The sequence below is a fragment of the Myripristis murdjan genome, chromosome 14, assembly GCF_902150065.1.
Source record: "Myripristis murdjan chromosome 14, fMyrMur1.1, whole genome shotgun sequence".
Taxonomy (NCBI): domain Eukaryota; kingdom Metazoa; phylum Chordata; class Actinopteri; order Holocentriformes; family Holocentridae; genus Myripristis; species Myripristis murdjan.
The window spans coordinates 2,897,154-3,040,814 of NC_043993.1; the positions used below are offsets into that span (position 1 = coordinate 2,897,154).

At 41.5% G+C, this 143,661-nt stretch overlaps 7 protein-coding genes across 10 annotated transcripts; 4 read left to right on the forward strand and 3 right to left on the reverse strand.

Annotated features, from left to right (window-relative positions):
* Positions 1-5,992: 5,992 nt before the first annotated feature.
* On the reverse strand, positions 5,993-12,500 carry LOC115370928 (microfibrillar-associated protein 3-like). 3 transcript variants are annotated; one of them, XM_030068005.1, is made up of 4 exons: positions 12,450-12,500; positions 11,259-11,400; positions 10,223-10,498; positions 5,993-8,419 (listed from the first exon to the last, which is right to left on the reverse strand). In XM_030068005.1, the coding sequence occupies exons 3-4, from the start codon at positions 10,449-10,451 to the stop codon at positions 7,659-7,661; spliced, it is 990 nt and encodes a 329-aa protein (XP_029923865.1). In that variant the 5' UTR covers positions 10,452-10,498; positions 11,259-11,400; positions 12,450-12,500; the 3' UTR covers positions 5,993-7,658. The 3 variants fall into 3 exon arrangements, with proteins under 3 accessions (XP_029923865.1, XP_029923864.1, XP_029923866.1); XM_030068004.1 differs by lacking the exon at positions 12,450-12,500 and having other exon boundaries at positions 11,102-11,272; XM_030068006.1 differs by lacking the exons at positions 11,259-11,400; positions 12,450-12,500 and adding an exon at positions 11,204-11,221.
* Positions 12,030-15,058, forward strand: LOC115371575 (uncharacterized). Its single transcript, XM_030069028.1, has 10 exons — positions 12,030-12,110; positions 12,228-12,331; positions 12,423-12,689; positions 12,826-12,919; positions 13,039-13,106; positions 13,220-13,326; positions 13,574-13,664; positions 13,786-13,920; positions 14,455-14,586; positions 15,050-15,058. Exons 3-10 carry the CDS (start codon positions 12,423-12,425, stop codon positions 15,056-15,058), a joined length of 903 nt encoding a protein of 300 aa, XP_029924888.1. The 5' UTR covers positions 12,030-12,110; positions 12,228-12,331.
* Positions 15,059-15,660: 602 nt separating this feature from the next.
* On the reverse strand, positions 15,661-17,035 carry LOC115371576 (cation channel sperm-associated protein 3-like). The gene is made up of 2 exons (XM_030069029.1): positions 16,040-17,035; positions 15,661-15,822 (listed from the first exon to the last, which is right to left on the reverse strand). Exons 1-2 carry the CDS (start codon positions 17,033-17,035, stop codon positions 15,661-15,663), a joined length of 1,158 nt encoding a protein of 385 aa, XP_029924889.1.
* Positions 17,036-24,216: 7,181 nt separating this feature from the next.
* fam114a2 (family with sequence similarity 114 member A2) lies at positions 24,217-41,355 on the forward strand. The gene is made up of 14 exons (XM_030068216.1): positions 24,217-24,330; positions 25,734-25,993; positions 27,337-27,436; positions 27,927-28,028; positions 29,385-29,488; positions 30,894-31,028; positions 32,216-32,386; positions 34,153-34,276; positions 35,037-35,122; positions 35,396-35,497; positions 36,488-36,612; positions 36,756-36,828; positions 37,095-37,148; positions 38,743-41,355. Exons 2-14 carry the CDS (start codon positions 25,754-25,756, stop codon positions 38,842-38,844), a joined length of 1,518 nt encoding a protein of 505 aa, XP_029924076.1. The 5' UTR covers positions 24,217-24,330; positions 25,734-25,753; the 3' UTR covers positions 38,845-41,355.
* Positions 41,356-42,999: 1,644 nt separating this feature from the next.
* On the forward strand, positions 43,000-51,706 carry cnot8 (CCR4-NOT transcription complex, subunit 8). 2 transcript variants are annotated; one of them, XM_030068217.1, is made up of 7 exons: positions 43,000-43,073; positions 44,034-44,246; positions 45,738-45,931; positions 47,551-47,712; positions 48,479-48,623; positions 49,607-49,717; positions 50,758-51,706. In XM_030068217.1, the coding sequence occupies exons 2-7, from the start codon at positions 44,130-44,132 to the stop codon at positions 50,884-50,886; spliced, it is 858 nt and encodes a 285-aa protein (XP_029924077.1). In that variant the 5' UTR covers positions 43,000-43,073; positions 44,034-44,129; the 3' UTR covers positions 50,887-51,706. The 2 variants fall into 2 exon arrangements, with proteins under 2 accessions (XP_029924077.1, XP_029924078.1); XM_030068218.1 differs by lacking the exon at positions 43,000-43,073 and adding an exon at positions 43,166-43,340.
* Positions 51,707-53,352: 1,646 nt separating this feature from the next.
* On the reverse strand, positions 53,353-84,356 carry gemin5 (gem (nuclear organelle) associated protein 5). Its single transcript, XM_030068215.1, has 28 exons — positions 84,091-84,356; positions 83,065-83,219; positions 82,361-82,542; positions 81,810-81,961; positions 80,276-80,374; positions 78,625-78,757; positions 76,857-77,022; positions 75,955-76,167; positions 74,489-74,574; positions 74,171-74,253; positions 71,810-71,946; positions 69,264-69,337; positions 68,371-68,552; positions 67,767-67,906; positions 66,961-67,132; positions 66,356-66,580; positions 66,084-66,140; positions 65,784-65,915; positions 64,609-64,704; positions 63,295-63,432; positions 62,811-62,958; positions 59,546-59,665; positions 59,196-59,406; positions 57,838-58,104; positions 57,056-57,215; positions 55,087-55,579; positions 54,100-54,187; positions 53,353-53,628 (listed from the first exon to the last, which is right to left on the reverse strand). Exons 1-28 carry the CDS (start codon positions 84,230-84,232, stop codon positions 53,464-53,466), a joined length of 4,416 nt encoding a protein of 1,471 aa, XP_029924075.1. The 5' UTR covers positions 84,233-84,356; the 3' UTR covers positions 53,353-53,463.
* Positions 84,357-84,413: 57 nt separating this feature from the next.
* mrpl22 (mitochondrial ribosomal protein L22) lies at positions 84,414-93,087 on the forward strand. Its single transcript, XM_030068219.1, has 7 exons — positions 84,414-84,648; positions 84,753-84,795; positions 85,503-85,635; positions 87,961-88,026; positions 88,466-88,543; positions 91,286-91,355; positions 92,752-93,087. Exons 1-7 carry the CDS (start codon positions 84,624-84,626, stop codon positions 92,958-92,960), a joined length of 624 nt encoding a protein of 207 aa, XP_029924079.1. The 5' UTR covers positions 84,414-84,623; the 3' UTR covers positions 92,961-93,087.
* Positions 93,088-143,661: the final 50,574 nt, after the last annotated feature.

A 143,661-nucleotide genomic window follows, 5' to 3' on the forward strand; every position in this document is an offset into this window, starting at 1 on the left:
TACGTGTGTGATAACCCAGGACTTATCTCCCACCTCATTCATACTGTATGTCTAATACTTCTGTTAGGCTGCTTTACTCCTCATACATGGCTCATCATCCTGACCCATTTCTGGAAAATCTTCTCACGTGAGGCTCAGATAAAAGCCGACATAGATGTGCCGAGAAAAAAAAAAAAAAGGATAGTGTAATGTGTATTTTATTTTTCAGAACCATGACAGGACTCATTTAACCTTTCCTTCTCCTCATTTCATTCATATCTGCCTTTACATTTCATGCTGTGTGGTATTCATACGTTACACCATCAGGAGAATTGGGTGTAATTTGCAGGCTTTTATTATAATGGTTATTATGTGGAGCCTGACGTTTTTTACAAATGGAATGTAAATGAACTCTGGGTCCCTTCCCCCTGTGTACAATTAATTTAACTTTTCTATTTTGCAGACAGTTAAGGGAAAATGTATGATTCATCCCTGCAGATTTTAGTTTTGCTTGCGGCCAATTAAAGCCGTAGATGTTTGAAGTTGTCTGGTGAGAGATTATACCTTTCAATGTGTAAAGAAGAGATTCAAATGCATGGGTTAGATGATGCTGAACACACACTCTCTCTCTCTAAAGATATTTGTTATGTTGTGTTTCATTTCTAAAATGCACAATAATACAAAGTTATACTCAGAACAAACACTGCTTTAATGAAACTGGACCTGTGCCAGCTCTTTTGATTTCAGTTCACTCACATGCTTGTGTTCTACTCACTGGTGTCCACTGATGTCCAAGTTTAACTTTTTTTTTTTTTTCCAGGTAATCTGACCATGAATATGTTATTTACCGAAGTGTTGAAATTTGGAGGTGAAACAACATGGGATGGTGTAAACATACAGGCTCACAGTAACTAGCTGTGTGCATTTCATTCAGGTTGTCCAAAGATGATTTTCTGTCTGTCTGGAGTTGATTCATCTGGTTTATAGTGTTAGCCAGATTCATCTGATTAATTAATCTGTTTGGAACGGATTTTTGTTGGATCTCTGAACCAGTACAGGTGTGACCCGACAAGCTGTTTGATACTCCAATCACATGACATGATGATTGTTTTCCCATACTGCATCATTCACATGGATACTGTGTTACTTAAAAACATGGCAGATTTTAGTTTTCAACATAAATATTTCAGAGTGACAGGAATGGACAGCTGGATGGCTTTGACCTCTACACTCTCTGCTACACGGCTCTTGTAACGTTTGCTGTCTCGGAGTTTAGTCGTAGATTGAACTAATTCTACAACTGCACACATTCTCCGTGGATAAGGAAAACAAATTAAAGTCTAAAACTGTAAATTGAAACATAACTGCAACTGTGCAGCCTACTATTATCATCAAACCTAGCCATAATCCAATTACGTGTGGAAAAAGCACATTTCTGCAGGCCTAATTAACAAGAAACCCAATGATTATTTTAATTTACATGCATTTTATGAAACAATGAAAGACTACAGACAATTGACCAATTCTGATTGACATTCATAATTTAATTTGTTTCAAGCATAATCATAAGGAAGCTTTGCAGCTGATTTAATCACACTGAGCAGCAGACGCAGCTGTAACAAAATTAAAAAAAAAAAAAAAAAAAAAAAAAAAAAGCCCTGATATACAGCAGTCCACAAACAAACCCCACATACCACATGAACAGAGATGATGTCCAATGGTTTGGGAAATAAAATCCATACAAATACATACTACTAGGCTATATCACATTTAAAAGTCTGGCAATGTCTGTGAAGGTAGTTAGTCTCAAAATACACAGAAACATCAATCTCATTGATATTGTGTTAATATCAGTTTGTTAGCTAACCACATCAGCTGTTGACTATCACTGTCTTGTTAACACATCAGACTTGCACCTGAGCTTCTGTAAACTGTACAAGCTAGCATGCGTGGCTGGTGACACGCCATTGGTCCGATGGCCCCTCAGTTTTTAATGCCGTGCAATTAAAGTCGATGCAAAGACGTGAATAGACTTGAATTTGTGGTGGGCGACGCAGATGACGCAAATTCCTGCATTGCAAATGATGTGAGAATGCAAAAATTGCATCATTCACGTATTTGTGTCAATTGAAATTTTTCAACTTGAGCGAAACAATTGCAGCCTTATTCACGTGAGTCTCCAATGCAAAACACACTTTGCGTTTGATCTGAACATGCCATAATAGTCCAACCAATGTACCACTGGACCTAAAGCCCGTTAATCCCACAGCCTATAAAATAAAATGCCAAGTTTGAATCCCTGCAGAGAACTGCATCCACCCCTGTTTACCCTAACCTTAACCTGAGGAAGCCTCTGCATAAACTTCACCACATTTAGGCTATATTGGTATAGCTGACATTTTTCATATTATTGGGGTTTGCACTAATGGGCTAATATTACATTATATATACACTAATATTTATGAGTAGAATGACTTCTACCTTTAACCTTTTATCTCCACCTGAAGACCCCGGGCCCTGTCATTAAAGAGGGTCTAAGAAAGGGGCAGGATGGTAAGGGGATATTTGCTATCAAATATAACAAAGCAGCTGCAGTGCCAAAAGCATGATTATGTCCATGTTCTGCTTTTATTTTATTTAAAGTGCTTGTGTTTGATAGCGAATAAATTACTTGTTTCGGGTGTTATACAGTTTCCCACATTTCCTATTTCATAAGAATCCTGAAACTTTTTTAAAAATTTTATCTCAAAACCTTTCACCTTGCTGGTGTCAACACGTGGTTTACAATACACAGGTTTTAGATTGTGCTTTTGTCAGAGCAGTGAGACAGCAAAAGAAGCGGAGGGACAAATGAGGCATCAGCACATTGAGGGACACTTATGAAAAAGCAGAAAAAAAACTGTCAACAGGCCCATATTGCTTGATTGTCCTTGAATATACTGCACAATCCAAAGATAATCAAGTTCTGCTAAAAGGACAAAACTTTATTTGAGACTGACATTGAATCAGTAGGAGTGCACACACACACACATTTAATCACACAGACTCACACACATGCACACACACACAAACTGTGAAAAACTGACAGGCGCACACAGCTAGAACAGGAAAACAGAGCTAATCACATCTGCACAGTTTCTCTAATTAAAGGATATGACAAGCGCTTTCATACCATGTTGATTCATCATCTACTGTCCTTGGCTCTTTTTTTTTTTTTTTTTGTCTTGTTACTTGAGTCTGATTGGAAATAAAACGGGGTTAGCAGCAGTTCTGTTGTGACCCCCTTTTATAGGCAATTTAAATTCAAGAGGCCCCAAATTTACTGCACACACCCACATTCATGCAAGTATGCATAATCAAACACACACACACACACACACACACACATGCACACACGCACACACACATGCCAGTTTGTGCAAGTCTCTGTCCTTGAGACTAGTCACGCTACAGTGCACACACAACACACACACACACACACACATACAAGTTGGTATAACTTTGTCCTTTAAGCTAATCAATCTCTCTCCTCTCGCTCTGTCTCCAGCACACACACACACACACACACACACACACACACACACACACACACAGTTTGCGCAACTGTCTGTCCTTTTAGCCCAATCAATCTGTTCAGTTTGCCTTGATGACACCGCGGCCCCGATGTGAATTCCTATCCTTAAAATCTTCCTTCCTCCTCTCCTTAAACGCCCGCGTTGGCTCGCCATGATGAATGACAGCTCTGGCCAATCAATCCTATTTAGATAAGGTTGCCTCCAGAGACGACAGGGAAGGAAAGAGAGATGGATTTTTCAAATTATTCAGCACAGAGGACCAAGGTTATTGTTATTTGGGCTGCTATCCAACCTGATATTTCACAGGTGGGGCAGGCAGTAACACCACAGTGTGCTTTTTTCCCAGCGTATAAACCCTCTGGACAGAAAAGCACTGAGCTGCAGACTAATACTGTTTACACTAAGAGCTGCTGCTGCTGCTGCTGCTGATGAAACCTCTTTATATAGTACATCATTTACTCCCAACACAATGCAGGAGAAAGGTGTTAAAATCCCCTAATGCAGCAAAACATTCCCGCGTTCAAAGTGTTGATTTGTCAGTGACAATTACTGTGACTGGTATTGATTTAAGTGTTGCTTGTCCCCTCAGAGCTGACATCGCTCTGGTAATTTAACTCCCCACTGGGTTAAAGTAACATCGACAGCGTTGCTGTGATGAGGGAAATTTTTTTATTGAGCACCAAAAAAGAACATTACTGTGTACTGGCCACCCTTAACCAAACATAAAGGATAAGCCATGATGAGTAGTTCCTCCATCAGAACATAATGACTGCTGCGGAGGCAAAGAAGCCCCATTATCCTGTGCAATACACAAGACCTACAGTATAGATGTAAACGACAAGGCTTCAAAAGTGCATTCATTTGCAAGGGAATACAGTCCTGTGTTCAGAAATAACCAAACAGGAGACTGTGTGCGCCTTCGCCGACCAATCAGAGTAAAGACATGAACACAGCCATATAATAATGCAAGTTAATGCATCAGTTGGCACTGTACACTGAAAAAAAAAAAAAAAATCATGATTTAACAAGTAGTGTCCAATTCACTGTTCAAATCTTGCTCAGTAGGCTGAAATAACCATGTTTCCAAAGCAGTTTCACTTGTTCCTGGAACTTTTTTTTTTTTTTTTTTTTTTCTGGGAACAAGCATAAATATGTTGAATCGAGGCAGAATAAGGCAGATCAGCCCGCAAGTAACAAGTTGTAACACTAAAGATATGACTAAATGACTTGTTAAGATGAGATTTTTTGCAGTATGTGGGCAACAAATGGCAGACTGGCCGTGTAATAACTGTCACATCACTGATTGCCTTTTTAAAATATTTATTTGAGCTTTATGTAGGTTGGACTAACATAAAGCCACTTGAAGTTAATCTGCAATATAACCAAAAGGAATTAAGAAGTTCAGTGTTATCTAGGGATTCACTCAATGAAGAGTAATTAAAGCCCAAACCCAAATCTCTGTGAAGCCTGACCTCTGTTGGTGAAAAGTAGGGTGATGTCACCACCCATAGAGCACGACAGGAGGTGACATCACAGGAAAAAAACACAATAAAAAAATATATAGATACGCTAAATGTGGAGCCAGCAGGTTGACACATCGACTCTGCAGTAAACCTGTGCTGCCGTCTGTGGCAGAGGGTGGGCAAACCGACCCTTCAGAAACACAAGTATAGTCTGTCACGGTGGGCAAAGCAACTGGCTGATGTTTAAACCAACAGCGCCACCCAGTGGAACACTAGCACTGTTACAGTTTCTAATACACAGCTTTTAGTCAGTGTCCATTGAATTTGAATAATATTCATCTGGACTCAAACAAAGCTCTACTTATCGGAAAATGTTTTAATTCCAGTTGAAAAGACTACATAAGAGTGTCACACAGATTTAAATACATACAGAACACACATGTGCCTGCTTGTAGTGCTTATGTTGTGTGTATTGGTATGTGATAGGTGCAGGTCTGTTTGTTTTAATGTTTGTTTTACTGTGTTAATCGTTTTAATGTTTGTTTTACTGTGTTGATCATTGTAATGTTTGTTTTACTGTGTTGATTGTTTTAATGTTATTTGTAAGGACTACAGATGGAAATTAGCTTTCTTGCTAAATCTGGTGCTCTCATCTTTTTATTCCTTTGAATAGCTAATGAACGCGCACACTGTCCTTTATAAATTGAATAAAATAAAATAAATAAATAAATAAAAAATAAAGTAAAAAAATAAATCTGCACAGACTGAGGACTATTAGTTTCAGTGTTAGTTTTAGTCTTTTTTTTTTTTTTTTTTTTTAGTAGTAGTAGTAGTAGTATGGGGTATTTGTTGGGCAAGATCTGTACATCTTTAGGCCAGTCATCTAAAAACAAAAACTCCAGACATATTCTCTGTAATTTTAGCTTATTTTTATTAGTTTCAGATAGTTAGTGATTTTTTGTAGCCTTTTACTTTTGTCAGTTAACGAGAATGTTTGTTATTTTGTTAGTTTTCATGAATGATAATAATGGTGCTCAATCAGTGGACAGATACATTGTTTATTGTCCTTTAACAAGGAAATGTGATTCCACCAATATGCACATCACCTCACATACACACAGGTACATGAATACAAGAAACCCTGCAACATGACTGCATGAAAAATATCCATACAGAGTGCACCCATATGTAAGCACACAAGCCTATATACATTACATAGCACCTGTACACAAAGTAGAGGGCTGTTTGGTGTAATAATGCTGAGTGCTGACTTGCATGTCACCAGCACCCAAATGTTGGCAAATTTTTGGGTCTTTCTGTGAAATTTACGATTGTTTTTGTCTCGAAAAGCTTCCTTTCCCTGAGAATTAGAATTACGGCCCCATCATAGGAGCGCCCAAACAACTTCATTCTAAAATAAGCATAGCAATTCATGTTCAAGTAGCAAGATACAGACGTGTTAGGCTATACCCCGCGGTAACTCAAAGAGATCCAAATCCACACTCAGTTCACAGTTTCAAGCATTTCATTTGCATTATTATGAATCCTTCACTTGACACACATTTCCTTACACATACATACAAAGTTCCTGTGTGCATCATGTTTTATCCAGACGGTATAAAGCATCTGGCTCAGATATCTGTTTGTGAACTTTTGCACAAAACAGCAAATCACTGACTGGCCAAGTGATGCACTATTAATCTTGAGAACATTTTTCATCAGACTAGCGCACCTTTACCAGCTACTTGACACAGTGTAAATCAAACAAGTATTACCATGGATATTTCTGTCAAGTGGTAAAGAAAAATTCCACATAAAGCCCCATATACAATAACAGCAACAATAAAAACACATGATATGAATGCCCATTCACTTCCAGTTATGCACCCAGCAAATAGTCTAGATATTTTTGAGTGTAATTAATGGACACTCAGACACAGGAAACACAATATGATGTAGGTTCCCCTGTCTCCACTGCTTGCAAAAGGCAAAAGTAGCATTGCAACCATTTTTGTTTACAATGGGACAATTGCGAATCTGCTGATTAAATATTGGAGACACTTTACAAGTGACGCATCACTAATTTTTGTCGTTCATGTTTTAGATACAAAAATGATGGTGTCAAAGTCTGAAAACAACTATTGCCCCAGCTAGGAGAGACACTGTAATAAAAAGACATAGATAGTAGAAAAACAGTTAAAGTGGCATGTGAGACCACATGCGTTCTGCGGGACTATTTCCTGGAGGAGACGTCCATTTCTCCCTGTGACTGTCAGCTGATTGACAGGAAACGGAGCAAAATGCGACGCGGCGCTGGGATGAAAAGACTTGTCTCGGAATTTACAATGAAATGAGGAAAAGTCATGCACTTACTGGGAGGAGGTACCCTGTTTTTCACTTTGCAAGCAGCGTCAATCAAACATCCCTGAGTGCCGGGTAAATAAACTAGACTGTGCACTTCATGTCAAAAGAAGAATGGAGAACTTTTTTTTGGCTGTGCTCAGTGCCAGAATGATACAACAAATTACCAGTTTCTTAATTTTTGGGACTGTATCGTCTTCTTGTAGTGGACAGACACTTTGTATAAACGATTCCGAAAATGCATTGTTCTCTTCATGTGATTTTGTGGTCAGGCTGTGGTCTAACGTTCATGCACCTCACTCCCATGTGAGCCTGGCCGAAGCACCTCGGCCCCACCGGCGCCCCTCTCCTCTCGCGTCTCCTTGCTTGCAGATTCAGAAATCAGGTGGACTGACACTTTGATGTCTCGGCCGCCTGCAGCATCAACACCTTGACTTGACAGCAGCGCCTCACATGCCTCATCGCCTGTTTCTGGCTTTTGCTCCGAGCACGGCGGACCTATCGCCTGCCTCTGCCCGGGAGCTTCCACCCTGACCGGATCCACCGGGTCACACCCCGTCTCCACAATCTCCTCCACAAAGGTGCGGCAGTTGAGGATGAGCGGCGGCAGTGGCACGCTCCTCGCCAGCTCCTCCATGTGCCGGGCAAACTCCATGGTCTTAAACTGCGTGACTTTGGCCAGCTCCAGCGTCTTGGCCGAGGTGACGATGGGAATTCGCTTGGCGATCTCGAAGGCCTTCTGCAGCTTCTCGGCACCCTCGGTGCAGAAGAACTCATTGATGGCCTGCTCGGTCTTCTTCAGGTGGCTGCTGACCATGCAGAGGCGAGCCACGTTGAGGATCATGGTGATGGTGAAGGCCACCAGGCAGACGATGACGTAGTACAGGCCCAGGCCGCTGTCGGTGTGGGCCACGCGCAGGTTGACGGTGTAGTTGGCGCTCCCAGCCGTGCCGGAGGCCACGCAGGTGTAGCGGCCGCGGTCTTCGAAGGAGACCACGGTGATGTTCAGGACTCCCTTCTCCTCAATCTTCCACTTCCCACCTGCATTCGAATAACACGAAACAAACAGTGAAGGAGTCTGCTCCGCTCCAGTGTCACAAACATTTGAGACTTTTGGGAAAATCTGGAAACACAACTTTTAAACTTTTAAATGGTGCAAAACTCACCATGTGATACACAATATGGGCTGAAGCTTCCTGTTCTCCCTTCAAACTGGGCAGGATTACTGACTGGGCACATGGGGAACAGGCCTCAGGGCCCCAGACCACCAGAGGCCCCGATTATTGTCTGCTTATTTTGGTTATGTATGAATCTTAAATTCAGAGTCCACTCATTAAACAATATACAGGCCCAGACAAATCTTCTTCATGATGAACTAGTTTCATTGTCTCTTCAATTTCTTTCAAATTTGGGGCTTTTTCTCAGTATGTGGGATATATCTACACTACTCACAAAAAGTTAGGGATATTCGGCTTTCGGGTGAAATTTCAGGATGAACCTAAAATGCATTCTAACCTTTACAGGTGAACTTAATGTGACCTTCTGTAAACTTCTGTAAACAAGGAGTTTAACGGCAAAATTCACATCAGGTGTTTGATGCTCCAGCTCATCGAGGTCGTATCATTAGGGAACGGCTGCTGGAGACTGGGGTACCTCAGATGGAGTGGCCTGCACTTTCTCAGACCTGAATCCCATAGAAAACCTATGGGATCAGCTGAGTCGCCGTGTAGAGGCTCGGAGCTCTGTACCCCAGAACCTCAATGTCCTGAGGGCCGCCCTTCAAGAAGAGTGGGATGCCATGCCTCAGCAGACAATAAGTCGACTTGTGAACAGCATGAGACGTCGTGGTCAAGCTGTAATTGATGCTCAAGGGCACATGACAAGTTATTGACACTGACATTTTTTGTTGTGGTATATCCACCACTGTTGTTGGCTTTTGTTTCAAGAAATTGTTTGAGATGAGGAAATCACCAGTGTATGCTTCTACTTAAATGCCCTACTTTCATGATATAATATCACTGTAGCGTGAACTTTTTACATTTTCCATAAATTTCACCCAAAAGCCAAATATCCCTAACTTTTTGTGAGTAGTGTATGTGTTACTGCTACTATAAAATGAAGAGCTAGACACCAAATAGGATAAATAAAGGCAAATATCAAAGAATTGTTTCATAACAGATGCAGACATCTAAGTTATTCAGATTTAGTTGGACTGTTCTACAACTGTTCTAAACTCTTCTTGTTTCGTCTTGTGTTCAGCACCGAGCAGCGAGCATTATTTTATTTATAATGCAGTGAGAGTACAGTATTTGCATGCATGTGCACAGACAATATAGTGGCCAGTTAGAAATCATTTTAAGATTTTAGCCAAATTAATAAAGGTCTGCTCCGTCATGAAGTTTAATTTTTTTTTTTTTTCCATGCACTGTAGCAAGAGGGGACGCAAATAGAGTCTCCTCATTTTCCAGGCTTTTAGGGAATCAGTTTCAGTTCGTGACAAATATACAGAGCCAGCATGAGCATGCTGGATGGGGGCCCACATGAAGTTTGTGCCCCAGGGCTGCATGGTCCTTTGATCTGCCCCCGCATTCATATTAGAAAATTAATTCTACGCGTCTCTGTGGCTGCTGGTTAGACTGAGGAAGTAATCTGAGGACATCGCTTTGGGATCTGCTAATTTCCCATGACCATTTGTCATTCCTTTAGACACTTAATAGACTAAGTGATTGTTGATTAATCAATTAATCCAGCGATGAAAATAATAATTAGTTGCAGGCCAAGTTCACTGGCACTGCTGTGTTGAAACATGGGTCTGTGAATTCATCACTGCTCATTTCCTCTCACCTGCGTCCTCATCCAGAAGGGCTCCTTTAGAGTTGAACCACTGGATGTCATCACGGGCTCCAGTCACATTGCACTCGAGCAGCGTGCTGGAGCCCTCCTTCACCACCATCTCCCTGACGGTGGGCACCCTGGACACAGCTCCATCTGCTGCAACCTGCTTCCCTGTTTTCCCCGAGAGCAGGAAAACTGCGAGCAGCAGGCCTGTCGGCAGGTTTTTCTCAGGTTGCATGTCAGGAAGAGTTACAGTCTCAGCTCACACATCTAGACCACAAGAACCTGTAGAACAGGAGCAGGACAGGGAGGGGCAAACAGTTACAGGACAGGAAACAAGACAAAAACTTTAGCAAGGGAGAGTGATTATGAACATCACACCCAGGAATTATAGGTAAAAACAGCTGGTTGGTAATCGCTGCCATATTTACAAAAATGTTTAATTGAAAGGCTGAATTTGTATGAAAGCAGAATCAACAACATCACGCAGTCCAGTAATATATTTTACAAGGATACTATACAGTCATCTGAGCAAAATGATGAGTCCCTATGGGTATACTGTGACAGGATAAAAACAACACCATTAAGTACCATAAGGCTATTATAAGCTCAGTATTGAGAACCATGTTGTAGGATAACAAGCCCCTTTAGGAATGTTACAGAGAGTTTTCATTCATATTATCAGTGTAGGTAGACAGTGTAGGTAATTGTTGGCCACAAAAGACATTTCTTTGGACAAGTCTTTGGACATGTAAGATATGGATAATGCCAAAGACCATGCCCAGACAAGAAAAAATAAAGAACAAAAGAAACAGAACCAGCAAAAGTAACAAAATCACCAATACACCGATCAGCTAGTACACTGAGCTAAGACAGACAGTATCCCACCTGTTGTTCCCACTTTGACCACAATAACACAAGTCCCAGAAAAGAGAAAGATTACACACTGTTACCAACTGGTACAGCACACGTTCTCACAGCGGACTTAACTGTATATTATATATTAGGACTTGTAGCGGCATGTAGATAGTGTAGTTTCACTCACAAACACGGGTCGAAGCGAAAGTGGCAGGCCGCTTCCGGGATGGTTTGACGCTACCTGTCAACAAGGAGGCGTTGACGTGCTGTGGGAACGTCAGACAGTTCAGGTGCCCCTCGGGGGTGTTGCATTCTAGTCCTTGCCTACACTGACGGAAATACACAGACAGACAGACAGACAGACAGACAGACAACAACAACAACAACAACAAGAACAACAACAAAAGTAAGAAAGAGGAAACAACGTTTACCGTGTTAAACTATTTTAACGAATTTCATTTAAACAAATGCTGTGATGGTTTGCTTGGCAAAACGTTTCTTTGCGGTTAATTGACACCTCTTTCTATTACTTGAACACCATAACATGGATGCCAGTTTGTGTCCTAACCACGTTGTATAGAGAAAGACCTTTTTTTAAAATTAAAACCTAAAAATTAGCTACAGCTAAGTGGATACAGGATGTTTTGAGTAAAGTTCTGTTCACTTCAATAGGTTTGTTTTTTTAATTAGACAATTAATGTTGTTTAAATCAAACAAAATGTATTATTTAATTTACAGATATTCATCTCCGTTGGCTGTGAGAGATGCTCTTTTTTGGCTGCTTTCAGACACGATCTACCTGTGATCGACCTGCAAGCTACCTGCCTTGAACCTGCTATTTACCTGCACTACAACAAGTTTACACAGATACATTGATTCCATTTAAAACAACACACATAACTAATTGATAATCCACACACATATTTTTAATTCTTTTCCACACAAGCACATACACACACACACACACACACACACACACACACACATAGACGCGGAGGATGGCGCAGCCACCAGCCGCCTGTCCCCGAGTTTGTTGCTCGTAAGTAACGGACAGATTTTTTTATGTTTAATTGACACAGTGTAAATGTAATGTGAAGATGTAAAAAAATGGTGTCATCAGCCTTAATGTTATTTTTTGTTTGTGTGAACCACACAGGGCGCGGTACCGGTTACCGCCATCGCGTACGCAGATGGCAAACTTCCAAGCTGACCCAGCGCAGCTTCAAGTTGGTCACTCCAGCTCAGCAGCCGCACCAGAAGGTATTAGTCTTTCTTTTTCAGAAACACAGTGCTGGGTGTCAGAAGCCACGGTTGGTGTCTGTGTTCTAAAGCCGTGTCTCTGTCGTTGCAGATGGTGTTCGTCGTGGGAGACTCCCACCTGCGTGCCATGGTGGATGGGTTCGTCGCCATGCCAGAGGGACCTCTCTCTTTTTCTTTTCTGTCTGTTCCAGACAGAAGGAAGCTGAGGAAGGAGGTGTCGCATGCTGTTCTCCCGTGGACCCCGGACGTGGTGTGTGTGCTGGCCCCCAGCAACAACCTCACGGCCAGCAGGAACATCGGAGAGGCGGCGCTGGACTTTGGTGCTCTCCTGGAGACAGTCTGCAGCCGCTGGCCCAAGGTGTGTTTAATTTGCAGTTGCTGCAGTCAGTGTTTGTTTTGTGTCGTGCCTTCACAACTAGAGGCTGTGTAAGCGTGTGTTTTCTTGTGTGCATATTTTAGACACATAAATGTGATTCTGTTTTTTGTGTGTGTAGGTGTTTGTGCTGGACTTCCCTCCACGCCTGAACATCGAGTCGGGCTTGCAGGAGCTGTTTGGCCAGGAGTTCCACCGTGTCGCAGCACGCATGGGTGTGTTTTAGTTTTGGTCATCTGCACGACTAAACTGACATCTCGTGAAAGGAACCTCATATGTTTTACATGCGTGTAATTATTACCAAAATGTAGGATGTTTCTCACTTTTGCGGCAGGTCTCCCGTACGTGTCTGTGGCAGAGCACCTCCCTCTGGATTGGTTGGAGCTGTGGAGCCATGATGGTGTAAGTACAGCATACTTTGTTGTTGTGACAAGACACTTGAGGAGTTGAAAGTTGCTATTTTCAATACACAACTTGACTGCATTGTGTTTGATGTGCGTTTGACTGTTTTCCAGGTGCACCTCAGCGACAGCGATGGAACGCCGATCTTGGTCCAGGTCCTGTGGGATGCCGCTGTCCGCCAGCTGGCCCCTCCTCCTCCTCCTCCTCCTCCTCCTCCTTCGCCTACGGCAGGGGTGTCAAACTGGTGCCATGGAGGGCCGAGAGGTTGCAGGTTTTCATTCCAACCGAAAACTCCACCAGGTGATTTCACTGATCACTCCACCTCCAAGCAGAGAGAAGGAACTAATCAGTGAAATCACCTGGTGGAGTTTTCGGTTGGAATGAAAACCTGCAGCCTCTCGGCCCTCCATGGCACCAGTTTGACACCCCTGGCCTACGGTGCCCCCCCGGACATGGCCTCGTGCCAGGGTCTCCCCCGTGCTGGTCGTGACGGGACACAGCCCCGCGCCCCGTCACCGCGACCCACTGGAGTGGACCGCTGTCAGACAGGAGGTCAAGGTAATGTGTTTCTCTGAGTAATTTGCTGGAATTTTGTGTGCATTTTTTTCTGGTTTTATGTATTCATTTTTGTGGTTTTAGAAAAACAGTAACTAAGTTTTTTGTTGTTGTGGTTTTTAAGGCCCGAGGATCTCCGGTGCAAGAGTCTGCCCTCCCGTCCAACCCCGTGTGGTTCATCGGCGACATATTGGATGCCATGGAGAAGGTTTCTCCTTCTTCAGGCTGTGAGGGCACTGCCATTCCACCAGCTGGCCAGGTAAACTGCCTGAGAGTTATAAGTATATGATTGTAAGAAGAAAATTGGAATCCATATTAGAGATGACTTTAAAGTGCATCTGTTAACCTATAAAATCTTACAAGGGGTTGCCCCATCTCTCTAATGTTTCCCCTTCTTCAGTGAGTGTGTGTGAATGGTTGATGTGATGAGTGGGTCATATTGAATTTAAGGCGCCTTTAACAAGGTTTGCTTTCCTTCTTTTAGTCTTCTTGTGTGAGGCGTCCGCCAAAAGGTGTTGCAACAAGGCGCAGAGGAGGAAAGCGACAAGATGTCAAGATGCTGTTCACATGTTGACATCATGAGACCAAGACGACACGTCACTACAGAACTGCCCTCCACTTTGTGAATGGTACAGTGACAAGCTCATGCTACCTGAATAACATCATTAATCCAGTCATTGAACAGAAAAGATCTAGTAGTGCCAATAGAGACAATTTAGCAGACTGACAAGCTCTTCAAACAGTAGTCGCTAAACAGCGCCCCCTATGGTTTCTCCTTTATATACTCACCCAGCACAGTTTCCTGCCCTTTGGCCGCTTCCTGTTTGTGGCGTGCTGCACCGACGTGAGCGGCTCTCCTCTCCGCGGGGAAATCTGGGCCAACATCCGCCTGGAAGGCCTCCTTTCATGCTTATTGCCTGTGTTGGTGGGACTTGATTATTTGGCCTTTGTCAGAGCCCAACTGTTAAGTTGCTGTGTTTAAAACGTGTGTGTTGCTAATTATCACCAATCAGATGGGCTGTTTGTTAGCATTAGGCTGGGCCACTGTGTATTATGTTAGCACTTAGGCTAAGTGGTTGTGAGCTGATGCTAAAGCCATCAGGAGGCAGTGCTGTGTCTTGTTTTTCACTCAAGTGATTTACATTATCGGTGCACATTAGAAGCAACATGTGCTTTATTTTGGGAATGTTTGGTTTCTGTTGTAACTCGTCCTGTGACGAGGCTTCAGCTCAGTGAACAGCAGCACGACCTAATTGCATTGTCAATTCATATTCATTTAATTCATTATTCGGTTCATTTATTATTCGATAAAAAAAGTTGAAATATTTCCAGTTAAAAACACATTGTAACCAACAATTCCATTCTGTGTACGTGTCATTTCATTACAGCTCTACTGAATTAAAAGAAGGAAAGCGAAAACAATTCAGGCCAAAACAAGACTTTGCCTTCAAACTGAGAACACGTCTCCGACTGGTCTGATTTCAAAGCTCACCTTCTGATGTCACACAGCGAGCGCAGAACACACACTGACAGCTACAGACGACCAAAGGAAAACACACATTCTGCATTTCGATCTTTTGAACTGTAGGCCAGGTGGGCTGTAGAAAGTCTGTCCATACACATGGACACACATGTATATACCTTATATTTATTTATGAGTTATTCATTTAATTTTTCTATTATCCACAAAGATCCATTCAATAAGGATGAACTTTTCAGGTTTCTGAACACGCTTCAACCTTTACTCATTTCTTCATTCCTGGATTTTTTCTACAGCTTCAAGTAAAAACAAGCATCATTTCTTTGGGATATCTCTCGTTTCCTCCCCAGAACTTTAGGGAAACACAAACTTTGTTATTTGGGTTTTTTTTTTTAGGACCCTTTTCCCAATGAAAAAGTTGTCTGTCAACAAGGAAATCAAGAATCAGAACATTTTTATTGACAGTGTGTGATTGTGTGTGTGATTCAGTCTCTCTGCAGAATATCCGTGGTGTCGTGCTCACGGCTCGTGCAGCTGCTGGTCCTCCTTCAGCTCGTGCAGCACCTCTGCCATCTCGTCATAACACGTGCTCATCTCCTGCGTTTTGTGGTCCAGGCGTCGCTGGGCGCTGAGGTAGAGCTTGGCAAAGTTGACGCTGGAGCACGGCTCCTCTCTCACCTTCTGTGTGTGTGCAAATGACACACAAGACAAAGAGCAATCTTCTAACAGAAAAGCACAACTTGCTCTACAGCGTGATGTACATGTCTGTGTCAGTGTTGGAATTATTACAAATAATAATAATAATCATAATAATATTTCACTGCTCACATAATTGGGATGGGACAGGGAAAAAAATAATAAAAATAGCAGTTCAGTTTTGATATGAAGATACTCTCACCTTTTTGCTCCGAGGACGGGTTTTAAACTGCTCCTTCAGGCTTTGGAAATCGCCTCTGACCTGACGGATTTCTTCCTCGCCCTCTGGCCTCCTGGCTCGCCTCTTCAGAGCCCGGGCCTCCTCCTCCATCTTCCTCCGAGTCGCCTCTCGCTTTGTCGTGATGTCCGTCATGTACGCGCTCATCTCCGCAATGCAAGAATTGTACAGGATGAAGTAGCCGAGCACGATGCAGAGGACGGTGAAGATGCGGCTCGATTTCAGCCCCGCGTTGTCCAGCACGTCCTGGATGTCGGTCCAGCCGTCCAAGGTCACAAGCACCACGGCGGAGAGGAAAGAGTTGGACTTGTCTTCCCAGTGCAGAGGATCCGGACTGTCTGGGCCGCCGAAAAAGTAAAATCCACAGACGCCAGCGAAGAAGGCGAACAGCAGCAGCAGGAAGAAGGCATAGAGTGATTTCCTCATGACGAGGAACAAACACTCGGCCACGTCCCGGAGCGCCGGGATGAAGGAGATGATCTTGAGGAGGCGCGCGGCTCGCAGCTCCACGGTCAGAGGAAACGCTTCATCTGGTCTGAACGCAGACAGGTAGACGGCACCCAGGACCAGAGCGTCAAACACGCCGGACTTACTCTTCAGATAGCGGAAGCCTTCAGCCCACACTTTGATCAGGAACTCCAAGGTGTAAATCCCGGTGAGCAAGACGCTCTCAAACACGAAGAGCTCGTGCAGATATTCACGCAGAAACTTGTAGGAATGCGTGGCGCGAACCGCAGCGTCGAGGACGATGGCCGCCATGATGAAGATGCGGAACCAGGGGGAGTCGTGGATCCTGACGATCAGACCGCCGGCTCTCCTCCGGTGCTGCTCGCTCTCTGCCGGTCCCCTCCCGGCGTCGCCTCGCTCGCGGTCTGGCTGCTGTGCCGTCCGGCTTCCCTCCTGCTCAGCCACACACGGAGCTTTCCTCTCGTTCCTCACTTCTTCTGTGTTTTGCTCCATTTTTCAGTCCAGGTTTCTGTGTCTTGATCTGGGCAGAGTGTGAGGCCACAGCTGTGTGCTGGACAGGTTGTGTGTGCTTACTTTTGAAAGTTCTGCTCCAAACACGTTTGAAAATAAACGTTTTGGGGTCAAAACCATGGAAATGGAATCTGCTGAACACTTGACATGTTGATGATCACACAAAAGTAATTATCAGTGTTACCATACAAGTGCCTTTGACTGGCATTTTACAAATTTGTGCATAAATGCCCAAATAATAATAATAATAAATAATAATAGTAACAATAACATATTAAATTAAAACAACAGCAGACTGCAGATCTCCTTTTTTAAAACTACAAGCTCCAGTGCATCCAGAAAGTATTCACAGCACTTCACTTTTTCCACATTTTGTTATGTTAAATTCATTTTTTCCTCAAAATTGTACACACAACACCAAATAATGACAACGTGAAAAAAGTTTTTTTTTTTTTTTTTTTGGAGATTTTTGTAAATTTATTAAAAATGAAAAACTAAGAAATCACATGTACATAAATATTCACAGTCTTTGCCATGAAGCTCAAAAATGAGCTCAGGTGCATCCTGTTTTCACTGATCATCCTTGAGATGTTTCTGCAGCTTAATTGGAGTCCACCTGTGGTCAATTCAGTTGATTGGACATGATTTGGAAAGGCACACACCTGTCTATATAAGGTCCCACAGCTGACAGTGCATGTCAGAGCACAAACCAAGCATCAAGTCAAAGGAATTGTCTGTAGACCTCCGAGACGGGATTGTCTCTAGGCACAAATCAGGGCAAAGGTACAGAAAAATGTCTGCTGCTTGGAAGGTCCCAATGAGCACAGTGGCCTCCATCATCCATAAGTGGAAGGAGTTGGGAACCACCAGAACTCTTCCTAGAGCTGACCGGCCATCTAAACCGAGCGATCGGGGGAGAAGGGCCTTGGTCAGGGAGGTGACCAAGACCCTGATGGTCACTCTGTCAGAACTCCAGAGTTCCTCTGTGGAGAGAGGAGAACCTTCCAGAAGGCACAACGCGTGATGTTTGTTTACAGTGGCGCAGGGATATTTTGTGGTGCGGTCTGCCAGTGGGTTACACTGATTTTACAACGGCATGGAACGCGGCTCAGCCAAACACATTTAAGGATGGGAAGCATCCGTTTTATAAACAACGGATGAAACGTACACACAGCATAAAATGGCCCAAGTTACTTTGGTAGCTTATCAGAGCTGCCAACTTTTCAAAAAAAACAAACAAAAAAAACTTGGAGTGAGATTTCATGGAGCACATTGAATTATTTGCCTACACCTCTTACTAACGCTGTATAACTGCTGGGCGTTGCATTAATAGCCTACAACAGAACAGACATAGGATTATTATTAAGAGATAGTTCGTTGCACACGGGTGATACCATTAATATCTTAATGTAGGATAGTTACATAAAACACCCTGATGGATCAGGTTAATTGCATTTCCACAACAGATTCCCCGAGCAATTATATGGACTTGCAAACTTAATCCACATGATAAAAATGAATCCACGGACCACCAAAGTAACGTGTGACTGTTTAATTAAATCAACTTAAAATGACTCTGGCACAGTTGGAGGGGGTGTGCTCCAGTACGGTACGGGCCCTCATGTACGAGCATATGCACGGTCATGCACGCAGCGCGCGAGCGTGGATACGATGTAAAGCATGCCGTCCTCCTGCTTCCGCAAAATAGTTTAATGCACGCAGCGCGATTAGCTGCGAATCGCGGCATTGCACAATCAATAATCAACCGATAATAATAATCCACCAGATCCGGCAGACCTGACCACCCATCAATAGAAGTCAGATTTGGCGTGAAATTTCTCTCTTGAGGATGAGAGAGTGAGATTGAGGCTTAATGCGTGAGTGTCACGGTCAATGCGTGAGAGCTGGCAACCCTGGCTTATTCAGAATAATACATCTATCATAGGCTATTAGGTGCAGCAGAAATGGTCCCAGTTATTTTTGTTACTGTGGCTTGGCTTGCTGACATGACTGTGAGGGGATGGATGGAGGAGGAGGAGTAGCGTTGCTTTGGGAGCGGGGTCGGACGGCTGAGCTCACCGGTAAACAAGCACTTGCACTCGTAACATTTAAATCAAGTGCTGGAATGGCCGCAGGAGTTTCCTCCTGCTCAACACCGTGTGCTATGAAAAAGCCAAGTAAGTTGCTCTATTTCGCCGTAATAAACTCCGTCTCCGTCTCTCTTTTTTTCTCTTTACCTGTACACATTTCTTTCTTCCTGAATGTGGGCGGGACCGTTTGAGCGCAAAGTAACTCATTCATTTCATTGGGTAACATGCTGATGACGCACCCGGCACTCACGTAGCCTATCATGATAGAAGCGGAGCTCCTCAGACACGCCCCCTTAATACTCGCCACGCCTCGAAGCTTGGCTGCCCAGCAGTACCGCCTTACCCTGCGTTCCAAATCGCATACTTATACTTTTTACTTTTAGTATGTACTGCAGCTGCCCTTACAAAGTATGTAGTTTAGTATGAAATATGCATGCTAATTCTTTTTTTCCCCTACTAAATAGTATGGTAGTATGAGTATTGGAACGCAGGGATAGACATCATATACGTAGACGCCTCATGACGTGCTGGAACGCAAGCAGCGTCGCCGCCATATTGGATGGGTCTCTTCACTCTAGGCTAGCACCAGAGTCAACCAGAGTCAATGGAGAGCTAGCAAAAATGCCGATATTTTGTGCAGCTTATGATTGCAATAACCGGCACAGGATTTAAACCAGATCGCGTGGGATTAGCTTTCAGAAGTAAGACTGAACAATAATTTTGGTTATTTTACCATTTATAATATTATATCATCGTTACTTAGGTGTAACGTTATTACAGCAGGAACTGGTACTCTCTCTCTCTCATTGACTCTTGCTGTTTTATTTTTCTTTTTCTTTTTAAAGGTTTTCCAGTGATACAGGCTTGAGGAGGCAGTGGGAAGTTGCTAGAAGACGGGAGGGTTTTGTTGCGACTGAGTCGTCAAAGCTCTGTAGTGAGCAGGACGGGTCAGACTGTCAGGCTTCAGTGATGTCCTCTGTGTGTGTGAGTGAGAGAGAGAGAAAGAGAGAGAAATAAATTCAAATGAACAATCAAACTTGTTTCTTTTTTAAATTATAAAATTAATTCATTTATACATTTATCTATATGCCATACCATATGTTTTTGTTATAATACAAAGTCTTTCAGCATGAAAGTACGTATTTTTAATATGTGACAGCATCCTGTATCATAACTGAAACTCTGCTGTTTGTAACAAACCAAACCGTGGGAAAATCGGGTAAAAATTCGGGGAGTTATGGATTATTAAAGTTGAGGATACACCTTCTGCAGTAGAAATAAATGCAGTGGGAGCGTATTAGGGACCCATCCAAGATGGCAGCCACGCTGCTACGTCAGCTCCAATAGGCAGCGGCAGCCTATGAGGCGTCTACGTATATTATGTCTATGAGGGGTGTATTCAGCGCAGACGTACCGGTATGTAACGTCAAACTAACAGAAACGATAAAGTTCTGAACAACCTGTTGCATTACGCAAGCGTTGCAAGTATGGAAGCCCAGAGGGCCATTCTCCTCGCGATTGTAGCCGAAGAACTGTCTGAGCAGGACATTACTTTACATGGATCATTAACTATAGGGGTACTGCAATACCAATACCAATATTCAATGTCCACTATGAAAAAAAAAAAAAAAAAAAACAGTTAAACATTGTTTCCAAGATTTGTACCATAGGCTTACACAAATGAGTTTTAAGTTTTAAGTTGAATAAAAGTTGCCATATTATTGAGAAAAAACAATACAATGTCTGATTTATCATCATACTTACCACATACATGTGCTTTTACCTCTTCAAATGATGTAACATTTTAAACATAGGCTGCACTAATATAGCGACTTGGAAGCCATGATGGAGCTCTAGCGTTTTAAATCGCGGAGGCGTCAATACAGGCTGATGGTGATTGGATAACACCTGTGACACGCCCACCAAACGGAGGAAAACTACCTGTGAGGCACGTTGCTCTCTGTTACAAAACGTTACAACCAAACACACCATTCAATGAGACAACGTCACACAACGTTACGTATCGTAACGTCGTTGAATACACCCCTGTTTCCCTTTAGACCACTCACAAGCTCTTCGATTGGCTCTGCCGTTTCTTGCTAATGTGTGATTGGCCGTCCCCGCTGTCACTCCATCTGGTTGTAAACAGCGCCTGGACTTCCTCACAGGTGAAAAAAAAGAAAAAGAAAAAAAGCGTCCCTCATCACCAGTGTTTAGCTAGTTGGCCAGGAGTCCGTCTTCATCTGCCACTTTAAGTTGTTACCATGTTGGGCGTTTGTTCTGCCTGGGTCACCTCAGCTAGACGGATTGAGGTTTCATTTACATTAACATTTGAACAGAGGTGGGAAGTAACGAAGTACAAATACTTCGTTACCGTACTTAAGTAGATTTTTCAGGTATCTGTACTTTACTTGAGTATTTAATTTTCTGCCGACTTTTTACTTTTACTCCCTACATTTGAACACAAATATCTGTACTTTTTACTCCTTACATTGTCAAAACAGGCTCGTTACTTCTCTCTCCCTCTCTCTCTCTTTTTGGTGGGGGCGGGCGGGCTCGTTACCACCAAGAAAAACATTACAACACCTGCACCTGCACCGTACGAGTCCAAAAGGCAGAGAAACTTTCCAGGCTACAGCAGCGCACTGACATGGATTGTGTAACAAAGTGAAGAGTCGCCACTCCGAAATATTTTCACTGGCTAACAGCAGCACACTGGCTTAGCTTGTCTATTCAGAGAGGAGGTATCACTTCGGCTTATTTTTCATTCTATGTTATCACATGCATACTACTGCTCATTCACTGGTAGTTGAATTGTTAGGTCTGTTTGATAAGTAATTTACATTTTTAAAACAAATAATAATTTAACATATTGTTAAATTATTGGAGTCAAGCTTACTGGTAAACAACTACTCCTTCAAGATAATTTATTATGTTCTACAACTCATAAACATACACTAACACTACATACTGAGTGTTAGAGCAGCATATCTCCTATGTGCTGCAAAAGATCTGTGGTAAAAATTATTAACATTAACGCTGAAGCCCTCCCCCACAGTTTCCAAAAATCCTGGAGGAAACCCTGCACAGAGAGGGAAAGGGAGAGAGGGCGCGGGGCATGAGAGCAGTTAAGAAAAAGAAAACCATAAAGAGAAATCTGGAGACATGGAGGAAGACAGTGGCCAGGGAAGATAACGTTAGCTGACAAAAAACAGAGTCGGAGAAGCAAGAAAAAATCTCTTAAAAGTCATATATGTTAGGTATAGTGTTGAGAGTACCAAAGCTATTATCAAGGTACTCATTCAAGACCTCTGGGCAGTTCAGTCTTGATTATTGTGTGAAAGTGGGCTTGCAGCAAAACTGTACCAGCACTTTGCAGGTTGTTAATAAAAGAGGAAAAGTTCCTGTTTTGTGTGCCCTGAACTTTTTTCATCAAAAAGTTATCAAAAAGGTATATGTATCATTAATGGTAAAAAAAAAAAATCATTTTACTTTTTACTTTTGTACTTAAGTACATTTCAGAGCCTGTACTTTCTTACTTTTACTTGAGTAAAGAAGTTGAAGTGGTACTTCTACTTTTACCAGAGTCTTTTCTCACACAAGTATCTGTACTTCTACTTAAGTACAGAATGTCAGTACTTTTGCCACCTCTGCATTTGAATGTGTGTCTGTGTGCGTGCGTGTGTATGTGTGTTTGGTAATTAGGTGCAGCCAGGTGGCAGGATGCCAAAAAAAAAAGAAAAAAGAAAGCAAACTGGACAGAAGAGACTTCTTTAGAAGTCAAAGTGTAAGTTACTAAAAGGAACACATTCCACTCCGACCCTCTGGAACTTCTTCTTCTCATCCATCACAAACTCCGACTCACTCACCTCCTTCAAAAACAAACTCAAAACCCACCTTTTCAAACTGGCCTACAACACCTGACCCCCACTCAACTGACATCTCAGACACCTTTCACTTATTAGTCATACTAGTAGTAGTAGTAGTAATAGTATTACTTTTATTTATTTATTTTTTATTATTTTATTATTTAACTTTATGATAAACTTATGTATTGCAATTTATATGTTCATATTATGCAATTGTTTTATTTTTGTAAAGTGTCTTTGAGTTTTATTGAAAGCACTAACAAATAAAATGTGTTATTATTATTATTATTATTATTATTATTATTATAACTGTAGAGCCTCAACAACACGGAAATTGTAGAAAAAAAAGGTTATATTAAAAAAAAAGGTTATTTTTTTGCATACTTGTGTCTGTGAAATTTCTGTATGACAACTTTGTATTTAAACGCCTCTAGGCTGTAGTTGTATACATATTTTGAACTTCATATTGCTTTGAGGTGTAGGGTAGATATCATGGCACTGCAAGCTGAGCGAGTCCAGCTGTGCCCTGCCCTGACGCTGTGAGTTGTTCATTTTGTTGGTTTTATTTGAGGTGACTGTGAATTTCGGCGTAGGTGATCTCAGAATTCACAAAGTCAGAGAAATCAGTCCCGAGCCTCCCATTTATTTACCACCTGAGCGCAGTGCAGACCAGTATTTGTCCTTTTAAAACTCAGGTGGAGGTCCGTTTTCAAGTTGGAAGCTCGTATCTCCCACCGTTTCTGCACAGCATGAATACATCATAATTCATGACAGTGAACGGGGCAAAGTTGATGTACATCATGTGAGTGGGTGGCACTCTGTCTCCACGGCAACGATAGAGAAATAAAAAGGTCCATCGATGCAAAAACAGCACATAGTTAAAGAGCAAGTTTATTTTCAACTAATTATCACGCCGTCCAGAAAGAGTCCTGAAATTTACGTCGTGCTTTGTATTGCCCAATAATCCTAAGAGTTGTGAAAATGAATTATTTTGAAGGTTACCGGAAATGTAGTTAAAGTACAGTTACAGTATAACGAATAAAACAAGCATTTAACGATTACTATCTGAAAATAAAACCACCAAGTAAAAAAAAAAAACAATCAAACAATCAAATCCATTTTAGCTTTACTAGCTTACTAGCTCCTAGCTTTCTAGCTTTTCCCGATAACGGTTTTCTTTCGACACAAACCGGAAGTTCATTTCCTTCCGTCTAGCTTGACACACTGGACAGTCAAAACAAATGTGACGTGGCTAATCCTGCTGGACGAAAAGAGGGACAAAGCTGGAAGAGTACGCTGTTCTCTGGGATGTTAATAGGTTTGTAACGTCGACGGGTTGTTGTGAACACCGACATCAGAGAGCGAAGTCTATGTTTTTATGTATCAGGAGGATTTTAATGAGATAACAAACTGGGGACCTAGTTAGCTGGATGAGATTTAGCGTTGCATGCTAGCAGTAAGACTTTGACAGCTGAGCAGCAGAGCAGCTAATGTTATAACGTTAGCAAAACTGTGAAAGTGGGTGCTGTTTTGTGTTTTGATCGGGGTTTACGACATTATCTTAGATTCCGAAATACTTTCTCGTTAATATGATTTACATTGACTTTAGAGAAATTCAGCCGAAACCTAACCTTTTATTTTGAATGCAACAGCTCAGCCAAAGTGAACACTGCTTGGGTCAAAAGTACAGTGTCTTCAGTATGAATTCCATAAAATATTCCTGTGATCCTAAATTTGGTTGATTCAGAGGCCACATAACGAAAATGAATCTGAAGCACAGGAGAAAAGTGGGAAGGATTTTTATTATCTTCAGCTTGGAGGTGAAGATAATACAATCACAGCGAGTTCAGCACGGAATACCTGAGGTGTGATCAGAGAAAGGGGAACACAAACTGAATTTTATATTTAAATGCATATAGTATCACATCATGTTATTTCTTACATTTTCAATGGAAGAGAGGCAGTGCTGCCCTGGAGTGGGAGGGTTATTCCAGCATTGGGAGGCCAGGAAGGACAGGAGGTGAGGTCGGTGTGATGACCAGGAGAGGGATGACATCATGCAGCAAAATCTCAAGCCATGTTCCTGGACTAATTCCAGTTTATTATGGAAAATCCCACTCATAAACACTCGGACCATTTCTCTAATCCCCTCAAATAACAGGTGTAGTGTAGACCACGAGGCTTAGATGAGGCTAAGACATTTTGAGCATCTGAAGTGGAGTTTGATACCAGTAAATATTTGATTTAGCTAGATTTGTCAACAGTCTAAAAATGCCAGAAGGCAATATTACTCTATTAATAGGGCTGGAACTAACAGTTATTTCCATTGTTGATCAATCATCATATTTTTTCAATCAGGCATTTAATCCCTTCGTCTATCAAGTGTAACGAAGAGTAAATTGTCTTCCCTTTAATACAATATGAAATGGAGGGTATCAGGCAAAGTTTTGCATTTGTGAAGCTCTAACCACTAAATATTTGGTGTTGGTACGTGATAAAAGATTAAAATGACTTGACTAAAATTTTAGTATATTGATTTTCTGTTGATCAACTAGTTGATTAATCAACTGTACATTTTGGCATCAGGTGGTATGTGATGTGTTGGACAGCTGGATAGCGGCATCGGCTACTCAAAGCATAAAAAAAAACAACAACATCCAAATGTGTCAATTTTGAAAATTTACAGTTGCCTTCTTCTTTTGTATTTTGAATACCCTGCAGGCATTTGCTGAGGCGTCAAGATGTCGGACAGTGAAGCCTCCAGTGTCGCCGCCGGGAGTTCAGATGTGGCAGCAGAGGAGCGGGAAGCTTCTCCTGTCCAGGTGCCGGACGACTCCTCACCACCGGCGTCTGGTGCCAACTCCACTGACAACTCAATCGATGTCGCTCCGACGAGGAAAGCCAGGAGGAGACCGGACGCCAAACCACCTGCCGAAATCCAGGAGAGTCAGGAGACTAAAGCAGAGGAGCAGCCAGCAAAGGTGAGAAATCACACTCAAAGATGTTTTGTATTGTTTTATGCAGAAAAAAAGAGGAACTAAACCCAACACCCAAATCTGTGTGAAGCCTGACATGTGATGGTAAAAGCATGCTGCTGAAATTGCCATCTGGTGTTGGCTTATCTTGGGTGACAGATGATGTCAGTATCAGTGACATCACCTGGGCATCTAGCCAATAGCAGACTGGAGCGTGCACTGACACCAAAATTATTATCATTATATGTTGTGTTTTTGATAATCTGTGGGTCTGTAAAGCCTTTTGAGACTGTAACAGGGAGTAATTACAGTTCACATTTGGCAGACGCTTTTATGCAAAATAACGTACATATGAGATTTTCATACCACAACAAGCAAAATCTGCTCAGGAGAGAGCAACGACATCAAGCGCCATGAATCTCTGGTGCAAACGACAGAGGAGCTAAAGACAGTGCCACTGGGCTCCGGATATACTTTATGTTCATCTTGAAACCTAAATATTTCAATCTCTGCTGTTAGTGTTTGTCATAGAACTGACATCTGTGAAAACAGCAAAAAATAAACCACAATCTCACAGCAAGTCTTGACAAAAACTAGAGTCATTTCATGTACTGTTAAATAATTTGTTTAAAAAAAAAAAAAATGCTTTATACATCTTTTTTGTGTAACAGAGCAGTGCACAGCCTGCACAAAACATATAAATAGAAGCCAGACTGTCTTTATGCATGTAGCTCCGGACTCTGTGGAGCATACACATACACAGTGAGCATGAGAGCAGCATGCTCACTGTGGCTGGTTTCACTGGTTAGAATGGAAGCCTTTGGTTAACAGCAGCTGCTCCACTAACAGAACTGATACGTTACATGCTTATAGGCCTATATTTACTAAAACTGTTAGTGGGCAGTAAAATGTTTCTGGTGGTCGAAGTCAGCAGTAAGGCTTGCACATGCTAAAAGTTTTTGTACACATTAAAGACTTAGGTAAATCAGGGCCTTAGTGTAGTTGACAGCGTACACTAAATGTGTGCGTGCTTTGTACAACTGTGGTTGTGTTAACTGAAAATGTTGCATAAGCTGCAGTTTCTGTATGGGTGTTTTGTGGTGAAGGGTGGTGGTAAGTTTGGTTTTGGTTCAATATGATCCTCCACTGACCTTTTTATCAACATGAACTTAGGTTCAAAGGTCATTGATCTGTCTCCTCTCTCTCTTGGTCTCAAATACCCTGCTCTCACCCTTACTCTCTCTCTTTCTCTCTCTCTCTCTCTCTCTCTCTCTCTTACTCTTGGTCTCTCTCTCTCATCTCTGTTTTCTTCTCCCTCATCCCTTCTCTTCCTCTCCTGTCCCTCCCAGGAATCCAGTGAGTCCTCTGTGTCCCAGGGTGGATGGGGATACTGGGGCAGCTGGGGAAAGTCCATCCTGTCCACAGCAACAGCTACAGTGGCCACTGTGGGTGAGTCAGAGCCACAAATCTGTACAGACCAACTCCTCAATAAAATGCTGAAGTCCCTCCACCCCCAGTGTTTCCAAGTTTAACCCTTTATAGGGCACTCATTGAAATACTTTGAAATTAAAAAAAACAAAACAAAAAAAAACAACCCTAGACTGTTATTAGTGAACATGACATGACTTAATTGCTTTTATAAAATTTTTCAAAAAAAATCATTTTCCTATAGAAAATCACAGCCAATGAGATAGGGTCAAATGCCACAATCATGTGACCTGGGATGTAGAGCGATCTTTGCTGATTGACTGGGTGAAGACCAAATGATTATTGAACTAACTGAGACAGGGGATGGGCCTGATATGTAAAATTTTTGAAATTACCAAAAATAGTCACTTGCTTGATAAAGGGTTAAGAAACTGTCTCGCTCTGTCTGTTATTCTGTGTGTGTGTGTGTGTGTGTTTGTGTTTGTGTGTGTGTGTGCTGTGTGTCTCCCAGGTCAGGGGCTCACCCAGGTGATAGAGAAGGCTGAGACGTCGCTGGGAATCCCAAGTCCCACTGAGCTGTCAGCACAGGTGGAGGAGGACCAGCATCAGCAGGGTGAGCCGTTAATCATTTTTGTCATTTGTAAAATGAAAAATGCAAGTAGTAGAAAAACAGAGTCTACACGCCGGATGATATGGTCCAGTCAACAGCTAATCGTGTGCCTCTGTGTGACGTTTAGGGCACAAGCCCTTCTTCAGACCAAATGCAAACACTGTCTGATTGCAGCGTCACTAAGATGACTAAGATGCTAAAATTGTCATCCTCGTTAAAAACTGAATTTTTTTCTTGTTTGTTTGGCTGCTGCTCAGACTGAGGAGGCAATTTGAAGACATCACTTTGGACTCTTGCGATCTTCCCATGAGATTTTGTCATTATTTTTGACAGACAGTGAAAACGCTAATTAGTTGAAGCTGTAATATTTATTTTGAGGAGATTATTTTATTTTATTAGCACTCCTCTCGCAAAATTAAAAAAAAAAGAATAATTTCTTGGAAATCTAGTGGACATGTAGGCTGTGGACCTACTGGAGATCGAGACTTCATCCTAAATCCTAACGGCTGGTTTGTGGGGGAAAGAAAACAGTTGAACTCCCAGTCTTGGTGGGAGAATGATGTCTGTGGATGTGCACGCTGTTTTGAGAAAAGTTTGTCATAGTCATAGTCATATTTATTAACTCTTCACCACAATTGTGGTATGGAGTTCAAACAATACAAAATAAATGATGAACAGTCATAATGAGTCATCACAGGTCGAAGTAAAGAGAAAAAACAAGCCTGCACTCGATCATTTAAAGAGTGGCAAAACCTTATTCAAGAAAGCACCCAGTTTACATATTGTTTGTAAATGATCAGTCTTCAATAAAGCTATACATTTAAACATAGATGGGCGATTTAAAAAATATTTAGGCAAGTACTTATTTCTGGTCTCGGACAAAATAGAATTTTTACATTCAAACAAAACATGATATTCATCTCCCAGGTGGCCGTCATTACACAGGTTACAAAACCTTTCATTCCTTTCCAGACCCTTGCATCTACCTATTATTTTAGGAAGTCTATTATTAGAAGTTCGGAGATTACAGATGGCCTGACTATACTTCTTATTTTCACAGAGTAAATATTTTTCAAACTTAAAAACTTAAAAATATGAGGACATATTCTGTAGTTCATAACGCCATTTCCGCACAAACTGATCCTTTAACCTCTGCTCAACTGCCATCTTCAGCCATTTAATGTTATCACATCTCTGGTCTCTTGTGTCTTTAATCAGAGAACGTTCCAGTGGCATGTGTTGTTAAGTTTGGGGACCTACGTGGGGATCAGACCGCTAAGTCTGCACTGTCATTGCAGCCCAGCCCCAGTCAGTATGGATTTATACAACATGTTTTATCTTTGTTTTCCCTGCTGGCAGGAGAAGGCAGCAGTGAGACTGATGGAGCGGGGGAAGATGGAGCGTCTGCAGTGGGAAGTGCCATAGGGATGCTGTCGTCGCTCACCAGCGTCGTCCAGAACACAGTAAGCAGACATTTAACGGAGAAAATCATTTGTTCCTTTGTTGCTGGGCTCCTTTCAGAACAGGAGAGTGCACTCCTCCTTCTTTAAGTCTCTTGTTTTGCACGACAGCAGACATACAGCAGAGGGTTGTATTGTACTCATATTTCTATTTTTTTTATATTCCTTGTTTATAATGTTTATAGTGTTTATATTGCTTACTGCTATCTATCATCTGTGTATACTGTATATTTCTTCTAAATTTGCACATTGGCCCACATCTATGCACATTTTATACACCTATGCACACGGTTTTTTGCACACTGTTGTACCTAGATCTCTAGTGTGCTGTACTTAGATCTTATTCTTTATTTTTTCTTTATTTAATCTGTAATCTGTGGATACTGCTGAAAAACTGCTAATTTCCTTTGGGATGAATAAAGTATCTATCTATCTATCTATCTATCTATCTATTGCGTGGAGCACAGACACTATGCTTTTTTTTTTCTTTTTTTTTTCCCCGAAACTATTCTCTGTTTTGTAGTGTTTCATAAAATATTTGCTGTCATCATTACATCATATCAATTTTCGTTCACCTTTATGACTTTGTATATACTATAGTTGATTGATACTACATGATACTATAGTTGTATATACTATAGTTGATAGCTGATCAGCATAAGGAGGAGGTGTGAAGCTGTCATTGCTGCAAATGGAAGTTCCACACGCTACTAAAGTCCCGTAGAAAATGAATAAAATAAAATATTGTGCTTCCCACCTGTTTAGCTGTGTTGTTATACCCTATTGTAATGGGGACTGGCATTCCAACAGTATAACTCACAAATCCAATTGGTCTTATCACAGGGGAGAAATGATCAACTGAAAACACATTGAATGGGATTTTCTCCCCTCAAAAAGGGGGGGGGGGGACATGTTTAGCCATGTTGGTCATACCAATCGATTGACAATCCTTACAACTTATTTCTCATTGAAAAGGGGACTAATCAGGCTTCCTAACGGTATAAAAGACAACACCAATCGGTATTGTTAAATGGGAGAAATGATCAGCTGAAAAAATATTGCAGGGGATTTTGTCAAAAAAATTGGTCGCTTCCCACACAATTACCGGTGTCACTCCAGAAATGCAGGATCCTTACAAGTTGTATCTCATTGGAAAGAGGACTGAAAAAGCAGTGCAGAACTTTTTTTGCCTAGTTTAGTTTGGGCACAAAATGGTATCGTGAAGAATGTGCAGTGCAGTAAATAGGAGCATACTGTATGTTATTCTGTCGTTGCCAGCAGAATATATTTGTTATCCATCTCAAAGTCTTGTTCCTATTTATTTACTTCAGTTTATGACAGTATCTGTTTAACGAATTGTCTTAGCTTTAGTGTACCACGATGACCTGACTCAGCCTCTGTCCCTCAGGGCAAGACCGTGATAACAGGAGGCCTGGACGCTCTGGAGTTTATCGGGAAGAAGACGATGGATGTGATAGCAGAGGGTGATCCCGGCTTCAAGAAGACCAAGGGACTGATGAACCGGACCTCCACTCTGTCTCAGGTGGGCAGCGCAGGCAAAAAGACACTTCATTTTTCTTGAGAAAAAAAACAGGGTATCCGCGGGGTCTTGAAAAGTATTAAAAGGTGATAAATCAATTTTGGGAAAATTAAGACCCTTAAAAAGTATTAAAAAGTCTTATCACGACTTTATAAAGTCTTAAATTTTGAAAGTATTCTTTCTGAATTAGCTGTCCAAGAGTTTGAGTCCCAAAAACATCGTAAAAGTGTGTGAATTTATTCATTTTGTATTAAAAAACAAAGATGAACAGGTACATAAAAAACTAGGCTATTGTGGGTGTGTTCGTAAATTGTCTCTGAGAGCGCCAGAGCGAGCGGGCGGGTGGAAATTCAGAAGCACAAAGTACGCTCTGTTGTATCATTATGGTCTATATTCTGTATCACAAACTAAAACTGTTAAGTTAAAAATATCACTGATGTAAATGGTTACAGCTTGAAGTGGCGGTGAGGTATTAAAAAATATTGAGAAGGTCTTGAAAAAGTCTTAAAAAGGTATTAAAATTAACTTGAAGATTCCTGCATATACCCTGAAAAACAATAACAACATTAAAATTAATCTTTCAGTATCTCTAAAACCCACAGCATCAGATTTCCAAGTGTTAATGACAAACTTAAAACTAGTCTTTACTTAAAAAAGTGACTTATTGGGGTGAGAAGAAAATGGTTTATCCTATTACTTCTGCGTCTCAACACCACGTCTCAACACCTCCACCAAAATTAAGACTAAAGCAAGCAACGCTGAGATAAATTAGACTCAGACCAGATCAGAATGGACAGGTTGAGACCATTGTTTTACCTCCTTACTTATGTTAACTCATGTATCACCATGCAGGTGAACTGAAACTGACACAGAGACAAGACTAGATGGGATGAGACTAACCACTGACCACTTTTAATCACCTTACTTTGTTTTATCCTCATGCAGTTCAACTAAAATGTAAGACTGGACCAAGGTTAAATTAGACGAGACTAAACTAAATTAGACGAAATTATACTGTGTTTTGTTTATGTGAGTGAACTTGAAGTCAGACAAAACTAGAATACACTAAACAAAGTTAAACCAGTTAATACGACCAAGCGAGTCTTAGCCTCTGACTTCTGTTTTTGCTGAGGGGAACCTCACTGAATATTCAGGATTTGCTGGAGTTTGGCCTCCTCTTCCCTTTGCAGGTGTTGCGGGAGGCGAAGGAGCGAGAGGAGCTGCAGACGGCTGAGGAGTCGCTGTCCTCGTCCGATCCGGAGAGGAAGGCCGTCGCTCACTACGGGATGCTGTTTGATGAATTTCAGGGCCTGTCCCACCTGGAGGCCCTGGAGATCCTGTCCCGTGAGAGTGAGTCCAAGGTACGATCGAGAGTTATTCCAAGATAAGACGGCCACACGGCGGGCGATTTGTGCAATTGATGACAAAGTTCCTTTCATAGACCAGATCCTCTACATCAGTGGTTGTGAACCGGCAGCCTGTGGGCCACATCCGGCCCGGCAGTGTCCCATCCAGCCCACAGAATATTGATTTAGAAAATTGGAGGAGGAAAAAAATGCATTCCAATATTCAGGATCTATCTAGTATTTTTTCTCTTCCTAGCGAAATCAAATATTTTTGATAACATCAAAAACACTTGAGATGGGAATAATTTTGTCAGGAATGATGTACCGAATCCCCGGTATGCGCGTTCGACCCACAGTTTCAAAGACATTATAGACCCACATGTCAGCTTAGGTGAACTTTAGCAAAATTGACCAGCCAGAAATACCTATAACCAGCCCTAAAACTGCATAATGCATTATTAACATGCATATTTTAGCCAGGATCTTGCATCTTTCAGGCGACACCTCTCACAAGCTGACCTCTGTGACTTTTCTGAGAATGTGTCACCACATCTCTAATAACATGTAACAGCAAAAAAGACATACATGGTGTAGAAGGCACCAATTAGATAGATAGATAGATAGATATACTTTATTGATCCCAACCAGGGAAATTCTGGAAATTAGTAGTAAGCAGCTTTGATTGGATTGGCTGACATCACAGTAGGCACGGCAGACAATGAGGCTCACATTAGTCTCAGCCGGTGCACATAAAAAACACAGCGATGTAAACCTGGCTCTACGCTGTGATGACAAATTATTTACCAGCCGCCTGGTTGGTGACTCCAACTCATTCTTCCACCAAATCCAAAAATGACCCACATTTGGCAGGTAAATGGTGTTAATTTTGGACCCTCTACATGGGGCAATATTCAATAATGTTGGATATTATGATGTTTGTAGCCACATTGTGACGGATTTCTTATTGGAGGAAGATTTTGATAAATAATTTATTTCGGAGTGCCAGTCAGGTAGCAAGCCTGACAATTTGCTTGTGCTATCTTGTTGATTAGTCACAGTCAGAAAATAAAAAGAAACCTTCACTCCAAAAACCCAACACAAAGGATGTTTCAGTATAAAACTCAACAACCCAACGAGGAATACACTGGTAAGAGGGAATCAAGGCAACCAACACATTTTGTTCCAAACAGAGAAATGAATATATTTACAAAATACAACAAAAAATGCAACTCAAGGTGTTTGTTTTTTTTTCCACAAGAAATTATAAGGCTTTTCAGTCCTTTCTTTTTGATTTGAAATTGTTTTTAGTCCTTTTCACACAAAAAAATAAATAATTCAGTCCACAAAAAATTAGATTCAGTCCTTTTTTTCCACAAAATAAACAAAGGTTTTGTCAGTCCACTTTCTGTTCAACCAAGAATTCCTTCAACAAAAATATTTCACCAAAAAAACCACCAAAATAAAAAAAAACCCACAACAAAAAAAACTCTCTTCCTGGAGGTCTACCTGTAACATAAGCGAGAGAAGGGGAAACAAAAAAAATCAGTACTCACTGCTACCATAACCGTCAACGTCTTTGTCAGTGGTAATGTTTTTCCGACCTGTGCCGTTCCAAGCAATCAGTGCGGGAGAAAGCCGCGAGAAACCCTTTGTAGCCGTTAATAACCGCAACGTTTAGAGCACGAGGCTGCTGAATGTTACAACATGCGATGCAGTACTTTCCACACAAAATAGTGAGTATATGTGTGTGTGTGTGTGTGTGTGTGTGTGTGTGTGTGCAGGTGAAGTCGGTGCTGACCACTATGTCGGGAGATGAAGTGGCCCGGCTCAGAGAGGAGCTGGACGCCATCAAGGAGGCATTCTCCCTGGTGGAGTTTGACGACGAGGACGTGGACGAGAAGAAAGGTAGTGTGATGACTGATTTGGTGATTCTTGGCCAGCCCTGCCCAGGTGGTCCTGCAGAAAAAATGCATGGTGATCAGGAAATGTATGTCCGCAACATGCACAGTGGTATCATTCAGAGAAAAATGACGGCACAGATAAAGTCTATCGGCTATGAGAAACAGGACAACACTGCAAAAAGTCCAAATCTTACCAAGATTATTTGTCTTATTTCAAGTCAAAATGTCTTATTTCTAGTCAAAATATCTCATTACACTTAAAATAAGTCATGATCACCTCAGAAATAACTTGTTTTTAGACAATTTTCACTTGTTTCAACTTCAGCAAATTTTTACTTGTTCACTTGTGTCACAAGTAAAAATTTGCTTGTTCCATTGGCAAAATTTGTGTCTTGTTTGAAGCTAATTTTCACTTGTTTCAAGTAGATTTTCACTTGAAACAAGTTGAAACAAGTGAAAATTGTCTAAAGACAAGTCATTTCTGAGCTGATCATGTCTTATTTTAAGTGTAATGAGATATTTTGACTAGAAATAAGACATTTTTACTTGAACAATTAGCTTGAAACAAGAAACAAATTTTGCCAATGGAACAAGCACATTTTTACTTGTTCACTTGTGTCACAAGTAAAAATTTGCTTGTTCCATTGGCAAAATTTGTGTCTTGTTTCTAGTAGATTTTCACTTGAAACAAGTGAAAATTGTCTAAAAACAAGTTACTTCTGAGGTGATCATGTCTTATTTTAAGTGTTCATTTCTGTTTCCAGATGAAGACGGTTCCGAGTTTGAGAGGGAGTTAGCCGAGGCCTTGGACGGGCTCCATGTTTCTGCCACGGCTGACAAACTTGGCAAGGTGCCGAGCACATTTCTGTGTTTGTGACTGGCTTCCAGTCGGTGCAGTCCAGCCCAACTCCATTTGTTTGATTTACACGACATGCTGGCTTGTTTGTACTTCATTACAGTTGTTGTTTATTGCCTCCCCTTGCAGATTGTGGATTTAATTCAGTGGATTGCAAATAGATTAAAAGTAGGGCTGCAACTAATGAGTTTTTCTGTTGTTGGTTAATCTGTTGATTAATGGGTTATTTTTTCCATGAATTGATAATTGAAGTTTTCTCTCAACCAGGCCTGTAGGAGTGCCTGCACCCAGATTGCTGAAATGACCAAACCCTTAAAAGAGGAGGAGGAAGGAGAGGAGGAAGATGTAAAAAACATGCTCCCTGTAGAGGTATGGGATTATTCACATTATCACTCACACACTCACACACTGTATACAGCACATTTTCATTTTCAAACACACGTGGAGATGCTGTTGTTTTTTCATGTTTGAAAGGTTTTGCACTCAAACGCAGGCTGTTGTTTTGTCAATCTTGGCTGGTGTGGGAATGAGAGAAATTACTTTCTCACCTTTTTGTTTGGCTTTTTCAGCTTATCTTAAGAAAACTAACATTTCAGAATTCATCACTGGACCATTTTAGTCAGGGCAGTGTTTCCCCTAGGATTCTGGCTTTGGCAAGGGGCGATGTGCGCACAAAAATTTTGGGGGTACACAAACATTTTGGAGGGTGGGGACAATATTAATAAGTTTCTCAATATTCTTCAGATTTGCACATTGACTCATCTATATTATATTAATCTATATTAATAGAACAGGCTCTGGTCATGAGTAACAGCAGCAGTAGTGCTGACTTGGACCGGGACCGGAGGAGTGCAAATGCACTCATCTTCACCACTGGTGGTCGACTCAGGCTGACGCACCGTGTGTTTAAAAAACGCCAATATTTTCGCCTGTTTTTCAGGCGGCTGGAGCCGATGTGACATGAATTATTTCGCTTACAAGGGTACAAGTGTGATTCTCCTCTGATCTCCTCCTCTTTCTGTCTGCTTGTGGATGGGTGCGGGTATAGAAACGTGACGTAAAATTATTTCTGTTGTGATTTTATTTATTTTTTAATTTGAAAATGAATTCAATTAAATTAATTTAGCGCGACTGTCAGGTGAGGCGGGAGGCTCCGTTGGTGAGGCGCTGCGCCCCGCCAGTAGAACGATAGGGGAAACACTGCAGGGAAAATCATGGGAAAGTGAGGGGATTTTACATTTCAGATAGCGTAAGAACTGCATGTGTGCTGTTCTTAGTTCATTCAGCGTGTGTGTGTGTGTGTGTGTGTGTGTGTGTGTGTGTGTGTGTGTGTGTGTGTGTGTGTGCGTGCTCGTGAAGAACATTCACGCTGCAGCCATCAGGAGCCTGGCACAGCTGACGGCTCGCTCCATCGAACTTTTCCACAAACTGGCTGAGACGATCCTCTCCTCTCACAGCAGCACAGAGGCCAGCCTGCTGTCACAGTAAGACAGCGTGGTGTGTGTGGGTGTGTGTGTGCGTGTGTGGAGGGATGGTGGCAGTTGTATTGTACAAATTATTATTTTATCATTCATATTTGAGCTAAAATCCTTGATATTTCTGTATTTGTCACGCTGTCCTTCCTCAGGCTGACCGTTGTTTTGTGTAAAGAAATCTCTCTGCTGTCCAAGAAGTTCACCTCCTGCTTGACGACGGCAGGGGTAAGACCCAGTCTGCTTACTAAACTGCAAAATCACACTGTATGGGATCATGTAAAGCCTGTTGATGGTTATCACTAAATAAACCCAACAGGGTGATCAGGTCTTGTATCGCCCTGACGAGATTTGCAAATATTTGGCAGCATTGACTGGCTGGCTGTAAATGATTCCACCTATTATTATACCCAGCTTAGCCTAGCAGATGTATTGATGCTTATTGCTGGATACGCTCACTGAATGTAATCCAACTCCACTGTTGTGCTTTACAGTCAAATGAGAAGGGCGACGTCCTCAATCCACTAATAACAGGAGTCTTCCTAGAGGTTTGTATCTCATCATACGCTCACATCATATGTAGAAGATTGAATCAGTCTGTCTGCTAACTGCACACTGTTCATTTATCTGGATCTTGTTTGTTTGTTTTTGTATTCTGCAATGACACAGTTTCCCTTTGAGATGATTACTAATCCATCAAAGATGATTATGTGACATAACTGTTCAATACAGAGACACGGGACAAAGACAAAATACTAGGATCAGCACGGGTGTAATGGTGCATGGAAGTCAGTATTAGGCTGCTATTTCCACTGAGCACGACTACCCATATGACAGTTGGAATACCCGCCCTAGTGTCAGTCGTTCATAACTGCTGAATGTGTTGTGCTCACTTCACTCACCAACAGCTTCTCATCTGCAGTCACAGGAGGACAGAGTTCAGGGAGTGGCAGAAGCTAACATGAGCTGCCATGCAAATGCAAACAAGATAACATTAGCTTAATGGATTAATTAAAAACTTGTGCAAAATTGTTTTACACATTTTTTTTCATTGTTATTCAATACATAGAACAACATCACACATCAACCTTAATGCTCAAACTGAATTAATATTAACGGTGTCATATTTTCATTTTGTTTACATACCGGTATTTAGTTTATTCTCATCATTTTGCCACTTGATGTTGGGTGTCGGAGTTAATTTGGTGCCATGTTGAAACTTTTCAGTGGATGCAGAATAGTGGTTGAACAGGAAAAGTTGAGAAAAAACCTCTGAGCTCCTCGTGTCCCCCCACTGACAGGCCACAGACGTGACTTCCAGTCTGTCATGTCATGTACAGTTAAAAGCCGACTTTAGGTTTAATGTTATAATTAATCAAAAAGCAGCGTTGAAACTTGTGCATTACAAATCAGGTCGCTGTAGAAATGTCATGTGCAAGAGCTAAGATGGAGAAAAAAACACAAATCATGGTTTGTCACACACTTACAGTTCAACTACCTAAGGACTGCAGAATCATGGTTTTCAGTTTTCACCAAATGGCATATGATTAACACACAAATTTGTTAAGTCATTTTGCATGTTATCACCATGCTTTGTGGCTTTCCATATGTCATTGAAGGATGGGTCAACAAAAGACAGGACTTTCTCGAGTGAGACCGGAGTGCAGTTTCCATGTGAAGCATGTGTGCTCATTTCCCAAGTGTCTCAAATCAAAGTGTTTTAACCCAAACCATGACCCTTTCCTAACTTTAACCATGATAACAAAATATTTTACCACAAACCATGACCCTTTCCTAACTTTAACCATGATGACCAAGTATTTTAACCCAAATATGACCTTTTCCTAAACTTAACCAAGTAGTTTTGGCAGCTAAAGCTAACCAAAGTGTGACTGTTGGGAAAAGCATGATCTTAAATGACATGCTATCTCTTCACCATGGAAGTCTGTGGGGACTAAATGGTGTGTAAAAGCAAAAAGTGCGTCGTGATAACATGCGAAATGATCTGAAAAAGTGGTGTGATATTTACACGTCATTCCATGATATTACATTTGTTTACATCCATTCATTTGGAAATTTCAATATGAGACAAAAGGCTGTGCCTCAATGTGACAGAATGTCTCTGATCTCTGAATCCACCAGGCGTCCAACAGTGCGTCTTACATCCAGGATGCTTTCCAGCTGCTCATGCCCATCCTGGAGGTTTCCCACATCCAGAGGAGAGTGGAGTCCACACAGCAGTGACCATCTGACCGTCACCTCTCGTCACCCCTCCCTCCGTGCCAAAACGCAAAAGGACTCTATCCAAGCAGAGCACCGACACATTATTAAAGTTTTAAAAACCGTCTGCCTCAGCTATTCCTCAGTCGTGCTTTTGAGTCAAGACGAATTCAGTTTCACGCTTGGGAGAAAATGCGTGTTATTTTCAAACCATGTTTATTCTATGTGCGACATCACAATGCTGGTTTATTCCTAAAGCACAGCAGATTTAACAGTATTAAGTACTGACAAGATAAATGTCCAGCTAAACAAGTTGTTTAGTCTGATAGCGAATCTTAAAATCTTGTATTTCATTAAACGAGGGAAAATTTCTGACAACTTTCTGAGGCAGTTACATTTGGCTCAAGGACATTTTACTTTTCTTGAACGTGATGATTCTGCTTTGTCTCAAGATACTGACATTTGTTTCTTTGAAGAATTTGTCTCAGTACATCAAGATTAGAAAACAGAGTATGGCTGCTAACTTGTTAGAGGCAGACTGTAGTTTGAAATGGGAGGACACCCACACTAGTTATGATAGACAGATGAAGTCTTTATTGTCCCGCAGGGAATTTATGATGTGCTAAAGAATGATGAATGGCACTCAATTCTCAAAATAATGTAACTTACAAATATGAGGAGTTCAGGACAACTTTATTACCCAATCATAACCCAAAATATAAGAGTATTTCACTTTATCGTTTATGTTGCTACCATCAAAACGTTAGGTTCAATACAGACAGACACGTCTGAGGGGTTTTCTCCTAACATTTCATCCTTAACATCAGTAAGCAAAATGCTGTGCCCTCTCATTTCAAACTGCATAGTGTGCCTTTAAGGTGTGTGTTTTTTTTGCAGTGAGGAAGTTCATTTTTTAATTTTTTTTTTTTTTTTTTTTTTTTTTAAGAATTTTGTGGAATTTCTGTATTTTAGATAGTGATAGAGAGACAACATGACATGCTGCATTAAGGACTAGCCTTGAGCCCCCAAGACGTTACCGTTTGAATAATGATGGCTCCACTCTGATCTAAATGGAGCAAAATCAGATAGCCAAGCAGAGCTTTCATTTGTTTTCAAAATAAAAATCTAGCGTGAAATTTTCTGATACAATGAGTCAGATGTTTTTGTTGTTTATTTTTGGGTTTGACTCATTTGGCAGAAACTTGGATATGCGAAAGTTAGCTTGACCCAAACTCTGATCAGACTCCGCTGAGATTTCCCACAGAGCAACTAGTTTATCTTTTTTAGCATAATCTTTGTCTTCTAATGTGTGTACACGACATATAAAAGTGTCAGTTATTCCTCAGAGACCACTTGGTTTGAAACATCTGTTGAGATGGTAATGTTGATGCTAATTGGTTTAAGGGATCGTGATGAGTGTCTTCTGCAAAGATAAATATTTCAGGATTAATTTCTTTATTGTTTACACATTGCAAGAAAAAAGTTACTCAGAAGTAATTCAGTCTCACTCTTCAGTGTTAAAATGTTTTCTTTCAAAGTTATCATAATCAAGGTTAACATAATAAAAACCCTGCATTGAAAACATGGGATTATCTCATCCCTCAGATTTTATTTTATTTTATTTTACCTTGTTTTAGAAAACAGGAATATTATACTGAAGGTGAGACTCGGTGACTGAAGAGAGTGAGGGAGTTTGTTTCTTTGCACAGGTGAACAGCCTCAGTCCAGCTGGCGGCTCAGTGGAGGGGGGCTCAAACTTTTGCGGCAGACCCCCAAGACGACTCCCATTTGAAATGATTTTATTTCAGGAAAGCTGAAATGAAAAGATATTTTTGTTTGTGTTAAGTATTAAATTTTTTGGCAAGTATATTCAAAGTTGTGATATTAATGCTATTACAATCACTCATATCACTTACATTTTGTAATTTTATTGTAACAAGTTCAAATGATTTTGACTGGAGTGAAGTTGAACTGTTCCTCATTTTGCTGAGGAAGCACCTGAGGGACCCCTGCAGGTCCTCAGACCTCATGTTGACAACCACTTGCTGAATATCATTGCTCAGTGACTTTCTGAAGGGATGTGACACACCGGATATTTCCAGAATTGAACTTGTGACCCTCCAGATACAGAACTGTGTTTTTAACAACCAGACTCCCTGTTGACTGGAAAATCGAAGTGGATCAGGAAATATTTGAGCAATCCTCCTCAGAGGATGAAGTACCTTTAATGCAGTTTTTTCCAAATTGTCAGTCATTTTGAACACAGCTGGCCTATGTCTGCTTTGATTTAGCTGTCTCCTTACTGTCATTATTTAACTGTTTACTCATTAGAGTTCTGATGATTTCATGTTTTTTCCCCCCTGAGTTTTGATGTGCCAGGACAGTTTTGCTTCTCTTCTTGGAGCCAAGCCCTCTGATATGAAATCAGCTTACTGCAGCTTTGATCTGAAGTGATCTGTTATTTTTGGAGCAATATACTCAAACTGCCAGTTATTTTTATTTATGTATTTTTTTTTTTAATAAATATGCTTTCTTAAACAATGAGGATTCAGTTATGAGTGTTTTTTTTTTTTTTTTTTTTTTTTTTTTTAATGTCTCCGTCAGTTGTGATCCTCAAGATTTTGCATTTGCTCTGTCAAAAATCCATCTATCATAAGAAAACAAGAAACTTTAGTTTGTACAGCTGGTCAGCACGGTCTGCAGTCAGTTACATTATCAGGTTAGACTTGATTTGATTTGATTGAGCATGTATTTCGAATAAGAAATATGAAATAACAGAACAGCAAAAGAGTTTAAAATAAACACAAAAAGTGCATATTTCGAAAAGGAGTGAGAAGAAATATAACTGATGTACTCTCACCGCTTTTCCACAATTACTTAGTTAATGCATATCCACAATATATACATAATCCATATCCATGTACATACATATAGCATATATACAGTTTTTTTTTTTTTTTTTTTTTTTTAGGTATGCATCTTTATACAAATAATAATAATGTTTGTTGTTTTAAACTGGTTAGTATTTTTACATTGCTGTAACTCCACACTGAGACTGTTCCATAGCTTCACCCCACAAATTGATATACATGATGATATACTGAATTGCTGGTTTGCAGTATTGGCCAAATATCCAATATCGGCCAGTCAGTGTCTTTCCCAGCAGGTACTGTGCATGTTTTTTTGTTTTTTTTTAGCAGCACGTTTTTATTTATGTTAACGTTGGCTCTGGTGCCTTGATGCCCTGTGAGACAGAACTGTTCCTAACATTTCTGATAGGATCTCAGTAAGCAGATTGGTATTAAATCTGAAAACTGACTGGACATTTCAAAAACAGCAAATTCTGGGCCCATATTTTACAAATATGTAATTTAGAATTCACTTTTTTTGCAGTCCAGGTTCAGACTATTTTTTCTGATTTTAAGTCCAACGCCATCTGTTGGACAAATAATGTTACAACATGAGGTTAGGCCAAACATTTCACTCAGTCCGCCTGCATAGATGTACAACCAGAGAGACATTTTCAAAGAACAGTCAGCAGCTCTCCAAAGGCAGAGTGTTGTTTTGGAATTGTTGTCAAACAGCAGAATCACTGCTCAAACACTGCAGTAGTGATAAATCAGACAAATACATCTAAGAGCTACAGGTTTGATAGTCCATAGACCCGGGGAAGAATGATGAACAGTCATGGACGTTACAGATTATTTTGAGCGTATGGCTAAATGGCTTGCACGTAAACGCTCTCATTCTAGGTGGAAAATACCAATAATTACAAATGCGAATAAATGAATGAAAGATGACCTTGGCTGCCTGTTTTTTTTTTTTTTTTTTTTTTTTTTTTTTTTTTTTGTAATTATAAAAAAATATCAAATGTAAAATTGTATGCTGAACGAGGCTACTCTGCTGTTAACAGTGATGAACAAAGTCTCACTTTGATTTACTGCTAGTAAATATAATGCGTGTTTGTATGGTTTGGACATCATCATCATCATCATCATCATCATCATAATAATAATAATAATAATAATAATAATAATAAACGATCGTCATTATTATTATTATTATTAGTAGTAGTAATAGTAGTAGTAGTAGTAGTAGTAGTAGTAGTAATAGTAGTAGTTGTAATAGTAGTAGTAGTAGTATTTTAAAACTGTTCCGGTTTATTTCCTCTGTCATGATTCTGTCACTTCCGCTTCAGTTGACGCAGGCGCTCTCAGCAGGTAACGTCCAGAAAAAGCGAACCAGCGTCTCAGGTAAGCCACATTTTATATATTTACTCTCTTCACAGAACTATTTCGTGTTCTTTACGAACGGAAGCAGCTTCCGTGACATATCCAGGAGTCTGAGCGATTTGTTTTATCTGTGTTCATGTAGCGTTAGCCTGCTCCATAACGCTGCGTTAGCCACTCTTGCTAAGCTAACGTTGTTGCTATGGCTGTGTACCGCTGACCAGCCTTGTAACCTGACTGAGGAGCTCGGGCAGCCCCGGGGGGAAGCCGTGGGAATTTCACTGTTCACAGGTTGTCCGGCTCGCCTCTCCTCTTAATTTATTAAACCTGGCTTGAAACCGCTAAGCGTCTCTTTTAAATTCTGCTCGGGAGCTAACGTTAGCTGGATTAGCTTACCTAGTGTTCAGGACATCCCCATTTAGTTTGTGCATAAATTAAAAGCGAAGCGGTGTCCAGTATTCTGCACTTGTCCTCCATATGGGATACAGACTAAATACACATTACACAGTGGGCAGCCTCAGTGTGGGCAGTGTGTGTTGGTTGCCATGTCGACTCCTCAGTGGTGAGTCGGTACAAAGCAGTGTTAAACTGGCTTTAGGGAATGAAACCTGCATGCAAGTGGTTGCAGGTTGCAAATAACATTTTTTTCTGTTGCTGTGCCACCACTAAACCCATGTGGGTCGTTGTCAATGGTGGTGCAAACCAAGTCAATTTTTTTCATTGGATGGTTGTCCCCTTGAAATATCACAACACTGTCAAATTTATTTATTTTTAGCACAATATCGCTATTAGGCATCTTGGTTTTTTATAGTTAAATTCAGTGTTTTTAATGTATGTTCTATGTAGAAGTGCAGTATAATAAGTCTGTTGTTAATGGTAGAGATAGCAACAGTGCTGATTCTTCAGCCCTGTTCATACACATTATTCTGATGACAGTGGTGAAGTGAACACTGTATTTGATCTTGTCTTTTTGCCCCCCCCCAGACTTGACTTTCTTCTTCAGACTGCGCCCCCCCCCCCCACCCTCAGGAGTGCTGCAGAATCGCTGGGGTTTTCAGTCGTGTTTTCTGAGCTGCCAAAATGCCAGGCGCACTTGCAGATTCCAGTCAGATAATCTGTGAAGTATGGGCGAGCAACGTAGAGGAGGAAATGAGGAAGATCCGGCAGATTATCCAAAGCTACAATTACATTGCCATGGTAAGAGACAGTCTTTCAGTGAGGAGTCTCATGATTCTGGCAATATAAAAAAGCAATGGCTTTTGCTAGTAAGAGACATAATGGGAAGTGTGCAAAGCAATTTTCTCATCTTATTGCATCATGTTACATTGAGTAGAGCCAAGCCATATAGGAGTGAAAACTTTCACCAAAATCTGATTAGTGTTAGGTCTAGTCTTGGGTATTGTGTGTGTGACTGTTTAGTTTACAGTCAGTTCTTGACCTTCAAAAAATACAGCTAGTAGAAGTGGTACACAAACCAGTTTCTCCACCATAGTAGCAGCAAATAGACCAGAAAATGTTGTCTTGTTGTTACTTTGCTGTCATGATCACTGTTACTGAACTTTGAAGGTCATTTTAGAACATGTAGGAAGTCAGTAATGGAAGTATGGAAGTAGAGCTGCAGCTATTGAATATTTTAGTAATCGAGTATTTGACCAAAAATTTTATCGAGTAATCGAGTAATCGGATAAAATGCGTTTTTGCCAAGATAAAGAGCAATTATGAATACACACACACACACACACACACACACACACACACACACACACACACACACACACACACACAGCACAACATCGCATTGGAAATTAATATAACAGCAGTGGCCGTAATCAGATGTCTGTGGCAATGCGACAAATCTGTCTCCACGTGTTGCATGCCACGTGGTTTTTGGAATGAAATAGTTCGTTTTAATAGTCTAACACATTTCTGTTCGCTTTCTTCCAGTGTTAATTTCGTCGGCTATTTTTCAATTTAGTTTTAGTTTTAGTCTTAGTCTTGTGTCAAATGCCCTTATTAGTTTTAGTCATATTTAGTCAACTTGTATTCTTTTTTGTGTAGTCACATTTTAGTCAACGAACAGTCTTGGCATTTTAGTCTAGTTTTAGTGGACTAAATTACAAAGTATTTTAGTCTAGTTTTAGTCAATAGTCTTTTTTTAGTCTTTGACCTGCATCATGTTGGCTTTTTTTTTTTTAATTTAACAATATGTTAAATCATTATTATTTTAAAAATGTAAATTGCTTATCAAATAGACCTAACAATTCAGCCACCAGTGAATGAGCAGTAGTATGCCTGTGATAACATAGATTGAAAAATAAGCCGAAGTGAAACCTCTTCTCTGAATAGACAAGCTAAGCCAGTGTGCTGCTGTTAGCCAGTGAAAATACACGAAGAGTTGCCACTAAGAGTGGCAACTCCCTTCTGACATCTTGCCGCTACTTCTCAAAATACGCCCGCCTCCTCCTCCTTCCTTTGCGTGCGTGACTTAAGCACGTTGCGCCGGTTGTGCCACATTAAAAATAGTCCGTGCGAAACACCGCAGATTTATACTTTTATTTATTTATTTATTAAACGATTCTTCGAGGCAGAAAAAATTACCCGAGGCAAAAAAAGAATCGAGGTACTCGCTCGAGGTTTCAGCTCTATATGGAAGTAGTAGATTTTTCCTAAACTGATGTTTTTGTCCAGGACACAGAGTTCCCTGGAGTTGTGGTCCGACCTATAGGCGAGTTTCGCAGCACAGTAGACTACCAGTACCAGCTGCTGAGGTGTAACGTGGACCTGCTCAAAATCATCCAGCTGGGTTTGACGTTCATGAATGAGGACGGAGACTATCCGCCCGGCACGACGACGTGGCAGTTCAACTTCAAGTTCAACCTCACGTAAGTGATCCCTTATTCTCCACAGAGCACCGCTGTGCTGTAGAGTACAGTTTTTAGAATAGGACTTTCAAATAATTGTTGGTTACCGAAATTGCTTTAATAGTGGACAGTCTGGGTCAGCCAACATCCATTCCTGCCTGTCCATTTTTTTTTCAGTGTCTAGACAGACATTATACAAAGTTAGATTGTGGGAACTGATTCAGATTCAGATTCAGATTGCTTTATTTATCACCGAAGGGTAATTCAGTTTCTACAGTCCCGACTTTACATAAACAAAACAAGCAAACAACACATTCTCCTACACACAGTAACAGAGGAGGCAATAAATGACCAGCGGGGAGATGAAAATACAAACCTGACTTAAGGAATACAAAGGAACAGCTGTTTAAAGTGCAAAGTGCTTAAGAGAGTTCATAAAAAATACAAGACTGACTAAAAGAAATAGAAACAGCTGTATAAAGTGCTTGAGTATACTGCACAATAATGTTGCTCTGGACAGAGTAAAGTGCCACAGAATATTGCACCCGGAATATAAACTTATACAGAGCCCTAAAGGGTTAGTGCAAAACACTGTGCAAGGGACCAAAAGAACAAAAAGAGATCTACACTGTATTCAGCAACTTAATGGCAGAGGGAATGAACGAACTGGAGTAGCGGTTTGTCTCTCTGGGTCGGGGCAAGTAACACCGCTATGACGTCATAAGTGTAAATTCTTTTGATAGAGCATGCTGGCTGTTGATGATGCTTTTTGCTTTCTGGAGGACCCCACGCTCGCAGAGAGAGTTTAGATCAGTCAGCTGCACTTCAATAATTTTTTAACTTTGACGACACTGGAACTGGCTGGCCATATGGATTTGCTACAAAAGAGCCACGTTGATTGGTAACAAAACATTATTTAAAATGATGCTGTTGGTAAAATAGTGAAAGTGACCATTATAGCAGTGGATGAAGAAGTTTGTTTCCAAGCCGCAACACAGAAACTGGTAATCATTTTTACCTAAAGCCTGTTTATAGTCATATGATGGCTGGAAGCCTGAACACTACCGGGTTACTTTGAAACTGCACATGAAAAGAGAAGCAGGAGAAAAAAACTGAGAAAGTCATGCAGTTGTCAGACTGGTAATTAGCCTTGATTTAAGTTCAATTATACAATTCCAGTAGAAATTGTGCACAGTAAAATATGTCAGTGAAGATCAACTTTGCACCAGCACAGTAATGTCAACGCAGACAGCAGCGCTGTGATTTTGCAATATTGCAAAATCTAGGGTGTTTTATTGGTTGGTTATAGGCTTAATCATTAATCATTATGTGAACTTGTTTAGCATTAGATAGGACATTAAAAAGTCAGACATAAAATGAAATGTGTATTGAAGCATTTTGATGTTTTACACTGAAGTAAAAAATGCATGAGTGGTGTAGTGTTTAATAGCATTGTTTGCCAGCTTGTTGTCAAATTCAAGGTTCCTCTTCCAAATGTTTCCCAGTCCCACCAGCACTTACTGATGTTCACAAGCTCATAATACATAATCACCCTTACTGTCGTATTAATCAGCTGACTGAAAGGCTTTATACTGTCATTAACAGTTTTGAATGTCTCCATGTCTATGTGGTTTCCACAGAGAGGACATGTACTCCCAGGACTCCATAGACCTCCTGCAGAACTCGGGCCTCCAGTTCAAAAAGCATGAAGAAGAGGGGATCGACACGTTGTACTTTGCAGAGCTGCTCATGACCTCCGGCCTGGTGCTTTGTGAAAATGTCAAGTGGCTCTCTTTCCACAGGTTTGTTTGCCTTTGGTCTGTCTGCTCTGATTCAGCGCGGTCATGGTCAATGACAAGCCAGAGGACTCAACTTTATGAATCTTAAAATATCAGAAATGTTGTGTTACAGGTTTCTCTCAGGCAAAAAGGCTCATAAAGCCACATAAAAAGAAAGAATAACAGAAATACATCATTCTTTTATATGGGTGGAACAGTTTATTTGTTACACTGATGAAACAACTATTAAATTCAATTCTGGTGGTTCAACAGCTTTGATCTACTACAAGAAATAAATGAGAACAAATTTCTTGTACTTCAGCCTGAATTTATATGAACTGCAATGGATTAAATCATTTATGATTCTTAAAAAAAACACCTAGCTGAAAAAGAGCAGAGTACTATGAACTGTTGCTGTTTATTTAAATTGCTTATAATAAATTATGTTAAAGTAATTGTGATGTATACATTTTTCATACTTCTAAGCAAACAAAGTAATCTTATTTTGCTGTACGTTTTTATTTAAACAATATTAGTAATGAATAAAAAATGGCAACTCAGATCTTGAATTGAGTTGGCGACTGGTGTATCAAATTGAATCTCTGTTAAGTCAACGATTCACACCCCGACAGTTTGACTTCAAATTCAGAATGGATATCAGTACGAGGATCCCCTGTTGTTTAGAAAGAGTAGTCCCAGCATGTGTCAGTTTGAGCTGGCTGACATTGTGTCAGTGTTGTGCTGTCGCTGCACACTGAGCTGTACTCAGCCTTCTTTCTGTTCTTTGCAGCGGCTACGACTTTGGCTACTTGGTCAAGCTCCTAACAGACGCTCGGCTCCCCGAGGAGGAACATGACTTCTTTCAGATCCTCAACTTGTTCTTCCCTGCAATCTACGATGTCAAGTATTTAATGAAGAGCTGCAAGAACTTGAAGGTAAACAGCAGCATCCACATTTCATTTCAGCCTGTGTCTGACTGCAGCGTGTCTACCTGACACGTGTTTAATGTTGTGACACTACACTGAAAGATATTTGCTTGTAATGTCTTAGTATAGCCCTTAGTATAACTCCAAACCCTTTGCGTGTAATGTCTCAATATTAGGTGCCAATATCTAATCTGACTGCAGTTTGAGGAAATTTTACCATTTGTCTGAATGAGTATGGCCTGAGGGAGTTTATGGGGCCATTTGTTTGATGTTCAGTCGTAGTAGACCTGAGGCTCAAGAAAGTTTCTCCTGAGACCTGAAGCTTTTTGGTCTGAGGAGCGGTGCCTTTTGTCTGATTAGTTCACAAAAGAGAAACATTACCAGCATCTGGAGCAGGTAAAAATCCAGACCCACTTCTGTACCGTAGTTTGAACCCAGTGTCAAAATGAATCAGCGGTACAGGGGGGCGCCGTTGGCCCTGGTGTGCTGTGTCTGTGTATCACAGAGCATAGCATGACCTCAAGCATATTGTTGTGATTAAACCACAAGTTCATTACTAATTCATTATTGAGTTTTTTTATAATTTAGCTGCTGAGAAAATGATTTCCAGTCCTTTTCTAGAGCATCCAGTTCCTTATTGGTGACTTTATTAAACTGCTCATTTAAGCTGCTTTTTTAAGTGGAGGTTAGTCAAATTCATTTTCTTATGCTTTTTTGTTTTCAAATTGACTGTAAAATCATTGTAATTAATTTCTTCTTCTGTCAGTTTGTGGAATGGAAACTGTGTCAGTGGCTATAGTTGAATAGGTAAACACTTTGTATCAGCTCGCTTGCAGGTATGGAAGGTAAACAAGGCCGGGTGAACAGAAATGCAGTGCGAGTGCTGTTACTGGGAGATATTGGCACTCATCAGAATGTCTGTCAGCCAATCAAAATGCAAGACTACAACTGACAGTTTAAGAAGTCTGCCTGTTGTGTGTGTGTGTGTGCAGGGAGGTTTACAGGAAGTGGCGGACCAGCTGGAGCTGAAGAGGATCGGCAGGCAGCATCAGGCTGGATCAGACTCGCTGCTCACTGGCATGGCTTTCTTCAGGATGAAAGAGGTACGTGCATATTGTTCTTGAAGAAAGCCTTCTTTTTTTTCCAGAAGCCTTTCTTTTAAGTTGCAAATCAGGTTCCAAGGGAAGGGTCGGGTTTTTTAGGCATCTCAGAAGCATCTTGCATAACCCTAGCCCCCTAAGTATTTATAATAATGGAAACTCTCCATGGAAAAAAAACTTTAACATTGAATAAAGTAAACCACAGTTACAAAGGCAGCCAGACAGGTGATTCATATAAAGGTGAATACCAGTTATTGGTGTTTTTCTGCTTCTACAAAAGATCTGACAACTAATATTTGACATTTCAAAGCAGCATGAGATGGCAGACAGAATTCAAAGAGGTCACATGGTCAGTACACTTGCAAGTAAGTGCTCATCAGCAGGCATGGATGGAAGCCACAAAATTATAGCCTCAAAAGTCACAACAGAGTTAAATTAACATTTAGGTGACACAACATGAACACAAAACTAAACTGTGTGAGGTTCAGGAAGCTGCTCTTTATGACAGAAACCACTTGTATTCAGGGTAGGGGCACAGAGAGGCAGAACCACATCAGTTCACCTCATTTGTAGGGTAAAAACTACTTAATCAAATAAAAGCTTTACAGTCAGCTCAATCAAACTGAAACTGAGAACTTGATGCAGTTTGTTGAATTTGTTGAGTGAAATAGTGCAGAGTGCAGTCCTGAAAAAGATTTGATAAATGTTACTGTGCTAGTCATTTTAGTGTGGTATATATTATATTTACTTGCATCAGTCTAAGCATTGCATTTCCCTCTTGAACCTTAAGTGTTATTTCATTTTAAGTTAAGTTTTAAGTTTTTTCTTCATAATAATTTGATAATTTGTATTTCTTTATTTATCTTACTTATTTTCAGTTGTACAGTTGCAGAATTTCAAGTGGGATCCCTTTGGCTGTTAATATTAACTTTTCTCAAAATGTTGATTCTGTGCATTCCCAGTCAGGCAGTAAGTTTGTTGACACAGTTTTGGGTTTCAGCAGTCTTAACTGAAATCTCCTTTTTTCCCAATCTCCTCTTTAGCTTTTTTTTGAAGACAACATTGACGACGCAAAGTATTGTGGGCGATTGTACGGCCTGGGCTCGGGCTCCAGCCAGCCGCAGAACGGCATCTCCAGCTCTGCCCAGGAAGAAACCAACAACAAGCACTGACCGACGGCACGGTCCCTCAAGTGCAATACGCACTTGTTTTAACCCAGCCAGCAAACAATTCTCCTTTCCCATAATCCCCCCTGCCCCCTCACCTGACCCCAAAACAAGAGAAAAAAAAAATCAGTTTCTTTACATTTCTCCTCTGATTGACTGCCTGGACTCTTACATCAGGAGCTCCAGTGAATCTCTCACTGGCTTCCTCATTTCATTTTCCTCTTTTACTGAGTATAATGCCATATATTCATAACACTTAAGTCATTTTTTAATTCTTTTTTTTTTTTTTTTTTTTTTTTTACACCATTCTAGTGATACCCCTCTTTTGACAGCATGGGACCAGCTCCTGTATTATACTGTGATTTCAGCTTCATAGCGTTTCTGAGAGCTCCGCTGCACCTGTTTTCAGGAGAACTGGTGTTTCCAGGGCCCATCAGACCCTTCAGTTCACACTGCGTACGGCTGTGTTGTCGCTCTCATCAATGGGACTCGTCGCTCGTTAACAGGGTTTGCATTTTAAGTTATGCTGGAAGAGCATGTAAATTAAAATGTACAATTTTGATGACAAAAAAAATGTTTTAGCTTTTTCCCACTGAAGGCGACTTTTAAAGATGGGTGTCAAGTGTGTGTCTGTCTGTCCATGGTTATGAATGTGTCTCATCAAGCACACTGCTGCTCTTCTGTACATTCGCCCTTCTTCCCAACCCGACCTGACCACCAGAATTGTTTGTCACGTTTACAGATGTGGTTGATATTGTTTTTACATTATGCATTGTTTTAAACACTTGTATATTAAATTGTTTTCTATTTTGAATGTAAAGTTTAAGTATTTCATCTCTCTTCTTTTCCTTAGTGGCCACATTCTAACAGACACAACTATTGAATGTTTATTTTAGTGATTTCAGATTTGAGGCAAGGCCATTTTAATAATAGCACTTCTCATACACAGTGAAAACGTTCAACATAGTATATATGTCCCATGTACATTTATACACACATACAAAGCCATGTATACATTTTAAAGAAAATATAACACATTTATAATATAAAAAATACAATTATAGGGTACAAATTAAAGTGGAGAAAAGCAGAAGCTTAAAAATAAGCATTGACAAATTCATTACCTGCTGTTAGTTCATTTTGATTAACAAAAAAAAAAAAAGGAGGATTCTCATAGACTTCAGCACTTTGTGATCTGAAATTCTCTTCCGATCAGCTTGATGTCCAAAATTAGTAGCAGGATAAGCCCCTGCTCATTTTCAAGGAGGTGCTACAAGGATGTACAGGTTAGAGTCATGAGGAGCATATAGCATGCTGGAAATGAGGGCAATTAATTTTAATATGTAAGAATAACGTGGTTCTGTAATAACCGAATGACATTATGGATTTTAAATGGGAAAAGTAAATTGTCATAATCAGTGTTAACTGAGAAAGCTTTTCTGCCAGCTTCTTTAGAAACAAAAGGAGCACAAAAGAAAAGCTGAGCAAAAAAAAAATAAATAAATAAACTGAGCAGTGTGGTATTTAGAAACTGCTTCAAAAAAAAAAAAATACAAACCAATTCAAGTTTCTCTAAATGCCAATGAATGTTGACATCAAAAGAAAACCAATTAAGTGCCTCAGATATCGTAACGATGGGAAGTACGTCTTACAATAAATCTACAATAAGCTCATGAACATTCACAGATGCAAGATGAGACTTGTTGGTCTTTTAAAAAATAATGAGCACATAATCCAAAGTAGACAGCAACATTTTAATGACTTTATTCTGATATCACAAGAAAAAAAGTATTGATCGTCTTAAATTTACTTTAACAGCAATGTCGGTGAGTACATGAAAGTTCCAGATCAATAAAAACACGGAGATACTTTGTGATGTTTGCTCTAGGTAATAAGAAACCATCGCTGAGTGTGACTGAAGGTCTGTTAGGAGGAGCTGATGATGTGCCTGTGCCATTACAATTAGATCAGGCTGAGAAACTGCCCTTGAATTGATTTGCAAGAGTGACATTGTGCCCGCAAGACCAAATGCCTGAATTTTTCTGGTGTAGCATGGAGATGACTCAAGAATGTTCCTAGGATGATTCAGAGGTTTAAGAACTTCTGTCTGTAGCTCAAGGTTACTCACTCCAAATATTCAAAAGGAGATAAGCCGACCATAACCTGGAATCCAAAAAGCTGCACTTCAGAAGGGACATGTTCAACTGGAGCACATACACTTTCATGGTTCCTGTGTTCTCATAATTAAAGCAACAGTGAGAGGTTTGTTAGTTACAAGGACATTCAGCGTCTGGAGTGCCAGGACACACACACACACAAAAAAATCTGAATTCCAGGAAAAAGACCTATTTTTCCTCCTTAAGGATCAATAGTTCCACCACAAAGTTCAATCATCCAAACATTTCACCTGTCTGAATGAATCACCTGATTATCTTCTGAATGCACAATCTAACAAACTCACTCAGAGGCCACTGTTATCTTTTTGTAACCAAAGACTTTATTCAAATATATAGTTGTACAGTATAAGTGCTTTTTTCAGTTTGGCTTTCTTTCCGTAAGACAAACTCTATCAAAAGGAAAAACTCAGGTGAGGAACTGCCGCGCTGCGTTCTGGATGGAGTAGCTCGCTCCGTATTTGCGGAGCAGATCTCTGGCGTCTTGCTGCTGGGAATCGGAGACGGCGTTTGACCACTTCCCAAGGTACAGGAGCACCAAGCAGCACTCCGTCAGGTCTGGGTGAGGATACATCTGAGAAAAAAACAGACCAAAGACACGAGGTCAGTTTTGGTAACCTGCCAAAGTCAAGACAAGTTTTGATTCCAGTCTCTGTAACTTGTAATACTCAGAAACTGTCCCTTGAACACAGGAACCGTTCTGAGGAACCAGGAACCTTTATCCCTGTTTCCACCAGAGGAACCAGTTACTCTTTTTACCTTTGGGGATGAAAACAGAAATAGTACTCTTCAAGATCTCGGGGACTGTCAAATTGCAGTTTTAGCACTAACATCCCTAATTGGTTAAACGTATGACAGAAGCACTTCCACTTCCTCATTTGTCTCGGGCTTAGAAGACTCGCTTTACATTGGTTCACTTGAAAAAGGACAGAGGCCCAAATCATCAGGTGTCAGGTTACCTATCTATTATACATACACATACCCCACCCCCACCCCTATAGTAACAGCATTATTGGCAGTGAAAAGGTGTGTACAAGGGTTCTACCTTGACGGTATCGGGCAGCTCAGCCAGTTTTTTGTGGTACTCCGACATCTTGGTGGACAAGGACATCAAGGACTCCTGCTCATCAGGTCTGTGGTGGGAGGGAACAGACACATGCTTAAAAAAAAAAAATAGACATCATATTGTTAAAGATTCAGTTAGCACACAAAAGAGCAGACAGATGGCCTGAAACTGAAACTTGGAGGAAACACCATCACAGCATCAAGAAAACATTGAACGTGGAACGGAAAGTGGCAGACTTGTCTCTGCAATATGAAAGTCCTCAGACCCGCTGTTGCTTTCAAAGTCTCTTTGAATGACGCTGTACAACTGTCAACTGCAGTGTTAGGGTTAGTACTATGTAGCACTACTGTATATCATCTGAAGTTGATGAACAAGACACCCACAGTGCAACAGTTTTCCAAACCTTCTCTTAAGAGATTGAATTCTATTAAATCTAAAACCAAGGTATTAAAAAAATTATAATGAGAGCTGGATCTGAAAACCCAGTCCTTTCTTAATTCAATCTTAAATGTTGCTTTTGTATTTATTTTTTTAAAACTCAAGGCAGAAATTCAGATAGGTTTGATGCCAAAAAAATCAGTGTAATCGATCCACTAGAGGGGTGGTTTTGGGGTTGCTGTAGAGAGGTCTTCATTTCCATGGGACTCTGCTGCTGCTCATTGAATAAAAGCAGAATAAAAGCAGTAAGACGTGAAGAGGGAGGATATCGTGCAAACACAAAGTTTAAGCCCCTCTTACCAAACTGTAATCACCCTCTACTGATTCTAAGAGTGAAGTTAGGACCTCTGTTCACAAACAGCTACACTGTGTTGCATGTAGGAAGCTTCCACTTGCACTGTGTGTGCTGAGTGGTTTAATAGTGCTTGGGGTATTTAAACATTATAATCCGAATACAAGAGGCAAAAAGATGAAGGCACATCAGTTGCAAGGGTCTTCACTACAGGCTCCGCCAAGAAGAAATCCTACCGTCTCTCAGCATCGGCCTGCTTCATGTCAGGGTCCAGCTGCTGTCCACTGCTGTGCTGTGCCACCATGGCCGCCAGCCTCTCCTGGATCTCTGCTACCGACCTCCGGATGGCCTGGCAGGCAGCGTGATCCTCAGACAGGAGGACCGAGGCATCAAAGTTGATTTTCTCATTGACGCAGGTCTGGGTCGCGGGACAGACGCCCACCTCTGGCTCTGATGAACCTCCGTTCACCACTTTGTCCTTCACCTCGTCTCCAGGCTGGGTGTCCGCTGCCAAGGTGGCAAGTCCATTGTGGCTTTCCTGAGCCGACTCCTGGTTGCCGGCTGAGTTACTCGGTGCTCCAGCCTTACTTGGTGAACTGAGCTCCCACCATCTTTCATACAGAAGGTAGTAATGAACAAAGGCCTGCAGACTGTTGGCAGCGGCTTTGGCTTGTTCCTCCGTGTGCCGCAGAATTTTTGGATATTTCCGAGAACAGACACTGACATCACCTGAGAGAGACAGTGTTTGTTATGTAAGCAATAATATACTCCTATTACCATAGACATTACTCATTCATCATCAAGAACACTGATTTAAAACAACTACAAGGAGTTTTCCTTGTGTGTTGATTCTGGCAGCCCCTGTAGACAAAAGCAGTAGTGCTTCCCAGAATGAAGATGCATTTCCTATGAGCACCACTGCCTTCACTGCAAAAATTCAAAATCTTACCAAGATTATTTGTCTTATTTCAAGTCAAAAATGTCTTATTTATAGTCAAAATATCTCATTACACTTAAAATAAGACATGATCACCTCAGAAGTAACTTGTTTTTAGACAATTTTCTCTTGTTTCTAGTGAAAATTTGCTTGAAACAAGTGAAAATGTGCTTGTTTCATTGGAAAAATTAGTTTCTTGTTTCTAGCTAATTTTCACTTATTTCAAGTGAATTTTCACTTTTTCCACTGATAAATTTTGCCAATCAAACAAGCAAATTTTCACTTGAAACAAGAGAATTTTCACTTGAAACAAGTGAAAATTGTCTAAAAACAAGTTACCTCTGAGGTGATCATGTCTTATTTTAAGTGTAATGAGATATTTTGACTAGAAATAAGACATTTTTGACTTGAAATAAGAAATAATCTTGGTAAGATTTTGCGTTTTTGCAGTGTTGTGTCACAAAGATCTTGATCTGGCCTTGTTTTCAAAGTGAACAAAAAGGCAAACAGTATGTGAGAAGATACACTTCCATGTATATATCGTGGACCATGGCTGACCACAGCAAATGCTTGAAAGTTTGTATTCGCTTTACTAAAAAAAAGATAAGGACACAGCAAAATGCAACACGTGCAGTAAGGACAGATTTTGTGCAAGGGAGGAAGCAGGAAAAAGTACAGTAACGTTTTTCAGGCTCTCACAAGCTGCGAGGCTTGCATTAGCCAACCAGCTCGCGGGCTGACAGCTGGGTCCAGATGGCAAGCAGAGGGACTAAACATGGCTGAAGGAAGCAACAGTAAGTGTGGGGAGGACAAGACATGGAGCCGGAGGCAGAGCGAAGGTAAATCCAGTGGAGCAGGAGCTGCCAGTTAACACAGGCTGCCAATCTGTACGCCGGAAATCGCTTTGTCTGATTCTGTGGTGACACCAACCACACACATGCATTTAGAATAACTATACAGAAATAGCCAAGCTTCTCACTGATGGTTTTGTTTGCTTATGCAGCCCACAGAGAGGTATCAGTATTTAACTGAGACTGCTTAATAACTAGTTAAAAACTCCCTGTAGTTGCTTTAAAATGATTTTGACATAAGCTTACATAATTGAAAAACTTCTAATGGAGAAGTTCAGCAGGACTATAACCATCAGAACGTAAATTTATTCGGTAAAAATGCCATTCTGCCTCTTGCAAGAAATTAAAATTAAAAAAAAAAAAAAAAAAAAAAAAAATCAGTGGGCACTGCTGATGCTGGTTTTGACAGCGACGTACCGTTAGGGAACAGCAGTCTGCAGAGCTCTGCAGACACCGAGAAGTGACCGTCTCTCAGCCACGCCACAGCCTGCCAAAGCTCCTTTATCAACTCTGCATCATCTTCCACCAACCAGCTCAGCACAGCCTGGGTCAGATGCAAGGACGAATACGCCAAGACCTGTGGGGGCATCCACATGGACCGACGTGGACAAACAAACAAGAAAACAACGTCAGAAAAAAGGAAATGCATAACAGATCAAGACAAAAAAAAAAAAAGCAGAAACAAAGGCTTTCTTGAATTTATTGGAATGTTAGTATCCAGTCCTGTCATGAATTAAACTGCCAAGCTGCTTCAGGTCTTTACTTTCAAAGTTCACAGCAACACTTAATCTCTACTCCAACTCACATGGCAGCGCTTGTAAATAGTGAACTCAGAGCTTTTCCTCAGATGTTGGCCAGTTGGACAACATGCCATACAGTGGTCCCTCGTTAATCGCGGGGGTTACGTTCTAAAAATAACCCGCAATAGGTGAAATCCACTAAGTAGTCAGCTTTATTTTTTACAATTATTCTAGATGTTTTAAGGCTGTAAAACCCCTCACTACACACTTTATAAACTTTTCTCAGACAGGCATTAACATTTTCTCACTTTTCTCTCTTGTTCAAAGTTCAAACCTTCGTAGAAACATAAGTCCAGTAAAAAAAAAAAAAGCATGCAAAATTGCACAAGAAAAAATCCGCGAAACTGCGAGGCCGCGAAAGGTGAACCGCGGTACATCTAAAACATCTAAACGGAGTACCTGTTTGAGTGGTAAGTGAGTGGAGGGCTGCGGACTCTCCACAGCTTTCAGCTCCTGCAGAAGAGCTGGGATGCTGCCCGGTGCTGCTGAGCTTTCTGAGACACCAAACTCCTCCTGCCACACTTCTCGTATTCGGTCCTGGATGCTGCTGTGACGCCCGCCGGGTGACGCCCAGGGGTGACCGGAGACACTGGACCAGTTCACAAGCTTGGCCTCTGCCAGCATCGCAGTGAGGAGCTCGGTGACGCAGACGTGCAGCCTGTGGACCTGAGCAACATCTCAGTCACTCATCACATCAACAATATTCTGATTTAACACCTTATCTGCAGGTTTCACAAAGACAAATTAAAAACTTTTAAAGACCTTTTCTATGCCATCTAGAACTGACTTCAAAAAGCAATTTCTTTATCTTGTTCCTTTATTCTGATTGGACATAGCTAATTAAAGTTCTGAAACTAAACTGGCAGAATAATAAAAAGGACAGCAGGAAATTAATTGTTAAGGGAAAGAGAATCTAACTGTTTCGTTGAGCTGAGATTTTGGGAGGGAAAAAAAACAACAACATGGTTTGCATATTAAAGTGACCACCTGTGCAGAGAGAACACCCAGCACAATGAAATCCATCACAGCTTAACTGTATCCAAGACATTTTAGTGCTGAAATGTAAATAATTTATTTACATTTCAAGATTTCATCATACTTTGACAGCGTCCTATGTGCCAAAATACAACGAACTGACAGAAAATGTATCAATTCTAATTTTGATGACCAGGTGACTCATTTAGTCATTTGTCATGTAAAAAAGGCTTACATTTGCTGATTCATGCACACAGATGCTGGGATGTCTCTGTTCTCGGTTCACATTCTAAAATTAATACTCTATGGTTTAGCTGCTTAAGAAGCAACCTGAAGACATCTCTCTGCAAACTTCCAAAGAGCATTTTTCATTATTTTTGACACTTCATACACTGAATGATTAATCAATTAATAGAAAAGTTAATTGCCAGATTAGTAGATAATAAAAACAATCATAAGTTGCAGCCCTAGTGCCGACTACGTAAGTATGTATGTATGTACCTCAGTTTGTGTAGTTTGTGTAAGTTGCATGGCTCTTTGTGAACGGGATATTGAGAGGATGAACAAAGTCTCAGTGAAAGTGGCTTTGTCAGAGTGTTGTCATTCTGTTAGACCATAAATTGTAGATATATCCACTGCTTCCAAGTCATGACTGGCTCTGTTAATCCCTTTTATGTGTTCCGGTTGATGGAGCCAAGGACAGTGTAATAGACATTATTAGTATCCCATCAGTCTGCTGTGTTTAGCGTACTGCGCTGTATTGATCTTGGCTGTGCACTAACCAGCAGGCTGTCCTGTGAGCCGAGCACTTCCTGGGCTCCCACCCAGTCCTGAGCCACCGCCAGATCTTTAGCACATCTGAGTGAGAGCGACTGAGCCAGGCCGGCTTCCCCGCAGATCCTGGCCAGGCTGGCTGCCGTCCTCAGTGACGAGACGTCGTTCTTCTTGGCGATGACTTTGGCTGCGTCGAAACTGGCACCAGCAGCCAGGTAACTGGTAGGCAAAGACAAAATATTCCTCAAATTTTCCACAAAGGTTTCCCTCAGAAAAGGAGAACTATGAACCAAACCCTCTGTCCATGCTAGTTTTATGAGTCTATCAGCTGGTGCAAGTAAAGACATGACACGCTTACCATTTAGCCGCAGAAGACAGATGTCCATCCTTCTCCAGCACAACAGCCCAGGAGGAGTACAGCTCCTTCAGCACGGGCTCATCTGCTGGCAGCCTGGCCTTCACCAGCGCTATGGCCTCCCTGACACCAACACACCAACACACACATCACCTTGACATATCACTGGGATCACACACACAATGGCTACATTATAAATACTAAGTCTCAACGCACTAGGATGAGCTCTGAACTGGAATAATTAATCTGTACTTCAGACTTTATGGATATGGGTGTAATACCTAGTTATTATTAATTTAAATACTAGCATTCTGAAGAGAATTGGGAAATATTCAGATATCTGCGTGCCTGGAGCCTGTAAAATGGCATTTGGGGCAGTACTAGGCCTAGATATACACTATATTACCAAAAGTATTCGCTCACCTGCCTTTACTCATACTATGAACTGAAGTGCCATCCCATTCCTAACCCATAGAGTTCAATATGATGTCGGTCCACCTTGTGCAGCTATTACAGCTTCAACTCTTCTGGGAAGACTGTCCACAAGGTTGAGGAGAGTGTTTATAGGAATTTTTGACCATTCTTCCAAAAGCGCATTGGTGAGGTCACACACTGATGTTGGTCGAGAAGGCCTGGCTCTCAGTCTCCGCTCTAATTCATCCCAAAGGTGTTCTATCGGGTTCAGGTCAGGACTCTGTGCAGGACAGTCAAGTTCATCCACACCAGACTCTGTCATCCATGTCTTTATGGACCTTGCTTTGTGCACTGGTGCACAGTCATGTTGGAAGAGGAAGGGGCCCGCTCCAAACTGTTCCCACAAGGTTGGGAGCATGGAATTGTCCAAAATGTTTTGGTATCCTGAAGCATTCAAAGTTCCTTTCACTGGAACTAAGGGGCCAAGCCCAGCTCCTGAAAAACAACCCCACACCATAATTCCTCCTCCACCAAATTTCACAGTCGGCACAATGCAGTCTGAAATGTACCGTTCTCCTGGCAACCTCCAAACCCAGACTCGTCCATCAGATTGCCAGATGGAAAAGCGTGATTCATCACTCCAGAGAACGCGTCTCCACTGCTCTAGAGGCCAGTGGCGGCGTGCTTTACACCATTGCATCCGACGCTTTGCATTGCACTTGGTGATGTGTGGCTTGGCTGCAGCTGCTCGGCCATGGAAACCCATTCCATAAAGCTCTCTGCGTACTGTACTTGGGCTAATCTGAAGGTCACATGAAGTTTGTAGCTCTGTAGCAATTGACTGTGCAGAAAGTCGGCGACCTCTTTGCACTATGCGCTTCAGCATCCGCTGACCCCTCTCCGTCACTTTACGTGGCCTACCACTTCGTGGCTGAGTTGCTGTTGTTCCCAAACGCTTCCATTTTGTTATAATAGAGCTGACAGTTGACTGTGGAATATTTAGGAGCGAGGAAATTTCACGACTGGATTTGTTGCACAGGTGGCATCCTATGACAGTTCCACGCTGGAATTCACTGAGCTCCTGAGAGCGGCCCATTCTTTCACAAATGTCTTGTTTCACAGTCTGCATGCCTGAGTGCTTGATTTTATACACCTGTGGCCAGGCCAAGTGATTAGGACACCTGATTCTGATCATTTGAATGGGTGAGCGAATACTTTTGGTAATATAGTGTATACATATCAATCCATCCATTTTCTCTGTTATCTTGTTCATTTTATTTAACCTTTGCCTATACAGGTGATCTTGTTTCGAAATGTTAAGGTCTCATTCTGAAGAGACCTGTCCAGGACAAACACCTCTATGCAACACTGAGTTATAGACAAACACATAATCCCAGCATGCATGGAGTGCCAGGCAGCCAAGCCTGGTCACCAGTCTATCAGACATACAAATAATTTTAGGCATATGCTCTATTTGTAATTCACTGATTCTTGGGAATTTGGATAAATCATGTCCCACTAAGAAAAATGCTACTTCTGTTGGAAATTTAGAACATTTTAATGAATAAAAAGAATCAAGGGCATAATCAGGGGGTCCTTTGCACATTTGTAAGGTTCTTTTATAGGTTTATTTTTAATTTGTATTAATTTAATGATTATATGTTGGCCCATGGCCTACAAAACCAGCTGTCCTCGGATAGGAGATAATCATTTCAACTTAATTAAAACAACAGAAAGTAATAATTTCATTGAATAATATCTTTACCACATGAAAGAGTACATCATTATATGTATTAAAAACTACAAACGATGAGTTTTGAACAATATTTACTATTATTTTGTGGTTGCTCAAAATGTGTCCCAGATATTCGTCACCACCGTCAGATATTTATTTAAAAAATAATAATAAAAAAACTACAAGGTCAATTACATTCCTGAGGATCCCTTTTCAAACCTTCAGCTCTACTGCATGCTTCAAGACCGCTCAGGCTCCTGGAAGTTTGCTATTTTCTCTTAAACCTCTTCATATTTTTGGACACTGCTACTGTAACAACCATAAATTGTCAACACCGTCACTTCTGTATAAAAAATATTAGATGAGATTATGAAATAAATGTATACTTTTTAAGAAGAGGTCTGATGCAGGTAGCAACAGGGCGAAAACAAGCTGGCTAATGTGAACAACTCATGCTCATCATGTGAAAGAGCAGGTTTTTGTCACCACCGTCAGACGTCACCACCGTCAGGTTTTCTGTGTGACGGTGATGACTGAAGTCTGAAAAATGCTTATAACAGAGCTCAGGATTGTTATTTTTTGTACCAAATAGTTCAATAAAGTTGTTAAGCAAGAAGCCATTGACTTGAGTGGTATAAATTTTGGAAATGTATGTTTTAATGAGGCGACTGTCACCACCGTCAGATTAGTGTCACCACCGTCAGAGGCAGTTATATTGGTTTTAAATGAATATGCTTACAATATGTCTCTTTGGTGCTGTTGCGTTATTAAAGTATTAGTCTCTTTTAATACAAAAATATGTTTTTTAAATAAAAAAAAAACAAAGTTGACAAAAACAAAGTAGCCTAATAACTGGAAAAACCTATTTTATGAAAAAAATGCAAAATGAGGAGGTTGCACCGGTACATTGCTGAACAGCCAAGACCTTGGCCTATAATGATATACCTTCAGATTTTGTAATTTAACAAACTTTTTTTCTCAAAATTAAAACCTGTTTTATCCAAATTCCCAAGAATCAGTGAATTATAAGAATGTCTGAACATCATCAAAACGTAAAAAATATCAGTAATAATCTAGTTACAGTACTAAGTAAAACAAAAAAGTTCGAGTCTCACCCACCTGTACATTTTGTGTGAATGCAGCAGTTGGACGGCCTCGTACACCTTGTTGATGGACAGCAGGTGCGATGCTGCCTTCAGGTACTGCTCCTGCAGACACAGCTGCTTGACGTAAGCCTCCACGGTCCTGCACCACACTGCGTACCCAGCTGAGGAGAGCAACCACCACAGGACAAACCTCAAAACCTAGATCCTGATTCTTACACCGCCCACAGTTCAGAATTATCACAATATTTGGAGATGTTGTGATACAATACCATTTACTGTTCAATATCGCAATATTCTGAGACCTCTAAACCTCTAGAAGAAGCATGTAGGAGCAGTTCCACAAGTGGTGTGCACTTGTAAAGCTGTTTGTAAAGAATAGTAACTAAATATAGTATAATAACAGTCATGCAAATCACTAATTACAGAGTATAAGTATCCAAAAATGACATGTGGCAAAACTGACGAACGGAGGTTTCTCAGAGTTCTGTGAACTTTACCCATAGGAGCAATGGACAGGAGGTGATCACTGAGCTCTCCTCTCTCTGTGGCGACCCGCAGCGCCCCCTCCAGGTCTCCACTCCACAGCCTGAGGTACGTCACCGAGTCGTAGTGCCCTGCCTCCACATGGCCCTCCTCTGACGAATAACACGACACGCAGAAATGGGAATAAATATATGTAAGGTGTATGTGCAGGTCTTAGAAAGCCGCTTTAAGACTTGTTAAGATTTTAAGACCAATTTAAAAATCCAAGTAAAGTAATCAAACATCAGACTTATGTGATCAAAATTCAAAAACTGAAGTGGCAGAATAAGAATGAGGAGCAAAGAGGATGATTTGTTGAGGTACCCACCTGAACCCCAAACCCGCCAGCGGGATAGAAAGACATGTATTTTTTAAAAAATCGCCAAAATTCAATCGTTTATCATAGCTGGAAGCTTTAAAAACCTATTTTTTTGTCGGAATTTGAATTTTCCAACATGTCCGACTTCGGTTTAGCAGTAGAAAAAAGGACGAAACTAAGCCTAAAAAAGTGATTTTTCATTCAAATCATTTTATTATACATGCTTCATTCAACAATTTGCCAAAAAATAGTCGTTTACTCAATCCAGATCATTCAAAAAACAGAAAATTCTGTGGTCTTCAGCGGATCTGAGACATCTTGATTGATTCAGGTGAGCCCAACAGTCGTGTGACAAAAATTCACTGAATCTCAGTGTGTAGGCAACAGTAGTAACATGGAAGGGCACAAGGCAGTAAAAACGCCTAAGTTTATACAGGTTGGAAAAATGTTAATATTTCAGGAAATAAATCATGTGAAGCCCTACTTTTTTTTTCTTGGATCAGTGACACTTGTGGGCACCTGAAAAAATGTTCTGTACATTTATTCCAGTGTTTCTCGATTTTTGTAAAATAAATTATCATAAAAAATCAGTTTGCCTTTTTTATTTTTTTCTTATTTATGGCACTATAACTCTTTTATACTGTGTGAAAGACATTTTTGAATGGCTTCAGGTGATAGCCACAGCTGTGCTGTTTCCATAGAGGTGCAGCACTTGTAATTGCAGTGAAAAACAAGCCCACAGTGAGCCAAAATGTGAGGGGAGCAGAAAACACCCAAAAACTGCAGTTCAGAGGGTTAAGACGAATTGCATCTAGTATATAAAATGGACAAAACTCAAATTAAAGTGTTCTATTATAAATTTGAGTAGACATGTAACAAAGAAACATGAAAACAAAAACACAAATTGCAATGTCTAAAGTTACCAATTAACATTTATGACAGAATGTAAAGGCAGAGCAGTTGTTCATACCTTCTGCTTCAAACATGCGGTAGAGAGCCTGTCTGTCAGAGAAGAGGCCCAGATGGATGTGCTCTCCCTGGCCTGGGATACAGCCTGCTGGGGGCGCTGCAGACCAGGCGCGCACACACACACACACACACACACACACACAGAGACACACAGAGACACACATTTTAATGAATAGAATATTCTCAATCACTGGATATGTGATTCAAGAAAACAGCTGAATCTGATTAAGATTGTAACAGGAGTGCAGTCAGTGCATGCCTGTAAACAGCCACTCCACTGTGATGACCCGGTCACAAGTGGACAGCTGTGACACATCACTGATGACAGCTGGTATTATCATGCATCTCAAATGTGTCTCCAGTGACAGCATGTAATTAGACTTTGTGACTACGTACATCACATCTGCTGGACAGTTTACTTTAGCCTTGGCTTCAAACCCTTTCTTTTCTTGCTCTGATTCCCCCGCACCTCACTCCATCTTTCTCCTGTCGCTTCTTCCACCTCATTTTAATATTCCATACTGTCACTATCTTCACAATATTCCCCATTCATCCTATTCTTTATCTCCAGCCCCCTTAATAAAGCAGTTGTGCCCAACAAAGATGTCGGCATTTCATCGCAAAAACAAACTATAGTTAAATTGAAAATTCATGCCAACCGTTCACTCAATCCAACACTCCTGTCTTCCACAAAGAAACTTGGCAGTCTTCCAAACTTGCAGGACGTGTCCCTGGCCACCTCCGGAGGTGGATTGACTGATTGGATCACAGTTTATTATTATATTATTATATTATATTATATATATACTGTTTATATTTATATAGGCTGTTTATATTTATTTATACATACTGTTTATATTCACACATATTGTTTATATTTACATATACTGTTTATACTTATATATCTTATATTTTATATTTACACTTCTTTTTTTTTTTTAACCTTGCTTTATTTATTTATTTAGGTTTATACCGGGACCTGAGTGCTAATTTCGTACCACTAACATGTAAATGTGAGCTGGTATAACAATAAAGTTCCTTGAATCCTTTGTCCCATTCACACCTGGACAGTACAAGCTGTCCAGATCACCTCAGATGGATGTTAAAACCAAGTGTGAACAGGTCTAATGAATTGATAAACTGCAACACACACAGTCACAGGTGACGCACACTCACCCTGGCTGTTGGTCACAGTGGCCAGAGTGATGCAGTCCTGCAGCAGCTCCTCTTTGGACCGATGGTCCATGGATGTGCTAAGAGGCAGCATGGAGCGAGGCTTCCTCTTCTTCATCGACAGCAAATGCAACTCTAAAGACGCACACAAACACGAGCAAGCACACACACAATCGCACATTTAAATTAAAAAAAAGGACAGACGTTGTGGTTCATATAGATTTAAACATTAAATCAGACATATCATTTAATGAAGATTTCCAAATGATATTCTTGTTTGTTTGTTTTTTTAAATGTACATACCTGGTTTGTCTTTGTTCTTTGAGGTGGTTAAGGATTTTTTCCCTGTCTCAGAACTGGCTGAAAATAAATTTTAGAATAAAGTTAACTTGACACAAAAACATCATAGCAACATCTTCCTTTTAAATCTTCAGGTCTTTATATTGGCTACCAAACTAAAATACAGATGCACAACCAACCAAACACAAAATCAAACTAAAACACTTCAACATGCAGTGCCAGTTCTGCTGTTTGTACCAGCACCAGATCACCAGAGCAGAGAAGAGCACATTTACCAGTCAGCAGAACGGTAGATTTGACAGAGCTGCTGGTTGAGCTCCCATCTGCTTCCTCATCTTCAGACAGCTCCTCCCTGGCAGCAGCCGTCTCTCCTCCTCTTCCCCGCTCTCCGTTGACAGAAGGAGTCAAGATCTCTGCCGGGGTCGCTCCTCCTGCCTTCTTATTCTTCTTCTTTTTAGGATTAACCTTCATCTTCTCCACCAGCTCGAGCATCTTTTTTCCTGAGGGTGGAAACATGTATGTCAGCGTTTCTTCCATATTTAGTTTCCCCGTCACAAATGGAGAGATAGCCTGGTAGCCAGCAGGTCACAGAACTTGGGACAGGTAAGTCCAAGGATCTTCATGGATTTCTCTCTACAGGTGAGTGTCCAGTTCACACCTGTACCTGCACTGTGTAAATTGAGTTGGGTCATTTTCCCAGCAGGTAAGTATAAAGGCAGAGAGAGGTTTATAACATCAGACATGTTGTCCCTAATGCAGAAGAACTCAGCCTGATAAAATGTCTATGAAATCAAAACTAATGATTCTCAAGGCTTTTTAAGGATTTGAATACACCCTGAAGGGGTCAGAAGAGGGGGAGATTGTTGTTATAGTTGGTCACCTTTGGGTGGCTTTGTGAATTCCTGCTTGGAGAGTCTCCACTCCTGCACAGTGAAGTCCCTCCCTCCAGTCCAGACCACGTCAGGGTCGACAGGAGACCAGTCCACACACAGCAGAGGGCCGACATGACCCCGGTAGTTACAGACAGCAGCTTCCTGCTGGACGTCCCACACCTGGGGAGGACAAACATTTAGCAAGAAATAAGTAAATTAGAAAGGAGGAGGGGGCAGAGTTTATATACTGCGCTACAAAATGACATTAAAACAAGTAATAATGAACTCAACACAGCAAAAAAGGGGAAATGCCTAAGATTAAAAACTGGGTAAAAATAAAAAAAAAAATATTACTTAAAACTAGGGCTGAGCAATAATTCAATATTATCGTTAATCAATGTTAATCAATATTGCCATCTTCCAGTATAATCATATTATGATGATATGGTGATTTTGGGGTGCAGAATTAGACATGAAACACAGGAATATTATTTTGGAAATTCTACAGTTTTGTTGGCATCAACCCTTACATTAGAATTCAGCTCAATAGGATGAACATTAATTTGAATATTTAACCTGAGACATATCATGACTTATCAATATCAGAAAATGCCTTTATGAATAATGGTGATACTGTTTTCAAACATATTTTGACCAAAGCAAATCCATACATGATTTTAAGAGACACTAAAGTAGCAAGCCTGAAACCTGAAGGCAAAAGTGCATTTAGTTTTAGTGTGAAGCCTTGAATGTTTCCACAAGAATATCATCTTATCGTGGTGTGAAAGTCTTAATGCCTGGTGCCTGTGCTGACCTGGGCTGTGCCGTCATAGCAGACGGTGACCAGCCGGCCGTCGTGGTGTGGACTCCAGGCCATGCCGGTGATTTTAGTGGTGTGACCGCACAGCCTCCGATAAGGCTCTGTCAACACCACAGGACTGTCTGCTGGACTCTCTGCAGAGAAACAAACACCAGTGTTAATACATAGCTAAATAAACAAAGACCCACTTAAAGGAAAAATCCACCCTTACTTTAATTGTTAGATATAATCCATCTGTGATGTTCAGTGCATTGGAGTTGTTTTGAGATTAAGAGTTATCATTTACTTTTGTGCTGAATCCATGTTCCTCTCAGCCTGACCTGTCTATTAAAACGTCTCTTAGTAATTTATTACGTTTCCTAGGATGTCTTCTCATCTCAGAGGAGGGCGTTTTCTGTTTTGCAGGTGGAAAGAGCAATAGTTTTGAAAAATGTTCCACAAACTAACAGACTGCAGCTACAATGAACAATTTAACTGTGAAGAAAAGACAATGTGAAAGACACTCAGTATAAACATGCTAGGCAAAACCCTCTTCGCAACACATTAAGAAATGTTTTTAAAAAAATTAGGAGGAGATTTGATTGACAACTGGTCCCACCTATGATGGAGCGCAGATTGTGGACATAGACTTTGGCATTGCTGGAGCCGGACGCCAGCAGGTAGTGCAGCTCTGGCTGGGAGCTGTGATCATGGTGCCACCGCAGCGTGTTGATGATTTTGTGGTGCTGCTGGATGCTGCACAGCAGCTTCAGACTGGGAGCCTGGTACACGTCAATGGACCTGCAGCAGGCATGTGATCAGGCATGGAACAGGAAGACACAGGGATCTCTGAATAGCAGTAAGTACGGACTGCTAGGAATGGGACAATATACTCAAATTCAGTATATTACAGCTGCACTTTATTCTGCTGTGGTAATCACAAACTAGATAGCTCACCCATCACAGTTTCATAAACTGTGCATCAAAATGACATTTTTTGCACTCTAAAATAAGATCATTTTTAAATTGGTTATATTCCAGAAAGCTGATGCCATTGCTAGAAAGATCTGTTGCCAAGAAACGAACACTGAACTTGTTCATCTTTATTACATATCATGGCTGTATTAAATTGTGAAGCTTACATAATAAATCAAACTAAATGATGAGCTAAGCATAATGTCCAGTCCTTTTGGGTTGCACTTCAATAAAAGCTTTAATGCTCCGAGAGAAAGATACAACTATTAGTGTGCTTATACAGTTTGTATTGCATGAAAAATACATGCAGTAGAATATAATAATAAAAATGATGGTATCTAGAAGATAAATCATTTGATTATCCATCAAAAAGGTAACAGTTTGACACACTGGACCATCCATATATGAAGGTTTTTCAAACTTTCATGTTTTTTCAAAGCATGAAAGCATGAAACCAAGCATGAACCCAAAGCAACCTGATATGATAAAATGGTTCCTCTCAGGGCTTGGAGGGGTCAAGTCAGGTGACTCACTTACCCATCTTCATTGCCAATGGCGACGACTTTCCCATTTGGTTTCCAGCTGAGATCGGTGTGTGGAGACAGTTTGTGCTGTGGGAAGCAGAGCTCACCTTCACAACCAATTCAATTCAACCCAATGTACATTCAGCAGCCCGTTCACCAAAGTGCCATAACCTAATTTAAAAGTGTTAGTCAAGAAACAAAGATTGCATCTGCTTGGTTAGACCTTGTACACAAGTAAAAGCCTGAGATCATGGTCCACCTTCAAGTGCATCTGTCAGGAGTTAGTGAGGTTCACATTTGTTTGAGGTGCAAGCATGGATGATGGAGGAGATGGAGCTAAGGCAAAGATGGGGAGATGGAAGAAGATGTGGAGAGGGAAGTAAGAGGGCAGGGTGGAGGTGAGAGGATAAGAAAGGTAAGATGACAAGGAGACTGGTGGTGAGAGGGATGTTAGAGTAAGAGTAGACACATCAGCAGTGACCATGACGTCCCCCATGAGTGGTGACCCTGGGTGTAACTGAGATTTGTTTTTTTTTTTTGTATGTGTGATGTGAAGTGTCTGATTGCTGCTTGAAGCTTGGGAACTTTTGACCTTTTGATGGCGCCCTGATGGGCCAGTCAGTTTCACTTTGTGGAAACTGGATATCAGTGTAAAAACACATCACTCCTCAGAGGACCCAACAGCGTCCAAGCATGAAGCTTGGGGCCCTGTTGGCCTGTTGGTGCTGTGGTGGAGCAATCAGGGTTGTGTTCAAGATGTTAGACCTCCAGTGTCAAAATCCATCATCCAAAGTTTCATCCAAAACAGGGGGGACCTCAGAAATCACACTGGATGGACATAAGGATGCGAATCCATAGTCCCTTACTCAATCTTTGATTGTGGGGGACAAAAATGGAGCTGAGATGGAAATAAGGACGAGATGGGAGGTAATAAGTTCAGGGAAGAGGTGAAGATTGAAGATGAGGCTGAGGGTGTTTGAGGACAAGATGGAAGCTAGAGTCCATTAACCAACACAGCACAAACAAAACTGAAGGCACTAACTGGAGTTTGGATATTATACCTAAATGTGTACAAGCTTGTCCAAACTTGACCTTTTTTCAAAAAAAAAAAACCATCAAAACAAGGAAACAAACTGATGTAGCTCCTCAATTCAATTTTTGTTTGAATCTACACTCACACCAAGTAGCAAAATCAAAGCTGTGCCTTGGACTCTTTTTCTAACAAGCATTGTGTTGTTGGTGATGGGTGAATATTCAAAATCTTTTCTGACATTCTGTTTTAGCATTGTTGTTTCATGTCTTGTATCTGTTTTTCTGCCATCTCATCTCAAACACCACTGGTCTGGTGCTGTCAAAACGGGAAGCATGATCTCTCTTCCCACTGTGTTTAGGTGTTTTTACACTAAATGTTACACTATTTGACCTAGTGGTGGCGCTACAAATGAAGGTATGAATAGGAGAATAGGCATGCTCAAAAATTCTTATCTTTGCAACAGGTGCTGACCCAAAAAGCAGAAATTTTCTAATTAAGCTGTGAACCCTCGCAAATAAGTATGTAACACTTTGTTAAATTTACACAGCAGCAAAGAAAATATGCATTTCAGTCAAACATCCATTTTCTTTACGGCTGCGTGATTTAAAAATGAGTGTTTCATACTTACTTGTGATTGCTGACAGCTTTATTTGAAAATTTCTGCTCTAACTGAAGGTCCAACTGTCAAACTTTGAAAAACTCTGACTCATACACCAAAGCATGACCTGACCTAACATGAAACCTATGACATAAATCCAGCTATATAATTAGTCCTCCAGCGCACAGGAGGATTAGTTAGACTGACACCTGTATTGATTGGCTACATGATAACATTAAGCCATAAAAACCACGGAGTAAATGACGTGTTTTGCATTTTTCCTTCGTCAGGTTTGCTCTCTCAAACCATCGATTTTAGTAATTCTGCTGGGTGCTGAATCCAAAGGGTAACATTTTCAAACATTAATCCACCTATCCTTACATATGGCATTGACTGGTTTGATGGGGGGCATGATAATTCTAGGAAAAAATTATTAATATAAGGATAATATCTCACACCACTGGAGGGATCTTGATTACACTTGAGGGATGATGCCTTTTGCCTCTATGCTCTGGCATTTACAGAAACCGCATTGACTGGCTTAATGGGAATGCTATTAATTAAAAGTCAAAAAGTTATCAACTGTAAAAAATAAATAAATAATTTTTTTTTTTTTTAAATGGCTGCACCAGTGGTCTGATTGTGATCAAGCCTACATGGAGGATGCATCTAGTTACTGACTGGCCCAAGGTGTGCCTGCATCATTTGTGGGGGATGATCTATTTACTAGCTTTACTTGTTGTAAGACACTCTGGATTAAAGAAATCAAATAAACGGTGCTAGGAGATTCACTGGATAAAACAATCCTGGTATCAGTCCATACAATTGCAAAAGTATTGACCAAATGCCGGGCCGCAAGTTAAAAGACATGTGCTAAAAGTCTAAAATATCACTGTCAAAGCAAGGAAAACATGCGTGTTCTAGCCACCTTGATGCTGTTGGTGTCTCTAATCAGCTTGTCGATGTCGGAGGCCTCCCCGCTCAGCTTACAGGGATCGTGCTGCAGGATTACGCCTTCGCCGGCACAGCTGTACAGGCTGTAGGATGGCTTGCTTTCTACCGCACCTGAGGACCACACACAGACACACACACAGAATTATATTATATATGATTTATTTGTTAGAGGCCATCCACTGACCGAGGCAATCCCCATAATACTCATGTCTCATCACAGTTTCCTTGGGCACTTGACATTACATCCATACTTGCACACTCACGGTAAACCGCTCTGGATAACATTTCGGTTATCCATTCTTTTTTTTTTTCTCTAGTTTGGTTTGTCGGACAAGGTGATAACAATGCTGTTTGAAATCTGGTGGCACCAAATGAACACACATCTGAAAATGTGAGTCTCAGTTCTTTAAGTAAACTGTGGTGTGGGTGGTAAGACTGAGAATCCAAATTTACTTCGAGAGACAGACCTAAACCACAGGGTTATTTGGATATAAGAAGAGAGGTGTTGATCTCTGACCGGACAGCAGTTGCTCATTCTCAGAAAGAAAGTGTAGCAAAATGAAGTTCAGATATTTCTTCATGTGTTCTTGATTGGTTTGGACACCAGACATTGTAAATGACAGGATCTGGACGACAGGATGGCTAACTGTGATAGCACACCAGGAGCAAACTAAACATATTTTGAAATAGTTCATTACTTTTTGGATTTAATGTAATATCTTTGATGTAAACCCCCTCTATCTGATGCCCCGTGTCATGTAGATTATAACAAATGCCGACAATTATTTGCCATTTCAATCAAAAATTGGATGCAGCATGTTTATCCAGGTACCGGGAAACTGGCCTCTTCCTAAATGTACAACACATCCAAATTCAAATTCAGTGTGACCTTGCATAATCACCTCAACAATTCCCCTTAATGACTGCAGCAGATGTAGTACATACTGTAGCCTTCACCTGGATTCATCTGTTCAGTATGTTTCATGGAAAGAGCACAAGGTCAAAATATTGTGTATACTGTGTGCATGCACTAGAGTGTGGATACTTCACTAGGGCCCATCAGGACTTGACGGGTCGGGCCGGGTTCGGAGAAATATTTAGAAATTATGTTCGGGTCAGGTTTGGTCACATTGGCGGTATTTTAGTGAAAAATGATGGAACTACTGTCTGTTCTGGGCAAATTCCTGTATAGTGCTCAAGTTTACATGACAACGCTGAAGGCAACACGTAGGCTATTTCAGCCGATAAATGTAACGTAGCTGAGGAACAACAAGCAAAATCTTGGGTTTGGGTCGGGTCAGACACAAAAAAAAGAATGCCTGTCAGGTTCGGTTAGTATTCTAGGTCTGAAGTGCTTCAGTTTTAGGCAGGCATATGATGGGTTATTAAACTCAATTCTTTGAACTGCACCTTCCGTTTCCTTCAGGTTAGAAAACCATAATAAATAAAAAGACTTTTTCCACAAAACTTTGGACAATTAAGTCCGAGGATTTTCTTGGATTTCTCTCTACAGGTCAGTATAAAGTATGTTGGGTCATTTTCGAGCAAGTAAGTGCAACAGGTCAGGATAAAGGCGGGACTAGCATCAGCAGGCAAACAATTTTGAAGAACTTTACTCATTTTGACAAAAAGAAATGGATGAATAAATAGAACTAGATTAAATGCTGAAATTAAGACCACATAAAATCAAGTTTAAGACTATTTAATGACTTTTAAACGTGTCATTAACAACATTAGGACTTTTTAAAAGTAGCTGAAAACACCCAGTAGATTTCAGCAAACACAGTTAAGAGTGGATTGTGACAGCTGACAGTCTTGATTCGGCCGTGGGCGCAGCAGCTGGTCCTTATTCTGCAATCATTCTGCACTCTCATTGCACATCATCTTGATGATGTCAGCCAATGGGATCGAACACTCCACTCCAGCTCCTCCACAAGAGCAATCGCAGCGAAAAGTGAACTGAACCGGCGCCAATGTGGTGTGTAAACAAATTAGCAGCTCCTTTTGTTAGTTTAGGAGCCACGAGTCATCAGCAGATTGTTCACACCACCAACAATTACGTTTACGGCTTCAAAGCGGAGTGACTGATACGCTAATCAAAATGTCATCTGCCAACAGATGGTAAAATTAACTTTGTACGTCTTGATTTCCCCACGAGCGGCAGAAGGGGAGGGAGGTAAGCGTTTTTCCGAGCTCATTCAATTACCAAGCAGATTACAAAAGGCGTCAAGAGATGCTGGAGCTTTTTCGCTGACTCGCTGGTTTCTGAGTTTTTGCTGGGTCAGAGTGTTGAGAACAAACGACAGCAGTTGCTACGAGTTCATTAGGAACTTACCAAATGACATTGGGGGGACTGGGGGTCCCCAGGCCAGCGTGTACACTGTTTTTCTGTGGTAGGAGCTCGATATCTGAGGAGGCCTGGGAAGAGATGAAGCAAAACAAATGTCAAGTCATGAATGGACGACATCAACTTCTCCCTAAACGTGAATCTGGGGCCACAGGGATTACTGAGAAGGAGCCAGGAATACAAGCAATAGTTTAATTTCATGATAAGTTAGCAAACTTGTACATCTATTTTTTGGTATGACAAAGCGTCGACACCACTGGATTCCCCAACTTAAATACATGTAAACCAAAAAACAATTGTCCTTACTTGTTAGAGAAGACATCATAGATTCCGACTTTACCATCGTCTGTTCCAAAAGACAGAGATCCTTCTTTTTTTGGATGCCAGGCCAGCTGTGATGAATAAAGAAAAAAATAATAATTATGGGTCAGGGCTCGGCTCAGTCACAAGCTTGGCTGATGGTGACACAGTTCCATGACAGCATGCTCCATGGGTAGTCTGTGTTTTTGATCTGAATGCAGAATGTTAGTGAATGTCTGATTCACTGTGCTAATGGAAATAAAGCCAACTGAGCAATCATTTAAGTGGATCTTACTATAATCTTGCAACAGTCAGTGTCCGACCCCTTACTGCATGCACTTATGTTGATTCAAGATGAGTCATGATTTTTGGATATTGGAACAGTCAATTAAAAAAACAACAACAGCAATTGCAATCATTTTCTTCTCTTTTTTTGCCTCATTTAATACACCTCTATATGGGCACCATTAGTTGCATGAAGCACATCAAGACGGTACTCGATTTCTTGCCATGTTGGCTGTAGCAGAGCCTCATCAATGGTGGCAATGGCACCAGTGATCTTTTGCTTCAGGTTGTTGATGTCCAATGTGATTAAAAACTCTGATAACCACTGAGTACATAGAACAAATCTGATTAACATTTTTCATCAATTGCTTTTGTAATAGATTTTTTTTTAATTGTAAAGAGACTTTGTGGACACCCTGTATTTTCCCTCTTATTGTTTTTCCCGATACCTGTTAGTGACATGAGAGCCCGTGTTCTCATGTGATTTGCTCTAATCCTAAAGATCTTTTCCGCAAGCTTCCGTATATCTGTAAGGCCAAACCTTGGCGTGAAACATGACTGGATTTGAGTGGAGACACTCCTGAGCATCCAGAGCCAACTTGTCCATGTAATGCAAGCTACACGCTGATCCATCGCCCTACATTAGGCCTTAAATAAGATCAATCTGCATGCCTATAATAATTTACTTTTCCACATTAGCTACAGTGTCAGCTGTGCGGTAGTATCTTAATATGACTGAAAATGACAAGACACCAATTGGCAATGTGAAATGCTCTGAGAGAAGCAAGCAAGCAAACAAAGCAAAACTTCTTAGTCGACTCTCAGCACGAGCAGTGTTTCAGAAAACCACATCCAAGACAGTCCAAAAAGCAAAACCAATTACTAACAAGCTGATGGACTGATTGCCTTAGATGACCAACCTTTGTTGGTCATTTAAACTGTTGCTTATTTATATAGATGTAACAAACAGTATTTACATTTTACGCAATTTCACAGGGCTACACATTTTTGTTTGTGAATTTAAAAAAAGCCTGTATATCTTGTCAAACAGCAAATAACACCAGGATCTTCCATTAGACAAGGAAAGTAGATTTGGATTTAGAAAGAATAATTTAACAAAAAACAAAAAGCAACAATCTGCCAATGAGAAACAACACAAACAGAAATGACGCTGTGATGAGTCTTACCGCTGTGACCTTGGACTTGATGCCCTGCCAGAAGGAGCGGGTGTCGTACTGGTTCTGAATGCTCAGGGTGTTCCACACCCGAATCATGCTGTCGCCGACGCCCAGCGCCAGGCAGCCAGCACCCACGGGCGAGAAGGTCAGAGCATAGACGAAGCCCCCCAGGGTGGGCAGCGTCCAGCAGCACTCCAGAGACGCCAAGTCCCAGCACTTGACCTGAGAAAACACCAGTCAACCAACACTGCTGGTATAAAGAAGTTCACTTGCTCAGTCTTCTTCCAGATTAACTGAGGTGCGGAGTCAAAACCTAATCTGAACAAACTACAGGAAACGACCCCACAACACAGCAGTAGGAGGATACAGATGTTGACATGTGACACTAAGTAGTTACAGTAACTAGAATGTGGGGCAACAACTATTAATTATTATTATTAATAACTATTAATTATTATATCATTATAAGTATGTCTAAGTTGCTTCCTTAGTCTGACCAGCAGCCAAAAAAACCCAAAGTGTTAATTTTATTATGACATGAATGATGAAAAGTAAGAATGAATTTGGAATCTGCAAGTGTTTGGCATGTTTACTTGATAAAGGACAGTCAATCAATCATCAAAATTAGTTGACTTACTGATTAATTGACCAATAGGTTAAGTATTCTGCGTTTTTATGTGCTCTACAACACTGAAACCTTGGACCTGGCAGGATGACAGCTTACCAAAACCACAAACAAAACGAGCTACTTTTGATACTTCTGTTTATAAGCCTTGACATGCTTGTAATTGTGTGGTGGGATCTGAACAAGCCAAATACAAAAATGACACAAGGTGAACTTCTCCACTTGATCCAGACTAAAGAAAATGAGCTTTAGATGTGATGTAATAACAGTAAAAGACGGGTCCCACCTCTCTGTCCATGGAGGTGCTGATGAGCAGCTCTGAGTCGTCCTGCAGGCAGACTGAGCTCATGTTGAAGACGATCCTGCTGTGGTTCTGACCCTCCGACGACGACCCGAACAGACTCCACTTCTGCTTCCCAGACCTGGTCAAGTCCCACATCACCATTTCACCACTAAACACACACACACACACACACACACACACACACACACACACACACACACAGATAAAAACAAAATGGAGAGAAGCATCAGCACAAGCAAGTTCAATAAGTGAATGAAGTTACATTTATGTGTGTATGTATGTTCAGTTCAGTTCAAAGACCACCCAGAATATGTTCTGATCCGCTACACCGAGGAAAAAAAATACCATTTTAACAAGTCACTTAGTGACATATTTAATATTAAAATCTTTTTGTTTCTGCCAGTGGGATGAGATAATCTCACTGGTTTCTGATACTAATCAACTTGTTTCCGAATTTTCTTGAATTAAGGGTGGGCTGATTTACCTCATTCTGCCTTGTTTCAACATATTTGTACTTAAACATTCAAACTGCATTGGAAACAAGAGTCACTATGTCATCTCGCTGGTAGATATTTTTTTCACCTTGTTTTAAGACAAACAAGATTTAACGACGACTATGAGACTAAGAGGCCACTCACACTGGCAAGTTTGATCCGCGCCCAAGCACGATTGCCCTTAAAATCTGGATTCTTTGACCAGTGTGATCGCTCCGTATCGTGCTTGAATACAGTACACTTCCCCCGCTCTGGCACGGTTGGGGGGGGGTGTGCTTCAGTGCGGTACGGGCGCGTACACGAGCACATGCACGGTCACGCATGCAGTGCGCGGACGTAAATCATGCAACTTTCCTCCTGCCTCTGCAAAATTGTTTAATGTGCGCAGCGCGATTACCGGTGAATGGCCGCGTTGCGCAATCAATAATCAACCATGTTGTCTGTGTCATGTCCGTTGTGCTGTCGGTTTATAATGAAAGTACAGCAGTCTGTGTGCGGAGATCCGGCAGACCTGGTGCTGGCCGGCACCGCGTCGGCACCGGCCAGCACTGGCCGCAGCACCGCGCAGTGTGCGGCCACCCGGTCACCCGGTCTGCCGGATCTGCCAGGTGCCGCTCCGGCTGTCAGCTGGACCTTTCTGAAGAAGGAGGAAGTTACCTCCGAAACTGTCAAGGTAAATAAACATCCCATGTCTGATTAAAAGGACCAAAAACGTTTTTTAATTAAAAGGAAGACATGATGTATTTGAACTACATTGATTTATAATGACGTCGGGCCATGCCTGTTGTCGTATTTCAACGTGATGACGTGCACACCGGGGGCAATCGTGCTTGGGCGCGTTTGGGCTTTAGGTAATGTGAGTGCAGGCCAGCCGGGGACTGGGGAGGGGGAGATTTTGGCTTTAGCACAATACGGGCTCAAACTTGCCAATGTGAGTGGGCCCTAAATGGCTTAAGATGGAGATTTTTGCCTTGCAAGGTTTTCAATAAAAAACCTGCTGTGAGGTAAGCAAGAATCAATTTTAAAACAAACAGGAATAGAATTTAAATTGTATAAATTAATGGGACACTCATGTTACCAACTGTGGGGAAAAATACAGGGAAATGGAGGCACATCACACCATTCGTTTTTTCTTTTTTCCAGGCAGGACTGCATTTGCTCTTCCTACGACACTTGTGCTTGACTGGTTCGTGAACCACCATCCCATTTTAATCACGCTCCATCTGATGTTTTGACTCACAAAGATGTGATCATACCTGAAGCAGCTCGACACAAGCTGTGTCGGCCTTCCTTTGGGCCAGTGCACGCTGAGCCACAGCCTCTCTTTGACCGCCGGGTCGACGCCAGAGCCTCGTCTCTTCAGGTAAGGCAGCTTCAGGGTCATCACGCCTGGCAAGAGAGCAGACGATCCAGCAGAGTGTTTGTGTTTGTATGAAAAGGAGTTGGCCGATCGTGGGCTTTCAGTTTTCATTGGTTACTCAGTGTCATCCATTGCCAGTGTGCATGTGGTTGGCTCAGCTGCATAACGACAGTCGGTAAATCCTGCAATGATTTTCTTTCTTACTTTTCTTTTCATTTAGTTGGCCATTAATGTTTCTTTTTTTGGAAATTAACTCATCACGTACAGAGGTGTGAAGTAGCCAACAACATTTCCTGCAGGTTGTGGCACTGCACTTGACTATTTCCATTTAGTGAGACTCCACTTTCAATGCTCTACATTTTGATTAATGAAATTGAAAATTAAGGAGGGAAATGTGCTTTTTGAGATGGAAATGAGGGCAACATTTCACTCTCACAAAGCCCTTATCGGATTAATTGGATTATTCTGACTCTGCTCTGCTGATTGCCGTGACAGAGGCACTTGTGTAACTGATCTGAAATTTTGATACATTTATCTGCAGAATGTGCAGCTTCAGAGACGTTTTGAATGAAGTTGAAACAGCGAGGGGGTGAAGAGGAAGGCAGAGCTTATTCTCTGGCTGCTACCGACATGTAGAAAGCTCAAACCAGGCGATAACAGCAGGCTGGCTGTAAATTGTATGGTGGAAAGGGAAGCCACGGTGATGACTCTCACATTGCCAGGGATCATTTTACTGCAACAAAATGCATGTAACACTGCTTAATGTAGCTTTAAAACAATTCTTACAGGTTAATGCATACATAACTTTACACTCTGAGAGAGGAATCATTCTTCACCACTACTTTTACTTTTCAGACTGAGCTACATTTTACTGCTGACAGCTCTACACTTTTACTGAAGGAACTTTCTGAATGTGGGACTTTAACTTTTAATTGAGGATTTTTCCCTCATGATATTGCTGCTTTAGGTACAGGATTTGAGACTTTTCTCACCACTGATCATTTAACACTACACTACCCACGACTATGTAATAATAAAATATTTTTTTCAGCCTTCATTAGAAATTGGGAGTGCTGCAGAGACAGTACATCCCTCTTAGGTGAGGCATTTATAGTCACCTCAATTAGCCATATTAAATTTTGGTGTCGGTAGATACATCTTGCCTCACGGGAAAATGACCTTTTTTCATAAAGTTACCTCTCACCGGCAAAATTACACTGTGTAACTTTGAAGGAAATGAAATATCCCAATATTGTTGACCAAATATATCAATATCAATATTGTAGAGTTGACAACTGGTGTTTTCGCAAAACTTACACAATGAGATTTTTCATAAACAGTCATTAGTAGTGTGGATATGATGCAAACCCGGAAAAACACCATCAGTCTGTGTATTAATGAAAATGAAAATTGTAGAGTCACATTGTGATCTAAAAGCAGTTTCAAAGGCTTTTTCACACAAACAGGAACAAAAAAACAGTGAAAATTATCAGCAGTTTCAACCCAAGAAACAACAGAATCAGCCTTTGGTCAGCTCAGTCTCTCACCTTTTCCCTTCGCTGTGCTCCATATTCTCACGGTCTGGTCTTTGCTTCCAGATGCCAGAAAGCAGCCCTTCTCCTCTCGGTCTGTCACTCCATTGGTTGCTGAAGAATGGAAAAAAAATCCCCACATTTTATAAACATCATCAAAACTGACATTTTTCCATCTCTTTGTCCAATGATCACTGAGCCTTCTATCTGGAAATAATAACCTTTCTAAGTAATATTTTGATCAACACCAGACAGTTTAACACTGCATCTAATCAATTTTCTGGACTATGGTTGATACTTGTTGACATGACCATTAGTTCTCAATTTTAAATCTTAACTGCGGTCAAATTTTCTTGATACCAGATTAAATTTTAAGAAAAAAATCCAAGACCCTGTTCAGCATCAGACATCACAATATATCTTCTCCAGCAGCGCTGCCGCTGCACAAACACTCCCCCGATGCCTTTCTCTACTTCCTGCTTTTCTGGGAATATTGAATCTTTAATGAAGATGAAGTGTGAGACATGATGAAATGCTGTGGGCATGAAGGCAATTTTGGTCCAAGTGAAATAAGCCGCTGATTACTTCAGAGAGTTGGATTTCTGCTGCTTTGTGATTTTACGCCAATGCATTAGAATATCGTTTCACGTTAGATAAGAGTGTAATGTACCTGGGCAACGAGCCTGCAATTCACCCACATTGTGAATCTCGCACAGATTTAGTTTTGTTCATGTTGAGTAAAAGCTTTCCACTCTGCTGTGCTCTTGGACAAAAAACGTAATTGCATTCTTGCTTTGTTCAGCCTGTGAGCTCCATTCAAAACAAAAATATCCTTGTCATCCTACTTTGCTACTGCACACTGTAAAAAACTAACAGAAGTGGAAATGTCTAAGCCAACTAAGGCAGAGACAATGAGTTGAAAAAAGGAAATAAGATTCTATCTCAGCCAACTGGGCAAATTTTAGTCTCGACAAACACAGTTCCTATTAAAGCTAAATGTAAGTGCAAAACAATATCGAACAGTGGCAGCAAATCCAAAGGAGAAGGAGAAATTTCTTTCAGCACTTGCAATACAAACAACTTATTGAACATGAACAAAAACAAAAACAGCTGACAATCTTGTAATTCCGTTGAAAAATTGAAAAAAAAAAAAATTATGTGTAAGAATACAATTATTTTTATAGTTAATTTTTTATTTCAATTTTTAGTCTGACGGCATTATTGTTTCACTTGTTGTTAATGATGTAAATATGACAACAATCAGGATACATGTTTGAGGACTGCAAATTTTATGTAAAGAAATGAGAAGAAAAGGCCATTATGCACGTCAACAATTTCATTAGCTACTATTTTTTTTTTCCAATTAATTATTTTAATTATTTATTTATTCATGTATTTTACATCAGCCCAGAAAGATTCAAGATCAAGACTGAAGACTGTTTGTTATTCTTCAATGAGCAGGTATAAGGAAGATTGAAAAGGCACTTGGCAGTTTTTTTTCACTCAGAGACAGAGACGCCTCCAGCAGAACGTGGGGGTTCACTCGTACCTGTGAGCTCCTCAGGTCGCACGTAGAGACTCTCCTCGCTGGCCGTCGGCGCCCAGGCCAGTGAGTGAATCTCGTCATCGTGGCCACGCAGTCGATGCAGCACCTCACCTTTCCTGCTCACGTCGATCAGCACGATCATCCCATCTTTGTACCTGAGACGCAAACGACAGCGGTGTTACACAACCACTGGAGTGTCTGCATTACCTTCACACTGCGGGGGAACACTGAATTTGATATGGTATTTTTTTAATAAACTATCTCATTTCCACGTTATTTTCACAGAATGTGTTCTGAAAGAAGAACATCCTTATGTTTACGGGTTCTGAATATAAGGATTTATAAAAAAAATGGGTGAGGAGGGCTGGGAACATACAGAGCTGCAGTCTGCTTGACAGGTGAAAGCAGCAGTCAGTGCAAAATTCAACCGAGTCATGCATCTGAAAACAGGGCTAAAAATGTCAAAAACCCATCATGGGGATTTTGACTCAGTGCCACAGATCTGAGTCCCAGGTCCAGAGGGTGTCAGAGCCTGTGAGTGTGTGTTTCCTCACCCGACAGCCACGTGGTTCCAGGTGTGTGGGGAGCAGGACAGGCAGAACACCGTCCTGGGCTCGGGGAAGAAGCTGACGCTGTCGCCTGTGTGATACCAGTGACAGACCACCACCCCCTTCTCGTCTGCCGACACCACCAGGTTTCTGTCCACCGGAGACCAGTGAACAGCTGAGACCGGGCTCTGCGTGGAGGAAACAACCAGACACACATCCTCTTCAGATTCGGCTTGACCAAAACATAGCAGCTGAATCTGTTTCTTTTACTTATTTTCAAATGATCACTATCACCTTTAACTTTAATACTAGTTCATTTCATTTGTCTTTGCATTTTATTGACTGGCTGGCTCAGCTGGACAGTATTATGTGAAAGTGAAGCAGAGGCTCTCTGGGGGGAAAAAGGAAAATGGGCCGAGCCAATTTTAATCAAGAAAAAATAAAAAGTTAAAAACAAAAGTGGAAAATACACTTTAACAAGTCAATTAGTCGCATATTCAGTGTTAAAATCTTGTGTTTCTTCAAATAACAAGATGCCAGTGGGATGGGATAATCCCACTTGTCTCCAGTGCAGCTTCACTTGTGTGAAGAGTTTTTTCTGGAAACAAGTATAAATATGTTGGACCAAGGCAGAATAAAGGAGATCAGACCACTAGGATCAAGAAAATGGTCATTTTGGAATGGAGGCGACGGCTTTCTGCCACACTCACCTGATGAGGTGACAGCTCCCTGGTAGAAAGCCGGCTGTCTGAGTCCCAGAAGATGACCGAGCCGTCGCCGGAGCCGCTGACACACATGTGACTCTGTCCCGCATGATGGCAGAAGGAAAAGCCAGACACCGTCTCTTTGTGGCCAACCAGCTCACCTGAGAGGACGAGAGCACACGCAGAAATCTGAGCCCGTGTTTTCACAATCTACCCATGAGAGGGGCGAGTCACGCACATCTCTGCAGAAGACCAACAGGAATAAGGGCACAGGTAACAGGAAAACCAACTCTTCAGTGACATGAAGACTTTTGCTTTCTTGAACTGATGTAGTTCCTGTTGAAACAGGATGACTTGGTGGGACATGGTGCAGGGACGGATCATTCACACGTGCAAACCGACAGGACAGACCAAATCCGAGCTCTACCCCAACAGGATCTCAGTTTGGGAGGGAAACAATTTGATTTGAAGGGACAGGTGGATGAGAGAGGCTGTTTAAGGATTTTTTTTTAAGGTTTTACTGGCTGAAATTTGAATGAACACCCACTAGTGCAGGATGATGTCACCATTTAAAATACTCAGGAAGCAGAAGTCATGTGAGGTCATTTCATGGAGACTTTAAGACGCTGCATGAAGAGATTGTCGGGTGACTCATGACTAAAATGTGAGCAAACCAAAAGGAAATTCTTCTTTTAAATCTGGGGAGGGTCAGCAGCGCTTCCAAATATTGAGGTGTGGCGAATACAAGAGTCTGGAAGGACATGAGTTGATTTTCTTGCTAGCTTTTCATGGCTGCCCTGCTGCAGAACAGGAGACACACAGTAAAACAACACGCGGCAACTAAACTTATGCTCAAAATTACAGCAGTAAAAAATTTTGTTAACCAATAAAAAGTCAATGAAATACAATTAAAATAAACACAAGGATAGAAAATAAACATGAAAACCAATGGTTAAAGTGAAAAGCCCTGGCTGTAACGTTACTCCAGAGTAACAGTGAGATGAAGAGGCCGGGGCTGCGGTCCCCCCTCACCCAGCAGCGTGCAGCCCGAGGCGGACACCTCGGCCAGGTGAATGACGCTCCTGGCTCCGAACGCCAGCACGCCCCTGTCGCTCACGTCGCTGCAGCGCGAGCAGTACCAGTTCGGAGAGGCCGGAAGTGACCGCTCGTGCATGGCGGCTGACGCGGTCAGTGTGTACTAATCGTGGAAAAAAAACAACAGTCTAAAAAGTGGCAAACAGACGCTTTCACATGTCAGCTGCAGCATCCATGCTGCTGTCTCATAGCAAACTCACCGACAGACGTATGTTACACGCAGTGTCGTAACGACTGGCCGCGCCGGCTACGGAAACCAATTTGGGTCAAACCGTGCGGAGATGCTTTCATATTGTTAAGCCTTTCTCATTAAACAGTCTTGTCATTGCGAAATACCTCCATTAAAACTGTTATATTACAGAGGAACTGGCTCTACAAAATGAGTTTAAGAAGGTGACTATATTGTTTGTTCTACGTTTCCTACTTTTGGTACCGTAAAGCACCCTCAGGCTGTCGCAAAACAATGCAACATGGCGGCCGCTATGACAGGACGTGGTAAGGAAACACAAATTATTCTCTAAAATTAGCCATTATAGTCACTTAATTATCTCCATCCTCGCGATTATTAACTAAAGTTAATATGTGTATACTCGCTCCAGGGCTCGCAGTGTTTAGGAATGTGGCGGCGCAGGTCCACTCCAGGTGAGTGCATGTTGTCCGCATCATGTCAGTGTCAGTGAGCCTGCAGAAGGACAAAGCTCACCCTCAGCTCTAACAGCAGAGCCACAGAGCACAGTTACACTGGGTTTCTGACTGGTTGCTAATGTCAGGCTGCAATGCTGCTCAAAAATGCACGTATCGATTAATTATGAGCACGGGATGCTACAGGAAACAACATGAGAAAAATAACCTCTATTCTCAGTGTTATTTTTTTTTCTATGTTTACATCAGGTATTGTGCACTAAAAACAGATTTTTTTAATGTTTGCTTGTTTCTGTGTTTTAATGTATCGACATTAGATGGGTTTTTCAGTCTCAGTCCAGTAACATAGCTAGAAATCATTTGCCCAGAATTCACTCTCTTTTCTTACCCTGCTTACATATTTCATTTATTTTTTTATTTTTTATTTTTTACTGCCTTTGTGAAGCACTTTGTAATGCTGATTTTGAAAAGTTCTCTATAAATTATTGTTGTTGTCCGTAGTAGTTGTAGTAAACAATATAAAGAAAATTAAATGAATGACTACTACTATTAGTGCACTTTTAGTTGTTGTTTTTATTTCACCAAAATTTGGTCAAAGTTAATTCACTCACTAACTCAGTGTATGACAGACACCTGGTTTTATAGTGGCCTTGTGTCTTGGTGTGTTTCCATGACTCGGTCCTCTCCTCTCCTCTGGCTGTGTGCAGGCTGCTGGCTGCTGGCGGCTCTCAGCAGCTTGCAGGTTTCCACAGCAGCTCGTCACTGGAGGCGAGGAACTGGGACAGGAAGAACCTGCAAATGTTCCCGCCTCAGCTGAAGGACGAACCCCGCAGACCAGCAGTGAGTCACACTTAACAACACACAGCAACAGGTTTTCAAGTAGAGTTAAAATCAAGGTTAACTGGACTAGATAGATAACGACCCCACAGAGGATGAATATGTGGGATTCCCTGCCAGTCGGTCAGAACTGAAGACACTTCTTTGAGAAGAAGCAGAACGTATCAAGTCCAGTTGACCTTGATTTTAACTCTACTTGATTACCACAACCTGGATGATTGTGAACCTCCACAGACACAGTGACATGTTGCCTAGGTTTAGATATCACCAGCAGGGAACTGAGCAATGGTGAATTTAAGCTGCTAGCAAGTGATGCTGGTAACTTTCAGGTGTCACACCTGCTTGTTATAGACCCCTGGAACATTTCCTGGTGGCAAATTGTAGCTCTGCTTATTACTGACAATTACACCAAACACCAAATGAGCCCAGGAGGGAATGAATGGAACATGTATTTTTTTCTGTCAAAGTGTTTTTATTTGAGCATGTTGATACACTATATGGACAAAAGTATCAGGCCACACCTCTGAATCACAGAATTCAGGTTTTTCATTAAGTCCCTTTGCCACAGGTGTATAAAATCCAGCAGCTAGCCATGCAGTCTGCCTTTACAAACATTAGTGAAAGAATGGCTCGTTCTAAAGAGCTCACTGAATTCCAGCATGGTGCTGTAATAGTAATGTAATAGGATGCCACCGCTGCAACAAGTCAGCTGGTGAAATTTCTTCCCTCCTAGATATTCCACCATCAACTGGAAGTGGGATTATCAAAAAGTGGAAGCATTTAGGAACCACTGCACTGCAAAAACGCAAAATCTTACCAAGATTATTTGTCTTATTTCAAGTCAAAAATGTCTTATTTCTAGTCAAAATATCTCATTACACTTAAAATAAGACACGATCACCTCAGAGGTAACTTGTTTTTAGACAACTGTCTCTTGTTTCAAGTGAAAATTCACTTGAAACAAGTGAAAATTTGCTTGTTTCATTGGCAAAATTTGCCAGTGGAAAAAGTGAAAATTCACTTGAAATAAGTGAAAATTAGCCAGACACAAGAAACAAATTTTTCCAATGAAACAAGCAAATTTTCACTTGTTTCAACAAATTTTCACTTGAAACAAGAGACAATTGTCTAAAAACAAGTTACTTCTGAGGTGATCATGTCTTATTTTAAGAGTAATGAGATATTTTGACTAGGAATAAGACATTTTTGACTTGAAATAAGCCAAATAATCTTAGTAAGATTTTGAGTTTTTGCAGTGAGCGCCTCAGCCACCAGGGGGCAGCACCATGTAAAGTTACAGAGCGGGGTCACCGAGCTCTGAGGCTCATAGTGCGTAAAAGTTGCCAACGCTCTGCTGACTCAGTAACTGAAGCTCCAGATCTCCTCTGGCATCAACATCAGCACAGAAACTGTGAGCCAGGAGCTTCATGGCCGACCAGCCGCACACAAGCCTCACATCACTGAGCACAATGACAAGCGTCAGATGGAGCGGTGTAAAGCATGTCGCCACTGGACTCTGGAGAGATGGAAATGTGTTCTGTGGAGCGACCAATCACACTTCTCTATCTGGTGGTCTGATGGACGAGTCTGGGTTTGGTGAACGCCAGGAGAACGTTCCCTGCCTGATTGCATTGTGCCGACTGTAAAGTTTGCTGGAGGAGGGATAACGCTATGGGCTTGTTTTTCTGGGCTCGGCCTCAGCCCCTTAGTTCCAGTGAAGGGAAATCTTAATGCTTCAGCTCACCGAGACATTTTGGACAATTCTTTGTGGGACCAGTTTGGGGAAGGCCCTTTTCTGTTCCAGCATGACTGAGCCCCAGTGCACAAAGCAGCTCCATAAAGGCATGGCTGGCTGAGTTTGGTGTGGAAGAACTTGACTGGCCCACACAGAGCCCTGACCTCAACCCCATCCAACACCTTTGGGATCAACTAGAACAGAGACTGGGAGCCAGGCCTTCTCGTCCAACATCAGTGTCTGACCTCACAAATGCTCTTCTGGATGAACGGGCAAAAATTCCCACAGACACTCCAACATCTGGTAGAAAGCCTCCCAGAAGAGTGGAAGCTGTTGTAGCTGCAAAGGGGGACCAACTCCATATTAATGCCTATGGATTTAGAGTGGGAGGTCATTTAAACTCCTGCAGGTATAATGTGGAGGTGGCCCAATACCATTGCCCATATAGTATTGCTCAAATGTTACATAGAAGCATCTTGTGATTGTGATTGTTTGTCAAAAGTTCTGTACTCCTAACCAAACAATAATATGTAAAGAAATAGTTTTCATCTTCTGCACATCTGAACACAATGTTGTTTCTGTTTTGTGCTCAGGAGATCCACCACTGCAGGAGGCAGATCAAGTACAGCAAGGACAAGATGTGGTACCTGGCAAAAATGGTGAGACACACACGTACACACATACACACACACACGCACACACACACACACACACACACACACACATATACAGAACCTGATTCACATTTTCTGTGTATTTTTATTTTATTTTAGTTTGGGTTAAGGTTACTCCACTACCATTTCAGTTTTTTTTCCCCTAAAGTCTAGTTATTATTTTTATTTCAGTTAACTAAAATGTTTCTTCACACCTAGCTATAGTTTTTAGTTTAGTTTTACTTCACTAGAATAACCTTGGTGATTTCTCAGTGACCGAGCAGCAGCCCTGAAGCTGCAGTGTGTTGCTCAGGGACACTTCGGCAGGGAGGCTGATTATGGCTGATTGAAACTGGAGGACAGTCTGCTCAGACATTTCACCTGACTGCTGCAGTGAGACTGTGTCATTCAGCTGTTTGTTAAACCTGTCGCCTCCTCTGCACAGATTCAAGGGATGAGCATTGACCAGGCCGTCGCACAGCTGGAGTTCAATGACAAGAAAGGAGCGAAGATCATGAAAGAGGTTGGCACCAGCGAGTATATTTAACTATTTCGTCAGATGTGAAGTGGACTCTGCTTCAACAAGCTTTTCAAAAATGTTCACCAAAAATCAGAACTCTCAGTCCATGTCTAACTGAACTGGGATTTACTGCAGGAATAGCCAGCATTACATGAAAACTAACATTTTTCATAGTCTCAGTGTAAGTTTTTTTTTTTTAATCAGTCCAGTATAGCTAAAGAAAATCACTATAAACTGGCTGCACTATGAAAAAACACTACAACTCCCAGTGTGCATTGCATACCTCCCCTTCCCACGGGGGTGGTTTTACCTCAAGTAAGGCAGGTTTACGAAAAAAGGCACAGCAAACTTGAGGAACTACTAAGTACAACAGCAGTAATTTTTGCTAAGTTTGTCCCTTTGAGTGAAATAACCACCAAATTGCCCCAAAGTAACAGACTGTAAGGACCACACAAGAAAAAAAAAAAAAAATTGATATTTTCACATTTTCCTGTGAAAGATGTGCTGCAAGGCAAATGGTGGCTTAGGGCTGTTCAACACCCAAACTATGTAGAGGATACACCCATCAACAAACTAAAAACTCTCTAAATGTGTAGTCTTCATTTGATTTGCCACAGTGTGCATGTGAGCGCTGCCTGCAGTAGAAGTGTAAATTTCTGTGACATTCTTTTAGCTCTGCCAAGCACAGCAAAGCAGAATCAGTAACAGTTTTCTGTTCTGACAAATCAAATGGAAACACAAGGACATAAAATTGAAATTTCAAACTTCTTTTTTAAACCACATGCTATTTTCAGCAGTCTAGATGTCACATTCTTGTACTCCCGCCTCCTGCTCTTCAGAATGTAAATATCAAAAGGTTCACCTTATGTTGTGGCACTGTGAAATGAACCTTGATCAGTACAATGCATCAATTCAAATGAACTCTTGTAGATTTTTTTCAGCAGCACATACAGTACAGGCCAAAAGTTTGGACACACCTTCTCATTCAATGCGTTTTCTTTATTTTCATGACTATTTATATTGTAGATTCTCACTGAAGGAATCAAAACTATGAATGAACACATGTGGAGTTATGCACTTAACAAAAAAAGGTGAAATAACTGAAAACATGTTTTATATTCTAGTTTCTTCAAAATAGCCACCCTTTGCTCTGATTACTGCTTTGCACACTCTTGGCATTCTCTCGATGAGCTTCAAGAGGTAGTCACCTGAAATGGTTTTCCAACAGTCTTGAAGGAGTTCCCAGAGGTGTTTAGCACTTGTTGGCCCCTTTGCCTTCACTCTGCGGTCCAGCTCACCCCAAACCATCTGGATTGGGTTCAGGTCCGGTGACTGTGGAGGCTTCACAGTGGGAACCAGGCATGTGGAATCCATCCGTTCACCTTTTCTGTGTCTCACAAAGACACGGCGGTTGGAACCAAAGATCTCAAATTTGGACTCATCAGACCAAAGCACAGATTTCCACTGGTCTAATGTCCATTCCTTGTGTTTCTTGGCCCAAACAAATCTCTTCTGCTTGTTGCCTCTCCTTAGCAGTGGTTTCCTAGCAGCTATTTGACCATGAAGGCCTGATTGGCGCAGTCTCCTCTTAACAGTTGTTCTAGAGATGGGTCTGCTGCTAGAACTCTGTGTGGCATTTATCTGGTCTCTGATCTGAGCTGCTGTTAACTTGCCATTTCTGAGGCTGGTGACTCGGATGAACTTGTCCTCAGAAGCAGAGGTGACTCTTGGTCTTCCTTTCCTGGGTCGGTCCTCATGTGTGCCAGTTTCGTTGTAGCACTTGATGGCTTTTGCAACTCCACTTGGGGACACATTTAAAGTTTTTGCAATTTTCCGGACTGACTGACCTTCATTTCTTAAAGTAATGATGGCCACTCGTTTTTCTTTAGTTAGCTGATTGGTTCTTGCCATAATATGAATTTTAACAGTTGTCCAATAGGGCTGTCGGCTGTGTAGTAACCTGACTTCTGCACAACACAACTGATGGTCCCAACCCCATTGATAAAGCAAGAAATTCCACTAATTAACCCTGATAAGGCACACCTGTGAAGTGAAAACCATTTCAGGTGACTACCTCTTGAAGCTCATGGAGAGAATGCCAAGAGTGTGCAAAGCAGTAATCAGAGCAAAGGGTGGCTATTTTGAAGAAACTAGAATATAAAACATGTTTTCAGTTATTTCACCTTTTTTTGTTAAGTACATAACTCCACATGTGTTCATTCATAGTTTTGATTCCTTCAGTTAGAATCTACAATGTAAATAGTCATGAAAATAAAGAAAACGCATTGAATGAGAAGGTGTGTCCAAACTTTTGGCCTGTACTGTATGTGAAATCACTCAGACCTAGCTGCAAAGTAACATCCATGCCTCTGACATTACAAATGGTTAAAAAATGTTCCCAATGACTAGGAGCAGCATTTTCCTGTTCACATTTTATGGGCTGGGTTGGCAAATTTTCAGATTCATTGTGATGTGGTTGGCACCACATAGCCAGCAGGAGGAGGAGCTCAGAGCTCATTAAAACTGCCCTGCAGAAAAACTACAGCACCCCTAAAAATTAAACCAAGGAGGCAAATGCTGGAAAACAAGTTCCTTTCTCAGCTTGCAGGACACACATAAGTGTGAACATCTTCATAGTACAGGACATCACAGTTTAATATTTTTTACTTTTATGTTTTAAGTTTTGTTTCGATGGTGCTTGTTGGTGCTTCAGTCCCGAGTTCTCAGTCTGCTCTTGGTTCTCAGGTGCTGCTGGAGGCTCAGGACATGGCAGTGAAGAATCACAATGTGGAGTACAAGTCGAACCTGTATGTAGGTAAGACTCTGCAGCCTGACGGGCTTGACTCTCAGCAACTCTTCTACAACTAATGATTATTTTCTCTGTCAATTATCAGTTATTTTATTCAGTTAATCAATGAATTAGTGATGTCTCCAAACTTCTGTAGTCTAACCAGCAGCTAACTTGATAAAGCTGGTATTAATGTGATTATCAAAACTGTTGAGTATGACAAAATGTCATCTGCAAACACAGGTATTAAATTAACTATATCATGGCTTTAAGTCTTTCCCAGTTCAAACCTGAATCCTGAATCAGCCCAGGAACAGCACGTAGTTGTTCTGAGTTTTGGCACTTTCATTTTTCACCCTGTCACCCTGTCACACGCACTTTCTTCCTTTTGTTTTTGCCTGCTCTGATGGTCCTGTAGAGAACTTTTCAGTTTCTCTTTAAAAAGGATCAGCCAAACAAAAGATTGATTGATTGATCTTGAAAAACTTACATATTTTCTTGGAGAGTTGGAAATATAGATGGAAACCTAGCCCTTACACAATTTAAAAACTTCAAATCAGACTCAGACCCTTAGCTGCACGTCATCCCCTCTCTCTCCCCTGCCTTTCTTGTGTCTCCACTGTCACAATCAAATAAAGCAGAAATGACACATCAAAAATCTTTAAAGCATCAAACAATGCAAAGAAGCCTGTAGCAGGCTAAACTCCAGAATACAGTAAGCTTTTGAATTCATCCTTAAGAACTAATTATTGATAACCAATAAAAGCAATGCCAGGTGTCATTTTTGCAAAATATTTTGAAATTTCTATCAAACTTTGGCAAATTAATTTCATGTTTCAAATAAGAAAGAGTTCAAAAAGCTGTGCAGAGTGGGTAATTTATGCGAAGCGGCAGACATTATTATAGATAAGACTTAACCCGCCGCCATCTTTTTATTTTGGCCTGTTTTCATTCAAAGGCACCTCTGTGAATTAAATGAGTCACACTGTCCCTTATCTCTCTCTCTCTCTCGCTCTCTCTCTGCTTCTGTCGTACTCCCTTTGTCGTTATCCTCTGTCTGCTCCAGGGCTGCAGCCAATCATTATTTTCATTTCCGATCAATCTATCTTTCTTGTCTTTTTTTTCTCTGATTAATCGATGAATCTTTTGTCTGTAAAGTGTCAGAAATGATGAATGCTCATGGGAAGTGATCAGAGCCCAAAGTGATTCTTTAAATTGCTTCCTTAGTCTGACCAGCAGCCAAAAAAAAACAAGTATTAATTTTAAAATGATGTAAGCAAGAAAAGGATGACAATCTTAGCATCTTAGCGAAGCTGGAAGCAGTAAATATTTGGCATTTTTGCTTGATGAATGACAAAAGATTCATTGATTTAAGTTTCTCTGAAACGATTAATAGTCCCCCTCCCTGTCCTGTCTCCTGCAGCTGAGTCTTTCACTGGGAAGGGGAAGTATCTGAAGCGGATCCGCTACCACGGCAGAGGCATGTTCGGCATCATGGACAAAGTCCACTGTCACTACTTTGTGAAGCTGGTCGAAGGACCGCCGCCCAAACCGGAGCAGAGGACGGGCTTCGACCAGGCCAAGGAGTACGTCCAGAGCCTGAAGAACCGCACCATCATCCACAGCCTGTAGGCGGCGCTCATGTCATCACTTCTCTGATGTTCTGTATGTGTGTGTGTGTGTGTGTGTGTGTGTGTGTGTGTGAGGGAGTGTGTCATTTGTAAATAAATAAATGAATAAATCAGTACTGGAATCTTGTTTCTTCATTGGCCAGGGTTTTATTTTGATTTACTTATGTATTTAGTTTTGGTGGTGGTGCTATAACTAGGGCTGCAACTAACAAGTATTTTCATTATCAATCTGCTAATTGTTTTTCAATTAATAATGTGCCTATAAATGTCAAAAAATACTAACAAATGTTGATCACAAGTTAGCAGAGGTTCAAATTGCAAAGTTCAAATTGCTTCCTTAGTCTGACTAGCAGCCAAAACAAAACCCTCAAGTATTAATTTTACAATGATATGAACACAGAGAAGACAGTCTTAGCATTTTAGTGGAGTTTTTACTTGAGCAGTGATGACTGATTAATCAGTTAATCGACCTATCACTTCTATACTTTGGTGTGAAAACAGGAAGTGCAAACATTAAAAGGAACTTGGACCCAACAGGGTGTTCACAGTGTCAGCTCAAGAGAAATGATGTGCATTTTTTTTTTTTGCCATTTCCTTTGGAGGTAAATACAGAGTTCGTTCCTCTTGTGAACATTCATCTGTCCAGAGCTGACACCGGCAATGTCATGTTGTCTCAGGGATCTTCTGATATCCCAGTTCAAGTGAACACAGCATTAGCTGACAGATGGATGATGTGGCTGCATACAAGGCAGTGTATGATAAATGCTAACTAAACCTGAGAAAGCACTGTTTGCAACCATTTTTGGGGTGTAGAATTTCCAGACTGCGCTGTGTGTTAAACAGGATCTTGGCTGCTGTATATTCACATCCTTCATTGCAGATCAGCTGGTATCTGACTGTCTGAGTTTCACAGAGGAAGCGTGAACCTAGTGTTTTTAATTGTCTTTTAATTGTCTTGATGTTTTTATTATGTTCATTGTTTTTATTGTTGTTTACTATTGCTGCTGGTGTCGACAGGAGGCAAGACCTAAGATTTTTGCTCTTTTTTTTATATGTAATATGATGAAGATGCAATAAAGTGAATCTGAATCTGACTGACTGTCCTGGGGGTCTTGCTGCAGTTACTGAAACACAGGAAACATCTCAGTTCAATGGGATTTTTGTCATCTTGACAAATGATTGGCTGGTTGGAAGCCAGGGGAAAAAGGAGGGAGCTTGGCTTCAAACTACCTCTGTCATTCCTGCTTACAGTGCAGCCACTAGAAACACCAATGCATGTCACTTAAACAACTTGTACTGCTATCACTGCTGCTGCACTGCTGCTAGATTAACAGGGTGTCCGCAGGTCCTCAACAACTCTTAACATGTTTTTTGCAGTTGAAACATTTTACCTAATTTCATTTATACATTTGTTTCTTCTTGTCAAAACAAGTCAAGTTCCTTTGCATCAGATCACATTTTCAGCTTGATATAAAACGGTCAGCCTACTGAGAAAAAAAAAAAAAAAAAAAAGAAAAAAGTTTTGGTTGCATTTATAACAGTAGCAGCCAGCAGAAACTGTTAGAAGTTCATACATTCATCTAGCTGATAACCAGCCATATTCCTATGTAACACTGACCTCTGACCTTGACTCAATATACAGTGCAGTACTGACCTTTATATGCACCTGCAACGCTATATGAATAAGAAAAAAAAAAGAACTGCCCAAAAATCAGTCTTAAATTTCCTGAACAAGCATCATGAAAAGGTATTTAAAAGCATTAAACATAACTTTAAGTCTTGGTAGTGTTTTAGTTTAAAGTTTATTTGTTCTTTCTTCTTCTTCTTTGTCTGTTTCTTTTTCTGTTGTACACAAAACTTAGGAAAATATCAGCCCTGGAGGAACAAACACAGTCCACAGGATAGTGTCCTTTGCGCAGACCCTCTATAGTTTTAATGGGATTTTCTGAGGCCTGCAGTGCTGCTGCCTGGCCTTTAGTTTCATGCTGCTGACGTGAGCCATCAGCTCAGCTGTCACTGCGGCCCTCCTCGGCCCGTGTCGGCTCCGGAAAGCTTTGAGTGTATTCTCAAATCAAATGCCATCTGCTGGCCCCAATTTCAGTAGACGAGTGCCCTCAATTTCAGGTTGGAGGCCTCGTCTGTCCTGCCGCTCCCTCTGCACAAAGCAGCGAGCTGAAGGAAAGAGCAGCAGCCTCTTCTCATCCACTTCTTCTGCTTCCTCTCTCGCTCTCTGCTTCAAAGCACTGCAGACTCACTTTCCCTCACTGTCCCACCACTTCTCTCTGTGAGAAGTGCTCACAAGCACACACAAACATGCAGAAGACATAGTGATGACCACTGTTAGTCTGACTGCAACCGCCTGCGTAAAGTTAGTTTGCAGCATGATTTTTTGGTTTATTTGATTTTGTTCTGAATTCCCAGAGACAAGAATAAGCAGAAGAACTCCTTTCACCATCATTACTACTACCACTAACTGCTGCTGCTGCCATTACTGCCAAGAGTAAAGTTTAGAGCACTTTCACAAGCAAATGTCAGAAAGTTCTTCACAAAACAACAGCAAGTTAAACACAAACAAGTTAAACATAAGAAAAAATAAAATACCACTTTATCTTACTGCTAATAGGCTGTCGCTATCAACAATAAAAATGATAATAATAGGAATAATGATACTATTACTACTGCTACATACTACTACTACTACTACTACTACGAAAAAGAAGGAATACTGAGAACATTAGTAGTGGTAGTTTTGAAACTTCTTTGCAAGCAATAAATATGTGAATGAATAAAATGGATAAAAGAAGAAAATACTGATGGGCAAATGTGCACAATAACAATAATGATAATGTTTAATCAGACAAAACTTACTGACAAATATAAATATTATCAAAGTGCTTTAAAAGACAAGTGAATATACTGAATTTGAAGAAGTTTTGAAGGCTGATACTATTATCAGTACTTTTGGCCTGATGATACAGATATTCAATATTTTGTGCTGCCCACAGTTTCCCCACAGGGATCCATGAGTTATAGAATTCTTCAGCGCTTTCCCCTTGAACTTTTCTCTGAAACATCACGTCGACCTGAATGGAATGAAATGCAGAAACTCTCCAGTGAAAACAAGTGTTTCTAGAAGATCCACTTGGAAAATGAGGCCATTTAAAGGAGTAGGATAGTTTACTTTTCCAGCTTTTTTAATATTTGCAACAAGTTTTTGCTGCAACATATCCACTCAGCTCATAATCTCCACACCGGGGGTGGAGCGTCATTTCAAAAGTGAGAGAGATCGAATATGGTCAAAGGAATTTTATTTTTTTCACATAAAAATAAACCTGCAGGTTTGTGTGCACATGGCAACCCTATAAAACTTATTTTCATTTTGAAAAAAATTATATAATCCTCTCAACAAAATTCACTTTATTTCTTTTTAGTTGTCAATTTTTCTTAAATGTATCGTGTATTTCCCAGTAGTTTCAGTAATTTTCTGTATTATCAATATCATTGTCAGTTGTTGTTGTTGTTGTTATTGCTTGCTGTTATTTCTTATTTCTTTTTTTTTTTTTTTTTCTAAATTTCTCACCATTTTCTTGCTAATTTGCATGAAAGAAATCAAGTGAATCTGCTCAGGTTTAGTTGTCAATTTTTCTTAAATTTATCGCGTATTTCCCAGTAATGTTTCAGTAATTTTCTGTATTATCAATATCATTGTCAGTTGTTGTTGTTGTTGTTATTGCTTGCTGTTATTTCTTATTTCTTTTTTTTTTTTCTAAATTTCTCGCCATTTTCTTGCTAATTTGCATGAAAGAAATCAAGTGAATCTGCTCAGGTTTAGTTGTCAATTTTTCTTAAATTTATCGTGTATTTCCCAGTAATGTTTCAGTAATTTTCTGTATTATCAATATCATTATCAGTTGTTGTTGTTGTTGTTATTGCTTGCTGTTATTTCTTATTTCTTTTCTTTTTTTTTTCTAAATTTCTCGCCATTTTCTTGCTAATTTGCCTGAAAGAAATCAAGTGAATTTGCTCAGGTTTCAAAGGGTTAAAAGCTTCCAGTTTTTAGTTTTTGTCTCCTTGACAAATGAATGTTACTGGCTCTTATCTCAGACATAAACTGGGCAAAGTGACCCCTGCAACATCATGGTTTGCTCTTTTCCCATCTCATCCTTTCATTAAATAATCTTCTGTTAAACAAGCAGCAGCAGCAACAGCAGGGCTGAGGCGGGACAGTGGGTGAACTGTTTAGTAACTGGACTCAACAACAGTTTGTAGGTGCAGTAAAAGTGCGGAGGGAGGCAAAGGGAACACGTTCCAGAAGATGTTTTACCCCTTCATATTTAGAAATCCATATTTATTTCACCACCTGAGTAAATCCAGGTCAGTAATCCAATTCCCTCTTTTACATTGCTCCCACATTGTTTATAACCTACTTTGTTTTTATTGTTTTGTTATTTCATTTTTTTCCCACTGTTTTTATTGGTTATTTGATATTCTAGCTGTGCGCTCGTGTTTTATTTCCTTCTCCCTCCTGAATCCTGTCACTTCTGCCGCTGCAGCGACCCCGTTTCCCCAGGAAGATCAATAATTTTTCATCTCATCAAATAAATTCTCATCTCGTCTGGAGCAGGGTTTGAACCTATAGCTGTAGCTGCAGTGTTTCTGGTTGAAACAGCATGTTGAGGGAGGGACTGGTCAAACTTTTTCAGAGTAAATATCAAAATAATAAGAATTAAAGCTGCAAGCAGCGTTGGACGGGCCCTCGCCCCCCCCGTGCACGTCGGGGACGGCGCGCGTGTCGAAGCGCAGACAATTCGTCCGTGTGTTCCAGTTTTAAGGGTATTTTTCGGTGCTTTTATTGTGAAAGAGTTTTGGGGTTTTATTTTGAAAGGCCGCGGAAGTCCTAGTGTGTGACCGACAGGACTAATGGCAGCTGCTGCATGATCACACCAAAATGCAGGCACACAAACTCACTCACTCACTCACTCACACAAACACACACACACACACATACGCACTTGCACACACATACGCGTGCGCACACACACACACACACACACACACACACACACACACACACACACACACACACACACACACACGACGCCAACAAAAACGCACTGGTAGTACATTCGCTGCTGGTGCCCCTCTGGCCACTAGCAGCGCCCCTCCAGCAGATGGCGCCCTTAGCATGTCCTAGTGTGTGACTGACTTGAGTACTGGCAGCTGTGGCATGATCACACCAAAATGCAGGCAGACAGAGAAATCCTCATTCAATCCAGGGGAGAAATCCAGAAAACCCACCCCTGTTTGAGGGGTCACAGCTCGGTCACCGTTTGAGTTACAGACTTGATTCAAAGCTTAAACGAGTCACGAGACTCGGATCTATAAATCTCCCATTTACATGATTTTGCTATCTTTTACCGTTTTTGAGTTATGGCAGTTTTAGTTTGAGAGTGTTTTCTGCTCCCTCTGAGCTCTTACAATGGGTGTGTATTGCGCATTCCTGAGGCAGCTAGAGTGAGTCACATGTCCAGGCAGAGTGCAGAGCAGAGCACACCAGAGTCAAAAATGTTTGAAAACTCTTCATAGCTCCCACAAACTTGGTCCAATCCACATCAAAACTACATGTTTTTGTAGGAATTTTTGTCCTCTTTCCATCTGCATAGTTTTCAAAGCTGTCAGACTTTTACTTTACACTGCAGGGGCCTAATTAGTGCCGGATGTCAGCCTCTTCACACCAAACTCCATGGGAAAAAATGAGATTTTGGTTCTGGCCCCTCCGACTTGGAGGTGTTATCACATCCAAACTAAACGAGTAATGACGAAATCCTTCAGAACTTTTGTTAAGCACTGTGTCCTCTGTCATCTGTTAAAATTTCAAGCCGCTGGCATTTACGCCCTGGGAGGAGTTAGATTTTGTTCAAAGGCAGCATTTTGGGCGAGAACGTGACTTTTCAACGCAAATTGCGGACTTCCTGTTGGTTTTAGGTCGGGGGTGTCAGCGCGTGAATTGTAGGGCTTGATGAGAGCTACGTTTCGGCAGTGGTTTGGTCTTTCTATCACATTCCTGTGGGCCCCAGGGGCTGCCTTTGTGTGCCTAGGTGGCGCTACCGAGCCCATTTTTGCACCTTGGGGGTCTTTTTGTCCATTTTATCAAATTTTTCGCCAGACCTGGCCTGTGTGCCGAATTTGGTGAGTTTTGGAGCATGTTTAGGGGGTCAAATTAAGGCCTAATGACACGGAATAATAGGAAAAAGAAAAAGAAGAAAAAAAAAAAAACACTACAAAAACAATAGGGCTTCGCGCTGTTCAGCGCTCGGGCCCTAATAAATTGTGTCTTAGGACAAGGAGAGTGGGGTTTTCAATGTGTACCATGTTTCCATTCATGTGAATTTAAATTTATGAAGTTTCAGGTTTTGCATGAAGTTACTAAAAGCATCTGCAATGGTTTTATTTGTTTGGAATTTGCATGAACCGTAGGTTCTGTTCAGGCACAACATGAAATCACCACTAAAAACACACCATGCGACACACTCCAGGAGGGAAAAAAGTGAAAATTCAAAATTCAAGAGAAGTTCAAGTCAAGTTCAGCTTCATTTATTCATACAGCCCCTGTTCACAAAACAGGTCTCAAAGGACTTGATGAGCCTACACAGATTTAACAAGTTGACAAAGTGATGAAACAAAGGGCAAAAACAAAACAGAAGACACAAGAGCAAGCTCTAATAACTTTATCTCTCCAACCCTGCAGGTCCCATTGGTGGGTTCATCATTACAAGTGTGTCTTGCTTTATTCAAATCCACAGAACTTTGTTTTAAATTCAAGTTGAGATCCCAAGGTTTCCCAAGTTACCAAACATGTCCTGCTGCATTACAGGGAAATGTGTAGGAAATGATGTCCTGAATATTTCATTGGATTAAAGTGTGGTAAATTAATGAATCAGTGAAGCGTTGCAACCAACAGATCCAAAAAAAATGTTTTTTCTAACTTTTAAGCTACTTAGAGTTCAAGATGAAGGAAAGGAATATATAAAAAAATGAATCTCCTTTGTGATTGTTCCAAGATCAAATAAATTATTAAATTGGTACAAGCACAGGCAAATTTTCTGTTACTTTTGTTTGTTGTTTTTTTCCCCCCTTTCTTTTCTTGTCTCTCACAAGCAGGCCGACCGCGGCCAAGAAAATGTCGGGCAGGCAGAGTCGGGGCTCTGCTGTGAGTTTGAGCGCAGCCTCACTGGAGGCTGTGGGCAGACGCAGCTGAAGGCCGCTGAGCTAACAAAGTGTTTCCTGACTCGTTTCTCAAGGGCAAAGTGTCCGACAGCCGGGCTCAGCCTGTTTGTGCCATGGATTTCATTTGGGAGCTAACAGCACTCCGCCGCTGTTGTTCTTCCATGCAGAGAGAGAGGGAGAGAGAGAGAGGGAGAAAGAGAGAGGGAGAAAGAGAGAGGGAGAGAACATGAAATGTAAAAGCAAATGGAAAATGAAAAACACCCTGCGGCACTCCCAACACAACTCACCCCTGATTCCTGTTTGTCTCTGGATCTGCGTCGCTGCAGGGCCAAACTGTCACATCGACAGACAAGCTGCATTAACAGACCCCGAAAGCCTTTACTTAAGTGAAAATATCGAAACAATAACGGAAATATCATCCACTAGGAGACGTCATGCACTTAAAATGCTCCCGCAAGTATTATTAGTAAAATATAGCTAAATATGAAGCAAAAGTAAAAGCAGTCACTGTGAAAAATGAGTTTCGTTCAGTGTTAAATGATTGAGGCATTAAAGGAACAGTTCACTCAAAACACAAAATATTGTCCCACTGACCCCTAGCACAGTCTATCCATGCAGCTAGTTTCTGTGTCATGTCGTGATTTGGCACATAAATTAAAGATACAGTTTGCAAGGTGTTTGCCCCAAGAGCTGTGGATTGTGTTGGGGGGAATCTGTGTTCATGTTTTTGAGAGAGTTGTTGCTGTTCAGTTTGTCCACATCTGCATTTTTGATGGCTTCGAAATGAATAGAATGATCCTTATTGCATTAAACCCAGGTACAATGAATTCTGCATGGCTTCCCTCAATTTAGTCAAAGAAAGAAACAAATAAATTAAAGTAGTAGTGGAAAGAAAACAGCAGTAATAGTAATGGCAGCAGCTTTATAGAGAGGAAACCAAAGGGTTAGCACTTCAATGTTTAACAAAAAGTGATGCTTGGTGGGTGGAGGTGGGTGTGTACATACAAGTGTGTTTGTCTCTTATGTGTCTCCATGTCCTGTTGGCTAGTTTACACCCCAACAATACATCTCACTTCTGATGTTCTGCATGGAAAAGCTCCAGCTGTCAGATAAATGTAGTGTGGTAAGAAGTACAAGATTTCCCTCTGAAATGTAGAGCAGGAGAAAGTATTTATAATATTTATAGTATTTATAATACTTGAGAAAAGTGCCACAACCTCAAAAACTGGCTTCAGTGCAGGACTGCAGGAGATTTAGTTACTTTACGCCTGAAAGCAAATGAAAAGTATCACAGAGTTCCAGGTGTGTGTGTGTGTGTGTGTGTGTGTGACCAGTTGATGTTGCATTTACTGTGTATCGTGTGTGTTGAGTGTTTTCGATGCTCAGCTTCACCCGTCCTGAATAATAAAATCTAATTAAACGGAGACTGTTGGAGTCTTCTCTCGTGGCGCCGGTGGCTTGTTGTCTCATCTCATCGCCGTATGAGCTCCAGCTCACAGACAAAACAATGCATAATTTACTTCCTTTAACCACCGAACGCCGCCATGGGAATCCCTGAGGGAGGAGGGGGGGCGGAGCCAAACTAAAGAGTCAGAAGTTTAGTGACTCCTTCTCCATGCTTTATTCATGACGACTTTTCATGAAAACCTCAAAGGAGCCAAATAAATGTTTCACTACAAGAGCGACTCTGAAAGGAGAAGGCATTGTGGTTCTGAAAAAGTTTATTGGGTTTGTGTGTGTGTGTGTGTGTGTGTGTGAATCCAAATAATTCATTTAAGTTACTGAAACGGAAACAGAGGGGTTGTTTTTGATTCGAAAACATTCACTTAAAAAATTCATCATCATATAACTCATGAATGTGACAGAGGACCAAACACATTTGTATGCACAAGTTCAAGTTCAGGTTTTAGTTCAAGTTTTTTATGATTGCAGGCCAAGACAAGAGCAACACAGCAGTAGACAGCTCAAAGAACAATAAACAAGATTCTGAGAAAAAAACAAAACACAATTTTTCAAGAGGTACATTTCTGAGACACCCCCCCACCCAACAAGTTTCTGAGAAAAAACTAAAAAAAAAAAAAAAAACTCACTTTATGAGCTTATAAGGTCACAAATTTGAGTGGAAAAACTGATCAAAATCATACATTTATGAGAAAAAAAAACTCACAAATTTATGAAAAAAAAAAATCTAAAATTTATGAGAAAAAATCTGGGAAAACAAGTTTTTCTTCTACTATGTGAGTAAGAGGGAAATCGTGGTGGTTTGAGCCCAGAATCCCAATCTCCTCCTCAGCATCTGGACTCTGAGGAGACGTTGCTGTGACGTGGGCCGATTCAGGAGAAAACAATGTTGTGATTCTGGGCTCAAATCAGCAGGATTTCCTTGCTCCTAAATCCCGTGTCAAAGTAGAATTTGATGAGGTCGTCAGCTTCAGGCTTGAGACACAGCGAGCAGCAGCAGAGTAAACACATGCGGAGCCTACAAGTATAAGAGTATAGGAAAGAGAAGTATAAATTCTCAGAAATTTGTGACTTTTTTCTTATAAATTTATTACTTTAATGTCGGAAATTCTTGTGTTTTCCACAGACTATGAACCCCCCTCCCACACACACACACACACCAATGTATTGATTTACATTTGTTCTCTGCAGCCTTTCCCTAATCTTAGCCATAACCAATTTATGCGTAACTCTAACCTTAACCTAACCCTATAAGCCAAAATTAAGCGTGTGTGTGTGTGTATGTGCATGAAACCACTCTCTGTGGTCAGCCTGTTGTCAGCCCGGCCTCAGGCTACGTTTACACAGTCGGGTATTTTGAGAAAGAATATTTCCCTCCCTCTGTTTTCCAAAAAAACATCGTGCACACAGCATAGTTTTCAAAAAAAGTTTTCGTTTACATCAACCCACATAAATACGCCATCGAGCGCCACCATAACTACGCCAAGGCTATGGGTGGCAGCAGGGGCGGACTGGGACAAAAAATCGGCCCGGGCATTTTGGACCAGACCGGCCCACCACATTCGATAACGCACACCTTTCTGGTCTTTTTGCTCTCTTAAATGTGTATACCAACTGTGCAACTCTTTAAAACCATAATGCCATGCAATTAGTTAGAAATCCACCCCCTCCTTCCTACACTGCCACCCCTGGGTGGCAGTGTGGGAAGAGGGAGAAAGCCATGCAAGCCAATCAGATGGCGCATAATGTGACGTCGGCTGCGTAAAACTCTGTTTTTCTCTGTTTTTCTCAGTTTACATGCAAACGCGAAACGGGAGTTTTCCTAAATCTCCACTCTGGCCGGAGTTTTTAGAAAGAATCGTTTTCAGAGGCGAATTCGCCGTTTGCGTGTAAAAGAAGGGCACAAAGGAAGGGAAATGTCTCTGTTTTTAAAAATATGTGTAAGCAGGCCCTCAGTCACACCCTGTCACACTGCCTTTCCTTTAGTGACTGGCTTTAATAAACTTTAGTTACTCAGCAAAGTGCAGACTGTCCTGGAGTCGTGGAGTCCAGACAGAGCTCTCCCTCCACAGGGGCCACCGTCTCTTTTCTCCACTCAGTTTGAAACTAGCATTGGCACCTCCAGAATTCACATCACTCAATCACACATTGTGCTGAATTGCGCCAGATCGTCTTCGTCTTCTTCAGCGCTTGGTTTGCCAGTGATGGCAAACACAACATTTGGACAATATTGGACAATCTACTTGGGATCTTGTTATGGACGGTGTTTGTTACTTTGGTTTGGTGTTTTCTTATGGTTTATGGCTGTGTTTTCTGTTTGGGCTGTTTTTCCTTTCTTTGCCCTTCCAGCAGGACAGGCAGTAGCTCGGTTTCCATCCAAATATATCGAAATTTTTGAGCGAATTTTGTCAAAATGCGCAAAAGAAAATGCGAATTTATGCCTGTTTCCATTCGTTTTGTTTTGCGATTATTGAGAGGAGAGTGCGCCGTGAGATGACGTCATAAGATAGCGTCTGTGTGTCGACTGAACAACAACAAACACTCAGCTGACACTCAACAGCTGATCAGGGACAGATTCCTGCTGAACTTGTCTGCTTACTATTTTGGCAGCGCTAACTTCGTACCGAGCCATCCTAAATAAGGAATAAGAGACTAATAATAATAGTAACAATAACTAATAATAAGACTGTAGCGTAGAAGTGTGATGTGGTATCCGGTCTAGTCATCGTTTATTCGCAAAACCTGTTTCCACAGCAAAAACTCGCATTTTCTTTTATCGATACGCTGAGAAATCCACCCCCTCCAAGCGTAAAACTTTTTTGCAAATTCTCGGCCATTTTTCGAATTTCTGGCGTTTCCATCCAAGTTTTTTTTTTTTTTTTTTTTTTTTTTCGCAATTTCTGAAAATGCGAATAAAAATAGGTGGATGGAAACCCAGCCAGTGGCTCGGGGGCGTGGCTGACCTACTTTCCAGAGGGGCACAGCAGAGCACACCTGAGATCACTCAACAATTACCACGCCAGAAAAGCCCGGTTCACCTCCACACCACTGCCAGATGATTCAGTGACCCAGCCACGGTAGAGCTGTCAGGCCAGCAGCAGATCTCCAGAGTTTTTCCTGTGTTCTGCCCAGATTTACCTGCTATCTTTTCCCTGTCTTTCCAGCTGTGCCCCCGCTGTCAGTTGTCGGCCAGCCTCCAGCCACCGCCGCCTGCAGCACCGCTCGAAGTGGCCCTTTTGAGTTGTTTGATCCCTCCATGAGGAAGCCCCGGCCTGACGCCGGCCGCTGCTCCCCCCTCCAGCGGCCTTTTTGAGTTTGACTCTTTTCCAATAAACACTTGTTACACACGCCACGCCGTCTCCCTGCTTTCTGGGTCTTCACCGACACGACAGACGTCACAGATCTTTTTCTTTAAAAACTAGAGGCGTGCAGAGGCACCACTATTTGTATTTGTATTTGTTTCGGGGCACAATAATCAGGATTCGGATTCAGGAAAAAGTGTATGTGGCTAAAACTGGAAGATTTTTTTATTGTTGTATTTTAACCACAAAGAAAGGCCTAAAATTATTAAAACAATATTATAAAGAATACCATACTGTAGCCATGGTCGTCATAAGCAGTTAGAAGGTAACCTAACAGACTAATGATGGCACTTTATGTTTGCCTCCCAGTAAAACCTGCTCATCGCTAAACATGCAGACTCAAGCAACGCAGGGTTAGGAGAGCCACTCTAACCACGATCCATTCTTCCAGGGAAAAAATTACATGTGTGTGTCTGTGTCTGTGTGTGTGTAACCACAGGGCCCTAAGCAGGCCCTTGGCTCACTTCTGCCTGGGGCCGGCTCTGTCTCAGGGTGAACTCCAGTCAGACTGATTCTGCTGAGGCAGCCATTCTAGTTTGAATTAGAGAACTTCACCCTCTCACTCACTCACTGGCCACATCAGGTTACTTGTGTCAAGCTGCCATCATCAGGACAAAAATTCAGCAGACTTTCACTGAGACAGTCTATAAGATGTAGAAGTGTTCCATGATGGCCAGTGCAGCTCGTGCTGGGCTGAGATTACAGGAGAGTTCAAATCCGTACCAATCAGCTTGGAGCATGGACATACGGAAAAACATCCACCACTACAGGATATTACTGAGATTATCTCTCCTGATGGGGCTGCTGTATTCAATAACTCTCTCTCTCTCTCTCTCTGTAACACACACACACACACTCACATGCACCATCTTGCTCTCCCTTGCTCCTTTGTTTTCTCCCTTCATTCCTCCCCAGCTCCTCTCTGTGTCTGTATGGTTGTGGTTGATTTTCAGACATCATCATTTCTCTGTCTGATATCTAGCCATCGCTTTCCATTCATTCCACTACAATATGAAAATCAATTTATTATCAATTCATTTGTTGTTTATAATTAATATTTTCAAACTTTCTTCACACCTGTATTCCATCAGTGTAAGTCCTCCTCCTCCTAGTTTCCCTAAAAGCAGCAGCACTGTTGTGTTTTGATGACTTGAAATTTTGGCAGAGTGAAACGGCCCCTCCGCCAGGGAAAATAGTCCCCCGGGAAACGTTTGCTCTCCACAGCCAATTACCAGTTCTGCAGTTTATTAATGTTGAGAACTTTATTATCCGCAGAAGCAGAGCATTACAAGGTGTGTGTTTCAACCAAAAATCAAGATCATCAATCAAGAGATTTTGATTCGATGTTGTGAAATCTTTAGTACCACTGCATTATGTGCAAAATGGCTTGTTGCAGTGTACAGTGTCAGTAAACTGTAGTAAACGGGACAAACATTCAAAAACACTTATATGGTCATTTAAATTTTCAGACTTTGACTCGTGAATATCTAATAGGTCATAAATTAATCCTCTGTACAGTTCAGGAGGGTTACAATTTTTAATTTGTAAACATTGCCAAAGTGCCAAACAGCAGGACTGACCAAATTCTGACAGTCTCTTCTTTTTTCTTTCTTTTTCTTTCTTTCTTTCTTTCTTTCTTTCTTTCTTTCTTTCTTCTTCTGACCCTTTTGTTAAAATGAGTTCTTTTGCAGCAGATCTCCTTTCTGCATGATATAAACCTGTCAGCCTACTGAAACTAATTCTGCCTTTATTCTGACCTGCTGCACCTCTCTGCTGGGGAAATGACCCAAATCACTTTATACTCACCTGTCATACTGACCCGTGGAGGGAGATCCAACAAAATCCTTGGACTTACCTGTCTCAAGTTCTGTGGAACAACGTCCGGGTGTGATTTATTACAGCAGCCGCCTGCCGTCTGACCTAAAGGAAACTTTTATAATAGCAATTCATGGAATTATCTAGTTCATAACGGAGCATATTCCTGCCTAACACTGACCTCTGACCTGGATCATATATAGGGGAGAGTGGGGTAAATAGTGCCAATTTTTACTTAAAGTGCCTTTAAAGCGAGGGGATTACAGTAATGCCTCCAACTAAAATATGCACATATAGTTTAAGATGTTGTGCATCCCTGGGAACAATCACTTTGGATCTTATATAAACTGTTTGAGAAATATAGCTTTCAAAAAAAAAAGTGGTTTTGTGGCACAACTTGCCCCCGGTGCGGGGTAAATTGTGCCATTAGAGAGAATACACTGGGGTAAATTGTGCCATTGATAATTGAAGTAAAACAGATCATTTTAATCTCACAAATGATAATGCTATATAAAAGCAAAACAAATTCAATACAAAATTATTTATTTAACATTTATTTATTATTTTAACAAGATCACTGGCCACTTTTTTCTAACAAGGCCTAGCGCCACATGAACACATACCCAGAACAAAATAAAAATTCCAAAATGAGCACCTGCAAATCATCTTCATCTGAATCTGAATAGTTTTAGTGATAAAAGGTAAGAAGACAATGTACAATAACAATAAAATACAATAAAGTAATATATAGTATATAATCACAAGTTGTGCCACTGGCACAACTTACCCCAGGCCCTTTGGCACAAATTAGCCCAAGCCCACCATTTTGAAAAAAATGCATCCCTCAGCTGTTTTGAGCTAACATCATGCTAACTGTATAGACTCATGGTGTAGCTTACTAAAGTACTAAAACCTGTGTGAACTGTTTTCAAAGTTTTCTATAATTGTTCAAACACAGCAATCAAAAAACCTTGATCATAGAAATTTTACTTTGGAAGGTAAAAAAATGTTTTTGAACTGAAATGTGCTTTCCTCTCAAGCCATGTGTCTCCCTTCTTTACAGGATGAGTGAAATGGATGCCTCTTCAAAAATATGTGGTCACATGACCAACTTCTTCTATGGTTTTCTAGATAACAGGGGTGGCACTACTTGCCCCTTGGCACAAATTACCCTACTCTCCCCTATAGTGCTTCCTCACCTAGTTACCTGCAAAGTTGACTTAAATAAGAAAATGATTATTTGTCCCTAAAATTGGTTAAAATGTCGCTTCTAAGCTCTGATTTCCCTTTAAATTTCTTTTTAAGTAGCTTCAAAACTAGAAACTATTTTCTAACACAATGTCACATTCATATTCTGTATCTGCTGGTTGCAGCGCTTCACTGACACTACATCACGCAGACTGAAATATTCAAAGCCAAGATGCATCAAACAGGAAAATAATCTAGATGCACCATTTCAGACACACACCCCTGTAATTCAGCAGGACATATTTGGTATATTTGATAGCATTTAAAATAAAGTTTGAATAAAGCTCAGCTACACAGCAGGCCTTTGTAATGACAAACCCTCCAGTGGATCCTGGAACTGTCTGACACTAGCAGCCCCCCTGGCTCTACAGGTCCCTGTCCTGATCAGGAGCACTGGGTGTCACTGGGTGTCACTGTTGCGTCACGTCTGAGCCTCTCTTGCACCTCGCTGTGCCGAGGCTTGGAAAGCAGCAGCACTGTTTCACCACATAGATCAGATGACTCGCCTCGCCTCTCCTCTCCTCCACATTTCTATACGCTTCACTCTGACGGATCATGCGCCACGCCAAGCCTGAAACCGACGCACACACACACACACACACACACACACACCAGTCAGGCACAATCCCATTGGCAATGCACATCGCACGTCTTTCAATCCGTCGAGATGAATTTCAGTATTTCATTTCGTCACGCGTGCTGACCCTATCAGGCGAGGAGCACACTGGGGGGGCGATGTGCAGCGGGCCAAAAGGAAGCATTGTTAAAGACCATTACGGTAAAATTGACTTTCTGTAATTCTGATACTGTGCATGTACGCCGCAGTATTTCATTACAGCTGTACAATAGTTAATCAAAATGGCCATGCACTCAGCGCAGAATGACAAGGCCTCTTGCACACAGAGCCCTCAGCGCCTCAGCGGCACACAAACCCAGCCCAAGTCAAGTTTATCAGCAAGACTTTGAACAGAGACGTGTCACAAAGTGCTTCACAGAGCAACAAAAGACAACAAATACACAACATGGGAAGCACAAAGATAAGAGATAGCGCATCCTAATACTTGTGTATGTCTGTACACGTGTCATCTCTGTTAGAGTCAAGTTTGACTTTTTCAAAGCGTTTACTGATTTTCATATTTTAGTAATGAAGCAGAAGATAGGTGTGGAATTCTTGAATAAAGGAGAGAACAGTCAGAGTATAGTCTTTCTTTGTGCTTTAATATTGGAAGAAGCAGCACATCAGCAATGTCAAAGTTGCTACTGTAGGCTAATTCAAAGAATATGGAGTAAATACCCCTTTTTTTTACCTCCTGGTTACATATCATCACATATCATTGAATATGTTAAATTTTTAAAGGTTAAGACTGTTGCTGAGCAAAAAACAAGGCCTTTCTAGTTCAGTGCCTCCCACCAGAATTTTCCTCTTGCCTGGGTGGAGTCAGCGCTACACTCTAAAAACACTTGGGTTATTTCTTTAACCCAATTCCTGCGTTACTTGTGTTGGGTTACATTTCTGGGTTATTTTTCCAGAGCCATAACCATTTCTTGGGTTATAAGGATTTTATTTTGACCCAATTTGTGGGTTTTGGGTAATATTTCTGGGTTATTTTTTCTGAGAGTAACCCATTGTTGGGTCAGAGACTTGGGTTTGATTGATTGATTGCTTATTGATTGATTGATTGAATACTTTAGGAACAGTTTGTGTAACAAAGAGCACTTCATTACTAGTGACTGATAGCTTTGCTTGTAAATATTGCACAACATGGTTGGTAGAAAATGCACTTTAAACAGACAACTTAACTGTGCACTTTAATAATGGCACTTTGCACTTTAGTCGCAATATTTGCACTTTATTATTGGTTTGCACAGAATATTTGCACATTGCATATTTGCACATTTTATACAGACTATTTATTGTCTATTTATTGAATAATTTACAACTTGATAATTTATCAGTGTAAAACCGTGAGTGATGTGTGTCTTCGGGCATGGGTTGTAGTCAGGGCTTGGCTCCACCTCTGAGCGTACAATTGAATTCACCGCTGACACCGCACTTGTGTGTGATTGCCTATTCAGAATCGAACAGTTTTATGTGTGTTAGTGTCTGTAACACTGTGTGGAAACGTGTAGTAAAATCATATAAATGTGGAAGTGCTTAATTAGTGAGAATACTGTGTGAAAGTTGTGGGTTGAGTGGGCTAAATGAATATGACTCATAAGTTGGGTTATATTGACTACAATCCTGGGTCATGTTAAAAGAAAAATTGGGTTATTTATTTAACCCAGATTATGGGTCAAAATGCATAACCCAGTTTCTTGAGTCAAAATAACACAGCAAGTAGTTGGACCCTTTTTGACCCAGGGGTTAGGTTAAAGTTGGGTTATTTTTTAACCCAGCAGTTTTTAGTGTGTACGATGCCTTTAAATGTCGCAAGCGCACAAAACACTTCTACAAACTCTCATTTCGCCTATTCAGAACTGAATCACAGATATTCTCAACTGTCCCTTAGGATGTATGACCAGTCAAATGAGGTTTTCAGTGATGTCTTTGCTGGCATTTTGAATGAATATCCAGCGTCGCTGATAAATATCAAAACGACTTATGCCATGGTCTGGGTGAATACTCTTTTCTGATTGCCTGGCAGGTATGTGCTAAAACCATGTACTGCACAAGTAGTTCAGCTCAAGTTTAATCACCGTTCTAAATTCATCTGCTCCCCAACTAGTAACCATAGCAACATTAAAAAGCATGGCTATCAAAGCTTACTCATATTCAACAAGACAACTGAGTTATCGACTTTTCAAATAATTATTCCTTGTCATGACAACGGTAAGTTCTTGATTCATAACCTTTCATTTTTGAGTGCGTCACTTTGACCAAAAAAATCATGAATGCTTTTATTTTATATTGATGGCAAATGACCATGGTATAAGTTAGATAATCAACTTGTAGGTGTGTGTTAAATGGTTTTTAAAGCACTTCACTCTGCTTTGTGCCATGCCATGCCTTAAAACTGCCTTAAAACTTTTCCTTACTTACCTTTCAACAGCTGGTCCCCTTTCCAAGCAAAACCAAATAATTCCTTCATCTCTTGTTTACAGTTGGGTTTAGATTTTTCTAAACAAATTGTGTAAACCATGACATTTTACGTTGCTACAATACAGCAGAGCTCAGCTGTATAGATAAGAGCTGTGTCTGCTCTGTGTGTTGTAATTTGCAGGAGGAAACTGCATGTAGAACGTCTTGCAAGCCATGCAGACAATCATAAATATTGCACAGTCTATAAAGCTCTCACACACCATTGCTTGATTCTCAAAGTGTCTCTGTTTGTTTAAGCCGGTGCTGTGAAGGAGTGTATTGTCGGGACAGTCTTCACTGGTATCTCCCTCTGTCTCTCCTTCAACAGTGACTTTTCAGGAAGTCTGCACGAGCCCAGAATGATGAAATTATTTTAGACTAATCAGCCTTCTAAAACAGAGTGACCCACCACACCTGCTAAATTTATTTGCATATAGAGCCACAAGTGGGCAACTGTGTCATCAGGCAGTAAACTCCTTCATCTCATACCCTGTTTTTTTTTACCTATTAACATGCATCCCAAGTGATCCGATCTCAAGCTGACACCTGTGAGTTCAGGTGTAAACAGCACCAGTGGCTCTGTCTCCACCTGGTATTCAAATGCGTCTTTGGTAAAATCCAAACACAAGTGGACAGCTGTCAGTCCGTCCGCACACACCTGACGCATCGACATGCGTCTCCACATGCGTCTCGCCTGCCCACTTGTGGCTCTATATGCAAATAAACACATTTCATGTGGCTGTCAGTCAGTGAAGACGCATTTCACATCTGTCACAGGCTCAACCCGACCATGTTCAGGCTCACATTACTGAATTATTCCAGAGAGTCTGAGAGGGTTCTCCCTTAGGTGGACAAATCAATATTTCTGTGGTATTCCTATAGTAACTCTAATGCGTCCAGGGTTAGAAAGAATGTGTTTAATTGCACTGGGGCATGAAATTTAAGAAAAGCACTTGCATTTGATCCATCAGCTGACAGTTCAGCTGCTGTGCAGAGTCAGGTCAGATATTTTTTCTACTGGAAAAGTGGCCAGTGTCGGGGGTGTTGGGCTGGACAAGACAGAGGACCTCAGGTTAGTGGGTGGTCCTTCAAACACACATGTCTGTTTACACCTCTCATGCAATGTGAACACAAGTGTCCCAGGCCACCTCTGACTGCGTCCTGAGATCCCATCACTCAGAATGCATGGAGGACACATTGCTGCTGTTTACACCTGAGCTTAGTGGTGTCAGCTTGTGTTCAGATTTCTCAGGACGGATGTTACAGTTTTTTTGTGAGCACTTAGGAAGTATCTTTGAAACTATCGGCTATTTTTGCAAAACTCTACACACCAACCACAAAACCTCAAAGCAAACCCGCAAAACAATATACATCTCTCGCAAAAGCAAACAGTTCTTTCAAAAATCTTCAAATGCTTTTAAAAACTTGCGTTTTTGAGTCAATCCAGTACAAACACACCATCGGACAAGAAGCCCAACGACACGCTGAGAGCAGAAAGGTATCCAAATGTGTAAAGTATGAATATGCATTCCTAACATAACACACTATCAGTTCAAATAAGGGGAAAAAGTTTTGTTTTTTGTTTTTTATTGTTTTGAAAATGTATGGCTGTAAATCAAACAAACAACAAAATCACTGTGGAAGAAAACAAAAAACACAAAAAAAAAGACCAAGGGAAAAAAGTTAGACAAAATCTCACCTTCTGTGTCGGTCTGGCCACACACACACACACACACACACACACATACCCACCCACCCCCCCCACCCACACACACACACACACACACACACACACACACACACACACACACACACACACAACGAGAACTTAATGCCGACCGCTGCCGCGCCCACCCTGTCAGGTCTGCCGGATCTGACAGGTGAGCGGTGCACACAGACTGCCATATATAGCTTTCATTATAAATCAACTGTTGTTCATATGCGGCTGCAGCAGCACAGCGGACAATGACACTGACAACATGGTTGATTATTGACTGTGCAATGCGGCTATTCGCCGGTAATTGCGGCATCAGGCGAGCCTACCTCCTGGTTTACATATGCAACAATACATGTGTATTTGCTTAGACCCCAATATTAGAGGAGGGTGTTTTTTCAGGGCATTTTCAATGGAAAAAATATCGTCTTATACAGGGACGGTTTTTGCTATAGGCAGTGTGGGCAACCGCCCAGGGCGCAGTCTACTTGGGAGCGCACGAGAAAAAAAAATCTCCAGTTTTCTAGACTACCGTGTTGACCCACAATATGCCGCGGCACCATCAGTCGGCATCACGCGAGCCGGCCGCAGCACCGGCCGGTACCGCGCCCACCCGGTCAGGTCTGCCGGATCTGACAGGTGAGCGGCCTGATGCCAGCTGGTGCCGCGGCCGGCTCACGTGATGCCGCCTGATGGTGCTGCGGGGGCGGGGGCGTTGGAGTAGTAACATGAAAGGGTGCAAGCCAGTAATTTCGCCTAGGGCGGCAACATAGGCAGAACCACCACTGGTCTTATATTCAGATGAATACGGTTATAGAAAACTGCTTTGCAGCGCTGATGATTTTTTTTTTTTTTTTTTTTGGCACTGGTGCCGCCCCCCACGTGACATGAAAAAATGCCGCCCCGGGCGGCTGCCCGGTTCGCCCATGCCTAAAACTGCTACTTCCCCTCCACCAAACTTTACACCTGGCACAATGTAGTCAGACAAGTACTGTTCTCCTGGCAACCGCCAAACCCAGACTCGTCCATCAGATTGCCAGACGGAGAAGCGTGATTGGTCACTCCAGAGAACACGTGTCCACTGCTCCAGAGTCCAGCACTATGGCCTACCACTTGGTGGCTGAGTTGCTGTCATTCCCAATCATTTCCACTTTGTTACAGTAATACTAACAGTTGATTGTGGAATATTTAGTAGCGAGGAAATTTCACGACTGGACTTATTGCACAGGTGGCATCCTATCACGGTACCACGCTGGAATTCACTGAGCTCCTGAGAACGACCCATGCTTTCACAAATGTTTGTAGAAGTAGTCTGCATGCCTAGGTGCCTGATTTTATACACCTGTGGCCATGGAAGTGATTGGAACAGCTGAATTCAATGATTTGGATAGCTGAGTGAACAATTTTGTTCACAGCTTCAGCCCAAAGGTGCTGAAGAGTCTCACTTCTATGGCAGTGGGGGAAATTCCTACATTGTTTGAACCCCCAAAGCATGCAGAAACATCTGATGTGCTGATTACCCCAGAACTAAGAAGACCTGCTCACATAAATCATAGAGTAACAGCATGAGACACTGTAAAGTAAAAAAAGAAAATCTCAGTTTAATTTTCCAAGAATTCAAACGGCTTGTCTTCTTTTGTAGGTGGAGCTGGATGATTCCTCCCATGATGGAGGTTTAAGCCGGGAGCCTGCCCTGGAGGAGGACACAACATCCACCGCAGAGATGGAGTCCTCTGGTGCTTCAGCTCCTCTGGGGCCTCTCAGCCTCCCTGCTGAAGCTGCAGGGCAGGAGGACTTGACCCTCTGCCCAGTTGACAACAAGGAGCTTAAACTCTCCTCTGACACCGCATCAGGTAGGGGTTCTTCTCTCTGACTTGTGTCTGAGTCATCAGGCCCGTTCACTCTGTAGCTGATGGTTACTTCCATCAAGAAGAGTTCAGGCACTGACTTTGCTGTTTGCTCTTTGAATTCTCAGGGGTCAAACAGACCAAGACAAGGATCAGGACAAGAATCCAATGCTTCCTCCGTTGGCTATTTTGAACAATCGTCTGCTGTTGCTGTTTGCCCAAGGACACAGAGGAAGACTACATTTCTCACTAAAAAAATAAACACAGTGCTGCACTGCAGTCAGTCCATATCACTCTACTTCTGTTTCATTTAATGAGAATTGGTTCAATGTAAAGGGATGAAATTTGAACAGATGTAAAATCTCTCTTCCTCACTCTCAAACACGCATGTAAGTGTGTTTCTACATATCATCACTGAGATTCACTTATATTATTGATGATGTTACTGATTCACTAGTTTTATGGGTCTGTATTTTATTACCTTGTAATGTGTGAGCCCCTGTAAACACGTTTGCGAATAGGTTCAAATGGGAGCAGCATCATCTAAGCCAGGTCAGTGTCATGTCATGAAAGTGCTGTCCTCATAAAGATCAAAACATGAGCATGTCTCTCTGTCCATTGTAGTCATGGAAAAAAATGTCCACACACACACACACACACACACACACATAGAGGAAGAGAAAGATTGCATGTGCCTTCCCAGTCTAAATGTCCATGATGAACGTGTGTAAACCATGGTTAATAGAAAGCACTGTTACTGTCTCTACAGAAATGATTCTTTTCTGACAATTATTTGAACAAAAATATTAATATTGCTTGTTACTGACACACACATGGAAATGAGTCTGATTTGTATGAACAATGGCTTTCCCTTAGTTTCTTCTAATTCTAAATGAAGGTTTGTGCTAAGGAGCAACAAGTGTAGCTGAATGTGAAGGATAAGGTGGCGTCCACTGGGAAATGAAATTCAGTGTAGTAACATGGTCATATAATGTGGCACAGAAAAACATCACTGAGCTACATGCACAAATTAACAAGGTGTAAGGATGCCTCTGCAGCTGACTATGTAAAGAGGCAAACAGCCCATTTGATTCCTGCTGCTGTAAGGAGGCAGAGATGACTGAGGAAGAAAGCTCTCACATCCATCCATCCATCCATCCATCCATCCATCCATCCTCAGTGTTTAGACTGCATGCTCCTTCATTCCTATTCACACATTATTACCACTGAATCAATAAATATGCAACTAACACCACCCATCTCCAGAAGGCATTAGGGTAATTAGATAATTTAGCAGGCAGTGTTTGTGCTTAGAGCTGCAACTAACCATTATTTTCATCCCCAATTAATCTGTGGATTAGTTTCTCGATTAATCGATGAGTTGTTTGGCGCATGAAATGTCAGAAAATGGTGAAAAATACTGATCGCAGTTTCCCGCTGCCCAAGTTGACATCCTCAAATGTCTTGTTTTGTCCCAACCAACAGTCCACAACCCAAAGATATTTGGTTTACTGTCACAGAAAGAAACCAGAAAATATTCACATTTCAGAGGCTGGAATCAGAGAATTTGGAAACTGTTTTTCGTAAAACTGACTCAAATGATTACTCTATTATCAAAATATTTTGCTATTAGTTTAATAGTTGGCAACTAATTGATTAACTTTTGCAGCTCTATTTGTGTAGTGAGTACGGAGACATTGCAGCAGTCAGACTCTTAAGTGCCACTGAGTTTTGACCAGGATGCAAAGCCAACATCAAGTTGTTTGTTGTCTTTGTTAGCTTATAATGTACTATAGCTGCTTGCTGAATTGTCCATATTTTACAAGGGGTTGATGGACAAATAGAACTTTGTTACTTTTTTTCTGATTGCTTTGGCACAATCTTTGAAACTATTGGTTATTTTTTACAAAACTCTTCACACCAATCACAAATCTTACACCAAACCAGCAAAACAAAATACATCTCTTGCAAAAGCAAACAATTCTTGTAAACCTCTTCAAACTCCTTTAAAACTTTTGCAACAATCCAGTACACACACACACACACACACACACACACACACACACACCATCATTTGAATATGGAGAAGACGCACAACTACACACAGAGTAGAAATGAGAGACACTTGTGTTTTTTCTGGATGCAGGGCAGCAGATTGCAATAAAGTCATGAATGTAGTAAACACACACACACACACACACACGTATCCAAATCTGTACAGAATGAATGTGTATTCTGAACACATTATGCTATCAGTACAAATAAGGGGACAGAAAAAAATAATAGAAAAAAATATTAGGCTATCTCTCGCATTATTGGCCATATGTAAGACTTAATCTTACTTCTTCACCTCATCCTTTTCTTCCTCCTCCTCATCCTCTTCTAGTTATCATCCCTTTTCCTCTGTCCAACATTAGAGTCCATCTTTGTCCAGACCAGATGTTTACCTGTGGTTCAAGGTCTGATTTGTATGTGAACTCATTCTTTACTTAAAAGTGTTTTCACGTGTGTAAATGTGGGAAGGCAATTGGCAAGTGTGTTATTAAATTGCAAATTGAGTGTAAAGCAGTGAGCTGTGTTTCCAGTTTTGCAAAAAAGTGTATTAAAAAGTGCAAACTGAATGTAAAGCAGAGAATGTGCATTCAGTTTGGCTCCCTTGGTAAATGGACCGGCTACAAATGTCAGTGGTCAGAGATAGAGCCTCAAGAATCACTGCTGGTGTTTAAACATTCAGAAAAAACTGTAATACCAGGTGGGAACAAGGCCAATGTGTCCTCAGTGCGTCTTGAAATCTGATCACAAAGAGACATATTCCAGGCCTGGAATCCGTATCGTAAACACATGTGTCCCGGGATGCTCTGAAGGACTGTCCCCTCACCCAACGTCCTCTGTCTTCAACTGTGGTCTAGCCCGACACCCTGACACCCCCGACACCCTGACACCTCTAAAAACATGATTTAAGAAATTTGTCGCATGACAACATGCAGGTGATTTTTCTTCCATATGAGATTTGGAGGTGGTCATCTGTCTTAAATTTCGTGCCACGGCACAATTATACACATTTATACACAATTATGTGGAAGTGGTCAGCTCAGCCGGCAATACCAGTAAATTCCATCCTGGGAAGAGCTCATTCCTTTCCACCAAGCTAGCGACAACCCTCTACTACTACAGACGAGCTGCTCTCCACTGCCCCAGACTGGCAGCTGAGAGTGGAGCTTGGCAAACAGCTCAAGTTCCTAGAGCACATCACCCATACCACCCTCCGCCCCAACATGCTCATCTTCTCAGACTCCACCAAACACGTGATCATTTGATGCCTTGGGAAGAACAGATGGAGGAACTGAGCAAGTACCAGGAACTCATGGAGGAGTGCAGCAGCCGGGGCTGGCGAGCTCGCTGTGACGCCATTGGAGTGAGCTGCTGAAGATTCTTAGGTCGCTCACTCTGCAAGACTGTGACGGTGCTGGAAGTGACTGGAGCAGAAATGAGGAGAGCCATACGTTCCATCACGGAAGCCACGGAAAAACCCACACGATGGATCAAGAGGGGAGACCCATGGCTTGTTGTTGCAGGCCCAGACTTGATCAACCCTGACTGCATCACCTGGGTGAGGGGGTCTGATGCTGAAGGACCTGAAACCCCCAGTGAGCCCAGAAATCTCACTGAGCACGTTTACATGCACGCCTTATTCCTGTATTAACTGGAATATTCGCAATATTCCGGTTGCGCACGTGTCATGTAAACACGCACCGAACCCGAGTAAGGTCATATTCCGGTTGGAGAGAATTCCGAATAAGCCCCCTGGCATATGCCTGTTCCAACCGGAATATTGAGGCATGCAAACACCTTAGTCGGAAAATGCCCCGAACTGGAATATTCAGTCACGACTACGCATGCTCGACTCGCAAGGAATCCTGGGGCGTCTTTGTTGCTATGGTTACTGCAAGCGGGGAAAACGGCATGGCAAACAGCAGCAAGAGCCAGGAGACTGCAGTCCACCTTCAGCTAATGAAAGACTTAAATATCACAGAGTATATCGCTGGGAGAAAACATAGAACTAGCAACAGAAGAAAAAGAAGAAGACTTCTTCGTCTGTTTTTCCGGCAGACCAGACGCCTATGTACGCGTACTGCTGCCCCCCAGTGGTTGAGTGTCGCATTACGTCAGAGAGTGGAATACGCCGAAAGACGGGGGCATGCCAAGTGACATGTAAACGGAATATTCCAGTTGCCGCGGCGCAGTTACCTTAGCCGGAATATTGACCCGAACCGGAATATGGTGTGCATGTAAACGTAGTCACTGAAGATGCATCCCAGCACATCATAGAGATGTATCTTGAAACCTCAAAAGACATTCTTCTAACCCTAGATGTGATAGAGTTACTATAGGAATACCACAGAAATATTACAGACGACTGTGAATGTGCGCTCGTTTCTTCATCCTCTGGGGTTATTTTTCTTTTTTATTTAAACCTCGTCTGTCATTTCTGACTCACATCGAAGCCACAACATTGGAAGAATCCCCACCCACCTGCACATTCACAGGTCCAGTAACTGACAGTGCATTAAATAAGGCTGGAGTGAGCAAGAATGTCTCCTTTTGTCAAACGCCTGGAGCCTGTTCTCTCTCTCTCTCTCTGTCACAGACACACACACACACACACATGCTCTCTCTCTCTCTCTCTCAACTAAAGAAAAAAACAACCTTCAAATGTAAATGATACATGTTTATTTGCATATAGAGCGGGAAAGTGAGATCCGATCACAAGTGGGCAGGTGAGACGCGTGTGGAGACGCATTCTGATGCCAGGTGTGTGCGGACAGACTGACAGCTGTCCACTTGTGATCCAGGTGGAGACAGGGCCTGTAAAGCTCTCACACACCATTGCTTTATTCTCAAAGGGTCTCTGTTTAAGCCGGTGTTGGGCACCACGTTGCTGGGAGTGTGTCATTGGGACAGTCTTCACTGGTAGTGACTTTTCTGGAAGTCTGCAGGAGCTTTGAGACCGACACAGGACACCAAAAGTCTCCGCTGAAACCCAGAATGATGAAATTATTTTAGACTAATCAGCCTTCTAAAACAGAGTGAGCCACCACACCTGCTAAACGACAGGGAAACAGGGAATAAAACCAAATCAACTGCGTCATCAGGCAGTAAACTCCTTCATCTCAGCTGCAGATCACATGATCAGCTGATATCTGAGATTTAATGAATGCTGATCCTGGCAAACTGATACCTGGATGTAACCTTGACCTCTGTGCTCGACCTTCATGATCCACATCCGCTCCAAATGTCAGGTGTCCCGTCCCTCATGAGCTGATTCTGTCTGATTTTCACAGCACTGAGAGGAAATGAAACTGTGAAGTGAGACAAACTCATGTTGGTCACTGCTGCAGGACAGCAGGGTGTGTGTGTGTGTGTGTGTGTGTGTGTGTGTGCATGGTGTTCTACATAATATACCGAAAGAATGTACAAAATATACAGTACTCTGTAAGTGCATGTGTAATTGCACGTGTGTTTGTGTGTGTGTGTGTGTGTGTGCGTGTGTGAGGTGTTAATATACTGCAAGTGTGCATAGACTGTACTGTATGTGTATGTGTGTGAACGATTATGTGAGAGTGCATGTGTCTGTGTGTGTGGTTGCACATAATAGACCGCAAATGCGAACAGAATATAATGTGTAGTTATGAGTGTGTGTATGTGTGTGTGTGTGTGTGTGTGTAGAGAGCATGCAGACAATGTACAATGTACTATAATAATTGTGTGTGTGTGTGTGTGTGTGTGTGTGTGTGTGTGCGTGTGTGTGTGTGTGTGTGTGTGTGTTGTCACACATAACACACTGCAAGGATGTACAGAATATCCTGAATGTGTAAGCTTGTGTGTGTGTGTGTGTGTGTGTGTGTGTGTGTGTGTGTGTGTTGTCACACATAACACACTGCAAGGATGTACAGAATATCCTGAATGTGTAAGCTTGTGTGTGTGTGTGTGTGTGTGTGTGTGTGTGTGTGTGTGTGTGTGTGTGTGTGTGTGTGTGTGTGTTGTCACACATAACACACTGCAAGGATGTACAGAATATCCTGAATGTGTAAGCTTGTGTGTGTGTGTGTGTGTGTGTGTGTGTGTGAAGGGCAGTTTAACTGAAGTTTAGTAAAACTAAACGTTAACTCTCTCAGCCAAAACCTGCCTTATTAAGAAAAAACACTGCACCTCTATCCAGTTAATGAAATATTGATTTGGAAATTGTATTGTAACACCATGAGAGCTTTTTAAGTGCTTAGTGCCTTTTCTCAGAGGCAACTTCATCAATTATTATTTTTTTTATTTATTTATTTTTCTTTAACAGAATTATTTTAAAACATTCCTAAACCGGAAAGTATTTTTTAACTGGGACATAAATTAGCTTGAGCTGCGTTGCACCCCGTGATTAGCGTCATCCTTCTGTTCCAGGGGAGCACGGAGCCCCAAACGGCTCCATGTTTTATTAATGAAAGATGTTGGCATCAAACTGAGCTTCATAATAACAATGACAGTGGGACATTGCTGATTTAATGATGTGTTTGTTCCTGTTCTAGTTGAGCTGTTAAAAAAAAAAAGGTTCGCTCACATTTCCAAATGTAGTTCACAATCAGCGGCTCAGTATAATGGGATTCTGTGTCTTTGGTGTCCAAGCTCGGCCAATTCTGACAACCTCATGAATCAAAAATGACACAAATGTGAATGTTTCCGTATTGATTCAAATGCAGCAGTATCCATCTGTACTGTACAGATAAGAAACTAATCCAAACAAAATGTAATGCACTTGGGGACTGAATTCCGTTATTTTGGCTTTCAACAGCAGTGGACATTGGTAACCCCATGACTCAAGGGCTGACTCTGAACATTACTGATTCAAATGCACTAGTATGTCTATAAAAGCCAGTTCACAATGCCCCAACAATAGCCAACACAGTTTTGGGGCTCTGCTGGGTCAGTGTGTTAAGCCCGCTGGTGTTTGCTGGTGTTTGTTATCCCAGCCTGACATGTTCAGTCTGTGGTTTTTGGGTCATGGAATGTTTGACCAGTCTGATCTGGTTTGCCAGCAGCTCACCATGAGCAAGCCCTCTCTTCATAACCGTGGTCAAGTTAAGCTCCACTTTGAAAAGCACGGTCAAGCCCTCGTGTTGCGCTGTGGTGTGTGTATGCTACATATTACAGTTTCAGAAAGGATTTCAAAACATGCACGTTAAAATGTAGGAAAACATAATGGTAAAACTCAGAGTACATTTACAGTAGAACCTCCATTGTCCAACATCCTCGGGAATTAAGGTACTTTGGATAGATGAAATATCAGATAACGGAAACATGCATAAAAACAACACCAAACGTTTTGTGGGGGCAAATTCTATTTAATGAAATACATTATTAACATGTTTCAAGACACCTTTGTGGTACACACAACCTTTAAACCACATAACAAATATGTAGGCCTGGCGGGTAAATCTCTAATCATCTGCAAATACTTTGGGATAATAGTGACATCAAAGGAATCACTTATTGTGGGTCTGGCACACACACACACACACACACACACACACACACACACATGCAAGTATATTAACTAATGTTGTCCACATTAGTTTTCATAAAAGCAGGAGGGAAGTTGTGTTCTGATGACTTGAAATCAGGCGGAGTGAAACGGTCCCTCTGCCGGAAAATAGTCCCCAGGGAAATGTTTGCTTTCCACAGCCAATAATCAGTTCCATGGTTTGTGAACGGCGAAGACTTTGTTAGAATCAGAAGCAGAACATTATAAGGTGGGTGTTTCAATCAAAAATTCTAACTTGAAACTTTCATAATGATTATTATTATATATAATAATTATGGTAAATGGGCCAGATATTCAAAACCACTGGTTCAGTACATTAATCCCATTTACTGAGTGAGGAAACACATGCCAATAAGCTCTATTGTACACAGTGTTCAAGGGAACAGCCAAGAATCAGATAAAGCACACATTAACCTGGAAAATATTCTAAAGACTGACTGACAAACTCAAAGTGACCGGAAGATTTCCGGTAACAAATATGAAAGGAGAGAGAAAAGAAACGATTGAGAGGGTACAGCAAGTATCGCAGAAGTGGATGAGTTACTAACGTAGCCACTGAATATTTTAACTGTAATTTGTTACACTACTCCTTACTGAGAAAAACAATCACATCCTGTTACACTGGCCATCACTGTATGCAATAATAATAATAAGGAAAGCTGCAGGATTCATACAAAACAGGGAGGATCCTTCATGGATTTCTTGATGGTATCTATGCTGTACTTAGCAGAGGTGCAGGATGGGTTCAGATTTACTGCGATTGCATTGCAAAGCCCATTTGCATGTTTTGCTTGAGCTAAGAGTGCAGAGATTGTGTCTCGTTCACAAAGAAATGTATGCAAATGGAGTTGTAGGGCAAAGAGGCCCCTTCAAAAGAGCGGCTGCACAAGCAAACAGCTCCAATGATCACCAACTGCCAGCGCGAATTGTGTGCTTCAGCTTTAATCCAGCACGGTTGACACCCTCATGGCCTTTATAATTGCAGAGTTTTCTTATCTGATGTGAGATGTGAGGATGGGAAAGCCTCTCCGCTGCTCGCCTGATTTGTTGGCAATGGTGCATCTTGCATCAGTAATAGTTGTTCTGAATGGCAAAACTCTTTCCTCCATGTCTTTATGCCTCCTCCTACAGGATCTTATACCCATTACAAACAATGAAGGCTGCCTCAGTGAGTTGGTGTGCACCGCTGTGTTTGTTTCCAGGGCTGGAGAGGAACAGTTTGCATGCAAAGGTGGCATGCAACTAACTTACAAAACAGATATTATTTTATATAGTATTTGTTACAGTAACAGTAACTGAGAAAAAAATGTAATTAAGGTGCAGTCATTGATTCAAATGTTGGTGATTTAAAAGGTTGAAAATATAGGAATTACTATTTCCATTTTATGGTGGGTCATATGCGCTCATGTGCAAATGAGCAAATGTGCAAATGAGTTCATGTGCAAATGAGCGGTCATGTGCAAATGACTGGGAAAACCTGATTCTTTGGTTCTGCTTTAAAAACAAACCATCTTAATTCATGTTATACTACAGAACTTTAAGTCAGTTTTTCAGTATATAGTAAGTGCTGAGTACTGTTGTGAAATTTGCACTGCCTGGTTGAAATATTACAGAACTTGTCAGCTTTGCCATTTATGGGCAAAGCAATCAAATATAATAAGTAACATATCTTTGATCAAGCAATCAAAATAGTTACATTCCTTTACAGTAAAAGGATAACGTGTAATCTGTGAGTGATCACATTAAAAAAGTAACTTTCTAAGTATTTGTATTCATTTGTATTTGTTTCTCACTGACGTTAACGAACGCTCATTCGTTGCTGATGACTGCTGAAGCGGATTCGGATTCTGAGTAATTTGGTGAGTTGTAATCTGGATTTCCACTCTGTCACATATATGATGTGCTATGTGGTCAAAATAATCAGATGTAGCTGACTGCAACAAGTGCGAGGAGGCTGCATTGTGTAACCAAGTAGCTTTCCGCTCATTGCTCATGCTGAGTGAATAACATGGTACTCTGATTTGGTCATTTTGCCGATGTATCACACACGGCAGCACAGTGGTGCAGTGTTCAGCACTGCCGCCTCACAGCAAGAAGGTCCTGGGTTCCCGGCCAGCTGGCCAGGGTCATTTCTGTGTGGAGTCTGCGAGTTCTCCACGTGTCTGCGTGGGTTTCTTCCTCCCACGGTCTAAAGGCATGCAAGACAGGTGATTTAGAGACACTAAATTGCCCCTCAGCGTGAATGTGGCTGTTTGTCTGTCTTCCCTGTGACGGACTGGCGACCTGTCCAGGGTGTTTCCTTCCAACCACTGAGGGCTGGGATAGGCTCCAGCACCCCCTGCGACCCTTTCGGATAAGCGGTTTGGAAAATGAATGAATGAGTCACACACTCTTCCCTGTATAAATCATGCGTGGCTCTGAGACTGTGTGGATTAGTGCGAGGTCACCATGGTTTATTACACAGGGTCCATCAGAGCTGCCAGCATTCAGCCACGCTAAGACTAATCACCAGCATGGTCAGCAGCACTCGGGCTTCACCTGACAGTATGGGCCCATTAAAATGCACAACACCGTTTGGACTCTGACACACTCAGTCTGTCCTTCTTGCATTCCTGGTTATCATTTTTAATGAGCATGACAAATTCACAATGTCTTTGCATCATTTAATTTGATGTGGATCTGAGCAAATGCAAATTGGGACAAAGTACAATACAAAAACAATACACAATTCAACATGATAAGACACAATATAACATTAAATGACACCATCCAAGGTGGCACCATAAAATAAAATACAATATATGCAGCATGACACAACATGATGTGTGATATGACACAGAACAGCTCTGATTTAAAAAAAAAAAAAAAAAAAAAGTTTTCTCCCCACAGTGGAGTATATTTCATTTCAGGGTGATGATTGACAGTGTAGCAGAATCAGCATCTGGTCTGGGCTCTTGTCTGTCTGCCTGTCTGTCTGTCCCACATGTAACCACAGACACCAGTGGTCTGACTTTGCTGAAAATGTGTTCCAGGATAACATCTGTTGGATTTATGTTTGTCACTACCCCATCAGTAACGTTACGGTGCCAAAAATGTATTAAATGAAGCCATTTAGTCCCCAAAGGCTTTGTTTTATGGTTGTTTCAATAAATCAGTGGAAAAACCTGTTAGCTAAAGTAAGCCATGTTGGCTAAAGCTAGTCTCCTTTTCGTTATTTTGTTATTATGCTAATTAGCTTATTACACTAATGGCAACGGCCTTCCTGCGTTTGGTTACTGATCTCTGTTCAGATTTCTCACTTCAGATTTCTGTCAAGTTGACTAAAACTACTAAATAACACATTTTTTTTCAGCACTGTATTCCTCCAGTAAACATAGGTTTTCAGCAGGAGTAAAATTTGTCTAATTTTGTATCTTATTATGCCCATCATGCGTTGTGTGACAGGCTTTCTAAGTCAGTCTTATGTGAGCCACTCATGGTGACGCTTTATGCAACAGGTCAGTTTATTTGTCTATAACACGTGTCAAGCCATGTGCCACGGAGGGCCGAGAGGCTGCAGGTTTTCATCCCAACCAAAAACTCCATCAGCTGATTTCACTGATGACCTCACCTGAAAGCAGAGAGGAGGGACCAGTCAGTGAAATCAGCTGGTGGAGTTTTTGGTTGGAATGAAAACCTGCAGCCTCTCGGCCCTTCATGGCACCAGTTTGACACCAGTGGTGTAGTCTAGTTTATTCTAGTGGGTATACGCGCGCACATGCACACACGCACACACACACACACACACACACAGAGGCTCCGTTTCTGAAACGTTAACATTAGCTCCAGCTGTAGTGTCCCCCGAAACGTCACGCCTGATGGAAGCCCCTATGGCCAAAAAGAGACCACTTTGTAACACAGAGAAGGCGACTTTATGAACGGGAAAGTGAACATTATGTCAAAAAAACATACTGATACGTATCTTTGCGCATTTTTTAAGTGGTAATACGGAAATTTGGGACCTTTTCTAGTGGGTATACGGCGTATACCTGCGTATCACTTAGAGTACACCACTGTTTGACACCCCTGGTCTATAACAAGTCTGATTTCAAGTGATATTTGAGTTAAAAAAACTGGGTCTGTTTTTATGCAACTGGCTGCAGGTGGTTAAGGAAATACAGACAAGCCTGATGGTGTTTGATGCATCGTTTTCGTCCTTTCAGGTGCCTGATGATCACCACAGTGTCGAGACGCTGTTTTGAAGAAAGAACAAATGGGAACATTGAAGACGGGGTGCAGTGTTATTGTCTGTCAAATTCCTTTGAGCACCAGCCCAATCCAGGATGAATGATGTTTTTAGTGTCCAGCTGAGGTTGCGCAAACATCATGCATGTGTTTTGTTGCTACACTCAAATCTTCTCTAATAATTATCTAAATATCATCCCTCTGCTTCTTGCTGGCCCTTCTCTCAAAAACTGAACATCTGGGCGGCCTCGTTGGCCACCATACCCGCTAAAAATGGAGAACCAAACCCAAAGGATGAAGCTGCCTCAGCCACAGATTTCTCTCTCTAATTTAATGATAACTATCACCTGTTCTCCAAGCACAGCACTGCACTCTAGATGGTTTGTGAGTAATTGGACTGTGCCTTTTGCTTGATTAATTTGATTGCTACATTTTTCACTGTCCCCTCTCTGGTGATTGCTCTCGCACTACAGGTGCTGGGTTTCATTAATTACGTCCTTAATTGGTTTGGAAATGTCGCACGCAAGTTTGTTTTGGGGGAAGGTTGCAGTTTGTTGCGAGCGGCAAAACATCTCAGCATGTTTCTCCCACTTAAGAAGATAAATGAATCTCATCGTTTGAGCAGATTGTGGTGCAGATTCCAGACTGAATCGAACCCAAGGACGACCAGCTGCTGTTGCTGCCAAGCTAGGGCCTGCTGGAGGGAAGAGTGACGGAAGAAGACGGTGGATTTTGGGAAAATAATATGCCCTCTTGTACACTCTCTTGGCCTCCATTATATGTTTGATATTATATGTATGTCTAGAGCACAATTCCAAAACAGGAAGGAAAGGAAGGCAGATGGAAAGGAAGGAAAGCAGATGACAGATGACTGATCAAGATCCTGGATGTTTCTGCATCACATGGTGACTTGGCCAGTAAGAACAGACTCCAAAATGACACATCAAACCCAAACAGCACTACAATCTATATACAGTCAGTAGAAACATTAGTTATTAAGGTGAACAGCAGCTGTATCTGTCATAAGGCATGACAGTGTCCTTTGCTAGCGAAGAGCCAAACTAAAGTACAACTAGAAAATATCCACTTACAATCACCTGATTTTTATATTTTTAACCCTGTAAAAAGAGCATTTACGAGTAGATTTCATCTGCATCTGCATCTGTAGTTAACAATATGCATTTACATGTGAAGGTAATGGCTGGTATTGTTGTCTTCTATCTTAAAGCAAAACCTAAATGTCAGTTAACTGAGTCCCCTTAATAGACTTTGTGATGCCAACAAACAGACAATCTCAAATGGTGAGGATGCATCTCTGTTCTTGAAAAGATTTTTTCCTTCCAAGACAAATTAAAAAGAAGTTTCTCCACAAGGACACACATATTAATTTGATCTTTAATCTTTAATTTGATGATGACATTTATGTCTGTAACTCTGATAATTACACCTGACCTGTATTCCCTCAGCCTAAAGGTTACCAAACCTTTTGTCCCATGTGAGCCCCAACTTTGGTCCCCCAAGTTTGGTGTCCCATATTTTAACAGCATTACAGTTGTTGTTGTTGTTGGTTTTTTTTTTTTTTTTTTTTTTTTTTTTTTTTTAAACTTTATTCCATAATTTCTTTCTTGCTGTGTATAAATGTGGAAGAATGTAGGGGTAGCCAAGACAAGCAACCCTGGTTTGCATACATGTACAGTATCTTATTTTCCAAAAGGGAAGAGCACAAGTAACACATGTCCAGCTTATTTTAATATGAAAATGGGCTCCGGAGAGGGGGAAAAAAAACCCTGTCCGAGCTAAAATATATGTACTAACATCTAATTTAAAGTTGAACTACTGCCAATGACTTGTGGACTACACAGCAGCCACACTGAATGCCACACAGACGCCCTGCTCACAACTGTCTTTTGATCAGCGTACAAGAGCAGCTTGATTTCTGACTCCCATGGGGAACATCAGTTATCTGCTCAGTACAACGCTGGGACACCGGTAGCACTTAAACTCACTTAAACACGGTGTCACCATGTTGTCAGAAAAGATTAGCCGTCTGAAACACTCAGACATTTTTTTCAAAAATAAAATGTTTCTAAAAGTTGCTACTTTGGCCTCTACAGAATATACTTTTTCCCCATCGCTGAGTGCAGATTCTTGTAGAAATTTTTGAATACTTTAATGTCTATCTATCTATCTATCTATCTATCTATCTGTCTATCTATCTATATCTATCTATCTATACTTTTATGTCTATCTATCTATCTGTCTATCTATCTATCTATCTATCTATACTTTCATGTCTATCTATCTATCTATCTATCTATCTGTCTATTTATCTATCTATCTATCTACGAATCAATAAGTCAGTGAGCACTTTTACTTACTCTACCAGGAGCAGCGCCTCATCTTAAATGATGTATACCTATGAAATTATACATCCAATACTTCAATCAATATGCCAACCCAAAAAAAGTAAAAAAAAGTGACACCAGCGGGAACACGAACACAAATCTGACTTTGCAGCACACATTTTGATTGCATTTAATCACTGGAGAGGGGAAAACACCATGTCTAGCAAGAGATGTAACATGATGGGCATTTTGCAATTGGGAATGTCTGTGGGAGGGAAAAAAAGACCTTTAATTATTGCCTCGAAGAGTCTAGAGTCTGTGATGGCTGGTACAATCAGTCTGGACTGATCAAAAGCTTTTATTTCCCATGATGTGCTTACCATTGTTGTTTCACCATAATTGGATGGCATTGGACATACAGATTCTTTGTTTCCATGTTTGTGTGGCACTGGCTACACAGATATGTAGCCCCTCAGGGGACATGGGAAAAATGTACTTTTGCATTCTCTCTCCAAAGAAACATTTGCATTCTCTTGCAAGCATTTTAGTTCTCTTGCAAAATCTTTGCTTTCTCTCATGTGGAAATGTCAAAGTACTTCTGGCTCATTATTATACATGTGTCATTTAGTGAAAACAAGGAGCCAAAGGTGTAAATTATGGCTGGTGGATGCAGATGCCCCACTGGTGGCACTAGAGGGAAGGTCATTAAGTCACCCAAATTGCCAAGTTTCAACCTCTAGGCAGCTTGAATGTCGTCACAAAATGTCAACTCTTACAACCAACACCCCTGCCACTGTTACATTTTGGCTTGCTGGTGGTGCTAGAATAAAGGGCATGAGGTCATCAAACTTGACAAGAACACGATACACCAAACTCAGCCAGCCATGCCTTTATGGAGCTTGCTTTTTGCACTGGGGCACAGGGCCTTCCCCAAACTGTTCCCACAAAGTTGGAAGCAGAGAATTGTCCAAAATGTCTTGGTGAGCTGAAGCATTAAGATTTCCCTTCACTGGAACTAAGGGGCCAAAGCTGACCCCAGAAGAACCAGCCCACAGCGTTATCCCTCCTTCACCAAACTTTACAGTCGGCACAATGCAGTCAGGCAGGGAACGTTCTCCTGGTGTTCACCAAACCCAGACTCATCTATCAGACCGCCAGACAGAGAAGCATGGCGTTGTGCTTGGTGATGTAAGACTTGCATTCGGCTGCTCAGCCATGGAAACCCATACCATGAAGCTCCTGGCTCACAGTTTCTGTGCTGATGTTGATGCCAGAGGAGGTTTGGAGCTCTGCAGTTACTGAGGCAGCAGAGGGTCGGCCACTTTTACGCACTATGAGCCTCAGCACTCAGCGACCCTGCTCTGTAACTTTACGTGGTGCTGCCACCTGGTGGCTGAGCTGCTGTGGTTCCTAAACACTTCCACTTTGCAATAATCCCACTTCCAGCTGATGGTGGAATTGGAGGAGGGAAGAAACTTCACCAGCTGACCTGTTGCAGTGGTGGCATCCTATTACATTACTATTACAGCACCATGCTGGAATTCAGTGAGCTCTTTAGAACGAGCCATTCTTTCACTAATGTTTGTAAAGGCAGACTGCATGGCTATCTGCTGGATTTTATACACCTGTGGCAATGGGACTGAATGAAATTCAGTTCCACTGTGGGTGGCCCAGGTGTAGCCCAGTTATTTTGTCCACACATTGCATCATCATCAAGCTGACATAAAGGTTGTAACCAAATGTCATGGCAAAGAAAATAGTTTTTGAAACATTAGTGGGTGGCATGAACAATTTGACCTGTTGAGAGTGGAGAGAAAGTCATAGAGTCACTTAAATGGATAAATTTCATCCTCTTGGTAAAATGAATGTTGTCATCAAAATTCATTCTGATCCACCATACAGACTGGAGATATGCCACTCAATACACGCACATCAGAGAAAGCTCAAAGGCAGCCTAAGCCAAATCAGCTATAAATAACTAAACATGATGAATGATTAAATTCCTTGTTACTGTTACAAACATGAAACATACTATGGTATAGATCATAAAGTTGTAGGTTTTCTCAGTTCAACTGCAATTAGCATGCAAAGAAGAATGTTTTACAAAAAACAAACAAAAAAAAAAACAACAAAAACAAAAGAAACAAAAAAAAAAAACAAAAAACAACAACGTTTGATCCACTGTTGAATCATAGAGTTGAGGGTATTTCCAAAGACCACAATGACAGCAAAAATATAATACCTAAATAAATAAATAAATAGTGAAATACATAATAACTAGTGTAGATGACAGTGAGTTTGCTTCTCTATGTCAGTGTAGAATGCTGCATGCTCCTTGGCTGGTCAACCAATCATTGCCACATGACAAATCATGATGAATCATTTTTCACGAGGTGCACAGACATTCGAAATTCCATCAAAACAACAGAAAATGGGTCATGACATTTGTCTTACAAGGTATAAAAACTCTTAAGATGCACCCAGTGTATCTGTGACATCACAAATCTGGCAGTGTTAGTGACATAGTGCCACCAGAAAGTATTCACACTTTTTCCACATTTTTTTTATGTTACAGACTTATTCTAAATCCGATTTGAGTACAGTTTTCTTTTAAAAAATCTACACAAAATAGCCCATAATGACAAAGTGAAAACATGTTTTCTGACATTTTTTTTGTAAATTTATTAAAAATGTAAACATTTTAACATAACAGGTACATAAGTATTCCTCTGGGGAGAATACTTATGACCAAACTGAGTAATCAGGTAAGAAGGGCCTTGGTCAGAGACGTGACCAAGAACCCAATGGTCACTAAGCCAGAGCTCCAGTGTTCTCTTGTGAAGATAGGACAACCATCCAGTAGGTCAACCATTGCTAATGCACTCCACCAATCAGGCCTTTATGGTTTAGTGGCCAGACAGAAGCCACTGCTCAAAAGCACCTTAAGGATTCTCAGACCAGGAGAAACAAAATCCTCTGGTCTGATGAATCCAAAATAGAACTTTTTGGCCTGAACTCCAAGCGTCATGTCTGGAGAAAAACAGGCACTGCTCATCGCCTGGCTAACACCATCCTTACTGTGAAGCATGGTGGTGGCAGCATCATGCTGTGGGGATGTTTTTCTGTGGCAGGAACTGGGCGACCGATCCACATAGAGGGAAAGATGACAGCAGCCAAATACAGAGAGATTCTTCAAGAAAATCTGCTTCAGAGTGCTCTGGAACTCAGACTAGGGCGACGATAAATCTTCCAACACGACAATGACCCGAAGCACAAAGCCAAGATAACAAAGGAGTGGCTTCAGGAGCAGTCTGTGAATGTCCTTGAGTGGCCCAGCCAGAGCCCAGACATAAATCCAACTGAACATCTCTGGAAAGACCTAAAAATGTCTGTCTACAGACGCTGCCCATCCAACCTGACTGAGCTTGAGAGAATCTGCAGAGAAGAATGGAGAAAGTGCCCCAAAAACAGGTGTGCCAAGCTTGTAGAGACATACCCAAGAAGACTTGAGGCTGTGATTGCTGCCACAGGTGCTTCAACAAAATACTAAGCCAGGGGTATGAATACCTATGTACCTATTCTGTTTAAATGTTTACATTTTTAATAAATTTACAAAAATGTCTGAAAACATGTTTTCACTTTGTCATTATGGGCTGTTTCGTGTAGATTTTTTTAAAAAAAGAAAACTATAGACAATTTTATGAGCCGTTTCCGCTCTACATCCTAAACTCCTCCCATCGATGCAATCCATTTCCGTTTTGGCGTGCTGGTTTGTTTTTAGCCACAGACATACATAGGTTTTTAGCTAGCTAGCTCTGTCCTGCCAACGAAAGGAAATTAAAGACGGATACTTTAAAAAAAAAAAAAAGTGGTTCGGGAATGACGTGTGCGGTAGTGTGCTGGCCTAGTTAACCTGAAGAGTCCACTGATCAGAGCCTCGTGAGGTTTAGAATCTTGCCTTGTGTCCCTGTCTATCAGCACCCAGCCATGTTGTTCATTAAATACAGATAAACACAACAAATACTGTGTGCATTGTAGTTTTTAATATTATATATGAATATTTTTATAGTGATGTAATTATGTGGGCTGCTTCTGTATTTTACGGTTTAATACCTGTTAGGATTAAACACGTTCTCTTTCTTGTTGAAGCCATTTGTTTAGTTTCCTCAAAGCCATTAATTCATCCAGTGTTATTAATGTACAGCATGAGCTTACTATGAATGATGAACTGTGTTAAAAGAAACTGTTACACTAAGGAACATAAGGCCTAGCATTCATGATCGTAGTTCAGTGCAATAATGAAATGAAATTACATTTTTACATTTACATAAACTTTTATTTTCACACAAACAGTCAAGGTGGTTGAATCGTGTTCCTATTGTAAGGACATAATTATTAAAATTGAAACCTGACGAGCAGCGAGCTACATGTCCAGACGAAGCTGCGTTAGCATGGAAGTTTGTTTACACCGGCATACGCTGCGCAAACCACTTCCGGCGGAAATGAAGTGCGTTTTTGTAGGGTAATGGCGCCCCCCGGGGTTTGGTGCGTAAACTTGTCTATACTCAGATCGGTTTTAGAATAAGTCTGTAATGTAACAAAATGTGGAAAAAGTGAAGGGGTGTGAATACTTTCTGGTGGCACTGTATGTCACCTTATTTCTTTCTCCAATCATTGCAGTCAGTCTAATGAAGCAGAAATGCTGAAAGACCAATAATGGTTTGCCATGGCGATGCCCCTGCAGTTGTGATGTGGTGAGCAGGATCCGTGTTTTGGGATCCTTGATTGTTCAAGGCACTGATGATCACAGTCAAGGATGCATGACTCCGAGGAGCCCCAGATTGAGATTGATTTTTCTGACACTCTTGTAGTGATAAACACGAAAGACATACAGCACCGACCAGGCATTAAACTCAGCTTTGGTTATATTAGTTATATGTGGGGCTGTTAACACAGACCTGTTTTTTTTTTTTAAGCTGGTGCCTGAGGGTCATAAAAGTTTATATGTGGTTTGATTGCAGGGACGATGTCTGGCTCTGTCAATACCCGAGCAACCAAGTGGGAAGAAGCATTGTTGTCAAGAGTCGAGGGAATTTGTTGAGACGAAATCCATTTACAAGTATTTCTGTCGCTCCTTCAATCTCTTTCTTTCTCCTCTCTACCTTAAAGTTTCTATTCTCCTCTCTCCTGTCCTTTCTCATCACTGTAAAGAAATCTCCATCTTAGCAAGTGAACAAATGAAAAAATCTGCTCATGGGATGAAATAATCCCACTTGTTTCGAGTGCAGTTTCACGTGTTTCAGGAATTTTTCTGGAAACAAGTATAAATATGTTGAAATGCAGCAGAACAAGCCAGATCAGCCACTAGGATCAAGAAAATTAAACTTGATTAAAGAAAATTCTAGACAAATAGTTATTTAGCACTGAAAAGAAGTGGGATGAGATAATCCCTCCCCTTGTTTGAAAAAAGAAAAGAGGATTTTAAAATTTAACATGAGAGTAAATAACTCATTAAGACTGAGATTTTTTTTTTTTTTTCTTTTTTCTTTCTGAGATTTGCTTTTTTTAAACTGATAACACTGCTAACACTTAACAGTCTTAATGGTCATAAGACTCTGTTTCTCCATACTGGCATTTGTTTGCTCCATACTGGCATTTGTTTTTAACTGTAGTAACAGTGTTTGCCCGCAGTAGCGAACACTTTGAAATTATGGAAATGTGTAAAACTGCGCAACACTCTCAACTCTCATAGAAAGTTATCACTAGTGTGAGACAAATATTGCCACATTTTGCTTTTCAACATTAGTTTTCACCAAACTTGTAGTATTCAAGTGGATTCAGAAACTTTTTGTAATGACTCGTGACTTGACTCGTACTCATGCATTTCTTGCCTTTGGACTCAGAAGCTGTACTTGGAGACTCAATTTTGTTTTCTTTTTTTTTTCCCATATGGATTCTATGGTGGATTAACTAGATGCTGTATCTGTAAGCAAACTACTGAAGCAAAGACAGAGACAACGTCAAATTTTAGTAGACATCTGTCTGTTCAGGATGCATCCAGAAAAGTGAGTGAGCTAAAAAGTAAGATAAAGCAACTCAGACACAGACAAGTGATTTGGGCTGAGGCTCAAGTAATGCAGACTGGACTCGGTCATGGAGATGCAGGTAATGGGGACTCAAATTTTGCGTGAACACTGAGGACTCACGACTCGACTTGGACTCGAGGTCTAGTGACTTGACTACAACACTGGTTTTCACTGGAAATTGTTATCACTGTGTGGACAATCAATTAACTTAAAACCCACGAGACCCTCTTTTGTTGAAACATGTTAACATGATATCTCCTTCTACAGTATTTCTATGATCAGTTCAGTGACAGAGAGCCACCCCTATCAGCCAGTCAAACTGGATATAGTATAGTAGTAAGTATAAGTTGGTTCTAGCAGCATTGTGAACTGGTTTTAAGAGAGAACCATTAGCTAGGAACCTTTATTGATACTTATGAGGACTTACAGGAAAGATAAAATGCTTTGTGCATACAGCTCCAGATGTGTCAGTAGTAAAATGAGCAGCAAAAACTGGCACGTCATTAAACAATGTTTATTCAGTTCCTTAAAGTAGCCAAACTGGACTTTTAGACACATAACCAGCTGTTTTTACCTACCACAGTCAAAGAGCAACAGCCTTCTGCATGGCCACAGAGGTTTGTTAGACCATCTCATAAAGTCTTAGCCAAAGTCTAAACTCCTGCAGTAATGTTGGTCTGTCCAATATAGAGAGGGACTGCTCACAGTTTTAAAATTTTTGCTCTCTTTTCACCCATCAAGAGGTGCAAAATGGTCTGGCACGTAACAGTTTGAAGATTACTGGTGTGTTTGAATTTACCTATTCAGCTCTATCTACATCATTTAAAATACAACAGCTGCAGGGGCTGCTGGTGAAAGATAGTTGCAAGATAAATGCAGCATGTTGGACTTTTTTGGCAGCTAGCACTATATGAGGAAAACCCCAGGCCTGGATCGATGGCTGCTTTTCCCCACAGTCTAAATTGGATGGCTGGGGATTGATCCATCTGAGGGCAGAGAGAGGAGAGCGCAGTGCTGCCACAGCAACACATACCTACACCACACACATACACACAGGTGTGTGCATACACACACTCACATGTGCAGGGATATAGGACGGCATCTTAACTCTCCTTAATCACGTAATGCCTCCCCAGTCCAGACCCCTGAAACCTCTGCGGGCTGATCCTGATAATGGATCCATGGCTCTCCCACACTTGACCCGGTGTGTAAGTCTGTATGTATGTACAAATGGTCATTTGTCTCCAGTGTCAACTTGCCTGCTCCCAAAGGGTGAGGAAGCAATTTGCTCTCACACACAGAGCCGGTATGTGCAGATGCAGCCACTGTACAAGTCCCACATTTAAATGCACTCTAGCTGCTCTGCGGCTCCACCTGTGAGGGGGCTTGTCCAGAAAGATTATTTCCTTTTCAGCCACTGGAATGGCCAAAGAAGGATGTGCTAAGTAGTAGTTTTAAGATCGGTTTTGTGTCACAGTTTGCCTATTCAGCTGTATCTGCAGCATTTAAAATGAATGAAATAAAATGCAGTACTAGTGGAGGATAGTCACATAATTGGGGCTTTTTTTATGATTGTAGAGTTCTGCAGATCCTCGCAAACTCTACTTCATTTTCTTCCTGCTTCTGCCACCTCAGAGCATGTTAGTTATAATTACCTACCATACCATAATAATGAGCTGCCCTCTCCTTCGGCAAAATGTCTTGTCTGAAATTCTTTCAAGTTTGTGTAGATAACTTTTCTCTTCATAATTTTGACAAATCACCATCATATACACAGAGCGTCCAAGCTAAATTAAAAGCACTAAATCTGGCCCCCTCCGGTTCCCCCAGTGCATCGCCATCAGAGACACACACACGAGCACGCAAGAGGGTGGGAGCGACTTGGACGATGTACTGAATCTCAGGTGGATACTGTTTGGGCTTTTTGGATTCATGAATTCATGAATTTCAACAAAAAGTTTGCCCAAAGTTACCTAGCCTAGCTTAAAACTTCATCTACACCAATCCTTCCTGATCAGTGACAGATCTGTCATATTTCTTTACAATTTAACTCTCTTCTAATTTTGCCCAGTGAATGTATATGTTGCCAACTGGAATATACTGTGTCTATATATGTTTTAAAAAAATTACAGTAGAGTACAGTAGGACAGTACAGTGAATATTTTATTTCATTATCATTATTTTGCCATCCATTTCATTATATAATTTATTTTGTATTATTTTTGCAAACTCAGAGCAAGTTGATTAGAATGTGTACTGTTGCTTTAAGAACTTGGCTCCCCTACGTGGCTTCACTATGCGCTTTGTTGTTGTTCTGTATGTACCTGAGAGGTAAGCACTTGAAGTCCGGTTGCTTCACGAAAAGAGAGAAAAAAAGGAAAAGCACCGGGGAAGAATAAAGTTGCCAAACTAGAAACATTTTCCTGTCACGTTTTTCAAGGGGGCAACATAAATTTGGTGTTTCCGCCCGGTTTTCCACCATTTTTCGTCACAAAGCAACACAACGAGAGGGACTCACGGTGCTGGCTAGCCAAAAGGTCTACTCACCTAGCATGCTAACGTAGCTCCAACTCACAACAGCTGAACCTCGCGGAACGGAGGGACAAAAGGTAACAGTTCAACCATGCTCAATCCAGAGAAAATGTCGCCTGAATGGGAAAGTTTGCTGGGAGAGATAGAAGAAAATTTACCTTTGCTTACAGAAGTGGAGTTAAATGAGGTATGTGAATCTCTTGGTTTAACTGTGGATGAAAGTGAAAGACACACACCTCGCAAGCTGAGAAGACTTATTCTACAGCACCTAGAAGGAGAAAATGTGGTGTCACTGGAGGATGATGGGCTATCAATATTGCTAAGTATAAAAGACAGTATATTAACAATGATAAGTAAACAAGAGGCTGGTAATGCGGCAGTCCGCGGCCACCCGGTGGCGTCAGATGGTATTGCACCCAGTGAACAAAATGAAAAGAATGCAGACCAGAGTGGTGCAGAGCCCTCCATTGCCCCTGTAAGAAGTCAGGCTATCCACCCATTGTATAAAAGAGACCTGAAAATAATAGGGCAAATAGGAGAATCTAACCAAAAAGACAAACTGAGCTATGCCAGTCTTGAGAGACAAATCCAGAGGGCTCTACAGAAGGGGTACGATGAAGGTGAGATAGTGGAAGCCATTATTCAAGCCATTGTGCCTGGGATAAAATTAAGGAGTTACCTGGAAAGTAGAACTAGCTTGACATTGCCTGCCCTGAAACAGATCCTAAGGACTCATTACATTGAAAAAGATGCCACAGAGCTGTACCACTCACTGACTCGTTTAGTCCAGGACCCTAAGGAGACACCCATACAGTTCTTAGTGCGGGCCATGGACCTGAGGCAGCAAATCCTCTTTGCATCAGAAAGAGCACAGGCTGGATTGAAATACAGTGCTGAGCTGATCCAAAACCAGTTTCTCCAGACAGTCATGACTGGCCTCCATGATGATGCTATCCGTGCAGACCTGAAACCATTCTTGCAAGATCCCCTGATACAGGATGAGGTTCTTTTGGAGAGAATGAATGCTGCTTACAGTCTGGAAATGGAAAGGAAAAATAAACTGTCAGCCGCAACAAGAAGCAGAACAGTGAAAGTAGCAGCTGTAAACGATGAGGAATCTGACGAACCTGAAAAAGATAGTCATTCTAAGGCAGAGCAAAGTAAAACTAAACAAAACAAGTCAATCAAACGTGACACCCTGATGGAAAAGATGGATGAAGGTAACAAAACAATATGTGAAGCCATCCAAAGCCTTACCACCCAGATAGCAAGCCTTACCCAGACTCCTCTTCCCAGAGCCACCAAGTCGACTGAGCGGCCTATGAAAAGACATCAGCCACAGTATCGCACAACATATGCCCGAAGGTGCCAACAGTGTGAAACATTCAACCCTGGTGGGAAGTGTGACCACTGTTATAAGTGTGGCAGCAGTGAGCATTGGGCAGCGGGCTGCCGGAAAAAGATCCTGACTACAGCTACGACAAACAAGATTGAACTTGTGTCCCCCACTGAAGTTAAGGCAGACCCAGCAAATCTGTTTAACATCACAGCACCTCTCACTGGGAAACAACAGAAGACGGCCAGACTTGTGGGGAAGAGATGTGTAGTCCGAGGCTCCCTGGGAGGTGTGAGTACATCAGTCCTGTGGGACACCGGTTCCCAAGTGTCCATTGTTGGCAGTGGTTGGAAGAGAAAACACTTACCGGATGTTGAGGTGAGACCTGTTGAGGAGCTGCTTGAAGAGGGAAAGTTGGACCTCTCCGCTGCTAACGGAACAGACATTCCGTACGAAGGATGGATTGGAGTCGAGTTCACCCTTTCTAAGGATGCGGTGGCTGGGATGAGCGAGAAACCCGTCCTTGTGCCACTCCTGATCGCCAGTGATGACCTTGAGCGCCCCATCATTGGGTTTAATGTAATTGAGGAGCTGGCACAGAGAGACCTAACTGAAGAAAAGGGCCAGATGGTAAAAACCCTGTGTTCAGCGCTGGAGGTAGGACGGAAAAGAGCAAGAGCAGTTCTTTCAGTCCTGAGGAAGCAAAAATCTGACAGTGACCCCCACATAGCCAGACTAGGAAGACAACCAGTCACCATCCCAAAACATGAACGAGTGAAGGTAGTGTGCGGGAGACTGAATAAAAGGATAATAAGTGACTCACATGTAATCCTAGAGCCGAACCAAGATGAGCCATGGCCAACAGGACTGGCTGTGAGGGAACAGCTCATTCAGCTTCCAGAGGGAGACAATGAAAAAATAATAGTGACAGTTGAAAATACAACAGACAGTGACATCACACTGCATGGGCGGACGACACTCGGCTGGCTCCATGGTGTGGATGCTATATACCCACTGGAAAAGAAAATGGAAAGTGAGGAATCTCAATCAGCTGCCTGCAGTATTGAACCCCACACTGAACAGCCCAGCCCGGCGTCAGAAGAGGGGCCCTGGGATCCTCCAGTAGACTTAATGCATCTGCCAGAGGACCAACGACAGCGGGTGCAACAGATGCTCCGGGAGGAGTGTGATGTGTTTGCGAGGGACGAGTGGGATACAGGATGCATCCCTGATCTGAAAATGAACATTACTCTGAAAGATAATGTCCCTGTCCAGAAAACATATAATGCAATCCCTCGACACCTCTACCAGGAAGTAAAAAAACACATACAAGACCTGCTGAATCAAGGATTGATTCAGGAATCACATTCCTCTTACTCCTCGCCAGTGGTGTGTGTCAGAAAAAAGGATGGGAGTTTACGCTTGTGCGTCGACTACCGACAACTGAATGAGAAAACGCTGCCCGACCGTCATCCAATCCCCAGAATACAAGATGTCCTGGATAACCTGGGGGGCAATTCCTGGTTCACTGTGCTGGACCAGGGCAAAGCCTATCACCAGGGCTTTGTGAGTGAGAGCAGCAGACCTTACACCGCGTTCATCACGCCATGGGGGCTATATGAATGGGTAAGAATCCCTTTTGGCCTCACAAACGCCCCAGCCACCTTTCAGCGTTATATGGAGGGATGTCTGCGGGACTTAAGGGACAAAGTTTGCATCCCTTACTTGGATGATGTGCTGGTGTTCAGTGAGGACTTTGAACAACATGTTGAAAATGTCAGAAAAGTACTTCAGCTTCAAAAGAAGTGTGGCATCAAGTTAAGACCAAAAAAATGTGACTTTTTCAAGCGAGAGGTATGCTACATTGGGCGTATCATCTCAGCGGAGGGATACAGAATGAACCCAAAAGAGACAGAGGCAGTGCAAGCTTTGAAGGAGGAGACACCGACCACTGTTCGTGAGGTCAGAAAACTGATGGGCTTCCTCAGTTATTACCGGCCCTTCATAGTGAACTTTGCCAGGAAAGCTAAGCCTCTCTATGCACTTTTAGCAAAATCACAGACTGAATGCAAAGGGAGTGCAAACAAAACTAAACGGGGCCGGCAAACAGCTCAACTCCCACCGTCCCATCCAGTTGAATGGACCGAAATCCACAGAGAGAGCCTGGAAAACATTGTGGACCAGCTGTCAAACCCACCCATCATGGCATATCCGGACTTGGAGAAACCATTCGTGCTTCATGTTGACGCCTCAGAGGATGGCTTAGGAGCGGTCTTGTATCAGCGTCAAGAGGGAACCCTGAAAGTGATTGCATATGGGTCTAGAACATTGACAAGCACAGAGAGAAATTACAAATTGCATTCTGGCAAATTGGAATTTCTAGCCCTAAAATGGGCCATCACAGAACGGTTTCGCCATTACCTGTTCCATGCGCCGCACTTCACTGTATACAGTGATAATAACCCACTGACGTATGTCACCAAGACAGCAAAATTGAATGCCACAGGACACCGTTGGGTGGCTGAATTAGCAGACTACCGCTTCACACTCAAATACAGACCTGGATCAGCCAATCGGGATGCAGACTTCTTATCAAGGCGACCAGCACCCATCGAGGAAGTCATTCAGGAATGCACAGAGGAGTGCAAGCAGGATGTCTTGCAGTCTATCGGAGAAGCCTTGAAGGTGGCAAAAAGAGAAGACTCCAACTGGATCTCAGCAGTAACCTGCAATGTTGACACGCTGCTTCGAGAAAACAGCATTATGGTGCCAATTCAGCCTTTGTCTGTGGGAGACATTAAAGCTGCACAAAGTTCAGACCCAGTGATTGGCAGAGTGTTGGCCCTGAAGAAATGTCATGATCGCCTGAAACACAAAGACAAGCTGAGAGAAACCGTACCAGTGAGACAGCTCCTGAGAGAGTGGCCCCGCCTGCACGTGGATGAAGATGGGATACTGTGGAGAACAACGGTATCCAAAACCCAGCTGGTAATTCCTGAATCACTCAAACCTTGTATCTACACACACTTGCACGAAGAAATGGGACACTTAGGGGCTGACAGGATGGTTGCCCTAGCCAGACAACGGTGTTTCTGGCCTAAGATGAGAGAGGAAATGGAGCATCATGTAACCAAGGTGTGCTGCTGTGTTAAACAAAAAAAACCAAACAGAGTGACCCGGACACCCATACAGAGTATTGAAACATCTGCGCCGTTTGAGATGATCTCCATTGACTACCTGCATCTGGAGAAAAGCAGAGGTGGTGAAGAGTATATACTCGTTGTAGTTGATCATTTTACCAAATATGCCCAGGCATATGCAACCAAGAACAAGTCTGGTAAAACGGCAGCACGAAAGATCTTTGATGATTTTATCACTCGCTTTGGTTTTCCTTCAAAGATACATCATGACCAAGGAAGAGAGTTTGAAAACGACCTTTTCCACAAGCTGCAGAACTACAGCGGGATCAAACACTCACGTACGACTCCGTACCACCCTCAAGCAAATCCAGCAGAGCGCTTCAACCGAACACTGCTGAATATGCTGCGGACACTTACAGACATTGAGAAGGCATGCTGGAAGGAACACCTTAATAAAGTGGTCCATGCCTACAACTCAACTGTGCATGAGTCGACAGGCTTTTCACCGTTTTTCTTGTTGTTTGGACGTGAACCAACTCTCCCCATCGACCTGATGTTTCCACAGAAAGGAGTGAAGGAGAAACGGTCACATGCTGGATATGTGGAGAAATGGAGAGAAACCATGCAAGAGGCCTATGCCATAGCAATGAAAAACTTGAAAAAGGCAGCAGCTAAAGGACAGCAGAACTACAATCAGCGTGCATGGAGCTCTGTCCTTGAGCCTGGCGATCATGTCTTGGTGAGAAACCTGACCCCTAGGGGTGGGCCTGGGAAACTACGTAATTATTGGGAAGATCAGACATATGTGATCAAAGAGAGAAGAGGCTCGGACAGTCCAGTGTATGTGGTCGAACCGCTGGAAGGAAAAGGAAGGACACGTGTGTTACACCGGAATCTCCTCCTACCCTGTCCTTACTTGGTCGACAAGCCAAAACCCTGTGATCCACATCTGAAAAAGAAAAGAAGTACCAACAAAGACAGAACATCAAGGCAACTAACACAGGATGCCGACCTGAATGACACAGACAGTTCGGATGAGGAGGAACACAGTCTGTGGGTGGAAAGAACGCCAGGACCTCACCTTAATGCAGAAGCAGAGGTATTCCATCCCAGGACAGAAATACCAAGGAAGGAGCTTGGAAATGGACTGATAACTGATGAGTGTCATGAGGATGAGCATGAACATATGAGGCATAACACAGGAAACTCAGAAGATGAACAGTCTGCATCATCAGGAATGGAGGATGAGCAGGCGGAAGCTGAGGTGCAGAGGGAGAGACCAGCAAGGGTCAGAAGGCCAACACGTATCTACACCTACAACCAACTAGGTCAGCCGACCTACCAAACAATAAGAGCCTGCTAAGTGGACACTGGGATAGAAGGATCTCCTGTGAACAGCAACAATCCTGCGACCAGATCGACACCTTGTATCCTTGCAGTTATACAGTAGTAGTTGTTAAAAAAAAAAAAAAAAACATAACAAGTTAAATTGGAGTTCATGTTAAGTGTTAAAAAAAAAATTCATGGTGACATAGTAGAGTAAAAATGATATTCAACAGTCATATAAATAGAGATGAGTAAAATAAGTGGTTACTAAGTAGCTGAGTGTGTAAAACATGTATTTCATGACAGAGTATAACACTGAGATGTGTGTAGCATACCTGTTCGAGGTATTAGTCAGATTTGAGACATGGTAAA

What these genes read in the sequence shown, in the direction of transcription:
- fam114a2 (XM_030068216.1), top strand. Translation starts at nt 25,754, where the DNA reads ATGTCGGACAGTGAAGCCTCCAGTGTCGCCGCCGGGAGTTCAGATGTG. An exon ending in CAGAGGAGCAGCCAGCAAAG is followed by an intron (nt 25,994 to 27,336) that starts GTGAGAAATCAC and finishes TGTCCCTCCCAG; the next exon opens with GAATCCAGTGAGTCCTCTGT. An exon ending in GGAGGACCAGCATCAGCAGG is followed by an intron (nt 28,029 to 29,384) that starts GTGAGCCGTTAA and finishes CCCTGCTGGCAG; the next exon opens with GAGAAGGCAGCAGTGAGACT.
- mrpl22 (XM_030068219.1), top strand. Translation starts at nt 84,624, where the DNA reads ATGGCGGCCGCTATGACAGGACGTG. An exon ending in GCGGCGCAGGTCCACTCCAG is followed by an intron (nt 84,796 to 85,502) that starts GTGAGTGCATGT and finishes GGCTGTGTGCAG; the next exon opens with GCTGCTGGCTGCTGGCGGCT. An exon ending in GAGCGAAGATCATGAAAGAG is followed by an intron (nt 88,544 to 91,285) that starts GTTGGCACCAGC and finishes CTTGGTTCTCAG; the next exon opens with GTGCTGCTGGAGGCTCAGGA.
- LOC115371575 (XM_030069028.1), top strand. Translation starts at nt 12,423, where the DNA reads ATGGTGTTCGTCGTGGGAGACTCCCACCTGCGTGCCATGGTGGATGGG. An exon ending in TCTGCAGCCGCTGGCCCAAG is followed by an intron (nt 12,690 to 12,825) that starts GTGTGTTTAATT and finishes TTGTGTGTGTAG; the next exon opens with GTGTTTGTGCTGGACTTCCC. An exon ending in CCTCCTCCTCCTCCTCCTTC is followed by an intron (nt 13,327 to 13,573) that starts GCCTACGGCAGG and finishes GCCTCGTGCCAG; the next exon opens with GGTCTCCCCCGTGCTGGTCG.
- LOC115370928 (XM_030068005.1), bottom strand. Translation starts at nt 10,451, where the DNA reads ATGCAACCTGAGAAAAACCTGCCGACAGGCCTGCTGCTCGCAGTTTTC. An exon ending in CCTTCTGGATGAGGACGCAG is followed by an intron (nt 8,420 to 10,222) that starts GTGAGAGGAAAT and finishes ATTCGAATGCAG; the next exon opens with GTGGGAAGTGGAAGATTGAG.
- cnot8 (XM_030068217.1), top strand. Translation starts at nt 44,130, where the DNA reads ATGCCAGGCGCACTTGCAGATTCCAGTCAGATAATCTGTGAAGTATGG. An exon ending in AAGTGGCTCTCTTTCCACAG is followed by an intron (nt 47,713 to 48,478) that starts GTTTGTTTGCCT and finishes TGTTCTTTGCAG; the next exon opens with CGGCTACGACTTTGGCTACT. An exon ending in AGAGCTGCAAGAACTTGAAG is followed by an intron (nt 48,624 to 49,606) that starts GTAAACAGCAGC and finishes GTGTGTGTGCAG; the next exon opens with GGAGGTTTACAGGAAGTGGC.
- LOC115371576 (XM_030069029.1), bottom strand. Translation starts at nt 17,035, where the DNA reads ATGGAGCAAAACACAGAAGAAGTGAGGAACGAGAGGAAAGCTCCGTGT. An exon ending in CCCGTCCTCGGAGCAAAAAG is followed by an intron (nt 15,823 to 16,039) that starts GTGAGAGTATCT and finishes GCACACACACAG; the next exon opens with AAGGTGAGAGAGGAGCCGTG.
- gemin5 (XM_030068215.1), bottom strand. Translation starts at nt 84,232, where the DNA reads ATGCACGAGCGGTCACTTCCGGCCTCTCCGAACTGGTACTGCTCGCGC. An exon ending in CCTGTCCATTGCTCCTATGG is followed by an intron (nt 62,959 to 63,294) that starts GTAAAGTTCACA and finishes TGCTCTCCTCAG; the next exon opens with CTGGGTACGCAGTGTGGTGC. An exon ending in CAGACTGCTGTTCCCTAACG is followed by an intron (nt 55,580 to 57,055) that starts GTACGTCGCTGT and finishes TGTCTCTCTCAG; the next exon opens with GTGATGTCAGTGTCTGTTCT.